Source organism: Schistosoma haematobium, chromosome 6 (genome assembly GCF_000699445.3).
Source record: "Schistosoma haematobium chromosome 6, whole genome shotgun sequence".
Lineage (NCBI taxonomy): Eukaryota > Metazoa > Platyhelminthes > Trematoda > Strigeidida > Schistosomatidae > Schistosoma > Schistosoma haematobium.
This window is the reverse complement of record NC_067201.1, coordinates 18,175,466-18,312,483: the sequence shown is the minus strand read 5'-3', so window position 1 is coordinate 18,312,483 and position 137,018 is coordinate 18,175,466. Positions and strand designations below refer to the sequence as shown.

The following is a 137,018-nucleotide window of genomic DNA, read 5'->3' as shown; positions in this document are numbered from 1 at the left end:
TATCTTGATTAAACTAATTTATATTTAATATCAGATGGGTTTTGTGGATATTATAGTAATTTCAGTGGTTAGGATCATGAGTCAGTTGAAGCTAGGCCACCATGGAAAACCTGGAAGCACTGGACGGCCGTTTCGTTCTAGTATGGAGATCCTCAGAAGTGAGCATCCACGATCCCCCGACCGAAGCTGCTACCTTGACGTGGTGGTCGGGTTGGCCTATCGTGATGAACCAATCGAGCTATACTGGCTGAAACAATCGTTCCTCAAGGTCCTACCATGTCAGACAGGTCGGTTGGAGAGCAGTAAAACTAAAAGCAGTAAACCCAAGGTCTAAGGGCGAAGTCGTACTGCTGATTGTACAGAGGTGTGACAGCAGTAAGGTGTTTCCCTCAGAAAACCAGCATCTGCAGCGATACTGTCTTCCCACAAGGAGGAGTGAGGTTAGAAAAGGTCGACCCTAAAAATGTCACACCTCACCTTATCTCACGGATTTCCGTCTCCGGCGGTAAGGCGCTTTGAAGAACAGAGCTAACACATTAAAAACCTTCCACGAAAAGGCCGTGCGCGACCGGCCTCAAGCAGTTGTCCCTTGGGCTCTGCGGTCACGCTCCCAGGTCGTCAAGACCAACACTAATCCAATTTCCTTTTCAGGTTCCTCAAGAAATACCCTTCCACGGTGTGGGCAGCGGGGAAGTGACATCAGCCCTCATGCCCGTAACAGCACACGAGACCAAGTTGGTCACATTCAAATCCTTCCTACACCTCCTAATACCTCTCTTATCTCCATGACTAACTCTTCTCACCTCCCTTTATCACCTCGCACCGCTATTGCAGACGATTCGAGTACGTGGAACGTTATTCCTGGTCTCCTGAAACCACTCTCTAAACTTCGTGTTGGAACTTATAACGTCCGAACACTATGCCAAATAGGACAACAGGTTTCCTCAGCTAGGACTTTAGAATCTCGCGCCATCGATGTGTGCTGCGTCTCCGAAACGAGCATACAGGATCCGAGTAGCGTTATTCATTTGACCTCAGCATGCCAAAATAAAGAACCGACTCGATTTACGCTTCGTGTATCTGGAAGCCCTGATTCTGCTTCCCGTGGCCTCGCCGGCGTAGGTATAGCATTGAGTCCTAGGGCAGAACTAGCTCTCTTAGACTGAATTCCAGTAGACAGTCGTTTGTGCGCTGTCCGACTAAACGGAACAGTAAGGATCCGAAAAGATAGGGACACTCGTCGTTGCCTTTTTGCCGTTTCTGCCTATTCTCCCACTGACTGCAGCACAGATGAGTTTTACAGAAAGCTCTCCGACCTCATCCTAAAAGCTAGGCGCTCTGATATAGTAATAATGGCTGGTGACTTCAATGCTCAAGTAGATAAACTAAGCGAAAAGGAAGGTAACTGCACGTTCCTTGCAAATACTAACTTTAAGCATAAGGAAAAACATCTTTTAACATGGCGACCCCCTAATTCGTCCCAACGTTGGACCCACATAGATCACATCACTATCAGCCACCTTTGGAGGGGCTCGATAGAAGACTGTCGCTCATTCTGGAGCACGTGCTTAGATTCAGATCATGCTCTAGTAGGAGCGCGTATTTGCCTGCGTCTTACTGGACGTGATATCTGCTAGTACGGCAAACCACAAGGTTAGGGAGAAACACTGAATCTCAGCAGCATCTATCGCACTGATAGATGCTCGGAAACTCATTCCATCTGGATCTGAACATAATGAAGAGCGGAGTCAGCTTAAGCACAAGCTGAAAAGAAGCCTACGCACTGATCGCGAACAGTGGTGGGTAGCGAAATCAAGAGAGATGGAAAAGGCAGCGGCGATAGGTAATAGCAGACAATTGTTCAGACTTGTTAAGGAAACCGGAATTAGGAAACCGACTGTTAGCGAAACACTCTCAGAGAAAGATGGACATATTATTCATTCTCAATCCAGGAGATTGGATCGATGGACAGAACACTTTAGGGATCAGTTCAACTGGCCTTCAGCCACACTTCGGTTTCCCACGATCTCCAGTCAGCCTAAATGGCAAGTTAATGTAGGTCCTCCGACTCTTTATGAAGTTGAAAAAGCCATAGGAAATCTGAAGCGAGGGAGAGCAGCAGGCCCTGACAGGTTCAACCCTGAGATTTTTAAGTATGGTGGTCCAGTATTAGCAGTGAGATTAACTGAGGTCTCAGGTAGAATTTGGGAACTTGATGTAATTCCATCCGACTGGTCTCAATCACTGATTGTGCCAGTCTATAAGAAAGGACAAAAGTCCTCTTGTGACAATCACAGAGGAATCAGTTTGACTAATATAGTGTCTAAAATATTAGTTTCAACAATACTTCGACGCCTAACAAAAGCTCGTGAAGAACAGACTAGAGAAAACCAGACTGGTTTTTGACCTGGACCTGGTTGTATAGGTCAGATATTCACACTACGTCAGGTTCTAGAACACAGACGCACACAAACGTAGTATTTCTCGACCTTAAAGCAGCATTCAACTCTGTTGATCGTGAGGTTCTATGGCAGTGTTTTTCACTGAAAGGAGTACCAAAGAAGTACATTAACCTTACAAAGGCTCTCTACTCGAACACAACTGGTCGGGTGAGAGCTTATGGCGAACTGTCATCATAATTGATTACCTCAAGTGGTGTTCGTCAGGGCTGTCAACTCTCTCCATTCTTGTTCAACTTTGTCGTTGACGTGCCTTTAGAGATAGTAGTTTCCTCATCTGAATTTCCAGAGGTTGAACTTCTACCGGGAGATTTACTTGTTGACTTAGAATATGCTGATGACATAGTTTTATTTGCTGAAGACGCTGACAAAATGCAGAGTCTTCTGACCACTCTAAGCAACGATGCAAGCATATTTGGGATGCGATTCTCTCCCTCGAAATGCAAAATGTTGCTTCAGGATTGGGTTGCATTGACACCCGAACTAATGATAGGGAGTGAAGTAATTGAGCGTGTCGATCGCTTCACTTATCTTGGAAGTCTCATCAGCCCTTGTGGTCTGGTGTGTGACGAAATCTCGGCACGGATACAAAAGGCTCGACTAGCTTTTGCCAACTTGCGTCATTTATGGCGTAGGCGAGATATCCATCTATCGAACAAAGGACGTGTTTACTGCGCAGCAGTTCGTTCCATCCTACTTTATGGCAGTGAAACATGGCCGGTAAGAGTAGAGGATATTCGTAGGTTACTAGTATTTGATCATAGGTGTCTTCGAAACATTGCTCGTATATCATGGGACCATCGAGTAAGTAATGCAGTTGTTAGGAAACGGATACTAGGTAAGGATGGCAAATCAATTGATGACGTAGTGAAACTTCATCAGTTGAGATGGCTGGGACACGTGTTACGTATGCCGAACGACCGACTGCCTCGACGTGCTATGTTCAGTGGTATAGGAGTAGGTTGGAAGAAAGCTAGGGGTGGCCAGACAAAAACATGGCACAAGTCCATGAAGTCACTGACAAGTGGTCTGAGTCATATTGGTAGGTGTAGACTACCTGGTTGGGGACCGCGAAATGTTAACAACCGATGGTTAGAGACCCTGAATGACATGGCTCAAAATCGTTTGCAGTGACGCAGGTGCATCCACTCTTTGTGTTCTCCCAAATTCTAATCTTCTGAATTCTTCATGTCCCTTTCTTTTTTCTCTTTCCAAATTTACTTCACTGGATTATACTCCTTGAATAACATCTTCAAACCCTAATCTTTCCTATTACTGCTAATACTCTTACCGTCTCTACAACCACGGGATTTGAATGGACAACTGCATCTCAGAGTTAATGTGGTGTGGCAACTCGAAATGATGTATGTACGTACTAAGTTCTACGTTGTTACTGACTGACTGACATCCACGATCCCGCCTCGCGAGATTCGAACCCACGCACGAGCGCTTAAACACTAGACCAGTGAGCCGGAGTCCAACGGTGCTAATGTCTAACTTCAACCAATCCACGAAATTATGCGGCCATCTTGCATTGTACTTAGGCAGATACCTGTTTCTACCTGACATGAATTGGCTCCACTGGTCATGGCTTCTCCAAGGAAGTTTTAGTTATGGTGAACCAACCATACCAAAAAAAACTTATATTCTTGGATATTGCATGCAACTAGACAATTTGGACTTCGCAGTCCACCTCGCCCTTCTTTTCCATACACCAACAAATTCAGGTAAAGACAATTGGTGTAGCATCAGCTTCTGGAGCAATTGGTCTCAACTTTCACAAGGGAAGAGCAGGATCCTCAAATACAACACAGACAGAACAGATTCAAATATACTTGATGGAGAAGTTGTGGAAGTGGTGGAAAGGTTTTCGTACTTGGACAGCATGATCGATAAACAAAGAAGATCTGATGTGGATGTGAAGGTGCAAAGCAAGGATAACTTTCCTACAATCAAAGAACATCTGAAGCTCTAAATTGTCAGTCAACATCAAAGTCAGAATCATTAATACGAACATGAATGTAGTTCTACTGTACAGAGCTGAAACTTTGAGAACTTGTACTGAAGCGATCGATAACTGAGGTAGGAAAGGACAATTGATTGTTCACTGTTAAATTACATAGTGCTTTCCGAAATTATGAAAACCATACATAACATACAGTACGTAATTTGCACATCTTCCACCAGTTGGCCTTTACATGATTCATGATTCTTCCAATTCTGTTTTGATTACAATTACTTTTTGTTTCCCTCCATCGTTTCTTTAACTGAATCTTCTCAATCTTTTTCACTCATGCATTCTACTTCCGACTGGTTCTGCATACTACCTATACCTGTCAACATAAGTAGTATACATCGCACCACAACCATCATCAAGAAAGTACAACTATTTACAAACAATTGACTACACAAGATAATCAATGTTCATTTTCCGGATACCATTAGCAACAACGTACTGTGTGAGAGAACAAAATGGCTTCCAGCTGAAGAGGAAAGTAAGAAAAGATGTTGGAAGTGGATAGGACATGCAATGAAAAAACGAACAAACTGCATCACGAGGCAAGCCCTAACATGGAATTCTGAATAGTTAAGAAAAAAGTCCAAGGAACACATTGTGTCGGTAATTGGAAGCAGACTTTAAGAGAATGAATAGCAGTTGTAAACAACTGTCAAGGATTTTCCAGGACAAAGTTTTATACAGAATCATGGTCGCCGGTCTATGCCACACAAGTACTAACAGGCATAAGTATATAAGCAAGTAATACGACGAATGTATTGCTTTACTGATCTACACATCTGAAATTATATATAATGAGTTTGTATTACATATTCTAAGCAAATGACTATGGAATCTATAAAAAAAATCTGATTATGTTATATGCTAAAAAATTATTTCTGTTGACGATTTGTAAACAGTGCTCATTTGATTTATGAAGCTTAGTACGTACTTTATTAAAAATTACTGTATTTTCAGTATAAAGTTAAGGATATTGTTTAATTTAATTTTAATTTCAAACCGATCTGTGTTAGACAACCATTGATAAAATGGAAGCACTGAATGGCCACTTTTTTTAGTATGGCGGCAAGTATCAATCTTCTAACAAAATTCTCTTGGCAGCGTTTTCTAAGCACGTAAGACTGGATTAAATTAATTTCGAGTTTTTAATGGGAACATGTTATTTAAGAAGAATGTATATTTTCCTTCAATTAAAATAATTTAGTGAAGCTGGTTAACCTCTAGCAATGCATTTCAGGATTTGCGTTTTGATCCATTTAGAACTTGTCAGCTGAATGCACCTTTACCCTAATACCAGTGTCCACACTGAGAATAGAGTTCAGTATCTTTAGTTTCAAACGCCCATCGTGTTATCCACTGAGATACTAAATCCAGATATCCACTGTCTTGTGCAGCAGGCATGTATTTTTATTTGTCAGGGTTTGAATCTTCCCTCTGTTGTTGTTGTTGTTGTTATTGTTTAAAATTGATCAGTCTCATTCAGTGGTATCAAACGAATCCTCTCAGGATGCACATATCTTAAAATAGACACATTAGTTACAATCCTTTACAAGATAAAAAAAACGGAAGATCCAATGACTTGGAAAAAATTAATCAATAAGTTACTTAGGAATACATTAAAAAGAATTTCTTATCTGTTCAGATGGGTACATATACGTTCAAGCGTAAAAGTGACCCATTACCTATTATCAGATTTATTATGAATGTGCGTGACTAAAAATTAAAACTGTGAATAAATTAAAATGTGACAGATACTCGCGTATTTAAATGTTCGAAAAAGAGATATATGTCAAGATTACAAGTTTACCATCCCGAAAATCTTGATTCACAAAGGAATTTTTGGAATTTTCATTATTTTATGCTATGAAAGACTTTATATTAAGTAAGCTTTGTCAGTGAAACTTTATGTTTTAACAGTTCAACTGGTTTAAAAAGCTATTTGAACGGCTGCGGTGATCAAATTCATTATTTCATCAAAAGGTAAATCACTAAATCATTCATGAATAAATTTCGAAAGACAGTATCATTGTTTAACTGAATGAATGTATCTGTTAGAAACTAAAGCTACTATTTAAATTTAAAAGAACTTAACCATACATATCAGCTAACAAATGATCAGTTACTGATGAGAATAATTGTTATTAAACTATCAATGATTTCGCTTTAGACAAGCTTAACAAATTATATATATAGGAAAGTTTTTAATTCAGTGAACTCAAACGAACAAATGGGAGGGTTGGTCGGCAGAGATTTTTTCCAGTAGAATGACACGAAGCAGAATTTGAGTCGATCAATGAATTTAACAGTTTAACCATGAACTCAGCTCAAAAAAACTTAAACCATTGGTTTGATAATATGTAATTGGTTATTTGACTAATTTTGTGATCTGAGCTTCCCATTTTTTAAAATCTAGACCAATTTTGTAGTTGTTCAATATGTTCAGTGGCGTCAATTCAACTGTAAAAATTTTACAATCTCCACAAATCCCCGTACTGATACTGCGGGCACTATGTATTGAGATTTAGATGGTGGTTGGAGGTAGTCAACAGGAAACCCTGGACCCGGGTTTCGTTCTACTTGGCACTCGTCAGCAAGGTGTACCTGTAATCTTGAGGGAACCGGTGCTCCCCGGAGGATTCGATCTCGTGTCACCCAGCTTCACAGTCAGAGACGTTATCACTGAGCTATCCGAGCCGTGACTAACCTCCTGTAGGACTGAGATGTAATCACAATTGATTGATCACTGGGTGGTGATCAATGTCATACTTGTCTAGTCCTTATTATTATTATTAATATATTTTTCGATTAAGAAATGTAGAAAATTCTGAAGAGGTGTTCCATAGCTAATACACCTTCCAAAACTCCATTAGAACTTATAATGACGAAAGATTGGTACCACGGTTAACGCTTGAATTAAGCCTTCAAGTACCTCTTTTGATTGTCGAAATACTAGTGAGCGCAAGCAATTTTATGTCATAACCATAGTTAAAACAGCATTACCTCGATATTTTTCGAGGTGATAGAAAGAAAAGCCAAAATTCGATTGATTGACTCATTATGAGTTTTCTTCAACATTACTTCCGTTTTGATTCAATGTGATAATTACTGAATGTAGTTTTGTTACTGTTTTCTCGTAATGACATTTTATTCTGTATAACATACAGTATTCTTATATTCAATTGAATTGAACTATACTCAGTATGTGATTTGTTATAACTCTAAGTATTTTTTACATATGTGTTTCCATCCTAATTAATAATCAAAATGGGTGTACAATCAATATATAAATGAGTGTATTTTCGAATAGGGTTGTCATGTTTTGGGGGTTAATAAATTTTCACTCATACCAGTCTTGTGTTCATACATTTGCGTCGTGGGGATTGCAGAGGTCCCTCGTTTCGAATATAAGTGATAAGCGTTTCCGACACAAAATGTAGTATTAAAAGAGCCAAGATAATCAGCATTCAATTGACAAGTTATAACATTTTTATTTTCACATCTTACAAGATTGAAATGAGAAATAATTAGTAGACTGCTTGTTTACTTGATATATGAATTATTTCAGTAGACTAAAAATTTAAATTATTCCTATTTATGCGGAACCGAAACTAGCTTCGTGTATTATTTTTGAGAGGAAATAATAGTTAGTCTGGTACGAATTTCATCATTATTGAATGATGGTGTGTACTTGATATATAAAGTCAATTAGTGTAGTGAAGCGCTTAAGGTTAAGTATTTTGGTTTGTAAAATAAAAGGATTTTAACAAACGTATATGTTTTATGGAGTTAAATTTGGCTGGTGAAAATATATGAAGTACCTCGATAGTACATAACAAACGCAAATACATCTTATGCTAACTGTTCGTTACTATAGTTGTATTCGGAAAAGTCGGAATAAAATGATTATTAGAAAGCAATCTAAAAGTAGATGAATAGTTAGGCAGACAGAAAACTAAATTACCATTGATTTATATTATATTTCATGATATGAAGTTTATGTGCTTAATAAGCTAATTACCATTGTTATAGTATTCAACAAATAATGAAAACAACTGAGACAAGAAGAAGAAGATAAATTGCCTAAAAGAATGAATCAAAATGAAATTGTTCTTATTTGTAATTTTAAAAAGTTGACTTTGTATCGGTAGATGATGTTGATTTGACGGAATTCGTTTTAATAAGAAATACTCCCAGATAACTGAACATAATGAAATAAGCTTGCATTTATACCGTTAAACAGAAAAAATATCAATAGTTGAGATTATGAATCAATTGAAGCTAGACCACCATGAAAAACCTGGAAGCAGTAGACGGCCATTTAGTCCTATTGTGGGACTCCTCAGCAGTGCGCACCCACGATCCCACCTCGTGAGATTCGAACCGAGGACCTACCGGTCTTGCGCGCAAAAGCTTAACCACTAGACCAGTGAGCCGGCATCCAACGATGTCAATGTCTAACTTCAACTAATCCATGAAATTGAGCGACACATCCATCATTGTCTTCAGTGAGTTACTGCTACACAACAGACCTGGTTGAACCTCACTGGTTACTGCTTATCACCAGAACCCCAGGAAATGCCTTTTGAAGCCAGTCACTAGTGAGCATATGCTGATCAGTATCAGAAGGGATGCTTGTGGATATTATGGTAATTTCAATAGTTGAGATCATGAGTCAAAAATATCACAGGAACAAACAGTCATAGAATCTTAAGTTTTAAACTGATATCTCACTTTAGGAACTTTAGGAACAAAAAATATTTCTGTTTACAAACCTTGATTAATAGAGGTGATATTTATGTATTCAGATGTTGAATCTTACACAGGAGAGATTTGATTTTCCGGTGTAATGCTGTTATTATTCATAGGTCGAATAACTTGAACTATTTAAAGAAGAAATGATTGTGTTAAAAGACTAATATTTGAATGAAGAATATTCTTTTCGATAAATTCTCTTCAGGTTCTACAACTCATATATCCAAATTAATAATCTGAAAAATGGCCAGGTGTAGGATAAAATGCATTGTTTAAGGTTGTATGAATTTAATGTTGATATGACTCATATGGAATTAACTTACTCCTAACGGATAAAACGTTATTGATTACGAAATCGGACAAAGGTTCAGGAGTTGTTCTTTTTAGTCAAAGCGATTATATTGACAAAATGAGTACCATCTTAGATGACAAATGAAAATTCCAAAAAATAACTGACCAGGAAGATCTCAATAATAAGATAGAGAATGAGCCAACCAGATCTTTGAAGAAACTCAGGGACCGATAGATTATTTCGTCAGGTTTATATGAAATGGTTAAACCTGTGGGAACCTATCTGCAAAGATTGTCTGGATTGCCAAAGTTACATAAACCGGAGACCCTATAAAAACCCATTTCAGATATGTATAACTCTGCTTATCATACTATAGCTAAATAGTTAGTAACCATATTGAAACCTCTCCATTAAAAACTTGCAAAACATGCTGTCAAGGATGTATGCCAATTTGTTGACAAGATCAAAAATGGAAATACCATGGGACTAAAGATGATGTCTTTAGATATAACTTCATGATTTACAAATGTTCCACTCATAGAGACCATAGAATATTTATGTGAACAGTAGTAAGAATGAAATCAAAACTACAATTCTAATCAATGTCGTAAAAGAGTTACTGCTGAAAATCACTGTGAACGTTCATTTCAAGCTCAACGGAGAAATATATAGATAAACGGATGGAATTGCAATAGGTTCACCATTGGGCCCTATACTAGCTGACATTTTTCTAGCCAAACTAGAAAATGGTCCACTGAAAAAGATTATTCAAAAATCTACATTTTACTGTCGATATATGGATGATACGTTCATTCTCTGTAAAGATAGTACATCACAACAAGTGGTCCTTAGGTAATTTGATGGAGTACACCCAACCATTCAGTTTACATCCAAAGGAGAGTGTGAAGGTAGAATAACCTTTTTGGACGTTCTCTTAACTAAGATCGAATGGATCATTAAAATAGAATTTAAACAGCAAAGGTACCTTAGCTTTGTACTTCTACAGTACAAAAGAAACCTGACCAAAACTCTTAGTTACCAAATACTCACTACATGTCCTACGAATATAGTTGAAGAAGAGCTAAACACCTTGCTTAATACTCTAAGGGAGAATAGATACCCTGGAAAGTTTATAAATAAATATATGATCACGAAGGTTAGAATAGGAGAAATGTAAACGGTGAATAAGAAATCCCTGTTCATGCGCCTACAATTCAGAGGGGATGTGACTAGCAAAATATTAACTCAGAGATTACGAAGAACAATTCAAAAGTCTTTCAACGCCGGAGAACTACGATTGGTGTTTTCCACACGCCTAATGATGACACCGAGGCTAAAAGATGAATTACCTAGAATGGTCACCTCATTTTGTATTTATCAATTCGACTGCTCCTGCGGAGTAAGTTATATTGGCCGGAGTTCTAGGAACTTACATTTTCGTGCTCGAGAACACGAACTAACGTGGCTAAGCAAAGGTCTGGTGAAGAAAATGAACAGCTCGATATTGACCCATTTAATGTAAACTAATCATAGTGCCGGTTTAAACCAATCATTTTCAATTATTTATCGGATCAGTTACTTTTGGCAAAGCTTGTCAGACTTAAAGTCCTTCAAACAGCTGAAACAGTAGCCATCCGGATTAAGAAACAGGAGTTATGTGTACAAAAGAAATATCTTCAACATCGCCTACCCTGGTCAAACTCAAAACCAATTAATTCGTAGTAATCTTAATTACTGGATGACGTAATTTGGCTATTGTACTTACAACTTTTCGTAGTCAATTGTAATTGTCTTTGTTATCTTTATTCACAAATCTTTGTATTATTATTATTTTAGTTATTACTATTGTTCTTGGTTTAACACAATTATTAATCTCTCCAATATATGATTCATTTACCCCGCATTCATCCCACTTTATTATGTCTCACTAAACATTTGATCGAATTGTAATTGCATCATATAAAGCAATTAGTTCCTTTTATAAATTTCGATAGAGAGTAATGGGAAGAGGGAGTTGACCTTTACTAATCTTATAAAATGCCCTGACAGGTATATGTGTGACCAGATTGTTCGAAATGTATAACATTTTTCAGATCAACTCCATCTTCTCACTGCTCTATCAAAATTGCACTATTATTTCTCTCACCCTATCTGACCCATATTTATTCTGATCATGGATCTTAAAATTTTGAAATTATTAATTTGGACATATGAATTGTAGAACCTGAAGAGAACTTATCGAAGAGAATATTCTTCTTTCAAATATTATGGAGGTCTTTAAACAACTAAAGTGATTGTGTGGTGACTAACTGGAAATATATGAAAATGAATATCAAGCTATTTGCTTTCTTACAGAAATTAATAGAAATGATGGTCGGTCATACCTGTACCACCATTAATTAACCATCAGACCAAATTAATGATAAACATTTGTTAGACCTAGAAAAACGTTTTATTAATTTATAGAGTATGCGTTTTAATATTTCATCCAAGAATCCCAATATACTGTGATTTAGCTCGAGGCTAATGACAATAGTACTTGAACCTTGATTTCGTGCTGACACAAATTCGTTGGTATATCAAACCTACAGAAAATGTAGAAAATAAATAGTATATTGATTTTGTTTAACACAATATGAATAGTTAATCTAAGATGAAAGTAATTCAACAGCTAGATATGAATATTGATTTGCAGAATTTTTCGGGTGGCTAATTTGTTAAGGACTTCCAAATCATATCAAATGCAATTAATTCGAAAATTCTAAATTAAAATAGATCATCCAATGCTATTCTGGGTAAATGTCTTCTTATTTCTTTGTTTATATATGAATAAACTGTAAATCAAAATACACAGCTTTAAGGTCTGATCGAGAATGAAATTAATCAATATGAGAGGTAGCCATATATGAAACCTTCGATCATATTTTAAATGAGAATAGCTAAATTATTGTATGGGTGTGTTGATTGCGTTAAACGGATTGGTCGGCCATGGTTAATCGAAACATGAATAATTAAAATAAATAAATGAACGTCGTTATTGTCCATAGATATAGGGGTAGTAAAACAAATTGGTTTGCAAGGTTAATTATCATGGCACTACCAACTGTATTTCATTTAATCCAGTTAAATCACTTGAGTTTGTCCATGTATGTTTGACATCGTCTTTTAGTATTTCCATGTAAGAACGAAAACCTCTCTGATGGATTATTAAATTATTGAAGTTAATTGTGTCCGCTATCTAATGAATGTTTTTCTGTCACCTATTTGTTTTCAAGTGTTTTTTTTAATATCCAATGATTTAGAAACATGCTCTAAGCATTGTATGTTACTTCGCCCTTAAATTAAATTGTCATGATGTCATACAGCATTACAGATTGTACATTAAATCTCAGATATTATTTCTTCGTTCATCTAATTTTACTGTGTATTTGACCTTCACCGAATTAGAACCAAGTGTATTGTCCGTTCAGGAAAATACTCTTATACTATGGCGATTTAGGATACGTTGGATTCCTTCCGAATTTCATTTGCCATAGAGTATAATCGCCGAGTTAGTCCATTCATTCAGTTGATCTTTCATGTTTGTTTGGAATTCTCTTTCAATCCTCTTTGCTATTAAGTACATGAGATAGTTATTCACTCTCGCAGTAGACAAGAGGAAGTTTAACCAGTTGTTATGTCTTTTGGCATCATGATAAGTTACCGAACTCATTCTAGCGTACTGCTATTTGCCTCTGTCAGTAGGGAATGTGCTGACCTATAATCTAGATATATCCCAGAATGTGTCAGGCTAGAAATATAACTTCCTTTTTCAAAAACGTAGTTGAATGATTCATGGAAATTGATCTGATTTGAAAACTGTTTTACTTTTGGTACCACGATGTGCTTTATAATGATTGTAACAGAACATTGAACATCATTCTCATTCTAGCTCGAGTTACTTCACAAGAAAGAATCCATCAATACTAATCTCTAGATCGACCACAAGTTTTCACAGCAAGTGCAAAGCACTTAAACCACTAAGCCAAGATCAAATGAGTCTCTATTTTATTTATATGGTATTCGCGGTAGAGTGAGGATTGCATCTGTTTGACAACCTGGTTGCGCACTATTGAATAGTCCCAATCTAGAAGGGAACCAATGTTTTATACCTTCCGTTATCAATAGTCTTTTTAATAATAAAGTTATTCTTATTCTGTAATGCAAATTACTATCAAATTACAGATAAAAATAAAATATACCGAAATTGAACTAATCATTTGTAGTTAAGTAATTTATTTAAGTAGTAAGGTAGATTATTCAAAATACAAGATTTGTTATTTATACTTCAAATAATAATAATTATTGTTCTAAATGTAAGTGATATTTTGTAAAATTGTCCTAAATGAGTAAATCAATTTAGGATAAATGATTTATTATAAATTACCTTATATCTCATTTAAATCTAGGGAATGAAAATGCTGCACTTATATATTCTTTTTTTTGTTTTGATATTGAATATAAATTATAATTTATACATATATATACTACTCACTAAGTAGATAAGAGATGTTGCATTTTAAAGGTTTATATATTCTAAAATGTTATTAAATTAGTTGCAATCTTTATTTTTAAGATCATTGGGTATTTTGAAGAAGAAAAAAAGAATCTCACAACTTACTGACTTCAGTTAGACTGTTGTTGATAAACGAAGAGAATTGTGTAGCTCTTTTGATACCATTAAAATGACCAGGATATAATTTTATTCTAGATTCCTCAAACTGCACAGTTATCGTAGTTAACAATCAACTTATGATTTGGTTATTTGGGAAAATAACTTTAACTATGAGTGAATTTCGATCGAATGTTTATAATACAGGTTGAAACACAAGGTTTAGTGAAGCTTAATATTTGACGTTACATCAGTTAACTTCACTCAGTAATGTAAATTATAAAAACGTTGTGTGAAAATTAATATTAGAAGCGGTTTTTGTGGATGTTATAGTAATTTCAATAGTTGAGATCATGAGTCAATTGAAGCTAGACCACCATGGGAAACGGCCGTCCAATCAAATCAACAAAAAAGGGAGTTTTGTGCACAGTTTAATAAATAGCGACCACACTTTACTTAATCCGAATCCTTAATTAGAAATGTTTATGATTTATTGCTAAATTTGTTCTTATTTGTTTTCTGTCCATATACTAAGTTTTTTATGCCTACAGATATCCTACTTTTTACTCAGCTCCAATATTTTCTCGTTGATTTTTAGTGACTAGAGTTTCTGAATCCGAATAAAATTATACTAATACAACATATAAGAAGTTTCGTCTAAATTTGATCGAATAGTTTCAGAAGAGATCAGAAGAACCCTAACTCTTCAAGATACAAGGGTATTCTTTCGAATAAATAATACTCTAAGGTCAAAACAAGTAAGAATCAAAGGTCCAATACACACGGAGGAACAACAAAATTGTGTTTATAAAATCAAATGTAGTGACTGTAACGCCACATATATAGGTGAAACATCAAGACAACTGAATATGAGGATGAAGGAACACAAACTATGCCTAAACCACATACATAAATCCTCAGATGATGTAGGAAAACTCGAAAACAAATCAGCGATAGGATTACCCTCAATCGAATCGGGTTATACAATTGATTTCAACGGCGAAAGATTCCTTCAAAAAGGTTTTAATTCTTACAAAGAAAGAGTAACGGCTGAATCCCTACACATATGGGCGAATCTAAATAGTAATAATAGGAGAGATAGGTTACAATTAGCTGTCCCATGGCAACTAATAATCAATAACTAAACCTGAACTCCTTGTTCCATTTTATCTATCTCTTATTACCTGAATAACAACAATTATATTCAACGGTTCTAATCAGTTGTCCTATCTGATTATGTTAAACAATTCACTGGAACAATAAACATAACACAAACATTCACTCTTTTATTTTGTTTATTTATCTTTATTTTAGGCATGCTGTAACATATTTGCTTCATATCATAGTCAGTTTCAGTTTGGAAAGGACAGGAGGCTTGATGGCGTGTGTTCGTCCTGACTATATAGAAATTGTATTTTCCTTAAAAATTCATCTATCAGAGACAATATATAGTGAATGAAATTTCTTCTCACACCACTTACGTATACACACAATCTGTTATCTTAACACTTTTCGTTTCACAGCACATGTCACTAAAGCAAATATTGTTAACGTTGATTGGATGACATATCCAGTATGCAGTTAAACAGAGAACCATGTACTTATTTATATTCGATGAATTTGATGTTTGATTATATTTCCATGAAAAACCCTGAACTAGATTGCCAGGTGAAACGTTGGATGATGGCTCCCAAACGTCTAGAAACGCTTGGTTCCGCTCACTGTACTTTGTGGTGAAAGTGATCTCTCCGGTTTCGATACTTTTACAATAAAAATTGAATTACCACTTCGACTAGAATATTACGGTACATGTCTGGTCTCCTTTTCAACTTAGCAGTCAATTACTTGAAGTTTATTTTGGTGTACTGATTCGATAAATTGGCCGCTTCCCATAAACTATGGGTGGGGATGATGATTTTGTTTGAATGAATGGAGAAGTGAGCCTAGTGATATGGTTTTCAACTGTCTCATTTATTATCCAGAAAGGATGAGGATTGTCAGCATGAGTCTCATTCATCTCGCATATAATTTTGACAAAACGTAACTTTCTACATAATCTTTGCTGTGAGAAGACCCTAGAAACTTGTTTCGTAAAGCGAAATGTTTCTCAAAAAGATAAATGGCTGTACCTACCACTATCATACTCTCATTCTTCTCTAAAACGTACTTGGGTTTATAGCTTGCCTTAAATTTAACTTGGTGTTATATTCGATTAGAATACCAGGTATAGTTGATTTATTTACATTCAAAAAATTTGAGAATTTTTATTGGATTTTAAAAGTAAAATAAGCTTACCAAACGTTACACGTAAAGTTTGAATGCAAACATAAACTGTAGATTTTCAGGTCTCTTTTATCCTAACTCATAAAAACAACACTTTTCGGAGTAGATATCAACAAACTTGAGTCTGTATCGTTGGTCTTGTACTTTTTACGATCTGAGTGTGATCTTTATTTCTATGCAAAGATTTGAAATTTTGATTATTAAATATCACCCTAATATTTGAATAAATTATAGATTTTCTTATTGTTCAAACGATATTTTTATTAATTTCAATTGTTGAGATCATGAGTCGATTGAAGCTAGACCACCATGGAAAACCTGGAAGCAGTAGACGGCCATTTAGTCCTATTGTGGGACTCCTCAGCAGTGCGTACCCACGATCCCACCTCGTGAGATTCGAACCGAGGACCTACCGGTCTTGCGCGCAAAAGCTTAACCACTAGACCAGTGAGCCGGCATCCAACGATGTCAATGTCTAACTTCAACTAATCCATGAAATTGAGCGACACATCCATCATTGTCTTCAGTGAGTTACTGCTACACAACAGACCTGGTTGAACCTCACTGGTTACTGCTTATCACCAGAACCCCAGGAAATGCCTTTTGAAGCCAGTCACTAGTGAGCATATGTTGATCCCCCCTTCTGGTATTTTTATTGTTATGAAAAAATTGTTATTTCGGAAATAAGTTATTCCCTTCAACTTACATTAAAACGGGGCATATCTAACAACCACAAAGGATTTGTGAAGATTATTATTTTTTCCGAAGACTGAGGAGGCTTAGCAGTATTAATATCTGCATATTTCGAGAATAATTTCTCAACACTTTATGCTGAGCAATTATTAAGTTAAACAATGTTAAAAGGAAAACAGTTAACATTATTGACCCTTGATAGTGATCTCACTATGTGGTATATTGACTATAATGAAACTAGACTACTTTTATCGAATTCAATAGGGTATCACGATCAACTTTGACGATCCATCCATTTTATTTGAAATGTGGTTGAAAGACAGTGACGTAGATAGATGTATGTAGTGATGCTAAGCTCAAGAATTAATGGAATACAAAGTATGGATAAGTTTGCGTCAGTGATTGATTTTGTGCCGCAATGTGTTAGATTTTGAATACTATGTTACTTTTATCACTGAAGCGAATTATTTTCCTATATGACCCACAGCAATGGTCAGTAATTTGATCGACTAATATCGTTTCATCTATTCTATTATCTAGTTATTTCCCAAATTACTCGTTTAATAACCATAAAAACGCTTATGATCATATGTTGACTATACTCCTCCTTGATATTTCATAGATGTCCTTATTTTAAATAAATATTTGAAACGGGAATATTTCTTATCACACCATTTATAATTCGTTTTAGTAATCACATCATAAGATTATTGTTCATTGAAATCAAGTTATTATCGGACAATCAGTCCAATGATAACATCAATGATAAACAACACTTGATCTGAGTTGAAATGATAAAAAATAATTAAATACATTAGTTACTTAATCATTGCTATTTGTTGTTGTTATTTATTATAATGTATTATGAAAGAAAATATATAAGAGAGAATGAAATGTATAATGTTAATGAATGATAAGTTGTGAATAGGGAAATAATTGTGTTTCGTCCACGAAAATGTTCAGTGAAGATAATTGGTACAATTGAAATCGTATACAGATGAAGTGGTAATAAAACATTTCTATTCCAAAGGTCATTAAAAAGCAACTCTATAATATGATCTGTGGTGTGTACGAAGCATTTTCTTATTCGTGACCACAGTACAACGACAACTCTTTCGAATCTCGTCTTGTCTGTCCAGGTTCAGTCCAATGTGTTTCACTTGTTGTGAGCACCATCAAGTTATATCTTTCCATTTCAGCAGCTATTTGATTGATCCTCTCAATCTCTCATATTTTCCGAACACCCCATATACCTATGTAAATTGTTGCTCTCGCTGTCAGAAGGGACATCGGCTTCGGGGTTTCTAAAGAATCTCGGCTATCACCATGAGTCGTCATAATTCTTCTTAATGAAGATCGTTCAAATTTCGGAGCATAGTTTAAATGGTTTAAGTCGTTTTTTTTCTTGTTAGCGCATTTTTAACAATGTCGTTTTCTACGGGATATTGTTGCCGATCCATGCCCAACACTCCTTCACTCCTACTTGGGAGAGGCCGGTGAAGTTGAGGATCTACACAATCAAATTATTCAGTTTCACCGTTAGAAATGTTACCAATTAGTGTCTCAAACAATTCTTGTTTCTCTGTGAAACTATGTTAACCACATCGTTCAACAATACATCAGTCAATAAAGTCAGATCAAATGGATTTGATGGCTGATATGAGCTGAATGTTTGGCCAATGTTAATGAAACAAATGTCTTTGTAGTGAATTAAAAAGTACGTGATCGGATTCCAGTGAATCCTAGGCAAAAGACACATTACTTCTCACTAGATATTCTATGAACTGAAGGTAAAGCTGCGTAAACAAATAGCAATACAGGCGTATTGAGACGAATCAATCTGTTCTTGTTGTCGGATATCGAGAACACAAAACAAAATTTGGGCATGCGATCAGCAACAATATCCCGTAGAAAACGACATTGTTAAAAATGCGCTAACAAGAAAAAAAAACGACTTAAACCATTTAAACTATGCCCCGAAATTTGAACGATCTTTATTAAGAAGAATTATGACGACTTACGGTGAATTAAATGGCGTGATCCTAGAAGGTGCTGGACTCGGTCGCATATCTAATCATGGTTTTGCACTGTTGTGAAATTCAAAACTCTGTCCAGTGTTCCAGGATTGATATTAAGCTATGACGAAAACAATGTTGAAACTGGTTCTAGTGTTATCTCTTGTTTTCTTTATTCATAAACAAGCAATTTTTATAGTTGTTATCTATCGTTTTATTTTCTTATTCATGAGAAAGTTGGAAAACTTAATTATTTTGTTATTGTTTTTTTCTCTAATTTGTTTCGTCAAACAAGCTAAGAAAATTAGTTTATCTTTAAATTAGTTGAGTGTTACATATATATTTTTTTGTTTATTTGGCGCGGGTTATAAATCGAAAATTTATTATACTTTGCAATGAATTACGTAGTTAAAGCGATTCAATTCAATATTGGTGTTTCGTTCTGGTTGGGGCTCCTTAGATTGCAACTTGTATCGAGATTTCCGTTGTGGATGAACATATGCCACCAGAGACTGATAACAATTTAATACTGAATATCACAACACGAAGAGAAAATGTGAATCCCCACCAACATTATAGAGCATAGATAGCCTGCATTCATCTACACGTGACTAGTTTTCTCCCGGCTGAACACATTTGAATGTGATATCGAAAAATGCAATCGAATATATGCACTTCAAAATCACGGAGAAGAATGTCGATGAATATGGATTCGTTTAGCTATCAAAATTAAAAAAGTACGCATGAACAAGACACACTAGTTGTATAGATTCATTTCATTTACATAGCTGATAAGAGTTTGTGAAAAGCTTGACTGAAACGAACTTATCAGTTGTTAGTCGATTGGCTAGAGGTCGTTAGGTTTAATATCACAGTCAGATGCTCACTCTTCTTTCTGACAAAATTAGAAATATTTTGTGTCTTAATTGTGGCATTCTAATTGTCCTTCAATTTTTATCACTGAGTGACGAAATTTAACGTCTCACGGTTATCTCCACTGAAATATCTAAATCAGAATCACTACTACATCGATAATTGAACTAAGAACTTTTAGGTAAGATATTTTGAATTAATTTGCAATCCCTTTACAAAATAATATTATGTGGGAATGCGACCGTTGCTTCGCCGATCCTCGCCTGTGCGTCCGCATTAGATCCTCCACGTTCATCTATGATGCTTCCCAGGTACGTGAAAGTTTCCACCTCTTCCAGAGTTTCTCCACCAATTGTGATTGAGTTGGTGTTCTCCATGTTGTATTTAAGGATCATGCTTTTTCCTTTGTGTATGTTGATGCCTACTGATGCAAAGGCTGCTGCAACACCAGTTGTATTCATCTGCATTTGTTGATTTGTGTGGGATAGAGTGGTCAGGTCATGTGCGAAGTCCGAATCTCCTAATTGATTCTGGGCTGTCAATTGTATTCAATGCTTCCCTTCAGGAGTGGAGGTCTTCATGATCCAGTCAACCACCAGAAGAAGGAGAAAGGGATAGAGTAAGCAGCATTCTCTGACTCCGGTCCTTACTTAAAATGAATTCGTCAGCTGTCCTCCATACACGACTTTGTAATGTAGTCCGTCGTATGAATTCTGTATGGTGTTGACGATCTTTCAAGGCACATCATAGTGTCGAAGAAGTTTCCATAAGGGCCTTCTATCCTCACTGTCAAACACCTTCTCAATGAAGTTGATGTGAAGTAACAAGTTCCAATCAACTGATTGTTCAACGATGATCCGTATCGTCGCGATTTGGTCTGTGCACGATCGATCCTTACGAAATCCAACTTATTGATCTCGAAGTTGGGCGTCTACTGAGTCTTTCAGCAACACTTTGTTGGAAACGTTTCCTGATGCTGACAGTAGTGTGATGCCTCTGTACTTCTCATATTTGCTCAAATCTCCTTTCTTTGGTATCTTGGTGAGCGATCCTTCTTTCTAGTCCATCGGCACACGTTTTTACTCCTAATCTTCGTGGATAGAGTGTGAAGCATGTTTGCAGTTACTTCTGTCTGACTTTAGTGCGTTAGCTAGTATATTTTCAGCCCATATAGCTTCCCCTGATTTGATTTGCTTGGTGAACACAGAGATCTGTTCAATCGTTAATGAAGAGATAAGTGTAGGAAGATCCGTTGGTGCTGCTTGACTGACCAGTGGATTCAATGGGGCTGACCTATTCGAGAGTTCTTCAAAGTATTGTACTCATATATTCCAAAGTTTTTGACTCTCAGCGATTGATTTTCCTACTTAATCCTCGACTGGTCTCTCTCTTTTACAATATTTCCCTACTAGTTTCTTCATTATATCATCATATAGTTGTTTCACATTTCCTTCTCATGCAGCTCTTTCCGATGTCATTGCTTAGTCCTACACATATTTCTGCTCGCCAGCTCTAATACTCTTCTTCACTCTCTTGTTTACTTCGGTGTATTCAGTCTGCGCCTTGACTCTCTCTGTTCTTGTTCAACTGTTGTTAATTGCTGTTTTCTTGTTCTTCCTTTCTTGAATAATATCTGGCGTTTCCATAGAAATTTATTCCTAATGATGACGCTCCTTGAGGTCCAACACTTGCTGATATGTTGAAGTTAGTGCTTCTTTGATCCCTTCCCAGTTGTCCTCCATAATAGTTTCCTCCTTTATGAGTTGATCTTGTAAGGCATGGAACCTATTGTTGACAGCTATCTTGAATTCATTGAATTTGTCAGTATCTCGATGGAAGACTGTATTAAACCTCTCCAATGCTATTTCTCCCGTTGTGCAGTGCTTCTTTATCTTCAGTTTCATCCTGGCAACGACCTGGTGGTGATCTGAAGCTATGAGTGTTGCTCTCTTTGTTCTCGCATCTTTTGCTGACCTGAATTTTTTAGTGATCCAGATCTGTTCGACCTGCTTCTATGTAATGTAATCCGTTGACAACCAGTCCATGTCGTCCCATGATATCTTCATATCCGGTGTTGTCCATTACGACTTTGGCGTTTAGATCTCTTATCAGGATGATGAGATCCCTTCTTGGGCACTTCGCCATGATTGATTGCAGCATCTCATAGAAGCGATCTTTATTGTCGTCGTTGCTATCATTGGTGGTTGCATAACATTTGATAACATTAATCGTGATTCCCTTCATTATTTGTTTTGAATGATGCTTTGATAGTCCTGGATCTGTAAGATTTCCATACTATAAGTGCTTCTCGTGGTTCTTAGAACAGCATCAGAGCAACTCCCTAAGTGTGTGAAGCATTTTCCACTTCGTGACCGGAGTACAGCAGCATTTCCCCCTATCTAGCCTTTGCTGTCCAGCTTGGGTCCAATGGGTTTCGCTGAATCCGAGCATTTTAAAGTTGTATCTCTTCATTTCGGTAGCTATTTGACTGGTCCTCCCCGTCTCTCACATTGTCCGGACGTTCCATGAACATATAGAAATTGTTGCTCTGGTTGTTAGAAGAGGCATCGTCCTCGTGACTTCCGAAGAATTTCGGCTTTCATCAAGAGGCGTCATAATTCTTCTTTCAACTACCAGAACAGATTTTAAATGGTTTAATTTGTTTAATCTGGTTGGCATTTTTTAGCAAGACATTTTTCTACAATATGAGGTTGCCGACCCCATGCTCAACTCTCCTTTTCAGTGGTCTTGGTACCTACAATAACTCTAGAAGAGCTTCAGGCCGAGCTAATATGTGAAAATCATATATCAAATATATCATTTGCACACCTTAGAATTGTCTCTTACAAGCTTCATTGTTCCTTCATTCCTATTGTTATCTTGATTGCTTTCAGTTTCCTTTTATCTTCCTTTAATTTAAATTTTCTCAAGGTTTTGCTCGCAACCATTCCATTTCCGGTTGGTCTTACATACTTCTTATATCTGTAAACATATGTCGCATGCACCACATAGCTACTTATTGATTATATGGGAAATATACATAAATTAACAATCAAAAAATTAGCTATTGGAGCCACCATTTCTCCAAACTTCTTTCTGATAGATCAGTGTGTCATAACAGATTTGTTGTGTACGAACTTGATTATTCTTTAGATTTAGTCAGTCAGTCAGTCAGCTACAATGTAGGACCAGGCACATATGTGCATCAGTCCAGGTTGCCATACCGCATCAGCACAACAAGATGAACACCGGATTCATAGCAGTGGTTAGGTCAAAGGTGGTAATATATAAGAGAAAGATTGCATATAGAGATATAGTACAAGAAGAAAAAATTGGTTCGTAGAAAGAAAGATATGAAGTGATTTTAATCTTTTAGTTTAAGAGAAGACAGGGAGTGTATACACCGACGCCATTGTGATCGATTCTGAGCCATGTCACCAAGAGTCTCCAACCATTGGTTACGATAGTCACGCGGACCCCAACCAAGTAGTCTGCATCTACCAACATGGCTCAGACTAGAAGTTAGTGACTTCAAGCACTGATGCCACGTTTTGGTTTGGCCGCCCCTAACTTTCTTCCAACCATCTCCAATACCGGATAGCATTGCACGTCGTGGTAATCGGTATTCAGGCATACGTAACACGTGGCCCACCCATCTCAGTCGATGAAGATTCACAACCTCATCAACTGATTTACCATCATTTCCTAATACCCTGCGTCTAACCTCACTATTACTTACCCGGTGATCCCAACAGACGCCAGCAATATTTCTAAGGCATCTGTGGTCAAATACTAATAGCTTACGAGTGTCTTCTACTCTTAATGGACATGTTTCGCTGCCGTAAAGTAGAACAGAACGGACTGCCGCGCAGTATACTCGTCCTTTTGTTGATAGACGGATGTCTCGCCTTCGCCAGAGGTGACGCAAGTTGGCAAAAGCCAATCGAGCTTTTCGAATCCGTGTTGAGATTTCGTCAAACGCCAACTCATTAGGGCTGATCAGACTTCCAAGATAAGTGAAGTTGCCAACGCGTTCGACTACTTCACTCCCTATCCTTAGTTCAGGTGTTGACGCAGACCAGTCCTGAAGCAACAACTTGCATTTAGAGGGAGAGAAGCGCATTCTAAACATTCTGGCATTGTTGCTCAGTGCTACCAGAAGACTCTGCATTTTATCAGCTTCTTCACCAAACAGGAATATGTCATCTGCGTATTCTTAGTCGATAAGTAGACCTACTGGAAGGAGATCAATACCCGAGAATTCAGTCGACGAGAATGTTATTTTCATCAGTATGTCTATGATGAAGTTGAACAAAAATAGAGAAAGTGGACAGCCTTGACGGACACCACTTGAGGTTGCAAAAGTAGATGACAGTTCGCCATAAGCTCTGACTCGACTAGTAGTGTTCGAGTAAAGAGCCTTTACATGGTTTATGTACTTCTGAGGTACGCCTTTCAATGACAGACACTGCCACAGAATCTCGCGGTCTACAGAGCCAAATTCTGCTTTTAATTCAAGAAAGACCACCATTGTCGGACGTCGACAAGTATGCCTGTGTTCTAGAATCTGACGAATGGTGAATATGTGGTCGATGCAGCCACGACCAGGTCTGAAGCCAGCTTGGTTCTCTCGTGTTTGCAGTTCACGAGTCTTAGTTAGGCGTCTGATAATTATCGAAGCTAGTATTTTAGATACTATATTTGTTAAACTAATCCCTCTGTGGTTGTCACAGGATGATTTTGACCCTTTCTTATATATTGGGACGATAAGTGATTGTGACCAGTCAGATGGGATAACGTCTAACTCCCAGATCCTAGCTAAAATATTAATCAACCTAATCGCTAAAATTGGACCACCATCTTTAAAGACCTCTGGATCCAATCCATCTGGATCAGCTGCCCTTCCTCGCTTCAGATTAACTATAGCCTTTTGAACTTCAGCAAGAGTTGAGGGACCTACTTCAATGTTCCATTCACACTGTCTGGGAATGGAGGGTAGTTGTAGAGTAGCTGAAGGCCAGTTGAACTGTTCTCTGAAATGTTCCGCCCATCGTTCTAAACGTCTGGACTGGGAGCAGATGAGAGTATCGTCTTTTTCCGATATAATCTCACTTACACTTGACTTATTAATTCCAGTTTCTTTTATTAGTCTGTAAAGCTGTCTTGTGTTCCCTATAGTCGCCGCCTTTTCCATCTCTTTTGCTTTCATTGCCCACCACTGCTCGCGGTCGTTTCTTAGACTTTTTCTTAACCTAGATCTGATTTGTTGTCGCTCTTCATCATGTTCAGAACCTGATGGGACGAGTTTGCGAGAATCCATCAGTGTGATAGACTTTGAAGAAATCCACTGGTTCTTTGTAACCCTGTGGTTTAAATCACTGATAGATGTCATTGCTGTTTCCACAGCTGTTTGTATGGCTTTCCAAGCAACATCTGAGTCAGCCTCGTTTTCAGAACCACCTAATCGTGACCTCAGTTGTTCCTGGAACCTACTTTTGGTTTCCTCGCTGCTCAGTTCGGTTCTAATGGGTCTTTTTACTGTGGCTTTTTTGCGTCCAGTGAGGCGCAAGCAGATGCGTGCCCGTATTAGGGCGTGGTCGGAGTCCAAGCAGGTACTCCAGAATGAGCGACAATCTTCTACCGACCCTCTCCAACGATGACTGATGGCAATATAGTCTATTTGAGTCCATCGTTGGTTTGGTGTAGGGGGTCGCAATGTTAGACGATGTCTCTCTTTATGCTTAAAATTTGTGTTTGCTAAAAATAAACGATTGTCTGAGCACAGTTGCAGCAGACGGTCACCATTATCTGTTCGCTGCGCCGGAATGCTAAAATATCCACCTAAATGCCTTTCTGTTTGGTTTAAGCTACCTATCTGAGCATTAAAGTCACCCCCTATGAGTACTATGTCTGAGCGTTTAGCTTTTTGAAGAAGTTCAGATAGCTTTCTGTAAAATTCATCTTTCACATCATCTGAGCTGCAGTCAGTGGGAGCGTAGGCAGAAACGACGAAAAGGCAACGACATGTATCCCTATCCTTCCGAGTTCTTACGGAGCCGTTTAGCCGAACAGTACATAAACGACTGTTAACGGGGATCAACTCTAACAGTGCTTGTTCCGCCCTCATGCTTAGCGCTATGCACACACCTGCTAGTCCACGAGAGCTGGCCATCGGGTCACCACATACACGGAGGGTGTATCTCGTCGGCTCTACGTTTTGCCGAGATGAGGTCAAGTGAATGACCACACTGGAATCCTGTATGTGTGTTTCGGAGACACAGCATACATCAATGGAAAGAGACTCTAGGGTTTTAGCCAAGGAAGCCTGCTCACCGATTTGACATAGGGTGCGTACGTTGAAGGCTCCAATGTGTAGTGTGGAGCGGGGTTTCAGTAGACCTGGGACAGAGTTTTGAGCGCTAGAATCGTTGGCTATGGTGACACTTGAGGGGGAAGCCGGAAGAGGAAGTTTAGAGTGGAAAGTCGATGTAGGAGGAATAATAGGAATTGAAGGGGGAGTTTGATTATGAATACAGTGGTCTTGAGTGCTGTTAGAGGTATGAGGGCGGTTATCGCTTCCCGGTTGCCCACACCGAGGAAGGGTTCTTCTGGAGGTACCTGAAAAGGAAATTGGATTAGAGGTGGTCTCAGTGACCTGAGAGCGTGACCGCAGTGCCCAAGGGACAACTGCTTATTCACGTAGTATATTTATATATTAGACAAAATAAACGTGATCGCTAAACATGTTACTGAGAGAAGTTTATTTGTTCATGTGTATACAGCTAAGGTTAAAAATTAAATGATGAATACATTTCTTTAGTAAAAAGTAGTAATGAATCGTATTGATGATTGCCAGTTTTCACTAATTTTTGAAACTAAGTTCCCAGGTTGTTTTTCTCTTTTATTTGGACAGAAAACAACCATGAAGTAACGTTCGATGCCTTAGTTTAAGAATTACAATACATTGCATGAAAAAAAATGTCAAAAAACAGTCGATTAGAAAAGTTTCGCAAAAACATTCATCAATGCTTCATTCCTACTAGTAATGAACTAACATTTGGTAAATATTAGTAAATGATGGGAATAACAATTCCAAGGTGAATCGACCTTATGTTCATTTACTGTCGTCTTGTAAAAATCTGTAAAATAGCGAAGGAAAATTATAATGATTATTAACTAATTCATAATTATAATTATTATGAGGTCGTAGAGATTGTGATTGTTGTTAAGATCACGAACTGATCTACGAATGGGAAACTGCATTTGGACAAGACATATAATTACAGTGATTACATCTATCTATAATGGCTTGTTCTGGGAAATAAGAATCATAAGAATGTAATAAACAGAAGAATTATTTTCAAATAATAATAACAATAATAATGAGCAGATATGATCTTCTATGTAGTTAGTTACTGTTCACTTGAGAAAACTATCATCAGACTGTCTGATTGTTACACTTGATGTTTATAGGAAATATCTCATACTTGAGTCCAAACCATTGACAATGGATCATCATCTCACTGGTGAGTTCTGAAGTTTATAAGGGATATTCTGTTTGAGACTCCAATCAAGCACTGCTGATAAGGCGATTGGAAAATATTGTCTTAGAAAGTGTCCTAAGAAAGTATCCGGTGTTTCATATTTGTTTTTCAAGTGATTGTCTGTCATCGAAACCGTTTTCAAATAGTTTCTAGGCTAGTATCAAGCTCCATAGTATGTTGGACGAAAGATATTTTGAAACGTTTCATGTCGTGAAACACACTATTGCGCTTCGTTCTGGTGAAATTCCTTTTATATTGATATTATTTAATGACACTGTCTCAAGCTCACCTCAACATAAATATCTTATGTACACAAAACTAAAAACATCGTTTCATGTGTTTGCTCAGTTACATTTATGCTTTCCTACTGCGAAATTATCTCGTAAAACTTTATATTTAGTTATTAGTATAAACAGAATCAAACAATTTTAATCTATGGAATAGAAATGCATATAAAATTAACAAAAGGGGTTTTGTGGATATTATTGTAATTTTAGTAGTTTAGATCATGAGTCATTGCAGTCACCAGTGGAGTTCAACCGGATCTGTTGTGAGATAGTAACTCACTGAAGACAATGATGGGTGTCGCTCAATTTCATGGATTAGTTGAAGTTAAACATTGACATCGTTGGATGCCGGCTCACTGGTCTAGTGGTTAAGCTTTCGCGCACAAGACCGGTAGGTCCTCGGTTCGAATCTCACGAGGTGGGATCGTGGGTACGCACTGCTGAGGAGTCCCACAATAGGACTAAATGGCCGTCTACTGCTTCCAGGTTTTCCATGGTGGTCTAGCTTCAATCGACTCATGATCTCAACTATTAAAATATAAAATTATGTGAGTGACCAGTTGTGCTTCTAGATATTAATAGATGGTTGAGAAAGATTATAAATAAATTTTATTAAAATATTTTTTGACTTTATTATTTTTCGAATTTGAAACAAAAATCATTTTTCGTATTTATAAAGTAAAGTCAATATCATATTAATGTTTAAGTGGTATTTATCATTGGCAACAAATCGATGTTTAAAATTAAATAAAATTTATACTTTGATTTCAGTGAACAGTTTTACTTTAAAATATCAAAATAATTCAGTAAAAGTCGACAATCAATACTTGACATGGGATTTTTTTGTAAAACTCACATGTCGCCTGTAACTGCATGAATAATTAACGTTTTCAGCATATAAACCTGTCTCCAAGATTAGTTTCATTCATTCCATGCTCGTCAATCGTGACTTTTAGAGCATTGGGTGACAAAAGTTAAGTTATAAACTCAGTGACATTAGCATTCGCTGCACAGTCTTAAAAGTTAAATTAAATAAGTCTTTCTTCATTTCAGAACAAATAAGGATGTTAGTAATTCATTTCTAGTAACAAATAATCACGTGATAATTATGTTTTTAGATAGTTGGAATTGTTGTGGTCATTCAAGGTTTCAGGTAAGTGGTTTACAAAACACCAAGAAATTATAGACCCCCTTAAAGATCTTTAAAAACTGTCAAATAACTTTGAATTATTAAATAAATTAAGATAAAATCCATCCTGTTTGTTGAATAAACTTACGTTTCATAAGAACATACAGTGTTACTTGTCAATCGGGATCATAAGGTCAGTCATCAATACAGCTACAAATTGGTATAGCACAAATGTAATAAGTATTCGGTGTAGATTTTTGTTGATAACGTTTTGCTTCCGCCTATTATTTCTCCAGGAATTAATAAGTGTACGTGGTAAGTCTATTTGTTATGACTAAACTCATGTGTACTACATTTGGTTTATTCCGTATGCCACGGTATAGTACTTACAAAGCGATGAGTAGTCTGAAATATTTAATTATTTCCACGTGTTGAAAATTGGAAAGAATGTATCTTGGTAACGACCAAACATTTAACACTTATGTTTATACTTACATCTTTATATCCTTATTTTCCCTCACATTGATGGTACCATTCATTCGATCCGTCATTGCCTAACATCCTGCTACTTCCGGAATGTAGACTTCAACTTATTTTCGTTAGATGTTGCTATTCCTGCAAAATATGTCTGAACGCGACTACATAACTAATGGTACATTTGATTTTTTCCCCTATTCGATGGGTACTCATACTTTATGTCTTGAATTTTTTTCATCTTGAAAGATTCCTTCCCATCTTGTGTTGCAAGGTTTGTAAACTATAGAAACTTATCCCGTTTTTCAAATTTTTTTTAAAAACAGACCTGGTATATTCATATCACGATGAGCCTAGTTATAATGTTAGAATCCTTATGTGAATTATTCAGTCTCTAGTGAAATAACATTCCTTATTAAAAATGCAAAGAATAATGTATTCGACAATCCACAAAAAACTATAGAGATGGAATTCAATAGTAGATTTAGTTTCAGTGAACTTTACGTTATGCTTCAGGAACTCGTTGAGCACTGTCAACGCAGATCGCGTAAGGTGCAACCTAGAGTCCCATAAGGAAGAGAAGAGAACAGAATGAAAAAGATTAAACATGAATAATTATCATCTGGTGATTTACTTGGGATAGTTTCTAAGGAGTATTAATCTAACAGTTGTCTCATGATATCTTTATATAGACCGAAGTACTAAATGTCTTCCCAATCAACAATTGTTGTCTTATTATTTAATGTTGATACATTACTATCAGCCAGATACAAATGAAATACTCAGATGAGTGTTATAAATGTTTTAGCCATATACTTCGTTCCATTTTACACACATCTACAAAACAAATTGCACATATTGCAAAACATATTACACTGGACAAACTGCAGTCCCACTTCACCCCCTCCCACACACACGAACCCAGACTGTCAGTAAAATTACACGATATGTTTATGATATCAGTGGATGGGACAAACACCGACGCGAATTCAATTGGGGAAACATAAAATTCTGAACTGAACATATCTCCAGAAGCATGCCGTTCAGACCAAACGACGGTCAACACACATACAAACGTCTATCCGAGTTATCAGATCAAATGAAATTAGTCAATTAATCACATCGTTATTGGTCAAGTGAACAAGATAGCCACCATAGATGCGAAGACAAATCACCATAACGAAACCTACAAGGGCAGCTAAACACGAGCAACACTATCAAAACGAACTGATCAAAGGATTTTAGAACAACCAATACACCTCACTTCTACATAAAGTAGGTAGGTGCTTAAAGTGTTGTCAAGAATACAAATAAATGTTCCTCAATCAAATCGCCTAGCTCAAAGAAGTTAACATCAGCGAAATCATCTTTATCTGGTGCAAATCTTCTCAATTGTATACAATAACAAAGTGTTATATAAGAACAAATCAGACATAGTTGTGACCAGGAATGACTTGTAGTTGAAGAAAATATATGTGTTGAAAGAGTCTAAGAAGCCGCAAGTTAAAGATCAAAATGTAGTACTTCCAAATATTATTTTCTACGGACATACAATGGAGATATATGATGTAATAAAAATGAGAAATGCGAACTGGAAGTGTGTAACAACAGAGTGTTTAGCTGAGAACCTGGTTGACATTGTTTCGAACCACATAGAAGCATCTATTCTCTTAAAATTTCAGCCATATCTTATTGATGAGTGTCGACTTGCGCGAAACTTGAATGAATAACTATTTTCTACTGATTACTTCTAACCATCTAATTCCTAAAACTAATGCACACGATGTTAAAGCACTAAGCTTAGTGACAACTCTGAAACGTGATTAGTACTAATGGACTAGATAAATACTTGTAAGTCATCACCAAACTACTAAACAGTAACTTTTCAGAGGTTAGATGAATGAATACCCTGAAATTATGATTTTAAATAAGTTTAAAACCATGTTTCATAACTGTCAGCTGAATAGCTCGATCTTTTTTCACTGAGTATATGAGTTTACACACATGTATGAGATGGTATAATGTAATCAAACGTTTTTTAAGATTACAAATGCTGTAGCTCGTTACTTTTGTGAAGATTAACACTGGACTATCATATTTCTTTTTTAGTAAATCAAATTGCTATCAATAAAGATAAAAATAATTGTGAAACCGGATCTTCATTCTAGGGTTTTGTAGCATCTATTTTACGTCTGATTCAATGGATGCTATTCTAATCGGGAAATACAATAGAACTTGGAAACAACGAAGTTTAAAATCATGTCCAATTTTTACATGAATTATAGTTATTCCATATTATTTCATAAACTAATCCCGTATAAACCACTTAGTAGTCACCAGCAATTTCCTACATTTTACTTTTGACCATTTATTGCCCAACCCACCTACTAGCCACAGGTTTGTGTAGCTGAATATTGGCTAAACTTTGTATCTAAATGATAGAAATGCTTTCCAACTTTTTAATCAAAATAACTGAAACATAACTTTAATCTACAACTTATGATTTGAAAGCTGAAGGCTCAAAATGCTAATCTACCTCTCCCCCCAATCTTCCCATTAACCATAATATGGTAATGTAGCCATTAATAGAGATGAATATCAAATGATCGGAATTCCTTCATCCATAAAATCATTATGCTTGGTTATATTTGAATGACAGTAGGTTAACAACGCATCACATTTTGTTTTTAGATAAATTATTCCATAACAACCATTCTCCTTCATATTCCGGAACAGTGAATTATGTCATTTTTGTATTTCAATGACTACAAATGATCATCTGTGTAGGAATAATTTTATCATAGATTAACATTAGCTCATGGATCACTAAAACGTAAGAAGTACTAAACATCTACTTAGTTCTGTTTAAGGAACTTTCAATATCACTGGACGCACATGACCTCATATAGAGTTTAATCGTTGTGCAGGGAATACAACCATTGGACCGATTTCCGGAGGTTAATATATATATGTATATAAACAACCAGAATGACCTTCAAATGGTTGTATTGACCCAGTGCTTTATTGATAATTCTCAGTTATTGATTATCTATTCCTTATGATTCAATCTCGTTATAGCTTGTTAATTTATTATTCTTCCTTAATCAGGTTATTGCATATTGTTGCATTCAGTTCTAACGCATTTCTGATGATTTGTCCTTGAAGCTTGTGATCAAGGCTTTCCTGAAGTTATTTATCTACATCTTATGGCTATAAGAATGTCTTGCAAGACATCCAGTAAAAGCGATAAATGGATGTGCGCTCGTTTGTAGCTATATTTATCACGCTAGTTACATAGACACATCAAACTTCACGTACCAATTACATCCATTTATTTTGTTTATTTGTTAGTTACCCTTTTCCCATTGTTTCATTTATTCATTCTTTCTTTCCGTTTTCCTCTTACTGTTTATTATCAAACTCATTTTCAGGTTCACCAATAACTCAGTTTTTTTTCTGACTGTTGTTTGCTATTTTCCCTTAATTTTAGACACTTAGCTCCCTTTCTACGTTTATGTATGTTTCAGTCATTTCTCTTCGTTCAACAAATTTAAGAGTTGATAGATGAATAGATAAATAGCGAAGTTGACCGTGTTTTATTATATCATCAGAGGATCTCGTCTAATTTAAGAACAATCGATAAAACTCAACTCTTATATGTCTACCACACGATCTTCAATTCATATCTTTAGGATAAAAAAATCTAGAATACGAGGTGATCACTTTCAGGTTACATACATATGTATCAATGTGTATGTGTATAGATGCGACGTACAGATGGGTATGTTTTCCATTTGTTTATTGTGATAATTAGTGATCTAAAGTTGGTTTGAAAACTATGTTTGTACATGTATATTTCAGTTTGTTGAAAAGGAGTAATATCGGCGAATAAATTCTTAAAATTTGAGACAAATTTAGAGAACACCTCACTATAAAAATCTTACTGAGAAATACTTTTTTCCTACAATTGATATTAATTATCAACAGCAGTGTTATAAGATAATATATCATTCCATGGAGTTGTAATCAGCAGATTTCAGTTATGATAAATATCACTTCATTAACCCAACCGGCTTCACCAAATTCACGTAGATCAAGTTCAATCTCAGCACTTGCATTGTATAATACTGCTGTTACGAGCACTTATACTCATCCAAATAATCCTATTCATAATAATTCAACTGTGGTGAATCTTTACACGAGACAGTATATGCAAAAAAAGAAATCTCATCGATGGCGATTGGTCAGAACACCAATTCCATTGAATCCAGTCTATCGTAAAACATTATTTTTAGCCATACTTATACCATTTATTGGTGCATTACTGTTTATCGGAGCAACATTAACACCATATTGGGAGAATGTTCATTTTAAATTCATTAAATTGTTGGAACTATTTTCAATCAAACAAAATTGCTCAACATTCACTGGGCATGAAAACGGTAACATGTACAATAAGTCACTAATTAATCAAACAGAATTCGTAATTTTAGAAGATCCAAAGCGATGGATTAATAATAATAATGATAATAATATTAATAATTATACCTTAGAATTTGTCATATTTCGTGATGGTAAAATATTAAATTGGAGAATACTGAAACACTTATATAAAAATTGTTTGACAGTTACATATAAAATGAATGAAATCATAGGTATTGTCGTACATTCATATAAACATATCACATCTACCGAGAATACACCGAAGCATTTATCACGTGAAACAATAACACCAAGATTATTCACTCGTAACAAATATACATTCACACGTCATGAATGGATACAGTTAGTAGAGCATGGGGATTTGTTAGACGATACACAGGATGATGAAATGAACAGAAATTTATGGTTAATTATGAATTTGCAAGCTGGTATCTGGACAATGTGTTTTCGATTGGCAGGTAAATAAAAATGAAATTCCTTTTTGTATCCTGGATATAAGGTGTTTGTTTCGTGATCAATATTTTATTACGAACATAACAGAAGTAAATAAAGGCCACCAAAGGATGAGCATACTGAATCATGAATTTCTCAACGTTATTTAGTCCATGTGGGATATGGATTTTGATGCTGGAATACATAAATAGGTCTCCGATTGTCGATCGCAGATGTAACCCAGAATCGTTCGCATCTGATGAGACAGTTAAGTAAAAAGTACCAGAATTAGGCTGTGTATTACTTACTTACCTACTTACGTCTGTTACCCAGTGCAAAGAGTCACAGGTGGCCTACCAGCATTCTTCATCAAAATCTGTCCTAGAAAATCCTTGACAGTTGTTTACAACTGCTATTCATTCTCTTAAAGTCTGCTTCCAATTACCGACACAATGTGTTCCTTGGACTTTTTTCTTAACTATTCAGAATTCCATGTTAGGGCTTGCCTCGTGATGCAGTTTGTTCGTTTTTTCATTGCATGTCCTATCCACTTCCAACATCTTTTCTTACTTTCCTCTTCAGCTGGAAGCCATTTTGTTCTCTCACACAGTACGTTGTTGCTAATGGTATCCGGAAAATGAACATTGATTATCTTGTGTAGTCAATTGTTTGTAAATAGTTGTACTTTTTTGATGATGGTTGTGGTGCGATGTATACTACTTATGTTGACAGGTATAGGTAGTATGCAGAACCAGTCGGAAGTAGAATGCATGAGTGAAAAAGATTGAGAAGATTCAGTTAAAGAAACGATGGAGGGAAACAAAAAGTAATTGTAATCAAAACAGAATTGGAAGAATCATGAATCATGTAAAGGCCAACTGGTGGAAGATGTGCAAATTATGTGTTTTACGTACTTAGTCCTCGACTGGTCTCTCTCCTTTACAATATTTCCCTACTAGATCTGTTGGTGCTGCTTGACTGACCAGTGGATTCAATGGGGCTGACCTATTCGAGAGTTCTTCAAAGTATTGTACTCATATATTCCAAAGTTTTTGACTCTCAGCGATTGATTTTCCTACTTAATCCTCGACTGGTCTCTCTCTTTTACAATATTTCCCTACTAGTTTCTTCATTATATCATCATATAGTTGTTTCACATTTCCTTCTCATGCAGCTCTTTCCGATGTCATTGCTTAGTCCTACACATATTTCTGCTCGCCAGCTCTAATACTCTTCTTCACTCTCTTGTTTACTTCGGTGTATTCAGTCTGCGCCTTGACTCTCTCTGTTCTTGTTCAACTGTTGTTAATTGCTGTTTTCTTGTTCTTCCTTTCTTGAATAATATCTGGCGTTTCCATAGAAATTTATTCCTAATGATGACGCTCCTTGAGGTCCAACACTTGCTGATATGTTGAAGTTAGTGCTTCTTTGATCCCTTCCCAGTTGTCCTCCATAATAGTTTCCTCCTTTATGAGTTGATCTTGTAAGGCATGGAACCTATTGTTGACAGCTATCTTGAATTCATTGAATTTGTCAGTATCTCGATGGAAGACTGTATTAAACCTCTCCAATGCTATTTCTCCCGTTGTGCAGTGCTTCTTTATCTTCAGTTTCATCCTGGCAACGACCTGGTGGTGATCTGAAGCTATGAGTGTTGCTCTCTTTGTTCTCGCATCTTTTGCTGACCTGAATTTTTTAGTGATCCAGATCTGTTCGACCTGCTTCTATGTAATGTAATCCGTTGACAACCAGTCCATGTCGTCCCATGATATCTTCATATCCGGTGTTGTCCATTACGACTTTGGCGTTTAGATCTCTTATCAGGATGATGAGATCCCTTCTTGGGCACTTCGCCATGATTGATTGCAGCATCTCATAGAAGCGATCTTTATTGTCGTCGTTGCTATCATTGGTGGTTGCATAACATTTGATAACATTAATCGTGATTCCCTTCATTATTTGTTTTGAATGATGCTTTGATAGTCCTGGATCTGTAAGATTTCCATACTATAAGTGCTTCTCGTGGTTCTTAGAACAGCATCAGAGCAACTCCCTAAGTGTGTGAAGCATTTTCCACTTCGTGACCGGAGTACAGCAGCATTTCCCCCTATCTAGCCTTTGCTGTCCAGCTTGGGTCCAATGGGTTTCGCTGAATCCGAGCATTTTAAAGTTGTATCTCTTCATTTCGGTAGCTATTTGACTGGTCCTCCCCGTCTCTCACATTGTCCGGACGTTCCATGAACATATAGAAATTGTTGCTCTGGTTGTTAGAAGAGGCATCGTCCTCGTGACTTCCGAAGAATTTCGGCTTTCATCAAGAGGCGTCATAATTCATCTTAATGAAGATCATTCAACTTTTGGGGCATATTTTAAATGGTTTAAGTTTTTCCTTCTGTTTAACTTGTTTTGGTAAGTTTGTTTTCAATGGGTTGGGGTTGGTGACCTGATAACCAACACCCCTCCACTCTTGCTTGTGACAAGCCTTAACCGTAGAAGAGCTACAGTTGGATTTCATGCTATGTATACATGGACCATGTGGAACTGCCGAAGACCAATAAAATTTATTAGTTTATAAGTTCACGGGATTTTAGTCTTATGTTTCTGAAAGTGTGATAACATTATAGTTTTGCAATCTGTGTAAAAATTTCAACTGATGTTCGGAGAACATCGTTATTTTAAATTAGATTTGATGGTGAGCATGCTTTAACTTTTATCTTCCTTCAACTTTCTTCAATATAAACTCATACGTCTTATTACCCGATTTCATATATTCTTTTCAAACTATTTTCAACTATCATCAGTGATACTGTTATTTGAATTCCAAATAGTTTTTAAATTTTCTTGATTCTGCACAATGGAGTGCAATATCTTGCATAAATTAAATTCTGTACCTAGTGACTGTGTTGTTCATGATTTACGTAACCAAAATAAACAGATGATTTGATGTTGAAACAGTAAAACTTTTCTCTGAATGACTGACGGTGGATAGCGTTTGTACATGTGGATGATTGAAGAACACTGGTAATAATAAGAGTTATCGATGCTGTCTGATTAATGATTAGTAGAAAAATTATTAGATTTTATGTTCAAAATAGAACAGAAATTTAAAAAACCACCCAGTAGTGTTCGTAATACGTATGCACTAATACCCAAATGTTACTTTATAGATTAAATAAAGTCGAAACTTAAGTCATATTCTAGAGTTAAACAAAAAAGTAAACTACTACGTCCAATAACAAAATTCATCATTATGATTTGATTACCTAACAAGAAGACCTTATGTTATGATCAAATGACTTGGGTGTGTATGACTAACCGTTTATCGAACAATCCGCATTTGACTGCCAACGCGATTGATAGATTATTTTGACAAAGCTGAGTAGGACCATGTGACGCGGTTTTACAGTCTTCAACACTAAATAAAATTTAACCAAATCCTACTCTTTTAGTTTCCTAACCACACTACACATTACGGTTTACACTTTACAATCAGTAACAAGTACTTGATTAAGATTGTTTCGTTAATGAAGGGTTAGATTTAGTGATTATTTATCTGTATACACTAATTAGTTGATTAGTAGTAACTAGTGTTTCATTGTACAGCTATTATCGCTGGTCAGTTCCTCTTGAATAAGTATCAGTATTCCCTGTTTGAAGACAATCTCCAAAATGGTCTGAACGTAGGTTTTATATTAGCAAGCAATAATTAACAAGGCCTATATATAATCTCTTGGGAAATAACGGTTCCATGCAACTCAAATTACTGATACTTTGTAAATATATATATCAGAAGACTGACCTGCATTTCAACTCAAATCAGTTTATGTTATATTGCGATGAATACTGACTGACTAAAAAGAAACTGACGATAATGCTACATGTTTTTATAGATTAGTTGTTCAACAACTTGTTTCAGTTCCAGGATGAGACTAACATTTGATAGAATAACTTTTACAAATGACCTTTTCAGTCTACCTTTTGATGAAGTGACTTATATCTCTGTCAAGTTTTCAATTTTTCTCATATTCGGTAATTATTTGTGTCCATGTTTTGCTTATTCAGATGCTTACAAACCTAAACTGCTAGCCTACAGTTCAAATATCCATCCAGATTTAAACATACCACTTGACTGTATGTCTTATCTACAAGCAAACTTATCTGAAACAAAGAATCTATGCATTCAATTTCTTTTAAGTAAGTCAACTGAGTTATTACATAAGTGAATGTAGAATATATATATATATATATATATATATATATATATATATATATATATGTGATAACTACAGGGGCATCACTCTTCTCTCAATGACAGGAAAAGTCTTCAACAGGGTATTGTTAAACAGGATGAAGGACTGCGTAGACGCCCAACTTCGTGACCAACAAGCAGGATTCCGTAAAGATAGATCGTGTACAGACCAAATCGCAACTCTACGGATCATTGTGGAACAATCAATTGAATGGAATTCATCACTCTACATCAACTTCATTGACTACGAAAAGGCATTTGATAGCGTGGACAGAACAACACTATGGAAGCTTCTTCGACACTACGGCGTGCCTCAGAAGATAGTCAATATCATACAGAACTCATATGATGGATTACACTGCAAAATCGTGCATGGAGGACAGTTGACAAAGTCGTTCAAAGTGAAGACCGGTGTTAGGCAAGGTTGCTTACTTTCACCCTTTCTCTTTCTCCTGGTGATCGACTGGATCATAAAGACGTCACCATCTGAAGGGAAGCACGGGATACAATCGACATCTAAGATGCAGTTGGATGATCTAGACTTCGCAGACGATCTGGCCCTTCTATCGCACACGCAACAACAGATGCAGGAGAAGACGAACAGTGTGGCAGCAGCCTCAGCAGCAATAGGTCTCAACATACACAAAGAGAAAAGCAGGATTCTCCGATACAACACAGTATGCAACAATCCAATCACAATTGACGGAGAAGATTCGGAAGATGTAAAAACCTTTACGTATTTGGGCAGCATCATTGATGAACAGGGTGGATCTGATGCAGATGTGAAGGCGCGGATCGGCAAAGCAAGAGCAGTATATTTACAACTGAGGAACATCTGGAGCTCAAAGCAACTGTCAACCAACACCAAGGTCAGGATTTTCAATACAAATGTCAAGACAGTTCTACTGTATGGGGCAGAAACCTGGAGAACTACAAAAGCCATCATCCAGAAAATACAGGTGTTTATCAACAATTGTCTACGCAAAATACTTCAGATCCATTGGCCGGACACTATTAGCAACAACGTACTGTGGGAGAGAACAAACCAGATCCCAGTGGAGGAAGAAATCAGGAAGAAGCGCTGGAAGTGGATAGGACACACATTGAGGAAAGCACCCGACTGCGTCACAAGACAAGCCCTCACATGGAATCCTGAAGGTCAAAGAAAAAGAGGAAGACCAAAGAACACATTACGCCGAGAAATGGAGATAGACATGAGAAAAATGAACAAGAATTGGATGGAACTGGAAAAGAAGGCCCAGGACAGAGGGGGTTGGAGAATGATGGTCAGCGGCCTATGCTCCATTGGGAGTAACAGGCGTAAGTAAGTAAGTAAGTAAGTATATATATATATATATATATATTACCATAACGATTTCTACTGTTACCTTCACGAACTGTCTACAATATACTGAGCTGGCAGGATTTATTGTAATTGTATTTATAATATTATTGTTATTGCGACAGAAGTGTACGAGAGTCCCATTTTTTTATCTTAAAATCCAGGAGAACAATATTAGTAATTAATAAACAAGAAATTGAACTTTCAGACAAAAATAGAAAGCTTTGATCTTATTATTTATAATAATACCATGGTCTGTTAGTCAGTCGGGAGTAACGAAGGCTTTAAACAAAGGGAAAATGAGTTAGACCATGCAATCAAAATTCTACATACCTCAGATTGTAGATGAAGACTAAAATGTGCAAAATTCTCAATGATAAACCATTTGCATAATAAGCTAGAAACAGTCGTAAGTAAATATACATAAAAATAACTCTTAAAAATGTCTCCTAAGCGACACTATTCCCAAATTGAGAAGTCTTAAAAAAACACTGTTAACTACGTAACACCAGTCAGCTGTTTTGTCTTAGTCTATGGTTTACCAGTAGTGCAATTTTATGTCGAAATCCCGTTTATTTATGATGGAAATTTAAGTTTTCTTTTGATCGATTATAAACAAAATTATTAGTTGCCACTTGATGGGACCTAAAATGTGATGGCTTTTCTTAAAGCCTACGCTAAGTATGTTACATAGGAAGGCAATAAAGGATTTACGATTGAACCATCAAGTTAACATAATATGACAACACCAGAAACCCATAGCTATTACTATTGGCTTTTAGTGTTAAATGCGTTATTGAAATGTCCACTAATTCTGCAGTAAGAAAAATTCATATCAATGTCCAATCGATAGAGTTTAGCTTTTTAAATAATAGACAGAAGTAAAATTCGTAATCCTGAAATATTTGCAACAAATGATGATACCCGTAACTCCATAGTTTGGTTAGAAAACGCTTTAACGTTTATAAGGACAGGAAATGTGCTTAAGTCTTACAAAAGTACAATCAAGTTAATATTTATGGTATACGTAACTAACGAGCTTCCTACCAATTTCATCATCACTCTATATATAAATAAAGTCGACATGACGGGATACTTGCAATATCAAAGGATTCGTCGAAAATACCATTATGTAAACGTAAAAATAACTAGAAAGTACCGTATATGTCCTAAAAATTATAAAAACAGAAATAAAAAAATTTGCCAGTTTAAACGGTAATCATATTCAATCAGTCAGTAACAATGTATAACTTCGTACGTACTTACATCAGTTCGAGTCGCCATACTACATTAGCACACAGATACAATTGTCGATTCAAATCCCGTAGTGGTAGAGATAGTAAGAGTATAAGCAGTAATCGGAAAGATTAGGGTTTGTAGATGTTATTTAAGGAGTACGTCACTTATTGTGAATGTTACAAAAATAATATCTTTCGGAAAACACTAACACATAAGTTTGATTCAACCATACAATACAAATGTAAAATTAAGCTGCCTCCTATAAGAAAAAAAGAAAACAGTTTAATGAAGATAACTTCCATATAAACGGTATCATTTCCTTGAACTGTATAGTCATGTAATTATTGGTAATTTTTGACTTGTAGTAGTCCATCATTAAATGGAATAGGGTTACGCTAATAACAAAAAATTATTTTAGTCAAATGTATTTATAAGTATCGAATGTAATTAATGTTTATAACCAGTAAATTTGTCAATAAAAGTCACATATGATAAGTACACTTTCATTACTGAATCACTTAGTTACAAATGTGAACTTTTTCAAAACAGATTGAAAAACGTGTCCAGTAATTTGATGAAGCAAAGTTTTGTTGAATGAGTTCGACTTTATCAAGACTAGAGGGTGGTAACGTATAGAACATCGGAATTCATGTGGAACGATTTAGTATTTATTTCGACTGACATCGCAGAACGTAATGGAAATGTACTCGAAATAATAACTCAACACGCTTAGAATTTGTAGGGTTCCCACTTGGCGTACCGTTTACGATACACATATTGTTCTCAATTACGCTCTCAACTGTCTCCTAGGTCATAACCAATCCTGTTGTTATGCACTTTCAGTTCGCATTTCTCATTTTTATTACATCATATATCTCCATTGTATGTCCGTAGAAAATAATATTTGGAAGTACTACATTTTGATCTTTAACTTGCGGCTTCTTAGACTCTTTCAACACATATATTTTCTTCAACTACAAGTCATTCCTGGTCACAACTATGTCTGATTTGTTCTTATATAACACTTTGTTATTGTATACAATTGAGAAGATTTGCACCAGATAAAGATGATTTCGCTGATGTTAACTTCTTTGAGCTAGGCGATTTGATTGAGGAACATTTATTTGTATTCTTGACAACACTTTAAGCACCTACCTACTTTATGTAGAAGTGAGGTGTATTGGTTGTTCTAAAATCCTTTGATCAGTTCGTTTTGATAGTGTTGCTCGTGTTTAGCTGCCCTTGTAGGTTTCGTTATGGTGATTTGTCTTCGCATCTATGGTGGCTATCTTGTTCACTTGACCAATAACGATGTGATTAATTGACTAATTTCATTTGATCTGATAACTCGGATAGACGTTTGTATGTGTGTTGACCGTCGTTTGGTCTGAACGGCATGCTTCTGGAGATATGTTCAGTTCAGAATTTTATGTTTCCCCAATTGAATTCGCGTCGGTGTTTGTCCCATCCACTGATATCATAAACATATCGTGTAATTTTACTGACAGTCTGGGTTCGTGTGTGTGGGAGGGGGTGAAGTGGGACTGCAGTTTGTCCAGTGTAATATGTTTTGCAATATGTGCAATTTGTTTTGTAGATGTGTGTAAAATGGAACGAAGTATATGGCTAAAACATTTATAACACTCATCTGAGTATTTCATTTGTATCTGGCTGATAGTAATGTATCAACATTAAATAATAAGACAACAATTGTTGATTGGGAAGACATTTAGTACTTCGGTCTATATAAAGATATCATGAGACAACTGTTAGATTAATACTCCTTAGAAACTATCCCAAGTAAATCACCAGATGATAATTATTCAAGTTTTGTTCTTTTCCCTTCCGGCCTTTTTTATGCAGTGCTAGTCAATGGCTAAACTGGACAGCTTAATTACCTCTTCGGTAACCTCTCCGGTGTTTTGAGCTAATCATCGAAATGATGAATTGTAAAGTCATGGAATATACTTTAGGATAAATTTATTGTACTGATACAGCTGCGTGTAGTATTAATACCATTTTCATGGGGTGTCATCAACGAACCGTTATTTAGCTTCGGACAACAAATTGTGATGAATAAGTATCTAGGATGGTAGAAGAGTTATATACATACAGACGTAAGAATTTTTATGAGATACAATCAACAACAATGAACTCATTTTTTCGTGAGTTAAAGTTGATTCTCAGCTAAATGATGTTACACTAGCTTCTACATACTTCTATGAAGTTTGCAGTAACGTTTACGAATGTTGTGCCTTTCACTATCAGTCAGTGGTACGGGTAATTTGAAGAAATATGCTCAGGAATCTTGATGAATTTTTAATTAAATTTGACTGAAGTCGGAAGTATTTTAAAAATGGATAAGATTATAATAAGAGCTGTAAACGTAGAGGTAAGTAGTCTTTTATGATATAAGTAATAGTCTCTCTCCTTAGGTAATTTTGAGAGTGTAGAAAATAAAAAAGTGACTAATCCTATCCCTCTAGTAAAGAGATATATTCTCTGAGGAACCATTGACTTGAAGACAAATATGTGCCTTTGGAGATTGAAATATGATCGCGAAGTGATTGTACATAAATGCCAGTTTCTAGATTTCTCAACCGGTGTCCATAGTAGAAACGTTGAGATTCAGTTCGGACACCCAAAATAATACGTTCTTATGTTGTTTTTTCAAAGATAAATGACCTAGATTAATATGAATGAACTCTTGTATTATGCTTTCTCCGATTCAAAGATAAAAGGACCTACGAAGAACTTAAAAAAGTTCATTTATCATGTGGAAACATTATTTTCTGCTATATTACTATTTTTGCTTTATAATTATTCATTTAAAATAATTGTTTTTTGATTGTCTAGATCACCTTCAAGATTGCTCACATTCGGGTCCAGAGAACATTTACATTGAACTTGAGTGCTTACACAGATACATATTTGTATCAGGTTCCACATTGTTTGTTACTGACTGACTGAATAAACTGTAGTTAACATCCAAGGTAGACTGTAAGAGTGTTTTAAGACCATGGACTAGGTTTATTACGATTCAGAAATACCTATATATTGTATATTCAAAATGATTAGTTAAAACTTATGCCACTTTAAATATAAAGAGTATAGCAGAGGGAAAGGAAACGTTCGTTTGACAATAAAATGACAATGTAATAATTGAGATCATGAACCGATCGATGTTAGACCATCAATGAAAACTGGTAGCACTGGACGGCCGCTCCGTCCTAGTATGGGACTCTTTAATTAAAAATCAACGTGCTTTACAACCTATACTGAAAATGTAATAATTGCATTCGTTTCATTAATATAGATAAAAAACGAAACCACACCTCTTACCCAAACATTGATCTGAACGCATCGAAATGATATCGGCTGGATAATGTAAACTGACTCATGATTTTTTTGGAACGCTAGACAGTTACCATTTTTAATAACAAGTTTTAGGTAAAGTCTTTTCCAAACTGAGCAATATCACAAATTCTTTACTGTACCGATGAAAATTTTATGATATGAGTCGTAAAATACTTTTAAATCTTCATGTTTGTTCATTAAAATCTTCCAGAAATGCAGAATAATATTATTTCATGCGTTGTGGTAGTCTATCTATCAGTTGCAGCATCTGTATTGATCGGGGCGTTTTCAACTTTGTTTCGTGCTGTGCCTGCAGCTATGGTAACCGGTGTATTGTATATTACATCTGGTAAGTTGTATTGTAAACACGCCAACTTCTTGTTACATAATTATAATTTTTCTCTATTACCTCGCACTTATTTGTATTCTGCTAATTCTTTTTCTTCATCGTGGTCATTTTTTATAAACTGATTTCAATATATATACATTGGTAAACACGAGAATGACATAACTGAAAAATTTTAAGTGCAAAGTATTATTTTGCTAAAAATACAAAAATGTTTTCGCATAAAGAGACAATGGACCCAATCAATGTCAAGAGAAAACTGATAATGAGTTGAGTAGATAACAGACAATGATCAAGAATCTCTGAATTGTAGTTAATGTTCTTTTAAAAAATTGACAAAATGATCTACTGTAGGATATGTTGGTTGTTATTGTTAAAAAAATGGAAGCTTAGATCTCCGAGCAAGTTAGTGTTTTGGTTAAAATCATAGGTGTTTTGCTACAAATTATAACTTGAGGAGAACTGATCATACATAGAGCCGTTTCCAATTATAACAGTTCGTTGTATTCTTTAGGAATTCAACAGCAATAAGTAACTGAATATGATTCCAAAAACCAGAACAACAACAACTTTTCACCACTAGTTGTTGTTTTACTTCCTTCGCACACCTGTTTTGCAGCTTACACACATCGTCTCGGTATTTCTGTCGTTTTTTCTTCAACGATTTCACTGAAAACATGCAGCTTTGAATTTGTCTAAGCGCGTCATATTTTGAATTATCATCTCTTGACTTCAATACACTAAAGATCAACAACGCTCTATTCGGATTTTTCAACACGTCACCAACAAATCTACTAGATAAAGCAATTCTTCTTGATATTTAATATACCAAATCGATGAAGAGACCTGCCAACTCGGTTATGATTCTCTTAGCCTTTGAATAACACGTTAGCTAAAGTAGTATCTCCATTTTCTTGGATGTTTGGTCACATCTGTCACTTCTGGAATTTCAGTCATCGTGACCACCTTTTCATCTTCGTCTTGTGATCTGGCTATAGTCTGAGTAATCTATAGTCTTCCGTTTGTCTATAAAGTAGATTCACTGATCTAACACAGAATGTCTTACGTTTAGTCGTGAATCTGTCACTTACGAAACTTCCAGGTTTTCAAGTTATATTGCTTTACAATAAATCGCAATTAACGAGGAAGTCTTTCAGATAACAAGACATTTGTGAATATACCTATTTTATATACTTTCCCGCTTAAGCACGCAATGTGGACACTACTGATTGCATCCGAGGTATGAGTACAGGTTTTAAAGGAGTGAAAATGGGTTTCTATTAGGAAAATGAAAAAGGTTTAATGATAGATAGTTTCTTAACAAATATACTTCAGGCCACTTGAACTTAGAAGTGTTTAAGTGAGACAAACTATTCATCTTCAGAAAAACATAGTTAAAGATATTAACATAGATCAAATTCATCTGAAAGATTTTAAGTTTATGTGCTGTGTCTTCATGAATCACTAGACGACCAATGAAATCAAAACATGAAGATTATTTTTCTACAAAGATAATCAAAGATTCCAAAGTAGTTTGTGGGGGTCTATTCACTTCAATCAATTCTGTCACATTCTAGAAACAAGTGTGAAATCAATGAAAACCAGAGAAAGTAGGATAAATGAACCTTCCTAGTCTGTGACTCTGTATTAGTACTGCTCATGAGCTTACATAGGAAAGGTCAAACCAAGGTTCTTCATGTCAAGAGTATTTATTTGATTGAATATGTATTAATTTTTAAAAAAAGATTTTGTCATTCAATATTGCACCATGTATTATTTTATATAATATTCCAGGTGTCTTCATTATTTTCGCAAATTGTATACATCATACAAAATTGAATCGTCTTGAGTACGAATGGGGTCCATGCTATCCAATATCACAAATACCTCGAACAGTAAGTTGTACATTATGAACATCTAAGCATCATCAGAACATATATACATAACTTTATAAGCAAAATAATACTCTAAATAACAGAGGTTAATTTACTAACTCTACCACATTTCCAAACATCATACAGTAAATGCAACTTAAAGTTTTAGAAAAAAGTTTTTTATAGCCGATGGATAAAGGATTTTTTAAATAAAAACAATCACAGAAATTTTTGATGCTAATCAGCTAAATGAAAGTATATAAGAAGGAAATAGTCACTTATTGGTTTTATGTAACTTTTTTGATTTATGAATCTTCTTAAAAAAGTCCTAACCGCTGGATAACAATTAAATAATAAAATTGACTTCAATTTTCGAACTGAAATCATACTTTTTTAACATTGTTAAAGGATTCAGCATATGGTTATATCTGTATTCTACTTTATTCATTGACATTCAAGTTAAGTAAGCACAATATTACTTTTGATGAAGTTTTGTTCTCTGAGCTGGATGATTTGATCGTGGAGATTTCATCGTCCTTCTGAACAACATCATTAGCAAAAACTTCAGGTAGACTTCTACCATCAAAATCACTCACCTGAGCTATAAATTTTCCCCACCATCTCATAATATTACTTGTTATCAGACAATATTTCTTTCGAATACATCATACAAACTGTAAATATAAGTGAGTTATTAACTTATTTGGTTTAAGGATTTTCATGCATAAATCTTGAAATATTCCTGAATAACTAAAGGAAATCTATTCGACAAAAATTCACTATGGTTTGATTGAATCAAATTATGACATTACACATTTATGTTTTCAGTAGTTGAGATCACCATGGAAAGCCTGGAAGAATCAGACGACCGTTTATTTTTTCAGTGTAATGGATATCCATATCATCATTATTTTTAACAACAATTAGTTTAGATCAATCAATATACTAACATTCTTGATCAATATTATTAAAAAAGAATGCAGAAAGAAAGTAGTTGTATAATTTTACGTTTAAAATATCTACATCATATTCTTCAATCAGTAGCACAACTTCTGTTTTAATATATAGTGGATTTATTAATGGTATCGAAGTTCGGAAATATCTTATATTCAGATATATTTTAAAATTTGAAAAATTCCCATATTGTAAATTTAGAACAACATAGATATAAGTGAACAATATTGTTTTCGATTAGATCCTCATCAGGCTTTACTCTAATATACAGTAATATTTATATGCATATACGAAATTATTAAACCAATCAATAATAACAATGGAAAAGATTACATAATAAGGGAAAAGTACGAATTGATAGTATGATGACTGATGTACTAGTTTTGATAGAAATAATGAAGGCACTGTAATAACATTCATAGAAAGATTATAAGATTACATAATAAGAGGTGTTCACATAATTGAATCGTGAAGTGTATATTTGAGAGAAAAAAGGTAGGAGGGTGTGAAGAAAAATAAACGAAGGAGTGTGGAAAATAATGATAAATAAAATCATTTATTAAGGCGAAGAGAGAGATAAGGGTGTTACAAATTTCTTATGAACAGAAAAACTTGGATTGTTAGCTCGAATTCCTATAGCTTCTGCTATGTGCAAGAGACGAAATCGAACCCCATAAGGAAAACGACAAACAACTTTGAATGACTTATTTCTGTCTACTACATGACATCTATAGATCAAGTGTGACAGAATAGGGCTGCGTATTGTCTTGCCAGTACTTTTTCCTAAGCACAAAGGGAGATGTTCACAAACTCTTTGGCTCAATTTTTTGGTAGTACACCCAATATAGCTTTTTCCACAGGAGCAGCTGAATACGCAGATACACATATAAGTGGTATAACCAGGTAATTTATCCCTTAGTTGGGGAATCACCATAGATCGGGTCGAGTATGACAGACAGAGGTTGGCTGCATTAAACGTTCTCTTTACCGCTCTAGTCAGTCTGTCACGTAGTACATCACCAGCTGCATCTCCAATGAATTGCAGCTTCAAGAAAAGAGGTTTCTTACTAGTCGTTGATGTCGCTATTTTTTTATTTATTACATGCAAGTGCTTCTTCAGGAAACCCTGTGGATAACCCATTTCAATCAACATATTATGCATGAGTTAATTAATTAATTGATCAATTGATTAATTAATTAATTGTCTCGACTGAGCATATCTTAATAGCTCTATTTGTCAGACATTCGACTAAGTTCCTCTTATAATAAAGGAGTACAAAGCTTAGGAAATGTGTGTATTGGCTTGATGAAGAGCTTTTTCTATACAACCTTCTACTAATAAAACTATTTTCTTTTCTTTTTAACAAAACGTCAAGGAAATGTAATGTATTATCTAGTTCCTCTTCATATGTAAATTTAGTTGCTGGGTGTTTTTTGTTAAATACTTCTTCTTTCCTAATATTCTGATCGACAATAATGAAAGTGTCATCAGTGTAACGACAATAGAAGTCAAGCTTATCATTAACAACTTTGAGAGGTTAGTTTTCTAGTTTCGCGAGAAAAAAATCCACAAGGGTAGGACCTAGAGGTGAACCCGTAGGTATACTATCAATTTGTCAATAGTATGTGTTATTAAAGACAAAACGGATATTAATTGTACATTTCAGAGGTAATTCTTTGAGACTTACCTCGGGAATTCCAATGTTGATCTGATTTTCAAATAGTTGTTGGTACACAAAGTCAATAGTTTCAGTTAAAGGTACATTGGTGAACAGGGAAGTAACATCTAGACATATCATCTGTTTCCCATTTAAGTTCATATGTTCAACTTCGGAAATGAAATCGAAAACATCTTTTACACTTCTATTGACGACTAGTTTGTGTAAGGGATCTAGGATTCGAACTAGGCACTTTTCAGTTTTATGATAAGACGAATTATACATATCTAAAACTAGACGAAAAGAAAGGCCTGTCTTGTGAACGTTGGGTAAACCATATAGTCGCGGTGTGTTCGATCCAGTGGGTTTATGTGAGTCATGTATATGTGGAGTAAGTATTCCTTTATTTTTTAATTCCTTAAGTGAATTAGTCAGCAATTTCTCTGTTTTTATATTTATGTTCTTCACATCGTTGATTTTTTGAAATTTAGTCAGATCATTCAAAATCGAGTTCATTTTATCAATGTAATCGGCTTTGTTCATTAAAATTAGCCCTCCTCCTTTTTCTGGCTTGCCTATGATTAGAGTGTTGTTTTTTCTAAGCATATGTAAAGCATGTTGATGATATTTGTTAAGTGGAGTTTTCACAGTATACTTACTATTTTTGTATTGTCTCCAGATGACCATCAACGTGAGTTCATCGAATGAAGTAGGGACCAAATCTGTTGATTATGTAAATAGATTTTCAAACTGTACATCTGTCAGATATATTTTATCATTTTAACCTAACCTATCATAGTTCGTAAATTTATTTTGATAATAATCTTCTATTCAGAGATATAATTATTAAACAGTTCATTCATAATTTTCATATTCTTTCCATAGTTATATACTCCGGATATTATCAGTGTTCATCCACTTTGGCCTGTGTTAGTCAGTTGGATATCATCATTTGTTTTCTTTATTGCTTCAATCATATGGCTTATTCTTACACAATTAATGACTTTTGAAAATTCTAAAACAATGATTTAATTAAAAAATTTTCCTTACCCGTTTTTTTTTTCAACTTTCTTCTCTCTTCTCTCTTTTTTCTTCCTTCTCCTCTCTTCCTTACTATACATGTATATTTTAAATGAACAAATAATTCATTCTTTATTTAAATGGATATACTATCAGGCAAATTTTAAATTTCTCTAAGATCATCATTAAAATAGGTTTAAACAATTATGTAATGCTCATGTTTATTTTGATGAATATTAGTTTACTCTTTGTGTATAACTTAAAAATATTGATAAATTTTACAGCGACAACAATAAAAAAAAGAAAAATAAAGAGAAACAAACAAGATAGTTTACGTAATCTATTATCATCTATTGCACATAAGCATTGCATTCCGACTAAATATTGACTATATTAATTACTTGTTCTAAATAATAACAAAAATTAACAGAACTTTGTTCGTTTTTCTTTTCTTGTTGTGTCTTTGAGTTTATAGAATAATAATAATAATAAAAGAAAGTTTATTTACACAGTTTTATGGACTCTTCTCTCTTAATAAGATTCTGTGAAAATTCTCTTCAAAATGGATAGATTTGTGATGTGAGCTACCTATATCCACATAAGTAGTATATAACAATGGTTAGACATAAAATGTATTTCAGTAAAAGACCGAGAACGAAACAACGGGAACAGAAAACATTTGATATGAAAATGCATAAACAATGGAATCTGAGACAATGGACTGATATTTGCAAAAAAACAGTCAAGTTTGAAACGATGGATTGATATTTTACAAATTAACTATTTATTGTATGGTTCTCAGATTTTAGTGAGATATTCTGTAATTTCGTACTCAATAACATTCGATTGTCCACACTCGTGTTCTCGTTCACTACAGATTGACCACATCCTCATCCATCAACTTAGACTTAAATGTAATATTGATTAAGGAATATAATAACAGTAACTCCATTCAATAATACAAATTTTATGCAATTGGTTCCCTTTATGAATTTAAATAGAGCAAGAACAAACATTGATGCATAATAGTATGAATTCATATTATTTCGAGGTTTCTCGTCAGCTGCTTACAAACCAAAATTGTGATAGAATTCTTTTTTGGTTTGTAAGCAGCTGACGAGAAACCTCGAAATAATATGAATTCATACTATTCTGCATCAATGTTTGTTCTTGCTCTATTTAAATACAAATTTTGCTGCAATAAAAGGATTCTCATCACCAATTGTGTAATAGTAAATATCTCCTTAATATACACTAACATTGAAATCACATAGAATATAATTGTAAAATGTTCTTAACACTCTGTATCTTCTTTTTTTATTTCTACCTGTTCAGCTGCCACAACTATTTGTTTGCAATCATCGTATATAAATTACTTGGATCTCAATTTATCTGCTTCTTATTTTGCTAAGGGAGAATATGTCAAGTTTTTGAGTTGCCTCACTATTTAGTAATACAACAATTTGTACCACTTTTATGTTACCATGTGGGTACAAACAATTAGTAATCATAATTATCTGGTTTAAATAAATTAGGAAAAAATATTTTAATTGTAATATTATCACAGTTCAAGGAAAAGGTTGCATAAATATTTGAACAGTCCGGTGTTAGTCAAATGTCATTCGGTTGTTATTTATCAAATCGATCCAACGAAAGATAAACATTTAACTGGTAATGTCTCTGGCTGTGGCATTGAGAAATCTGTGACAGAATTTTACACAGTGTTTATAAGTAACAACAGGCAAAACGCTGAAACTGGGTTTTCTATCGTTTATCTTTGCCCACATAACATGATAGTTAAGGCTAAAATAACACATATATAAACCTAAATATCCGTTAATCAGGCATTCCTACAATCATTTGATGTAAGAATTTCAAAATGTCTCACAGTAAAACCTTAGCAATACTTTCCAAATTACTTATGAAACGTTTTTTCTACCGGCTTTTTTTACGTTAAATGAAAACGTTCTAGCCGTGTTTAGATCTGCTGATTATTTTGGCTACTTAAAGTACACTATCAAAACGTTGGCCAACTGAATGTAAACCCTAAAGAAAGTATTCGCAAACCCAGCTAGAAAAGAGTGATTTAAATAATTCACATATATGCATTAGTCATAGCTAATTGAAAAAGTACACTTCTTTTTTATGACTCTGACTCATCACAAGGATTCAAGACATTGTGTTATCGGGATGGCTCCCTTTATTTCATATAACTGCACTTCAGATCCCTTATATATTGGTTGGGAACTTTTTACCCAGTAGATCAATTAATTCCAGCACAAAGTTTGATATTAACTGCTGGAATATTCATAAAAATAGACTGGTATTACTACATCAATAAATATTCGTAATCTTTAGTAGTAAATGTCCTACATGATCCTTCAAACATGTACCCGTCTTATGAGGGAAGTAAACGAAATGATCATAAATAGTAATCTGTTTAAATGTGAAATGACACTTCTCTAACGGGATAAACTTCTTTGGTTGATTCTGAAAATGATGAATCACTGCATTCTCACCCGGTTGTACATATTTTGAAATTCCCAAAATTCTTTATATAACTCAGAGATCATCCAGAGGCATTAGTAATGACTATTTCGTGCCTGACATGTCTGCACTTCACCGGTCATGACTTCCCACCAGAATCTCAAGAACTTATTGTGAAGCGACTCAGTGGCAAACACACGATTACAGCATTGGCAAAGGATAATTTTTGAGATTGGTTTACTTAGTAAGTTGTATTCGTCACAGACTAAACTCATCATAATTTCAAGAAGTCTCATACTGACACGAAACACCTATATGATGCTCCCTGTTTTTCACTGACACATCAACTGAGACAAATCTTTAACGAATACTGCTTACAAATCAAACCCACCTTCACTCAACCCCTTCACTAGTACATGTCATAAATGTTTTCGTGGTACACGTTCTCCAAATGCATTTTTTAATTATTCCAGCTTGTCAACTATTAAACTTAGATAATCCTGTTGAGCACTATCGAACGTTCTGTTTGACAACCGTCTGAGTGTCGAGTTTAAAGCCTTACCTTTTGCCTTAAAATAGCAGTGAGTTTAAGTTCAATTCAAATGCTAGATTATTAAGGATCAGTGTCTAAGCCATTCAAAATGAACGGGACATCACCAAAAGTAAAGACTAGTATAATACGAATATCCATAATGATGAATAATTAAAGTCACTTTAACTCAATTATTGTTTATAGATTTATATACTAAGTTCTAAATCATCATGTTGTGTTAAGTTAATCATGCAGAATTCGGAATTCTATTCTAATGGTTGAAGATGAGATATAATAAACTGTATTACATCCTAAAATTACACAAATAAATAGACCTTCCATTTTTGGGCTGGAAAATCGTAAACAATTTTATCAAATACAAATAAATTCAAAAGTTCCATTAGAATCCATCAGTCTACTAACTAAACATTTGCTTCTATTTGCCTTTGTAAATAATGATCAATTAAATAATTACTGCTCAATAAGTAGGTCTTTAGTAGATTATATCAAAATACTCCATTATCAATGAAAAAAAGGAATTATACCTTAGTTAATGAACAGAAGTAAAGATTGAATTATAAAATAAACCAAATCAATATCAAATTATTAAATGTAGTAAATATAATTACCGATAGAATTTTATACAAGACAGAGGTGATTTAAAATCGGAAGTTTCATCCAATATCGTATTTGTATGTCAGATGTATCTGTATATTAGGAATTGTTGATTTTCATGATGGAAATGGAACTTAACTTCCCTCTCTAGGAAAGCTAAAGCATCAGTGATTACATTACTGAACTGTGTTAGTCACCTGATTTATGGGATATGGTTTCATCCAATGAGTAAGAAAACATGGAAATTAAATAGAAATGATATCCACAAGTTTCTAAATTATAAGGTAACTAACGGAGATTTACTTCAAACGAAAATCAAGTTTGTCAAATTATAATAATAAGTTGAGAAGAGAACAACTGTTGCTCTTTAAATGTTGGCTTAGATTAGTGACAGATATCACGATTATTTATTCAGCTGCTTAAGTATTGTCCCATGTTTCTTTCTGGAATCGACTGATTGGTTTACTAATACTTCCCCAAACCCATTATTAAAGTTTTTCATATTAGAACTAAACTCTAAAACGTCTTCTCGCTACGACACATTTACACCCAGTGATAGATATAAGAATATAAGCTCTAACTAGGAAATGGTTCGAGTTCCAACATATGCTCCAGACAAATGTCGATATTCCCAACGATGCCTGGTAACGATAAATTTTATTTGTGTCGATATCACCATGTAATATATTCTCTCTCAATATGCTTTAAAGTATTACTTTCAAGAATTAAACTGTTCTCTGTATATAATTACAACTGATAGCCAGCATTACCTATTCCTAGGGGTAGAACAAAGAAAGGCCCCTACCTGTATCTTTCAACTTGACGTAGACTACTTTCTTGGGAATTAAATCACCAGCCACGATCACAGCATCTGAGAGTTTCACTCTCTGAAAGAGAGCAGGAATCATTCTATAAATCTCTTGTTCCATTTCATTGTGAACTTGGATTGAGTCATTTAGTGGAAGTGCTCAAATATGGATGTGAAAGACAAGATAAATAACATCAAGGTAAAATACACTGATTCCGGATGAGTATTCGGGAAAAAGAACCTGACATATTATAGTTTTCCATTGATAGTTCTAAAATGCTCAACACGGAACATAAACCCTAAAATTCATTCTACATGCTACTAACACAGAAGAAATATCGTCTCCTACCAACAGAAGTTTTAAGAAAGTTATAATGTCTTAAATTCTGTCCAGGTATGCTTGTGTGCTTGAATAATTGGCAGTACTAGGCGCTGAAATTGTCAAGCAGTCACCATGACAACCTAATGCAAAATGAATCAGAGGCAGTTAATTTTTATTTCAGATCCTAATAATTTTCACTGAGCTTTCACAAAAGTTAATAAAAGTAATAATAATAATAATAATAATAATAATAATAATAATTGAAAAGTGAAATCCATAACAAAAACAAACATTGACATATTGAATGAAAAAAATATTAGGAGAGACCAGCTCCTTAGAAAAGTAAAAATTATCGTTTGTGCCAGCAATCATTACAGGTCATTACGAAAAATGTTTTGTGCGTATGTAAGACAAAACGTCAAAATAAATACATCAAAGTAAAAAGGAAAACACACTGATCAGAACACACAAATAAATCTTCATATAAGTAAACAAACAATTTACCACAGTAATTTAGCGTAAACATGTGAGTAGTTTAAAAGAAAAATGATGATGTGATGGTGGTTGTAAGCAGCTGCTGACATAAAACATATTCCTAGATTCCATATTTTTTACCATAGAAAATAAACGAAATATTTCTCTCTGATAAAAAGGAACGGTGATAAAATCCCAAGTCAACCAACAATAGAAATTATCAATAGAAAAGAAATATCCTATTCTTCCTTATTTTCTTTTACAGATTTACTAACATGTTCCAATTAATTAAAGAGAATAACAACAAAACAATAACAACGAGATCTCAACAATATTTGCAATAATACTGATTACAGTAATAAAGTAATAATTATTAATAGTACTAATAATAGTGAAAGTAGGTAGACAGTTACAAAATAAAGCCATAACGTACAATGATCTGTCGATCAATTTAAGTAGTATGAAGAGTATATTAGTAGTATAAAAAGCGATTCATAGAATAAGTGCATACATGAGAAAACTTTCAATGAAGCTCATTTTCTGTCCCAAAAACAAAAAAATAGTGTCTTCCGTCCGTTACTTATAGTTTACTTTCATTTACAGGTTATTTTGATCATTTTGCATTTGTAATATTTATGTATCACAAAAAAGAAACGATTTAATTCTTTCCTTTTCATTTGGTGAATATACGAAACGCTAATAAAATAATAATAATAATTCTCCATGAATATAAAACTAAAACCATTGATTACTTGAATATTCTAGCAAAGGAACAAAAAGGAATCTATAGAAAGATGAATGAAATATCAAACTGCTTAATTAATTGAATACGCCTATTTCTATGTTGTTTTAAGATGTTTCCTAAAAAAAATGAAAAGAATTTCTATTCTATGTGCATGTATGTATGTATGTATGTATGTATGTATGTATGTATGTATGTGTGTATCTATGACAGAGATAGACTAAAGGAAACTTAATCCACTTTATGAAACCAAGAGATAAAGGCAGTAAGTGATGTTTGATAAACGTCATCTTATTGAATGTTTAAGACTAGTGATAATAATAACAATATTGGCATTAATAATAATAATATCATTGAAACAAAATGCATTGACCAAAAATTAAAAATGATCCCTATAAAACGAGTGGATAGCAAGAAAAGATTGATAATACACCTAGTCAATAGTACTACGTTTTAGGTGAATATCAAATAATTCAAATAACTTTAGTAGTCACTTTTCATTCTAGTTTTATTGTTTGATATTGACTGTTTTTTCCCTGCTTGTATATCACAGAAATGTATTTCGAATAATGAAATGACTATCAGTTACTCCCTAAAGTCATCATGTTCATCGTCATCATCATCACCAAACCCTGGTGGGAAAAAATATTGCATAAATGGCTGTTGGGTTTGTTGGGGTAACTGTTGTTGTGCTGTCGTTAAGGTCAGTTGTGGTACGCGTAAACGTGCTTCTGAAAATCGTGGGGGTACCTGCGAAGTTGACGGTCCAGGTACTAAATAACAATGCGGTGTAAGTGAATGTAATAATGGACATTGAGCTATTAAATGATTTGGATCACGACATCGATAACAACGTCGTCGCATAGGTTCGAACGGACATGTGGCAGCTTTATGTGAAGCGTATTGTCCACAATTATAACAGCTAACAATATAGAGATATTTTTAGTTAAAGAAAAATTATGAAATGAAAAATAACATTTATAAACAAAGTATAGATAGTTATAATTCACACTTAACCTACCCTGGTAGTACTGATTTACTATCAAGAGTAGTAATCACATTTGTTTTTGTGTACTTTAATATTTTTCCTTTGTTATGACTTACCCTTAACCTGTCTAGTTGACCTTTTAATTTTCATATATAAATGTTCTTAACAAGTATATGTGTGATCAGATTGTTCGAAATGTATTGCGCTAATATATCATCACATAATTCTGATAAACTACGTCTTCTCATTGTATTATCAAAGGGATTAATTAATAAGAACTTTCGTCTAAATTTGAACGAATAGTTTCACAATATTTGGGCGCCGAGTTAATGTGAGACATTAAAAAGAAGAATATATTTGTAAAATCTCAGCGAATGAATTTTAAGTAAATCCAACGTTTCGCCTGGCAATCTGGTCCAAGCTTTTTCAAGGAAAATATAATCAAACAAAATTATCGAATATAAATAGGTACAAGGTTCTTCGGTTTACTGTATACTGAATAAGTCATCCAATCAACGTGAAGGATCTTTTTATAAATAGGTATTTGTATTAATGTGTAAGAGACATGTTTATATGAAAAATAATAAAGGTCAACCAAATAAAAGTTCATTTGAAAATAACCAAGGGGAGAGAAAGAATAAGAAATTGTCGTGTTATCCTAGGCCATAGAATGACTTTAAGGATTACAAGGTTATGACAAATTGTTTTTGTATACATAAGGACAAGGTATGTGTTATGGAACCAAAAAGTGTTAAGACAACAGAATGTGTTTATACGCAAGTGATGTGAGAAGAAATTTCATTCAATTAAATATTGACTACGGTCTGCGTATATTAAGAAAACAGATCATTTTTATATATGAAATGAATCAAAAATGCCACAGCCTGCATTAAATGAAGATAAATAAGATAAGTAAACAAAATAAAAGAGGAATGTATATGTAATTGAAAGTGTGTGTTATTTTTAATGTTATAGTCAATTGTTTAACATATTCAGATAAGATAACGGATCTGAACCATTGAACGTATTATCTATCAGTTAGTTACTATGGCATAGATATATCAAATTGCAAAAAGGAGATCAGGTTTACTTATTAACTATTAATTGCCATGGGACAGCTAGTTGTATTCCATCTCTCCTATTAATATTGTTTGAATTAGCCCATATATGTAGGGCTTCGGCTGTTAGTCGTTCTTTGTAAGAATTAAATCCTTTTTGAATGATTCTCGTGCCATTGAAATCAACTGTATGACCCGACTCAATCGAGTGTAATGCTATCGCTGATCTGTTCTCAAGCTTTTTTACATCAACTGAGGATTTAGGAATGTGCTTTAAGCACAGTTTGTGTTCCTTCACCCTCACATTCAGCTGCCTTGATGTTTCACCTACATACGTTGCATTACAGTCATTACATTTGATTTCATAAACACAATTCTGTTGATCATCCTTGTGTATTGGATCTTTGATTCTTACTAGTTTTGATCTTAGAGTATTGTTTGTTCGAAAGAATACTCTTATATTTTGACGAGTTAAAATCCTTCTGATGTCTTCTGAGATACCTTTACGATATGGGATCACTACTGTGTTCATCCAATCTTGCTTAACTCTTTTTTTTAAAATATCATTCCGTTCTTCATTCTTAATTATTCTTTTAATAAAACCTTTCGGATAATTATTCATTAATAGAGTGAATACAACTAAATTCATTTCTATTTTTATATCATTTGGTTCAGTGACAAGTTTTTTGACTCTGGTGATCAAATTTTTGGCCACTGTCACTTTGGTCGAGTGTGGATGCGCAGACTTTAAATCTAAAAATTTCCCTGAATATGTAGGCTTTCGGAATATATTAATTTTTAAACAATCATTATCCTTCCTTTCAACCAGGCAGTTTAGAAAAGGTCATCTGCGTTCAGGCGATTCCAACTCTTTAGTAAACTTGATTTTGTCATCTAAGCTGTTGAACCGTTGGAATAGTTCGTGTAAACCATCTCGTTTTTTAATGACAAAGGTATCATCTACGTATCTTACCCAAATTTTTGGTGGAATGGAACACATTGAGATAGCAATTGTTTCCAATGAATGCATGAATAAGTTAGCCACAATTGGAGAGACAGGTGATCCCATAGCCACACATTCTGTTTGTCTGTACAGAACTCCTCGAAATATGAAAACCGTTTTATAATTCATTTAACTGTTTGAAAAATTCCCATCATCTTAAAACATACACATTTCACACTATTACCTTATATACAAATTGGGTTGACATTAAGCTCACGGCAATTAAGATTCCCTACCACCCATTTCTAAAAAATTAAACCCTATCCTTTCACACCATAATGGTCATACATATTATTATCCTTAACCGTGCACACATACACACACTCTAATTTGCAAACATGTCGCTATGAATCACTCTGACCGAAATGACATGACGTCAGACCTGTTTTTTGATTGTTCGCACATAGTATTCTTGTGTTGTTGCGTTGTACTATTTAAGCTTGGATTAATTTTGGTTTGGTTATTCTCTGAAAAAGTAGCTTACAATGAGTCACGAGACGTCAGAAAATTTAATTTTTCTACTCTTCGGGCTGGATGCCGGCTCAGTAGTCTGGTGGTTAAGCGCTCGTGCACGAGACCGATAGGTCCTCGGTTCGAACCCCGCGAGGCGGGGTACTCGGTGAGCACTGCTGAGGGGTCCGATAATAGGACGAAACAGCCATCTACTGCTTCCAGGTTCTTCACGGTGGTCTAGCTTCAATTGACTCATGATCTCAACTGTTAAAATGTATTTTATCTTAAACCTAACCGCTTTTTAGATTTTAAATTGGAATATCTAACAGTAGAACATAAAGAAAATTTATTGGAAAGAATATTCCTCGTTCATACCGATATTTTTCTGACTTTTTTGTGTTCAAGCTGATAGACTTTCATTCTGTTGATAGAGGAAATTATTTTGACGGAGGGAAATTTGTTCGTGTGACCTTCTTCTTCAGGCTCAATGTCTATAAATGAATAAAATCTTTACTGTCACAATAACAGAAGTAGTGATTGCTCGTTATCGGTAGTAGTGTGTGATTCAAGTAACCACAGTCACTTAACCTGATATGCTCATTTCAAACAGTGAAGTTAGTTATATTTTTAAAATAGTTTATTGAGTATGCTAAAGATATCAACTGATCACCAGTTATATCATCCATTATAGTTTAAAGGAATTCAGGAATCGATTTCTTGATCGAATTAACGATTTAACCACCAAAAACACTTCACTAATTTTAGAATTCATTCAAGCTATCATAATAGAAAATCTAGTGAAAACTTATACCACTAAATCATTATTTATCTTCATCTACCTAGTTTATGAATGAAAATTGTTATTATTCGCCATAATACTCTTAAGTAAGTGATGTCAATTTTTCTAAGAGTTGCTGAAAACAATAAAAAGTACTCCTGTTTCCATCATCGGTTCTACCTCTCATCACTAACCCAACTGCTAAACAAGATACAAATTTAAATATTTACATCAAACTACTTAAGATTTATTGACCACTGGGTAGTGACCAATGTAACGTATTTTAAGTCCTTCTTAGTGCTATTTAAGTTCTGTCGATCATGTTACAATTTGGTCACTAGTCTAAGATATGCGACATCGTATACACTTTATTGAGATGTACTTGGGCTGTCGAAACTATTGTTTGCTCTCTACAGATTTTTTATTGACTTACATATATTGCTCGGCAAGACTACGAAGATGATTTCGATTAGCAAACTCAAAATCAACAATCATTTTTAAACTAGCAGCACAACCATGCTAACCAGTTAATATTCACTGCCTACATATTTAACATTGTTCAGTTTTACAATGTCTACTATTCTCTTATATAGTATTTAACTACTCGTAAGTAGTAAGCAACTCCACTTAAAATTATTTAGGAAATTGTTAATGGATTTATGCATTTATTCATTTTACTGTTATGTTCCACATACATCTAACTAACACTGATATTTATTAAAATTCATGAACTACATGAAAGCGTTTTGATGTTTATACATTTTACTACAATCACTTCATGATACACCATAAAGATCACTCAATGTAATCAAAGATGACTGACATAATATATAAAATAAGCAACTCAGTCAGACACAGTTTAACATTTGGACGTTGCTGATAATAACCTATGTTGGACTGAATTCATATAATTAATTTTCAAACGGGGTTAGTTGAGAAATGAACAGCTTACTGGTAATTTATGTAACTACTGGGCTGAATAATTATGTTCTCGGAGAAGGTGTAGTTTTATTTATTAACTCAGATCCTCCTAGGTAATGGATACAACGGTGCACAAGACCGGATTTATTACCTCCTGTAATAATTTTCAGCCAGCAAACCTTGGACAATATCTGATCACTTGGATCTATTGTTGTCTGTTTGAGATATAAATTAAAAATTGATCTAGACCAATGTGATATGGTGAGCCAATCAGAAGAAACCAAATGAGAGGGTCACTTGATAATCTGAAATGGCTTGAAGGATAAATGTATACCATTGACTAAGAAATGGATAAATTTTCTGAACGGTAGAGATGTATGTGTAAAAAGAAGTATTTGTGTATACTATTTGGTAGCCCAATATACTTTCTCATCCACTCCCGTTTTCTCTCACTAGCTGTCTGGTGGTGAGTTAGAGTGTAGCACGTTGTGTATCAATATCAGTTTTCAGACACCGCCCACCATAGCACAATGTAAGACTTGTTATTTAGAAATTCAGACCTCCTAGTTTACGGTAAACGCACTACCACTCAGTCACTCAGATATAATAAAGAATTTACATCAGGAGCGTCAGAATGGTTAAAACAATCAGATTTCTATTTCGAAGATTAAGTATGCTATTATCAACCCTTACTTTCTATCTCACTATTCCATCGTTTATAATTTAAATATGATCATAATTTAGATTTTTATTGAACAGTGATGAACACCAAACAGAAAAGTAATGATATCTCAATTTGTTAGGTCACTTGAGAAAAAAATTTTTCGATCCCATAAATTAGTTCACAGTTAACATATAAAATACAACCACTTATAGTTCAATATTATATTGCCAATTATGTAAGAAGTTTCTCTTCATAAGTGTGGAAAATTTTGTAAAAGATATTATATGAGAGTAGGATTTATCGAAATCGTTCAAATGAATAAAGCTTAGGAAATATCGTGAACTGACTAAACTTGGAAATATTGAGGACTATTTTCTAATTCAGTACTTTTCACGCTACCGAGATCTGATGGACAGATTGTTTTTACAGGTTATATCACCTTTTATACAACTTTTATTTCTGCACACTCTTGTTCGGTTGACTTTGCATCATGTGATTGACTGACTGTATCTACATGGACAGATACTTATGTCTGTTACCCCTAGTGGAGCGTTGGCCGTCGACCAGGATTCACCAACATTCTCTAACATGGACAGACAAACTGGATCAGTGTTAATGTATCTGTTAACAGCGGATTGAAATAAATTTCAGACTTCTAAAAGTTCTCTGTTATCTATGAAGTCCCCTAATATTCTCCTAAACTACAAATAAAGCTTCTCAGTTAAACTTGAAAAATTCTGCAGTACCGAAACTACGTACCAAAGCTACAAATCTTCTCGATCATCAGAGGTTATACTGTGGAGTCCAATATTTCAGTCATTAAGATCACAAAGGACGGTTAAAAAACAATAACAAGTATAATGAAAATTCTTTAACTAATAAATATTTTTTGGTTTCATTGGATGGAACTTTAATTTAGCAAGCTTCTATCTATATAAGCAAATGATCATTCACATTAGAGGATTCTGTAGATCTTTCATGTGCGGATTGTGGTTGGAATTACCTAACGCTAAGCTTCGCTAAACAAAATGCGAGCTTTTAAGATAAGCTGGAAATGGGTCCACTTAGTACTGAGATGTCTGCTATTCACTACATAAGGTTTATGGGTTACAGTCTAATCCATTTAACACGCCTGGTTTCCCAAAACATTAAAATCTGATGATGAGAGGACTGAACGCATCACATCTGGATGAAAGTCAGCTTGGTCCCAGTTTCACATTATGCAATGTCATGTGTACCAAACAGATTGTGTCGCACTACAGAAATGGTCTTTTGCTTAACAGGTGGGTATGACGGTTATAGATTTGTTTAAAATCTTAACCATATACATATTTTTACTACTAGATTCATGCAAAGGGATAAACGTTATTCAAAATAATCAGTAAAACATTTAGATCTACAATTACCTCAAACAACCATTAACCTATCTTCATTCCTTGGACTTACCGAAATCGTCTTGTTCTACGTCTTTCAGGTAACCTTCTCATTCTAAGTGGCTCTGAACTAAGAGGAAATAAGGGTTGACGAACTGCTGGTTCTGACCATGGAATTCGTGATGTTGAAGGAAATTCTCTCATTTCAATTGCTGGTTGAATATTATATCCTTCTAATCCTCTTACACCTGGACGTATTTGAAACCAAACTGGTAAGTCTGGATATAACTGCTCCGCAGAAATTCCGTATACGTTAGACTAGAAAGAATGTTTTTAGAAAGACAGCCAGAATACATTAAGCTATTTTTATGGCCAAAATAACAAGTGGTGAATAGTTTAAAATCAGAAAGCAGTGGGCGTTTGTTTTGTCATATTATGGGACTAAACCGCAACACTAACCAGCCACAATCTTTAATAAAGCCGAACTCACTGAATTCACTATAAAATCCTTGTGGCACTGCCCCAAGATCCACATTTCCACCTGAAGCGAATTCGGATAACGACCGTCTAATGTTCTAGTGGGACGTCATAAGGAGCGGAATTTACACATGCCAAGAGTAGACAGATATCGCTACCGCGTAAAAATTGAAATGGATTGGATTTTAGAAGCAAATATTAGATGGATGAATGTAACTGGAAGAAGGCTGTTGTCATAGTTAGAACGCATCTGCGAAGTTTACTTCTAGCCTTAGAGGGAATTATCCTGCCTATGAAATTTAAGCCTGTATCACTCAGTCTCATGTTCATTCACATGACCACTGAGTTATACTGATGACTGGCACTCTCTGTATCTTGCCTCTAACCATATTAAACATATTGATCCACAACGTCGAGTCACATGGTCGTCTGACTACTTCTATTGCTGTAATTCAACAATCAGTTCCACAGAAGTTTGAATTCCATTTCTTTCCGGGAACAACAGCGATCTATGGTTATCATACAATTTAAATATTCAAAGTCTTTGTCAATGGTGTTAGTTTCCAATCCCCTATATAACTAGGACTACAGACGGTTATACTCAAGATTTTGAAAATCCCAGATTGTTACAATATTACTGTACGACTAAATGCAAGTACATCTATGGAAAAAACAGACTAGAAACTGTAGGCTTAACTAAACAATTTAAAAAGTATACGTTTCAGAGACCAAAACAGTATTAATAGTTCAACTGAGTGTTACCTACTTGGTATGAGATAAATTTAAAAATTTCAAGATAATCTTCCTTAAAGTGATTATTACAAGTCATTGCAATTCAAAATGAGTCAGTAGCTAACACTCAAAACGTTGATAAACGACACTAATGGTATGAGTAACTTACAGTCCAGTGAGATTAACTCACACTCATAATGTAGACTAATGTTAACTTCTCTAGTATTTAAAAAAGCTATCAGTAAAAATGCCCCAGTAAACAGTATTAATCTAAGTTACATTCGAATGTATCCTTCTAAATAATTCAGTTGTGATTAGGAGAATAATTCATTTCAAAATTTGTCAAATTGCTTCAATTTATTACATTCTGTATGTAGCTGTAAGGTGAATCCAATAAAATAAAATGAAAACATCCGTGAAGCATATAGTTTTATCCTATTTAAATCATAACTGAAAACAAAAGAATGACCCTCTCCCAGTTTGGAACTCTATAGTCATTAGTAGCCAAATAACTACCCTGGTTTACAGAAGATTTCTAGCTCATGCTAATAGTGATGGAGTGATAAGTAACACTTAATGCATAAAAACCTCTGAACGTTGAGTATTTTATAAACTAAATTTCATAATTTGAATAAAGAATTCCCCGCATGATATGAGACAATAAGTAGTTTTTCTAAAAATTGATTCTTTACTTGGAATACATTCGTGTGTTAGAATTAAAAGTAATAGTATAACGTAGTCATTCAGCTAGTTAACATAAGTGGGTGCGGAAACTGCTTTTTTCAACGATATAAGAAAGGTTTAATAAAGCCGTCGCTCGAGATACTAACGAATTCAATGAATTCAAAATAGCTGTCAACAATAGGTTCCATGCCTTACAAGATCAACTCATAAAGGAAGAAACTACTATGGAGGACAACTGGGACGGGATCAAAGAAGCACTAACTTCAACGTATCAGCAGGTGTTGAACCTCAAGGAGCGTCATCATTAGGAATAAATTTCTATGGAAACGCCAGATATTATTCAAGAAAGGAAGAACAAGAAAACAGCAATTAACAACAGTTGAACAAGAACAGAGAGAGTCAAGGCGCAGACTGAATACACCGAAGTAAACAAGAGAGTGAAGAAGAGTATTAGAGCTGGCGAGCAGAAATATGTGTAGGACTAAGCAATGACATCGGAAAGAGCTGCATGAGAAGGAAATGTGAAACAACTATATGATGATATAATGAAGAAACTAGTAGGGAAATATTGTAAACGAGAGCAATCAGTCAAAGACGAAGAAGGCAAGCCAATCACTGAGATTCAAAAACAGCGAAATAGACCAAATCACAACACTACGGATAATTGTTTAACAAACGGTTGAACGGGACTCATTAATATACGTTGACTTCCTTGATTGTGACAAAGCATTTGGCACGGAATACGATGGACAGCTTGCATGCAACTATACGATTCGGACTTCGCAGTTCACCTAGCTCTTCTTTTCTATACACGTCAACAAATTCAGGTAAATACAGTTGGTATAGAATCAGCTTCTGGAGCAATTGGCCTCGACCTTCACAGGGGAAGAGCAGGATTCTGAAATACAACACAAAGACAACAGACTCAATCATACTTGGTGGAGAAGCTCTGGAAGTGATGGGAAGTCTTTCGTACTTGGACAGCATGATCGATAAACAAGGGAGATTTGATGTGGATGTGAAGGTGCTGATTTGTAGAGCAAAGGTAGCATTCCTACAATCAAAGAACATCTGAAACTCTAAAGAACCGTCGGTAAACATCAAAGTCAGAATTTTCAAATTTGAACTTTAATACTGTCCTGCTGTACGGAGTTGAAACTTGGACAACTACTACAACCATCATCAAAAGTGTATAGGTATTAATAAACTCCATATTTGTTTGCCGGATAACGTCAGCAACAACTTACGGTATGAAATAACAAACAAGCTTCCAACTGGAGAGGAAACTAAAATTACTTTGGTGGTGGATAGGACACAGATTTCAGAAATCACTAAACAACATTACAAGATAAGCTCCAACTTGGAATCCCGAAGGTTAAAGGAAAAGAGTAAGACCAAACAACATGTTGAATAGGGAGTCGAAGGGAGAAATCTGAAGGATGAATAGAACTTGGAGACAACTGGAAAAGCGAATCCATGACAGAGTTGGTTGGAGAATCTTTGTCGGTGGTCTATGATCAATGAGAGGTAACAGGCGTAAGTAAGTGAGTAAGTATATGTAGGATCCCTATATTTTCTGGAAATCGACAGTTATCTGAACTTTGAGTAAAATCGTTCATTTTTATGTGTTTCTTTTAAATGATATTTCAAGTAAACAAAACGTCTCTCAGCTTTCCCTTAATAAACTTGTAAACACTTAAGGCTTCATTGGATCCCTAGTATTTATAGGTCAAATATCTATTTTTATCCATAATGGATAATTCGGTGATGAGTATATTCGTGATTTGATTTGTAGTAGTTAATAAAGTTTTGCTACTTATAGGTTGTTTACTAATAGAATTTTCGCTGATTTGTTTGTTTTTGCTATAAATGTATATTTTTAAACCAGATGGGATAATTTTAAAGCTTATATATCGCTATATTACAATTATCTGCAATATTGTACTATTTAATTTACTTGGTGGAAAAAAACTTCCAAATTACGAAAATCTGCTACAATACTGCCAAAGTGTTCGGTCACACTAAACGATTTAATACGACCTCTATTCCATTTTCCTGGACCAATATATGGGTCATATTCTTGTGGTATACGCGGTGGCAACGGTGGAGGTCGTGGCGGAGGTTGTGGTGGAGGTTCCCATTCGCGAGAAAAGGATCCATATGAACCAACATATTTTGACCTAAACATTATATCTGAAATTGATGAACAAAAATTTTGCTAATTAAAAAATACAAAGTTAGAAGTTAATGTTTGATGTTTTTTGTTTAAAAAAGACTTATCACTAGTTCAGTTGTATAAAAGTAATGTAATCAGTACAACGCTTGAAAGCACTGCTATTTGTCAATGACAGGACCATAATTGATCAAAGTTCAAAAATGCGATAAAACAGCCATCAATTTCTTTTTAGTTTTCAATAGCTGATATCAAACCTTGACGAATATTATCCTCATTTAACTATAATTCAATTACATAGTACACACAATGTTCAGTAATTTTGTGTAGTGCTTCATAGCATAAAGGTTTATTTTCATATTGTTTAAACATTTTTTTCACCAAACTTTTATTATTGATATCCAAGTAGCATAGGTTATAGTTTGCACAAAACGTCGTTTATACTAACTACCTTGCCAACTACCAAGAACTATCATTGGTTTTTTAATTGGATAGTCAAATTTTTACATAGCTTTGATTTAGGTCAGGACCCTAAAGATTCAGCTAATATTGTTTGCCAGTTTTAGATTTATTGACGGTCGAACACAACCACGACCACAGCATTCAGGTTTCGTGTGAAACACGACGTCAATCAGTTACTGAATCAGAACTCAACATTGCATCAAGTAGTCTAGGATAAAGAGGAACTATAAGTCAGTAAGTAATTATCCTAATTCTTCACGAGTGACTCACCAAGTCAGAGATTCCCACTGAAAATTTTTATTCGATGCTGTAGTGGAAAGTTGCAACCTCCGAAGTCGACTGATTCAGTAATGAGATGTTTGGTGTCGATGATAACGATTGTGTGCCAAATTTCAAAGTAAATAAACTGAACATATGCTACGTTGATTTCGTATAGGTGTCACGCTCAGGGTTAGAACTGAAGCTCGCGTTTTTCATTCCATGTGAGAGATCTGGTTTTACGATACTGAAGAGTCCTGAGTTACGACAAAACATGTGTTCAGGACCTTTTGAGAAATAAATGATTATTTTGATGAAAAGTAAGCTATTAAATCCCTACTGGAGAATTGTAATTCATTTTGATGATTAGAAATAAACAAATAGACATAAGCGTAGCATTGAACCAGTATAGAATAGCACATGCAAAATGAATTCATTCAGTCCACCCTAAGAAAGTTTGGGACTAAAAATTATGATCGATAAGGATGGAAAAATACTAAGACGAATAGGAAATATTCTGTGACGACGGACCACGGGTGAACTCGAGGAAGCTGTAAGAGGCTCAGAAGGAGCCGAAGATGTTCCATCCAATCACCTTTCGGAAGAATATTCTAGAATTCCTACGTGTAGCTTCCCGATTGGATAATGCTAATAGGAGGACTGAAATGATGATTTCGTTCTTACTAAAAACTATAAATACCTGACAATTTTGTACTATGATTGACACTGTTTGGAATAATATTCCTTTCATTAGTCTTCTGTCTGCTTATTGCGACTTGGAAGGGTTTTGGTGTTCTAGTGCTCTGTTATACGCGGTATATCAAGAAATCAACATTCAAGATATAACATATTCGAATAGCAGAAACATTTAAAGGATGATGTCTGAAAGGAGTGAATACACCTATTTTATTGCGTATAAACTCAGTTTTAACCACTTAAATCCCACGGCTCGAAGTGAAAACGAAAGACTGGTACAAACGAAAATTTAATAAGTCTCCAAAAATACATCCACAAAACAAGTAATCACGACCAGTAGTCTAAAATCACTTCGTCATTAAACCAAGCCCTCATTTATATATTGATTTTTCACAAACTTAATGATTAGTTAATAAACATCATAGGAAAGGAATGATGCACATGGTTACTGTAAAACAATTACGACATTCTCGTTGGATAATACAAAAAACATAATTGTCACACCTCCCATACTGAATGAATTTCAGACTCAGTTGACACAAAATATAATGTCCCAAAATATTGCTACAGTTGAAAATATGACTTCAATATCTTACTGACCGTGAGAATGAAATCGATATCAAAATGTCACATTGAGAATAAGTAATGTTATAAAACGTTGCGCTGAGTTGGAGGAAACATAAACTCTCCATCTTATCTCGTCTTATCGATAACTAATATCACCTTGAAAATCTGAAAGTAAATTAGACATTTTTTCATCGTACCAATCTGGCTTACTTTGTATTTACTCCCCAGTTATAACTTCCATCCATTGTGTGTGTATACATCCGTACTTTAGTAAACGTAAATTACGCCCAAACAAATTTAGTACAGATTCACAATATCATCTATTATCTTAACCTTCTTACCTAGAAACGTTGGTATAACTAGGTTGTTTCTTGATTGAAGCACCAGAATCTAACCATTTGGTTTTAAGTTTAAACTTAACTCCACTTAATTCGGTTGTTTGGTATCATAACTGTCCTTCAAGCTTAGGAAGGGTTTTAAGGTCAAATTTGTACTTGATAAATGCGTTAAAGTAGAATAAGTGGTTAACCAATTATGATGACACCTTTTCAAAAAAAATTTTTTTATTTTTCAGATGTTGCCTAAGAATGTCAAACTCATTTATATGCATGATTGCTTCGTTTAAGTTGAGTTTATTTGAACAAATTTACTGACTATAAACTTATTTGGAGGTCTCTTATAAGTATGTAAATTTTAGCAACATCTGATCATCTATCTATCTTTTATGTCAAGTATTCTTCAATTATATGAAAACAAAAGAAGATAGACCGACTCCAACAAAAACTCAATACAAGCCAGATTGATTACGTATTAAACCCCATAGAAGACTAGAAACAATAACTTTTGGAAAAAAAAGACGTTGGAATTTGATTGAAGAAATGCATTTGACCAACTATGAAGGTTATTTGTATAAAGTTATGCATATGTAAGAGACTGAGTTTTTTATTTCTTGGTATCAAGGACTACAAGTGAACACGTTGGTACTGACTATTTGGACCCAATAGTTTAGTTTACACCTCGGTGTTTGAGACGAAATATAATGGATTCGAGTTCAGTATGAATATCAACATTGGAATGCGACTGGCGAGTATCAACTAAGACAACACTTGTGTTGTGAACTCCACCACTAGTTACAATCCAACTTTCTAAGACTCGTAACTAATGCTACTATCACAGCAATCTATTTAGAATGTATATACAACAATTGCTATTGATCAAGTGTATTATGATAACTTATTTGTAAAGATTTGTATCCTTTTTGTTATTTTTAATCCAAATGATGAGATTTAATACGAATATGTTGTTGAAATGTGTTTTTCTTTTGTTTCTAACCAAATTAATATCAAGTGAAAACGAACATGAACGTATTATTGTAACTACAACTAATCTGTATTTGTAACCTAGTCTAATTGCATCACAAATCCAGGGTGTATCTAGACCTTTAAAGCAATAACCCTAGACTAATAACCTAACAAACTTTTTATTAAGCTAGAAAAATAGTCATAGCCAATCATGTTAAATAATCTCCAGATTAAACAAATAGAGTTACATCCTTGGCCAATTAAATCTATGTCCAACATCCATGCTACTAAGTTGGTGGGTATTTTCGATTTCATTTTTGTCACAGGACGATTGCAAATAAAGTGTAGATAGGACAGATTTTAAGGTTAACAGTAGAAGAATCATTTCGCATACTGAAAAGTTTCTTTTGAAGGATTTACCACTACACTTAACTCCATGGTTTCTTTTTATTAGCTTCAGGTTCTATAAAGAAAAAATGATAAGCTGAATTTTACTTTCTAAATAACACACTCATGAAGCTGTGACTCATTCTAGTAGAAAACGAATTATCCAGCTAGATAATATAATTCAGACCAAAATATTGCTATAGAAATAGCAGTTATTCCATTAGAACGTTTAGGGAAATTCGTTGTCATACTGTCATTTGACAACATTTGCAAATTATTAGAGGATATGAATTTAGTGAACAACAAAGTAGGAAAAGAGAGACAGTTTTACCAGTAGGATATTTTGTTTCCTGGTTTACCACATTGTTTATAACAACTGTTAACATGATAGTTATACTAAGGACAAACTCCATAATGAGTCTAAATACACTTAACTCCATTGAATCTAAATGGAAGCGATGAACAAATAAAAGTCCCAGAATTCAAATGTCATCGGTTAAATTGGTGTATTTCAGAGGATGCATGAAGCGAGATACTACAGATGCATCTGAAGTTAGAATATTAAAATAATGTTCAACATGAGTTTATAATAGTTTAGATGAACCAACTAGGTCTGATGAACAATCAAGTAAACAGTTAATTCATTGTAAATAATATATCTGGAGAAATAGGAAAAGTGTAAACTTTCCACTTTCAGTCTACAGTGGAACATATGATCCCACTTCATTAATTTTTATAACAACTAGAAATTAGGTGGGTCACAAGTATAATGTAATAAAGACTAATTACAAATGTTAAGGATTCTTGAAGTAACATATATACAAACACCAACAGTAAGAAGAGGTGATAGACAACACAGTAATGGATATGCTTGTACGTAATAAAATGTACACATAATAAGTGATTGATGCATATTCAACAAGTGACTTAACGAATAAGCTTTTTATTGATGTGATATGACTGGTTACCAAATCTAATCGGTTTTGCCAGTATACATAAATGAAACTCATGTACTACGAGTTCAATATTTTATAAAAAGATTTATGTAGCTTAAAAATGATACATTTAACAATGAACTAATTCAGTTTCAACTGGAACATTGTTATAAGGTTACAACTCAATTCATTTATATCAGAAGGGTTTTCTGGATATTATAGTAATTTCAGTGGTTGAGATCATGAGTCAATTGAAGCTAGACCACCATGGAGAACCTGGAAGCACTGTAAGCACTGCTGAGGAGTCCCAGTGCTTCCATGTTTTCCATGGTGGTCTAGCTTCAATTGACTTATGATCTCAACCATTTGAATTCATCCAATTGATAGGTTCAGAGTTAGGATACGGTTTGTATTCTAATTTCTACTTCTAACCAATTATCCGCCGTTACACTTTGTATTGTTATTGTAAAATACTAATTTTAATAATCGTTAGTGTATCTTACCCCACTAATATAGGCAGCAAACACTCAGTTGTTATAATTGTCTTTTTCCTGATTTTTACTAATTTCGTCAATAATAATAATAATAATAATAATAATAAAAGAATAATAGACCAGACATAAACTGTTCTTTTTTTCCCTTCTTGTATAACGTCATACTGACACGTGGTGGTATTATTGCCAATAGTTTATGTATGAGTGTGTTTCAGATATTTAAGAATTCATTTTATCTAGGGTTGGTAAAAAAATAATAATAAGATAAATCAAATATTTTCATCTACAACTAAGTGGATTGTAAAATACAACATTAATTTATAAAATGAATTTCTACAGATTAACTAGACTTTGTAGTTTTTATTAAAGAAGAAATGTCAATAGGATAACCAGAGTGCATAGTACAATTATTTTACTTGGTTAACTCTACACGATTGTAATAGTCATTCATGAAACTGTCTGGGATCGAATCTATGACTTGGAAACTTTATGACAGTTTAGTTACTTATGGATCACTATGTTGAACTAAGAAGAAAAGTTATCTGGTGCTTCAAACCTTCAAATGACTTCAACCCACGACTTAAAAAAAAAATTAATTTTATACTGAACTAACAGTTGTAAAGAGCCTGCCTTAATAATAATCAAGTATTTCGTATTACATCCCCTAAATTCTATTCAGAAGTCAGAAATGGTGCAATTCAACCATATTGGAAGTGAAGCTGGTGACAGCTGATAACATTGAATGACTGTCAAGTTACATCAAAAATTCACTGCAGTACGAGATGTGAACCACGGGATTCCGATTCAGTGATCTAGAAGTAAAGTATTTCTATAACTGTGAGAGCAGCAGATTAGAGGACAGCGAATTATTGATCGGACCAAAGACGCGCAAACACGTAGAACGACCTAGGGGTCTGACTGGTCCCACTTCCCTGCCTAGCCCAGCCAGTTGAGTCCAGAACACAAGTCACAGCCTCGGAGATATGAATCCTTATATTTCAAACACACTCTGTTTATATACTAATCAAGCAGACCACATCGTACCATAAAACAGAAAATAATATTGTACAATATTGACCAGTAGGAAAATGACACGTGAAATAAGTACTGACCAATAAGAAAATAATACCATCTCCAAGTCCAAGAATAGCATTAGACTTAATAGAATAATTTTTGGGATATTTTCCTGCATATCCCAACAAGTATTCACAGAGATAATTAAAGATCCTGCTTGCAACCTTTAACTGGGTTGTGTGAGTGCTGGTCGACAATTGTTATGTCTTTTATCGATCATAAATCCCAGTCTAATTAACAACGAACTAATCATTCAGTTTTGGACTGAAAATCTTCCATTCATTCACCTATTGTTATTCATTAATGATTGTACAATGTATTATTGTATTTTTATCGATATAATCATGTAAGTTTTGAATGGAAATGATCAAGTTACTTGTAAGTACTTATCTTCCTTTCATCTATTCAAGCATAACGTTTGAAAAAGTAGTAATTTATGTGATGAGTTTAGCTTTTTGGACTTGATAAGTTTATTTTGTTTGGTACATTACTAAGATCAGAAGCTATTTATAGAAATTCATGCCATTTGTTTGATTTGAAAATCCATTCCAAAATATTCAAATCTATTACTTCAATCAAAATCAGTCCCATTCTCGAAAACGAAAACAGAAATTTCTTTCACATCTCACTTTCCACGTCCGTACTAGATCATAATGTGCGGTATTTGACAAGGTGGTTTGTAAAGCTGTAACTTCAAAAAGTTATCTCTCTTCAATCAGAAAAAACTCATTAGTGAATTAGACACAAAGTATCAAAGTGTTTGCCCAATCATAAGCAATATGTCCTCAAGATTTTATTTAAATTATCGTAAACATAAGCACTAAACAACTGAAATGAGTTTATGAAGGTATTTCTTCAGTAGACTTCAGAAAGTTGACAATCGTTACAAAAAAACAACGTGTAACTGTCAATTCTAACTTTCATCATATACATAACCAAGCCAGTTAGTAGGGCTAATTTTTAAAGAACTACATCATCCTTATTCATGTTGAATGTCTCACACAGAAGTTAACAAAATTACATATAACATCAAATGCAAATCAAAAAGTATAGAAGAGATAGAAATAATAGTCCTCATATCACATTCAATGTGACTAATACCTCGAAACATTATTTCTAGGTTTTATGTTATTTGGGAATAATCACCCAGACATATTTATCGAGGTAAGTGATGTACCCCGTGGGATTTGGACTTATGTCAACCAGTTTCCCGGTCAAAAAAGTTACGCTGATGCCTGGATCTGGGTCTGGACTTATGTCAGATGCCTTCAACTGAGTTAAAGTTGTAGTCTTATTGAGTTAGAAGTATAAATGATGGTCCGGCAAAAAACTCATCGTAGTTACAGAATCTAATATCTTCCAAAGTATCCACCTCAACAACAGATCTTTTCTATTACTTCTGCCTTAAATAAGAATAAAAACAATCTTTCTCAGTAGTGTCTGAATTTCAAGAGTTTCCTACAAATGACGAGGGTTATCTTGACTAACCAGGTTTTTGCTTATATTTATTATGACTGAAGACGTGGATAGTGTCAACATTATTTAATACCCTACCACGTGACTGACGGTTATCTCTTTAAATATGCTTTCAAAGTGAATGACATACTCAAAATTACCAATCATCCAGCCATTTACTGCTGATTGTTAATAAATATTAATTTGTTATAAACAATATGACATGAAATAGGCCTTGGTGATGCTTTCCAAAATGACAATGAGAGCTTGTTTCCTAAACTAGCTAACTAGAAGATCACCGTACCACTATAAATATCCTCCCGATTTGCAAATCTTTTACATTACTACTCATTTTTAGTGTCGTGGTCATCATGAAGCTATATATATATATATATATATATATATATATATATATATATATATATATATATATATATATATATATATATATATATATATATATATATCAGTTTGAATTTCTATCCTTAAAATCACCGCAGGGAGAGAAAAATGACTAAATGAAAAATGAATGCATCGAACTAATAGCATCAATGGGGAAAATAAACTAGAGAAAAATATAACTCAAAAAAGTAAGTGAAATTGTGGAATGGAAATTATTAAAACTGATATTTCTTTTAAGACATGTCAGCTAAGTGTTTGAGCCGATTACCACAGTTATCTGTTGTATCTTGAAGGCAGGAAGTACGTACCTGACAATGAACAGGCGAATAGTTAATAACTTCATTGATCGATAACATTTTATGAGTTGAATGCTGGTAAGTTGTATCAAATCTATCCCAACATTAATTTAATTGAGCATCAAGTTAAATGTACTTCTAACCTAATATTATTAGGACATTTCACATTGAATAAATAAAATTTCATGCAGTTAGCGTTAGTGCACACCTTGCTCCTGTACAGAGAAAGTGACACTATCCAGATGACCAAACCGAAATTGATTAAACGAAGTCCATACCTACTATCTATTAGTTGAAAGGTGAGTGTTTTAGCTTTTGAGACACTAATCAACACCTCTACCATTAATACTTCAATAACATCTGTCACCGAATACTAACTGCCTATGCATACAATCGATTTTCAAAGTCATAAAGTTGCACTATATTGGGACTGTGATAGGAAGTAACCTCAAAATAACAAAATTTGCAGGTATATCAAAAATATGAGTAACAACACAGTTCTTCATAGTCCGACAGAAGAAAATAAATATACATTTTTATCATGTTGAACAAAGCACTTATTCACATTGATTATACTATGAAGTGTGCAGAAAAGCTTTTAATTAAAGTCACAGACAGATTCTTATAATACAAGTAGAATTAATATGACTGATTGCCTGATTCAAAATTAATCCTAATTTTTTTATCAGCTTTACAATAGGTAAAAATTTGAGGTCATAATTAGTATGAAATATTTAGACTACTTGTGAGTAGTCAATAACAAATTTAGAAAAAACGGTTGTCATTTAATTGTCAAGTTAGCAACGGATACCGGAGTGTTTGCAAAATATTTTACTTTTCTTTATATTGTTCAAAATCTTTTTTTCAACTATTCCCTGTTTACCAATCCAACTAGCCCATAAAATTTGCCTCTAAGCTCTTTAGTATTCAAATTACATTCTACTAGATATTCCTCATGGTTCCTCTGATGAACCTTTTTAATTTGTAAATATGCTAATATTCATTTATTAAAGGTAAAATTAATTATACGAACAAAGAATATTCCTTTCAATGAATTTCTCATCAGCTTCTACAATTATCTCATATCCATATTAATAATCCATAAAATTGACCAGATTGAAGGCAGAGTACATCATTTGGAAATTGTAATATGTGAATCAAGAATTGTTGTTTGTCATATATCAAATCAAATCGAGTCGTTCATGTTGGAGCTGACTAATATAAAGTTGTTGACTTGAATCAGTTTATAAATGAAATGAAATTGTGGGATAAATAATGATCAGAATGAATATGGTCAACATGGGGTAAGAGAGAAAGAGAATAATGGAATAAAAATCAGAAATTACATAATATGTAGAATATTATGAATTAGGTCAGATATAGCAGATAGGGGTGGATGTTGAATAAATTTCTCAACAAGGTTATCAAGAGTAATAATAATAATAATAATAATAATGGTAAATATAATAATAATAATAAGTCTAGGACATAAAAATGAACATTAGTCAAATTACGTCACCATATTATAAAATTGATTATTTGCTAGTTGACCCCGAAGTTGGCCAGGGTAAAAGGAGAGGAAGAACCTGATGAGAAATTATTGAAAAATATATTCTTCGTTCATATTAACTGTGTTTTAATATAATGGGAATATTTCATCAAGTAAAATTAATTGAAGCTATTAACTTCTGTAAGTAGCCGTGACGTGAATGAAAAATGTAAACAATTATGAAAACTTTATCGTTATTCTTTTGTCTAACAAAATGAAGTTTAATCTCTAGCCTTAATACTAACACCTAATCATAATCATACTGATATGATCTTAAATCTTGATTTCTCAATCACTGAATTATTCTACATCTATGGATTTTGTCACGACAAATAATTATTTCAGGTCAAAACTTAAAGTAATCTTATGCTTGAAGTAAATGTATAATTAGTACCTTTCTGGTAATACATTTTATTTAAGACTTAATTTTTTTTCTCCAGCAAGACCTCCATTTAAAACCTGAAAGAACTGAATACCTATTTCGTTTTACTATATGAATCTCCAGAATCTTCGCCATAGGTAACTGAACCCGGAACATTTGGTCTCGAGCGACAAATCTTGACATGTAGATCATTGAGCCCGAATCCAGTGATGTACGGATCTAACTTCAGTTGGTTCATGATATTGAGTAACAATCTTCCACTATTTCCATGATCTTTTTCATAACTATTGAGAAACAGTTTTAATGAAGTTTATGATTTTCATGACAAGTGACAACTTATCCAATCCTATTTGTTTAGTAGTGAATGCAATTAATGGACAAATGAATCTGTTTATATTCCATGATATTTTCTCGCCTTAAAAATATAAGCTATTTGACAGACAGTTTTGAGAAACTTTGACCTTTAAACGTCTTATCAGTTCATCATTATAATCGAAAATAAAAATACTAATCATTTTGAGCAAATTTAGTAAACAAAATTCGCTGTCTCAGTGCACATACATCTGTTAACTCCTTTACTGATTGAAGATTTTAAGAAATCTAAATTTTGAAAGTGGTTCACTTCCCAACTTGACATCATTTGGAAAACTACTTAGAGTTAGGAAGCTCAGAATGAGTTTATCGTTCCTGTTGAGAATATTCGAATGATATAGTCATCTGATGTTACGTTTCCAATATCCACAGGTTTGTAGAATAGTTGTGTTCTAGTTTTCACGGAAACTGATTCCCGAAAATGGCTACGGCCGTTTAATTTATCCCATTGTTTTGGACCTGATGAAATTTCTAACTTCTTTTCTAAGAAGTTGTTGGGATGACTCCAAAAAGCATGACGAAGTCTCCAGAGATTCTAAAGGAGACGAAGAGATTCCATCCAATCAAAACCCGATAGAGCGTTCTAAAAAAGCAACGCACCATGCTATGATTGGACAATTGTATAACATGTCTTCTTACGGATTGGCTAGATTTTGATGATGTTATAGCCGACGCGAATAATTATAAATACCCATATTTTTCCTGTAGATTTTTGACTGTTACCCGATAACCGCTTCTCCTGCTTCTTCACTCTTTTAAGTTTGCGGCTGTGGGATCCTACAAATTTGAGGCCGTTAGTTGTATATCGTATTCTGCCATGATTATATATAGAGGACGTAACACTGGCTACGAGATGTAACAATTACAATGCCAATAACTCTTGAACAAGTAGAATCTTTGCTTGAACGTCTGGAAAAACGATATAAACAGTTCCAAAATAGTATCCTAGAAATCCTAATGCAGCAAATGACCCTTAATCACAGAAGACTTACTGATGATTCATGTAACCCACACACCGATTCCACCATTAACCATATTCATGAATTTCATTTCGATGGTTTAGTTAGTAATCACATTCTAATCCTGATTCAAGAACTATGAAGATTTTTTCAAAGTCGACCTCAATAAAGTTGATGACGCCGCGAAGGTCAGAATACTCCTAAGAAAACTTGGCAAGGCTGGACACGAACGTTACGGTAATTTCATCCTTACAAAGAACCCAAGAGATTTTTTCTTTTGACTCAACAATCCATATCCTGTTTCAAATTATCGTTGTTTAGTATACGTTACCATTGCCTCAAGATACCAAAAGCCGGTGATGATGAATGGGTGAAACGTGCAGCTTTAGTAAATCGCGAATACAAGCGGTTTAAATTATCGGCATTGACAGAAGATAAGTTTATGTCTTGTGTTTGTATATAGTCTTCAATCTCCTGAAGTCGGAAATATAATTGTAAGTAAAATTGAATAATACCCAAACATAACGCTACAAGAAGCAACCATAGAATGCTAGGGTTTGGTAAACTTGAAACATGATACCTTTATGGTTGAAAATAATAACCGGCCACCATGCGAAAAGAAATATTCCAGCTAACGAAAACCATGCTGCACAGACAACCAGCCCTCATTTTCATGCTGATCATGTGGAAGTCGGCATTACAAGAAGTTCTGTCCATGCAACGATCATCGTTGCACGAATGCCACCGTAAAGAGCATAAAGAAATCAGCTGCGAATAAAGAAACAACTGCCGTCATTCATCAAAACATTATTTCTAGAAATATACAGATCTGGTGCCATAACTAACAAAATATTGGTAGCTCATAGCTGAGCAGGAATTTATTGACGAAGGAAATATGTAACTGTGTACATTAATAAACACCGTATTCGTATTCAAATTGATGCAGCATCTGACATTTCTCTTATCAGCACAGAAACTTGAATGAATACTGTAAGACCACCAATTCGCCCGACGACGCAACTAGAACACGGTGCTTCAGGTGGGAAGTTACGTATTGTAGGAGAAGTATACTGCACTGTTTCTAAAGATAATTCAACAACCTATGCAATAGTATACCTTACAGGAAATCCAGAACTCAGTTTATTGGGATGAAATCTGATACAGACACTAAAATTAGCAGATATTTTGATTACCAACATTTACAGCCGAGTGACAACCGATAACCCACCAGAGGAGAACCAGAAAGTGGCGTTACAAAGATATAACCACGTGTTTACAGAAGGATCGGGTGAATGCACGAAAGCTAGAGCATTATTAACCCTCAGATTTGGAGTTACTCCTGTTTATCGGCCTAAAAGCTCTGTGCCTTATGTACCGTAGTCTGCCGTAATCAAATAGAGGACGTAACAGAAATGTGCTGGTGTTCTGTGTTACCTAATCTCACTGTACGTGTGCTAATTTCTACGTCTTCATTGCCCCTAGAAACGAATTAGTTCCTGTCTCTCATTGAACGATGGTCTGTTGTTAATGGTCTGACATTTAATCCTTCTAAGTGTCAAATTGTTAATTTGAGCCTGAGACATGAATAGCATTTAAACACCCTGTTGGAATCCCATAAAGCTTGCACTATTGGGGATTCTTTAATAAACACAGTGCCAAAGGTTATTCATCTTGGTGTAAGCTTTTCCTCTGATCTCTCTTGGTCTTCTCATGTCTTATTGTTATCAAAGAACGTTTTCCGACTGACTTACTACATAAAAAGGCTCCATGCTTCTGGGATTACTCGACGCTTACTTCTATGACATTAACTCTTGTATATTACCAATTTTTCTTTACTACCCTCCATCATCCTTTCTCGGGCTTTTCAGAGAAGATTTTTCTGTATTGCGGGTAGTGCTGAAGGCAGTTAGCAGGGTGTATGATGAACATTTTGAAGTCATTATTAATATGGTTGCGGTCATCTAAAATCTTGCAAACTCCTGCTAAGTCTTATCTTATCAGATGATAACCATCCACTTCATTCATATATTTCTCCTTGTATATCTTCTTGTAAAACTAGGCGCCAATACATTAGAATCCATGCATGCAAGCAAAGATATAAAAGTCTTACGATACCTTATCTAACAAATGTACTATATGAAGATCAGATAGTTAGAGCTTACCTAATCAATAACTTGTATTCTTAAACATGTTTCTAATTAAAATATTGTACAGATTCAAATCTTTAAAGATAACATTTTATCTAATTTCAGGTAGTTTATCTACTTTATTTATGTATATATGCACGCAACTGCCGATTTATCATTTTTTTTGTTTTGCAAAAGTAACTTGTTGAAATACTTTGCGCTGATAATTCCATATTGTACTAAGAATACAATATCAAATAAACTCAATAGTAATAGTAATGAAAGTTAAGAGATTGTTGAAACATTTGTTCCATTTGCTTTCATATTGAATTTAGAAATTCTAACATTGACTTTCTCCAAAGTAAGATGTCTACGTTGTATTATTGTGATCCAATAATGTAGTTGATAATTTTCGCATAGGTAAAACTGAGGGTAGGAAACAGTTCTTTTCGTAGAATTTTCAACTCAAGTAGAGGGATATCTCAATAGCTAGGAATTAAACTGTCAATTTATTGTATATTGACATCAATGTGCGTTCATCGATAGGTTATTCTTGTCGCAGATTCATTTTCAAATGCCATGGCTAAGTAATCTAAAATTCTTCGAATTTCTGTGAGATCCAAAATAATCGAACCCGGTTTCTTGTAGTGTTATTGATGCGTACCGTTTGAGAGTTCCATAATAATGCAAAATAAGTGTTCAATAATCTCGGTTAGAGGTCCGCGCGCGAGACCGAAGGCCCTCAGCTTGAATCCCGCGGGCGGGGTCGTGGATGCACATTGCTGAAACTTTTCACAATAGGATGAAATGCCATTTAGTACTTCCAGGTTTTCAATGGTGGTCTAACATCAATCGGTTCATGATCTCGATAAAAAAATCTCTGTTTTCCTGATGCAAAAATTATCAACATCATTATTCGATCACTAAAATGTAGTAATCTTACTCATAATGATTTATAATGCAACGTGGACATTTCATCTTAAAGAAATTCAAGGTAAGAATTTCTATATTCAACATGAAAGAAAGCAGTGTAAATATTTCAAAAAACTCTTACATTTTATAATTACACTATCTGAGAAATTTAATAAATGATTTTGTTAAAAATTGTATTTAAATAATAAAGTAGATCCACCTTCATTTTGATCATATTTACTGCGAAACTGATAACGAAACGTTCCTTAAAATGTATTTAAAATCCTGTCTCTCCAAAAAAAGTGAAAAAAAAACTATGAATTAATTATGAGTGTGAGAAACTAGATGGTCGTCAGTTGACAATTAACCCATTTTTACAGCTATATATCACTCAGGTAAAAATGAAGAAACTTAATGAAAAGCCCAGTTTATTTTGTTTAATGTAATTACCCTGACGAAATACTTGAAGAAATAAGTACTTGGCCTGGTCTATTTAACAGGAATGAATCTTAAAAATAAGTACAAGTAGGCACACAAACCAGACCAGATCATAGTCAAATGTAATGACAGTATCGAAAACGACGTTGTTATTGAAACTAGAGTTAACAAGAGACCTGCTAAGTGAAATAATAATATAATAAAATATAAAACGCTGTGAAGAAAAGGTATACTACTGCTTCCTATCCTACAACAGTCTGATGTTAAATAATATAGACCAGCTGAAATCGTATTGTTCGAATGATTTGCCAGTTCAGCTGCTCTTGTATGGCAAGTTGCACTAGCCGGCAAATTTTTCAGCTGATTTTAAAACATACATCCGGCAACGTAGTTGGCAAAGAGCTTGTGACTTAAGGCTATATCGAGACAAACCGTACAGGATGCACATATACCAACATGAGACTGATCAGTTGCAGTCCTAAATAACAATGGGAAGGTACAAGTAGAACAACACCAAGTGAATTTTACATCCTTCATGCTTGAGAAAATGACGGCGAGACTATAATTTGTGGACAAACCAATCTGACTTAAGACAATAGGTCTTGGATGTGGCGCGAAATTCATCCATCCAACCCTAAATCTAACTCATAATCCTAACGTACAGCTGTAAATTCTAATCCTGATTTCTCACATTAATATATAACCCAATAAGTGTACATTCTCAAGGTCAATGTTGAATCACTCAAACGTCGTCCGTAACTCTTAGTCTCAACAAAATAACAAAGATAATTATGGATTTAATATTCATTCTCTAGATTGACATGTGGCATTACAATCTATTAGTTTTCGAACCTTGAACAATAGTTTTGTATTCTTATCTTGATAAATCCAAACAAATTAAGATTGTAGGTTCAGAGTTTTATGTTGATTGCTTTTAAACCTACATAATTTGTGTGTTATCATTCCCTGTATAATTAAAAAGACAATTTTTCGACTTTATATCTACCTTATTTTATTGATAAAGAAACGCCACCAAACCTATAATTCAATGGTGTACATAAATAATATTTCTATCTCCAAAATTTACTCCTACACTTGACTAATGTAAACTATTTTAAATGCTTGTAGGCGTCGTATTTTGCTCTGAAAAATTTAATCAGAATACTCAGTTCATTATTGTACAATAAACAACAAAAAAAACTAAGGTGAGATAATCAACTGGTAATGTAGGAGGAACATTTTTAATAATTAAGAACAAAGTACATATTCAAATATAAGTGCGTTGTCGGTTATTATTCATTAGAAAATTTACTTATCTACTGATGTCAGAATTTCAATATAGTTTATAATAATTATTAGAAAACATTTTGACACTTGACGAAGTCTTATTAACATTCAATGATCTAAGCTAGGAAACCTCGAACGAATACTTAGTTCTAATTCGATACTACTTAGCAAGTAAAAAATTCAATAATACCAGATACTGAACTCCTGATTTTTTTAGCTAGTGTTGTTTCTGTCAACTGTTCAGTTGGAATTTATCGGACTACATTTGTAATGCACGATCCAGTGGGAATTAGAAATATTCGAGACTGATGATGAATATTTCTTTATTAGTCACAGATTGCAGTTTACAGGCATAAACATTAACCAAAACGAATCTACTACTTAAAATGGTCAGCCACTGTTACTAGTCTCGAATATTTTACAGTCATGCTCATCTCACTTGCAGTCTTATAGTATTTGTATTTATAGGATTCTCAAAAGAATCGCTTACAAACTATGTAATATCAAATATGTGAGGGTTTTAAATTTGATGCTGTTAATATTAAGAACTGCAATTGATCAGAGTCTATTTGGGGTATATACATATTGAGAGGATTATCTCGACACTATCTTAATTACACATATACTAAAATCCCGTAACTAATTTCAACAGCCGGAAATTTCAAACCTTTATATTTAATTACGTAACCTTTGAACATGTTAGTGGCTATTAAGACTCAGTAATTAAGTGAATGACCCAATGGAGATTGAAGTGGTAGATAATGGGTTCGATTCTAAATGTGGGCATCAACGATAGGTTGCATGAATAACACCTGACAGGTCCAAAATAGGACCAAACATGGGTTTTTGATTCTACTACTAGCTATAATCCCAATATAATGAAAGTATAAAACTAGATTTATAGATCTTAATCAATTTAAGACTACAATATAGGTTTCCCTTGTGTTATCTGTTTAAAAAGTGGTAAATAGTGAATACAAAACGACCCACTTATAATGTGCGGACATATTTACTGAACCTAATCTTTATAAATATATATTTTCAACATAATGATTTACTATGATCTGTTAATGAGAACAGAGTAATGAAGTCACGGATTGCAAAATCAAATGACTTGTTCACTCTTTCAAATAATATTGTGTCACAAATTCTTCGGAAATGTAAAATATCGAAAAGAGACCATTTGATTATTAAAAGGTTAATGACAAATAGTAGTTCACTTGGTGTTGGTTTACTTATATCTTCCCATTGTTATTTAGGACTGCAATTGATCAGTCTCTTGTTGGCATAAGTGCATCCTGTGCGATTTGCCTCGATGTAGCCTTAAGTCACGAGCTTTTTAAGCAAAGAAAGGTAGTGGATAGCAATGGAATCCAGGACGCGCGTTTCGTCCTATTTGAGACTCGTCAGCTGGATGTGCCTGCATCGGTGTTGATGTTCACTCAGGGACTCGAACTCAGTACCGTTCGCTTCAAACGCCATCGCGTTATCCACTTAGCTACCGAGACCTGATAGCCACGGTACTGAGTTCGAGTCCCAGAGTGAACATCAACACTGCGATGCAGGTACATTCAGTTGATGACTCCAAAATAGGACGAAACGCGCATCCTGGATTCCACTGCTAGCCACTATCCATCTTTGCTTGTAAAACTTGTGAATTAAGGCAATATCAAGGCAATCAGCACAAGATGCACATATGTCAACAAGAGACTGATCATTTTCAGTCCTAAAACATTAATGGGAAGATTCAGGTAAAACAATACCAAGTGAATTAACTACTTAGTAGGTCGCAAATACGATGTGCTGACGTGTACGAAAAAGCCCCAAACCAAGGTTTGGAACCACTCACCGATTTTATTCAGAAATATAAGACATATATAACTCCTTCTGGAGAAGCTCTGGAGCTACTTCAGGTCCCGAGCCCGCGGAAAGGTGTTTGGAGTGAGGTCAGCAACCCCACCACATAAAATTGAACTCCATTAAAAATTCGTTAACCATAGAAAACTAATTTAACACCGCTCTGAGAGTTGTGGGATCTTCATATAGAAGAGGTACGACGCCTCATAGTAATAGCTGAGATTATTCAGAAGCCAAGAGATTGATTCCTCTTCTAATAACCGTGGCAAAAGTAAACGTAGGGACATGGAATGTCAGGACGATGTGGAAGACCTGAACGGTCAATCAAATAACGGTAGAAATGAGAAGATTCAATCTATCTATTCTTAGAGTTGGTAGAATTCGGTGAACATAAGCTGAACAGAAGAGAGTAATTTCAAAAAAGCTCTTATTGTGTTCTGATCATGAATATAAAAATATTCCTGACACAAACACAAGTGGTTGTACCAATATGCTCTGAAGAAGTTTCAACAGCATTATATAGGGTCATAAAAGCATTCTTCAGAACAAGGAAGGAAAGGATTACCATGAGTTTATTACTGTGCTATGCATCCCATTAGTGATGACAATGTGTACGTTGAAGACCAGATTTATGAAAGACTGTGGTCTATATTAGGGGGTTCTCATAAAAGACCTGACCATCTTGATGGGGGATCTAAATGCCAAGTTTGGGATGGACGGTATCAAGTATTAATGATCGTGGATTTTCTTATATTGAGAAAAAGAAACCAGAATAAAGAAAGATAGTAGATCAACGTAGTTTCAACATAATGATGATAAGATGTAGCACTCCCCCTACTCACTCATAAACCGTATGTGCAAAGTTTCGTGGGTTTCACAGGTCAGCACTATAGTAAACCAAACAGATCAGATGTCCATAAATAAAAACTTCAGAGGATCCAAAGAATGCAAAGGAAAAAAGAGAAGAGATGATATACCTTCAAATCACCATCTCGTGGTGGTCAAGCTGAAACCAAAGCTAAAGAGGTATTCGATACTTTGACAAGTGGTATCACAAAAGTTTGATCTAACCTTTTGCAAGATGCTAACGAGCTAGGACGAAACAGCCGTCCAGTACTTCTAGATTTTCAATGATGGTCTAACTTGGATCGGTTCATGACTTCAATGAAATAGACAGCTCTATTTTACGGAGCTGAAAGGTGGAGGACTGCCGTCACGATCATCAAAACCCACAGGCACTTGTAAACAACTACCTACACACCACACTCTAGACCTACTGACTAGAGACCTCAAGCATAAAACAAACCAACTACCAGTTGAGGGAGAAATTATGAAGATATGCTGATGGTGGAAAGAAGACGTTTACAATAACAGTTAACCTGAATCATAAGACACGCTCTAGCTTGGAATCCTCAGGGCGTAAACAAAAAGTAACAGACGAAAGAATACACGATGCTGGACATGGGTGGCATGCTATTAAGAATATGAAAAGTACTTGATAATAATTGGAAATGCCAGTCCAGGAAAAAGTTTCGAAGAGATCCTTTGTCGACAGTTTCCGCCCCAAGTGGGATAGGAAGCTTAAGTACATAAGCAGTTCTTACATGTTTAAAAAGCTTCAATGAAATACTTTTCAAATTGCTTTTCAGTACGCCGTTTATAGAAGATAGTATGGAAATTCAATTAAGCACGCTAATTCATAATCTTAAAGAGAGGAACATCGAAGATTGGTACAAGATAATATGAACCCATTTTATTTCGTTAGGTTCTCATCAGCTGCTTACAACCTTACAACTACTTACAATAACCTACGACCTCGTGGGTCTCGTTTGCCCCACATGTATGGTTTACCAAAAGTACATAAACAAGGTATTCCTCATAGACCTATTCTGTCAATAATCAATTCACCATACCACAAAGTTGCACGATGGTTAGCGGATGAGTCAGAACCAGTTCGTCAACGCTTAGCCACCTATACATAAAATGATTCATTCGAATTTGCTGACAGCATGAACTACATAAATATTGCTGGTAAGTTTATTGTTTCCTTTGATGTAACATCATTGTTAAGAAAAATACCACTTCTTGAAACCATAGACATAATTTGCCGAAATTCTGACATCCTACCTCTAACAGCATCAGAATTCAAACGACTGTAAATCATGTACACAAAAGATGTTCAGTTCCAGTTCAACAATATCATATACCTACAAACCGATGGTGTAGCAATGGGAAGTCCGTTAGGTCCTGTCCTAGCAGATATTTTCATGGCTAATCTCGAAAGAACTAAGCTCAAAGGAGCGATTGATGAAATGACGTATTATTCGAGGTATGTTGATGATACCTTCATCATATGTAATAATCAACATGCAATAAATCTACTAAAAGCTTTCAACGAAGCCCATCCAAATATCCATTTCACTATGGAACATGAAAAAGAAAACAGGCTCCATTTTTTCGATATCGCGATGAAAAGAAGAAAGGATGGTACAGTTCAACGTTCAGTTTATAAGAAAGACACATGGAATGGTAGTTATCTCAAGTTCAATAGCTTTTGTCCAATCAGTTACAAAAAGGCACTGGTCAAAACACTGTTTCACAGAACAGAAAGAATATGCACTGGCGATACACTAGAAGAGGAAGTAATGAATGTTAAAAAAAGTTTGAAACATAACGAATACCCACTGAAATTTATTGAGAAACATGTAAAACATGAAGATAAAACAAACCCGAAGAAACTACAGCAAGTAAAAAAACCTAATTTTATTCAACTTAAATTCAAAGGTGATGATGTCACAGTGTCAATCAATATGAGACTAAAAGCTGCATTGACAAGAAATTATCCTGCAGCTAAACTGATTGTCCTGTCCAAAACAACATGTCCTTTAACATAACCAAAGATCGACAAGTATCCCTTTCATGTTACCACCAATTGTGTATACAAATTTACTTGTATCTGCCAAAGTAGTTACATTGGTAGAACAGAAAGGAGAGCTTATGTCCGATTCAAAGTACATATTCCGAAAAGTTTAAGGTCAAATGGATAAAAAGCATTCAGCAGTGTCATCGCAAGTTCATATTACATCATTGTCATGTTTCTTTAAATCATAGCTGACTGATTTCAATTCATATCTTTCTGTATTATAATTAACTTATTTTCAGTTGCTTCATTACACAATTATTTGATGTTTGTTAACTCCATAAGTTCTAATCATTATTTCAATGTTCGGGAACTTTCCCTCCCAAACTTTATTTATCTGAAACAAAACTTTTAATGATCGTACTACGTCTACTGAAATCTTCGCTACATCATGATACACATATTCATCTTTAATCACCCTCGTATGTATAAGTATGTCAATATCTGTATTAACGTTGATTTTCAAATAATTTAGGTTGTAAGCAGCTGATGAGAACCTAATGAAATAAAATGAATTCAGTTATTATTCTACATCAATCTTCTTTCTTGCTCTCTTATAGAGAGAGATTAGTTAAATTTCATAATAGTTTTGTCACAGACTGATATCAGATTGAAAACCATAGATAACATTAGAGTGAGTCACGAGTTATTTCCTTCTGGTTTAGGTGGTGTACAACGCGATGAGTTAAAATGAAACAGTATATTCTGTTGCTTTTACAACAAATCAACATTCTTAGTTGTAGTGATTTGCTTTAATATTTAACATAGAAATTCGAAAGATCACTTTTAAATGAATATTTGACTGAGTGATCATTTTCCACATAATGAAATACTACAACTTATGGAAATAAATGAAAAAGGGTAAACTAGAAAAAAGAAAGTTGACATGAGTTTTTGTACTTTATGATAAAATTAAAATCCAACAATAATTGATTTCAATTGAACTAAGATTTCCTAGAAAGAATACCTTAAGGCATTTCATTGTTCACTCCAAGAATCGACCATACAGTAGATTACTGCATACTAGGATCAATATTAAATTATTCATATCTGAAGGAAATTACTACCAAATCTTACACTGTATCATCGCCTATAGCTGATATTGTTACCGCAAGTCGAAAGTTTCAGTATCAGTTAAAGGAATTTCCAAATTTCACTTTACTCTTAGTTTATATTGTACTAATTCAAACTGGGACTTCCGATCGATTGTTGTACGTACTCAAAAAAAAGACAAATTTTCAATAAAGTCAACATTACACACTCGACTTATTTATCACATATATTAGACTCTCGATTTCATTCGCCTGACTCATTAAAATAAAAATGAGCTTTGAAATTGATCTGAATACTGTACAACTGGTTAGACATTTCTTATCAAAATGCACAGCAAAATTTGTTAGTATGACGATGATGGTCTTGGAGTTCATGTTCTGAAAAAAACTTTACCCCATCCAGCTTAACAAAACTCATACAACTATAGAGAGAAATTGTGTATTTTTGTGTGATCAATTATTAGCTCTAGTTTCATTACCAATAATCTAAACATACGCACCTAGTATTTCCCTTTTGGCAAGGTTCACTCTGTATTACTTTACGGCAATGCAGCATGGTCTTTAAAGTATGAAGATGTCTATAGATTGATACTCTTCTAAGTGATCCTCAGTTAAGCTTGGAACACCCAGTGCATAATGTTGTGGAAGAGCATCAGTTACTAGGTAGCGATGGTGCTACAATTGACGATGCTGGGAACTTTATCTACTGTGGTGCTTGAAACATGTACTACGTATACCCAGCTGCCATCTACCTTGGTTTACCATACTGGTTAGTATAATAGTCAGCTAAGAAAAACCTCAAGGTTACAAGAGCACGAGATCACCCCACTAGCTGACTAATAGTTTTACAGTACTATGTCAGGATTTATAGAATTTTCGCTTGAGGTCCTTAAAGTAGTCAAGATTTGTGATTGAAGACAAGAGGTAGGATGGTTCAAAATCAAATAAACTAGTATTAATGCATTGATTATCTGTCTTCTTTAAAGTCGGTTTTAATATAATTTCACAGTTTCCATCTCACCATTGTTGTTTGCTGCATTCAAACTTGTTTTCTATGGAGAATTTGCTGAAGAGAAAGATCCTTACATAATAGTTAAAACTATAAGGTATTGAAAACAATACATCATTGTGTTAAGAAGTTAAACTCATCTTGATAATTTAATTCTGATTATTAAATAAAGTAATTCAGTGCTAGTGGACGGTCATAAGATAATAGAGTGAAACAATAGCTGAATGGTTGAATAGAATTAGGTTGACATGTCACATGATAACATGATAACAGTGTGCATAAAATGTTTTTAAACTCTTCAAACTAGTGCATGATTTATTGCATTGAGCAGTCTACAACAGTAAAGAATACCAAAACTCACCTTGAAAAGTTATGTCATTATTTTATAACAACACTTCTACATCTGTATTTTTTCCAGACCATCTGGGCTGCCCAAACCTCAAGACTTTTCCCTTGCAATTTTTACGGTGTTAGCTTGATTATTTTTGCATTGGATATATTTCTACTATGGATTCCAAACTGATCTGGTCTTTTGTATATATGTATGTATGTATTAGTTATATGACGAAAATGGTCTATTGGTTTTCTCTCCCGCCCATAAGTGACGATTAAACTAGTTTTGTAATAATAATAATAATAATAATGACGATGATGATGATGACGATGGTGGATGTATATGTGTGATTTACTAGGCGTACTAATTATTAGATCCAAAAAATCTCTCTTATTAATCTCCTCTAAAATTATCTCCAAGTCTGATTAATATTTATACAAACCCATACATATGAGATCATAAAAAGGATGAATAGAATGTCAACAAATTTGATTGGTAATTCAAATTCCAGTTGTGTTTGCGTTCACGTGTATATATATACTGCATGTGCGGCGAAATACCTGCTATCTAGGCCAGTGGTCTGAATTTTGGACTAGATAGACTGGTTGGATGTTTACTAATACCCTGTGGCATAGATATACCCTACACTACAATACAACTTAAGCGCGTAGTTTGCATAATTACAATATGAATGTTGCTAATAATGTGTGCAATCGTGAGACAATGTGCTGTAAAGTCAAAAAATTTTTTAAACACATTTGATATCGTCAGACCGGTTAATTTACACAAAATAACAAAAGTCCAATTCACTCAGTTTCAATGGTAAAAAGTCGAGATTTTACTAGCGATCTAAAATCCGTTGTAGTACGATGCACGCGCACATACATTCAAAAGTAAAGATAAAAATTCAAAGGAATAAAATTAAAATGTATTTTAATATCATTGATAAGAATTCAAAGCAAGAAAATCTGGTTTAAACTTATACCCATAGAAATCACATAGTTTACTTATGTTTTGTAATTGTGAGAATTCCTAGTTTATTCAGACGGTGGAGAAGATTTATGTGTCAGTGTTATATGCTAGCGAAGATTAAATTACGAGTAACCTCTGAGACCTAATAATGGACTAATATTGTCTATATATTCTTATGGTATAACTATTCAGTAATTAGATTGTGTATATTTATATTCATCTTATTATAAGCTTCACTTTGATTTATAGATTATTATTATACGATTTACTGTACTTAAGTTATACTCAGTTATTTGATTACCGTCTCCCACGTTCATAGCCACTTTTCGGTTTTATTGTGTATCAATGTTATTTCCTATTTTATGGTGCGTTGCGGTCTGTTTGGTTGATATATAAACCCAGTATGTCTGAAATAAATGGCTCTCATAGTGAAAGCTGTTATTGGCATTCTGGACTCAACTGGACGGGCTAGCCGAGCAACGAACGAATGAGGAAGCTAGGCTGGTCAGACCGGACGAACGTCATTGGTTTAGTACAGTACTAGAGCGGATAAGTCGTGTTTTGATTAGCGAATAAATTACATGATAACTAGCGGGTCATAAAGACACGACAGTCAGGTGGACTATTTGGGTGGGGTATCGTTTTCTCAGACGAGTGGTTTAATCAAGAAGCTTGTCGTGTTAATTTATACATATCGAATACCTATCTCTTAACAATAACAACACCAATAACAAATATATATATTATCTTAGATCTTTTTTCTTAACTGAACAATTATATGGGCAACGTTGTATTTAATGAAGGCAAAAGTAATCTATTAGCTAAAAAGTACCAGAAAATTGTTTTATCCTAGTTTAATACGTTTCACTGGTGCAAATGAAAACTACACTCCATAGTTATTTCAATATGCATGAAACAGTTATGACGCTGATTAGAAATTGAGTGGCCTATATTTTTAAGCCCATTCATTTAACTTTGAAGATCAATTTTCTATGAACCATACTCTTCTTCAAAGAAACGTGCATTCCTAATGTACAACAACGCAAGTGTAAAAAAATTAGTCCACAAAAATCCACATAAAATTATACACACATAATGCCTAATTAGTCCACTCAGTAAATTTTGATCTTTGATGCGAACCAGAACAGAGCGCATTTGATAAGTCTATGACTGAGTATTAGAACTTAGTCTCAGTGTTCATAAGGTAAGTTGTGGATCTAAAAAAGGCTAATGGCATCAACTACTTTATTGTATTTAATTTGCCCTAGAACTACTTAATTGATTGTCTTAACCTCCCACTACAAATAACGTTAGTGATGAGATTTAGCCTTATTTTTCTGATTCTCTGTAGTTTGACTTCAAAGAAACTAAGGGGGAATTGTATTGTTTGCGTTGGCCGTTTATCAGCCTTTGATGGTTCTTTTTGTATTGCCTTAAGTTTATTGTGTCTGACAGATAATTTCCTTACTGGAAGTACCACAGCCGAAGGTAGTTAATTTCTGGTCAATCTTATGAAGTTAGATATAAAAAATACGAGGTAAATGTAATACGTTTTCCATACAGAGTTTATTCGTTTGGTCGAATCAACGATAAATATTTTTGCGTGCTGATCAGCTATATGACTGTTTTAATTTATTACATCACGTGCCAAAATAAATTGGCCTATCATAAGGATGGTACGTCTTTGTATTTGTATATGCAATAGCACATTAAGTTAAGTAACCAATCGAATATCAGTTCAAATGACTGGACATAGTTTACATATGAGAATTGCTAATGCTAGAACAATAAAACACGTGATACTGGTAATCTAGTTAACCTACTTTTGTTGTCCTGTAGCTAGAACACAGTCTACAATTTTAATGCATGGGTGATTATGCCCACTTGGCATGACATGTAAAAAAGAAGTGTCAAAATGCTATGTCAAATTGCAGGAACTGGTTTTTTATGTTTCAAATATGAAAGTGATATTAATCTAGATTATGTAAGAATTATACTCATGAAATATCTGACATGTACATGATACTTGTCTTAGAGCTTAATGCTCCAACACCGATTTAATGACAATCTAGGTAAAAAAAAATTGTGCAGTAATGAATTTAGTTTAACTCGGAGTAAAATAATTGAGACAGTTGTTATGTAACCAATACGAGAAATTGGAAAACACAAATGTCTTATTTTATCTCCAGTGTTGCTAGGAGTTCCATGTTTTTTTTTCTTGCTGACTTAAATAACTGTCATTTGACTTTATAAGTCTAAACAACTATCAAGATTTCATATTAGTTAAATGTACTACTTTTTCCTCAAACCAGAATTTTCATGATTCAGGAACATATTATCCACCTTAGACCTAGCATCTTGTAGTCCGAGAAGATAAATAATGTGAATAATAACATAGTAGTTCATATGTTTATCTCACTTGATATCCATGAGTATATCCAGTAGATCAAGGGAAAATTCCACGTGAACGAGTAGCTATTTACACCTAAAGAGATCGAAACCTGGCAGAAGTAATGTGTAAACGCCTCCGATATGGAAAATTAATGTTGTTCCAATTAAAATTCAAGAAACAAATGGGAATGTTATGCATATTACCAGGTATATATTAGAATTAAAATTCAACTAAGATTTTTTTTGAAAATTACAATAAAGTCATTTTATGAAGCAGATTCGGTCAAATGTAAATTAGGGATCTAAGGGAGTCCAGAAAAACCAATAACGGATGACCATAACACATATTAAATTATGAAAGTAAAACAGCAGTACAACAGAACATATTTTAAGGTTAAGTATACTGTTATGACCTTGGATCGCTTTTACCCCGTGATACTTGTTATGACTTGACCTTGGTCTGTGTAGTCTAAATTATGACCTTGACGCGTTAGGCTGAGTGGCTTAACCTTGAGTCTAATATGCGTGAGTTCGATTGGGGTAGAGAGAACTATTCTAAATCCTGATTGGTTGGCAAGCACGCGAGTGAAAGAAGACAAGACAGTTGGAACACTAAACTCTGGATTCTCTGAATTCGGATTACTACAAAAATGTACATGAATAAATAAGTGCATATCTTGACCACGACGTAGGATAATTTGGAAAAATACAGTTATGCCCGAAACAGGGAATTAAGGTAGAAATTATAGTGCAAAATATAATGTTTAAATTACAATATTTTTGGAACAAAAAAGGGTATGCTAGTGAATGATACATAGAACGAAAGCTCGTGTTATGTAGAATAAGATAGGGACAAAAATAAATATAAGTGTTTTACAGGTTTTGAATGAAATGCAATAACGTCCCAAGAAAATAGCTTTCGTAATTGTCTGGGCTTCTTAATTCCCCGTTCATAACACCTTCCCCCTTTAAAAAAAAAGAAAAAAAAATGGTTAGTTACTATATACAGGTAAGTGCTGAGATATCATCATTGATATCTTCCTTCGGAAACGTATGTTCTCCTCTTTGGGTCTACCTGTAGAATATCTGGTCTTCTGCGTTTCCGTGATGCTTTCCTAATAGGACTTTGTTCAGGTTGCGTGGTCTTCTGAGTCGCTGAGCATTTTATGTCAAAACTGTCCAGAATGATTCTCCACATTGAGTCTAATTTCTCGGTTTTCTGTGAAGTGCCAGCATTTTCCAGTATGTGGTTGACATGGCGTGTCCACTTCTGTCCTTCAACTTCCACCACATACATTACGTTCCCTTGTCTCTTAAGTATGCGTCCACTGGTCCATTGTGGAGGTGAATATCGGAAATCGCGGACGTATACTTTTTGATTTTTCTGGAAAATTCTGCGTTTCGCCCCATGATGGCGATCAAATTGGTTTTCCATCTTTCTGTTTCTTTTTCCGATGTCTCTTTGCTGTGGTTTCATGGCATCGAGGGCAGTTCTTACTTTTCTACCAAACATAATTTCTGCTGGGGACATTTGATTTGGTGTTGATGGGTTTGGAGTTGTTCTACAGACCAAGAGAAAGTCATCAAGAATCTCCTCTATCTTTCCCTCCCCTTTTGCCTTCAGTAGCGCTCTTTTGAAGGTATCTACAAACCTTTCGGCCTGACCATTCGATTGTGGATGGTACGGAGGTGAACGGACATGTTTGACTCCAAACCTCTTGCAGAAATCTGAGAAGATGGAAGAAATAAACTGAGTGCCGTTATCTGTCACGAGAACATCTGGAACTCCAAAACGGGAGAATAACTGCCGTAGCTTCATGATAGTCTGTTGCGAAGTGATTTGATTTATAGGAAAAATCTCCGGCCATTTTGAATAAGCATCAACACAAACGAGGAAGTACGTACCCTGGAATGGGCCAGCAAAATCAACATGTATACGCGACCAAGGTTCTTCTGGAGATGGCCAGGAATGTAGTTCAGCTTTTCGTGGACACTTAGAAACCTCAGCACATTTTCTGCACGCACGCACGAAATCTTCGATGTGTTCATCGATATTAGGCCAATATACATAACTTCGAGCAATAGCTTTCATTCTTCCAGTACCTGGATGGGCTGTATGCAGTTGTTTCAGGACGAGTGAGCGTAAGTTATACGGAACCACTACGCGATCAGCAACCATTATACAGTCATTGACGATGGATAAAGATTGGCGTCGTTGATAATACTGTTTCAGTTCATGAGATGTTATACGTGGGGCCAACCACGCTGGATAAATGTAGATAATCGTCTTAAGATAGGATCGCGGCGAGTGTGTTCAGCGATTCGAGCAGCTGTCACTGGAAGAATTTGTCGAAGATGGTTTATGTAAGATACGGACGACAATTGAGAGGAAGCAGAAGACTTTGATGTAGACATAACATTAGAAAGAAGTACATGAGATTCCGAAGTTTCACTAGCGCATACTTTGTCTGAAGTATTCGATTTGGAAATTTTATGAGAAGGCAATGAATCGGCGGTATTTGATTTGACATGGTGAGAACACATAACATTTGAATTGTTTGATTCAGAAAGATCATAAGAACATGTTTCATCAGAAGCATTTAATTCGTTAATATCCAGAGAGGATGATTCGTCGGAGACATTTGATTTAGAAATATCATTAGGGATTTGGATAGAATCATAGGAAACATTTTGAGAACATACCTCATCTAATAATTTATTCAAAGTATCAACATGTGCAATCCAATCTAATCCCAATAGATCTAAATCGTGTCGATTTGTTAGATAACAAACATCTGTAAATTTACTTCCCATAAGTTGAACATTGCATAGGACCTCTCCTGTCAACTTTACTATGTCTCCTGACGCATTTCGGGCGACATGTTCTGTCGGTCGGATGGATGGGCATCCTAACTTGTGCCATGTGTTCTTTGAAATCAACGTGACATCAGAAGCAGTGTCTAACTGAAGTCGTATAAGTTTTCCATTTACTAATAAATTTACAAATTTCCGCCTATTTTTAAATCCAACTTTAAAGGTTGCAAACGTGGTTTTAATCTGACTATTTGATTGTTGCTTTGAATTTTCACTACGATGTTTAGTCTTGCGTTTATTTAACGAACAATGACCTTCTTTGTGGCCAATGCGATGACATTTGCGGCATTTATGATTCTTAAACGGACAGAATTTTGCAAAATGCCATGCTCCGCAGAACCAGCATGGTGATGGGGGGTTGGCAGGTTGTTTCCTGCTTGTACAGTTTTGTTTCGATGATTTTATGGATCGGAGCGCATTAATTGAATCAGAACCGGAAGGTTTACCCTTCTGTTGCACCATCGCAGTGTCATGCTTGAGATTAAGTAACCGCTGACATTCGGTTGTAACCATTTGTAATGTCATATTTGGTTCTTGTTCAATGCGTGCCAACATTCTGGTACGGACATCTGCATCTTCTTCATTCTTTAGACCACATATGAAAATCAAGCATTTAAATTGGTCCGCTGTGATTTCGTTTATTTTGAAGCGTTCGCACTGTCGATTTACCTTCCCGGCATACGTGAGATAATCGTTCTCTGGAGATTTTGTTATTTGGAAACATTTATAGCGAGTATTAAATAATGAGGACTGTTCATCGAAAATATCAGATAAAATCTGGACTGTATCTTTGAATGATACATCTCGTGGATTTTGCGGCAAGATAAAATTCACATATTTATTATATTCCTGTGTTCCCAGTCTTCTTAAGAGTAAGCGGACTTTTGCTGCGTCATCAAGATGCGAGCATTCAACGCGGAAAATATCTTCACAGCGGTGAAACCACGAACTGAAAATGACATTAGCTTCAGGATCATACTGGAATTCAGAAATAGAATTTATGATGCTTTCATGCTTATCTGATTGACAAGCTGAGGACGACTGTAATGAGAACATTCGTGCGAATGCATCCAAAAGCTTCGTCTGATTTGCCTCATTTTGTGCTTGCTGCATTTGAAGAATAGTTTTAAGGTCATCCAATGAAACAGGCATTTTGTACTGGATCAATCAATATAGGAAAGAAAAAAAATTCTCCGTCGCCAGTTGTTATGACCTTGGATCGCTTTTACCCCGTGATACTTGTTATGACTTGACCTTGGTCTGTGTAGTCTAAATTATGACCTTGACGCGTTAGGCTGAGTGGCTTAACCTTGAGTCTAATATGCGTGAGTTCGATTGGGGTAGAGAGAACTATTCTAAATCCTGATTGGTTGGCAAGCACGCGAGTGAAAGAAGACAAGACAGTTGGAACACTAAACTCTGGATTCTCTGAATTCGGATTACTACAAAAATGTACATGAATAAATAAGTGCATATCTTGACCACGACGTAGGATAATTTGGAAAAATACAGTTATGCCCGAAACAGGGAATTAAGGTAGAAATTATAGTGCAAAATATAATGTTTAAATTACAATATTTTTGGAACAAAAAAGGGTATGCTAGTGAATGATACATAGAACGAAAGCTCGTGTTATGTAGAATAAGATAGGGACAAAAATAAATATAAGTGTTTTACAGGTTTTGAATGAAATGCAATAACGTCCCAAGAAAATAGCTTTCGTAATTGTCTGGGCTTCTTAATTCCCCGTTCATAACATATACAATGAATCAAGTGATTAAATTCTGTTTTTTCCACCTCATAGGTCTCCGTTTAAACGAACGACCATGATACAAGTTAAAAATACAATAAGGAATACAGACTTCAAAATTATATGCGGACACGTAAAGAGGAATGGACGAATTCAAAGAATGCAAAAAGAAAGAAGACGACAGTGAAACAGCAAAACGGGTAGTCAGTAAGAATACGTACACAGATCCAATGATGTCAATTTATAGGTAAGAATCGGCGGCCTACTTGAATATCTGGGCTACCTGTTCCTCTCATCTTGATATTTCGTCAAGTTATTTGTTTTCTTGTTTGTTTTAGCACATCATTATGTCTACTTAGCTCACAACCTATTCAGGCGCGTTTATGAACAGTTTACGACCTTTCGTTGTACGGGTTACAAAAAGGTACAATCAGCGACATCATGGTGGCTGGCAATATGCATTGAAACGAATGAACATTAGTCATATGTGGATTACCGAACTCCTAACATCTAACTGGCCGTCACTCGATATTTATTGTCAGAATCGATCAAGATATAAGAAAAGGAAACTTGTTGAAATACTTTATGCTGAGAATTCCATATTGTACCAAAAATATAATGTTGAATAAAGCTTATAATAATAATATAAAAAGAACTCAGGTTGTTGACAGCAATTTCAGTTTTCAATGCGTGCTTTGTATCCAGTACATTTAGCTAACTTCTCGTTCATCTACGAGGAAGATTTTGATTGTTGAGGTGGATTTCTACTAAAGATTATGTTTCTAGCTTCTGAAGTCATCCACGAATGTTTGCTATGAACATGCCAGCGTAGTGATCTCAACATGCGGGAGCAGAAATGTAATTTATAGAAATTTACAGCTTGAAATTAAATCTCAACTAAAATTTACCCATTCACATGCCTCATCCATTCAAAAGACTGGGAGGAGAATAGTGGTTGAAAGTGACATAAATAATATACGTATTTGTTATATCCCGATGAGAATAATGAATGGTAACTGTCAGAATCTATTTCTGGACTAATACTATACATATATTTTTATTGTATAATTGTTAAGTAACTAAACTATTCATATTCATGTTCCTTTTCTTATGACCTTTATTTTGACCTATGAACTTTCATTATACGATTTATCACTCTTGAGTTATTCCCAGTCTTATTCACAGCCACTTTGGTCTGAATCTTGTACAAATGTTATTTTCCGTTTTGTGGTACGACGTGGTCTGTTTAGTTTGTATATGAGCCCAGTATGTTTGAAATAAATGATCCATATCTCAGAGGCTGAGATTGGTATTCTGGACTTAACAGGCAGGGATATGAAGGAAGCAGGACCTATAAGGACTCTAGATTTCCCGTACGGGTTTTATGCGTCATTGGTCCGGTCGATAAATCACTATTCTCTAATTGATGGTATATTTACGTTATAAATTAAAATGGCACAAGACCACAAGTTATAACAATATTGAACGTTGCAAAAATCTTCACTATGAGCAGTGAATATTTAACAATTATTTTGTTTCCATACACAATATGAGCTAAAATAGGACGGTCAAACAACAGACTTTGAATGCACCTTGCCACCAGTGCTGGTTTGTCTTTTTTAAAGATCATAAAATGAGTCAAGCTAATGTGCTCTTACCTCAGTAATAAAATAGTGTACGCTACTTATGTTGATAGATATAAGTAGTATGTAGCACCAATTGGAAGTCGAATGCTTAGCAGAAGAAGATTAAATTGAAGAGAACAGGAAAGGAAACAAAGAACAATTGTAATAACAACAGAATTGATAGAATCATAAATCCTGTAAAGGACGATTGAAGGAAGATTTGCACATGTATTTAATGTACGGTTTTCATATTTTATGAAGATACAGTGGTTTTCCCCACCTGGGTTTTCACTTATTGCACTTACACTTACTAATGTGAAGGTAGATAAATTAAGTAATGAAGAACTAATTCTAATCAAAATTGGTGATTTATAAGTTAAGCTAACATACTATTACGATCTCTTAAAACTCGGAGTTGATGAAATGATTTCACTTGTTTTATTTATTATTTGTAAGACTGTAAAAGTAGAGGTATTTAAATATTGATCCGTTCATGTATAAACCTTATTAGTGGGGATCAGTATAGTTTATAAGCTTATACCCTGACATTGTATGAGAAAAAATTAATGATAAATGAAAGAAATATTTTCTAATTTATTTAGTGTTTTGTTCAGATTTGAACAACTGTGATGAGTTCCTAACAAAGAAGAACCAACACTCTCTAGTTCTATTTGAACTAGTATTATTTACTACTTCAACACATGAATATTACACTTAACATTTAAATAAACTTAGTGTTGAGGCAGTATAAAGTATCACAAAGGTAATGGTTAACATGGTTTATTATAATGTTAAGTGGGAATATTCTATTAACTTCATCAACACCAAACATTACAAAACAACAGTAATCGTGAATCGGTTTTTCAGGAAAAATTTAAACCTTATTTTGCATAAATAAGTATACTGATCAGTATATATTCAGTTTAAATTATTAGTGACTCAGCCACTTTGACTATAGTTCATCTTTTGGTAAGTTCTCTAAATGCCTTCCATAATCAGTTGCTTGACTTCCAACCCATAAATCATGTTGATCAAGTACTTCTTCTTTTGTTAATAAACCATCTTTGTCTTTGTCAGTTTCATTGAATAAATGTTCAGTTTCATCGGTGGCTGTTTTGTCAAAACCTTTGAAAAAAATTTATTCAGAAACAGCTGAAAGCTTTAAATTTACATTAGGAATTTAAAAATATGCAATAACCTATGGTTGGCTTTTGTTGTGAACTGACTTCATCTGGACAACTATTAAAAGCCAGTGGCCATTAGACAGATATTTCATCCTTGTTTTACCCCTATCCACTCTTCATTTACTTAAACCTACCAATTAAATTATGCACAAAATTGTTTTATTTTAATCATACTACTTTTTATGTTTAAGTAGTAAGTTTGTGTAACAAATCCCATAAAAGGGATCTCTTCAACGAAGTTATGATCGATCTGTAAAATCTCATATATGTATGAAAATTTTTTTGTTAAAGCATTATTTCCGTGAGGACATATGAACAGGGATTAACCATGATTATGCAATCCCATAAAGTTTGCGTTTAAGATTTAGTCGAGTTTAAACCGATGCGATTCACTAAAATGTAGCATCATTTTCGTGTGTAGTCGGCAATTACCAGGCTATATGTATGGATGAGAGTTAAACTAATATTTCACCAAGTACTACTTCTTTTGTAAAAAATTACAACTCAAGAAATGAATTACGTTATAGTGAAAAGTGTAAGTGAACGACCAGAAGTTATTCTTTTAACATAATTGCTGCAAAATTTGAGAAGAAATTAGTTAGAGTAGTACAATATTAGCGATAGGAAATGGACAAAAGACTCTGAGTTCAAAATTTTTATTTCAATTCTTGTTGGCATCTTGGTAAGTATATTATGAAGAGAATTCATTAGAACACCTAAGTGCTACTTTGTAAATTATATAGAAATAAAGTTTTCTAGATGATAAATGGTTAAGCAAAGTAGATAATTAAGAATATAGCTTAAAGTAACCGATATTCTTCGCTAAAAGTACATACTAAACAATGTTATTTTGGATGTTTCCATGGGACCAAATGCAAAGTGGACTTTACAAAAGTAAATACCTCATATACTGGAAGTAGGAACTTGTCATCTACTCTCTGATAAGTTATAAATAGGTTACAAATAAAAGCTGAAGTGTTACAAGACTTTTCATCAATAATTGTATTGTAAATAGATAGAATCTCTTCAACAGCACAAAATGTGATGACGACAGATGTGCCATAATTTCCTAAGCATCACTTTTGGTAAGAAAGGGAATGTAGTTGTCACTTATGGTCAGGGTTTCATATACTATTTATTGTATACTTGTGACAAATTCAATAAATGAAAGAAGAAATCAGTCATACATTTTTTGTTGATTTATGATAAACGGATATCTGAAGATACTTTATGTCACTCTTGCACAGTTGAGGATCCAGTAAGTGATTTGCATCCTAATTTCATTTTAAGAGTTATAATAATAAATGAATATATCATATTGATAGTTTTTATTGAATGAGTCTGATTTGTTTCCAGTAAAATCTTTAGATACTTCAGTGACCCTGTGGTGTGTGCTACTTATATCGACATGAGTAGTATATAAATCGAGTCAGGAATAGAGTGTCTGGCAGCAGAAGATTGAGAAGATCAAGAAGGGAAGAACGAGGACAGAAAGCGATTGGTATGGAAATGCAGGGACGATGAAGTTTGAGACAATTAATGAACATTTTGCTAATGAAGTATTAGAGTATGGTTTTTCTATTTTATCAAGTAACTGTAATTTTTGTGCTGAATACAATCGGTTGTCCTCACCTGTGTCCTCCTTCACTACATTTGATGTCGCTGCCTCCACTAACAATGAAGATCTTATGGCCGAAGGAATTTGAGGATGGAGATGCACTGGGCTTCCCGAAGGAGTTCGAGGCCGTGCAGGAGTTGGTGGAAGTGAAGGAGCCTAAGGCGAAGATGGTGGTGCTGAGGACGCAGCTGAAAGGCAGGGCGAAAGCTGTACATGACAGCTTGAATAGTGCTGGTGGGAAGACGACACTAGAGGCAGTCGTGGAGTTCGACAGCCCAGTGTACGAGGAAGAAGCACTGCAGAAGTCCCGGCTGGTGAAGTTTCCGGTTGGTGTTGACCCACTTGTGCTGGCTGTGGAGCTTACCAGGTTGTTGCGCCACGCGCTTCAGAGTCTGGATGAAGAGTTATTTGCATCGAACTTTATCGTGAGTGTGTCTGTAACCGTTTCTCAGCAGCTGGAACTAGTAAACGCCGTAAAACCTATGGATATCAATGAACTGGCGAAGGTGACCCGAACAGTAGTCTCCGGTCGGGTGCCGAGGTCAGGAGATAAATAGTGTCGAGAAGAAGATTGAGGAGCCAAGGCGTGAGATTGTGGCATTACGAGTAAATCATAAAAGGAATGATACGTGCTGCGTTTATGGAGGGACAGGATATTGGAAGATAAACACCAATTGTCTTTACCTGAATTTGTTGGTGTATATAGAAAAGAAGAGCTAGGTCATATGCGAAGTTCAAATCGCTGAACCGTATCCAATCTGTCAATTTTATTCCGTGCATTCCCTCGGATATCAAGGTCTTCATAATCCAGTCAAACACCAGAAGAAAGAGAAATAGAGAGAGAAAGAGTAAGCAGTACTGTCTGACACCGGTTCTCGCTTGAAATACATCTGTCATCTGTCCTCCATACACGACTTTGAAGTGTAGTCTATCGCATGAATTCCGTATGATGTTGACGATTTCCTCAGCTACTTCTGCTTGTCGGCTCTAATGATCCATTTCAATTTCTTGTTTACTTCTGTGTATTCAGCTTGTGTCTTGATTTTCTCTGTTCTTGTTCGACTGTTGTTGATTGCTGTCTTCTTATTCTTTCTTTCCTCAATGCTGTTTGGCATTTCTATAGAGATATATTCTTTATGACGATGCTTCTTGAGGTCCAACACCTGCTGATACGTTGGAGTTAGCGCTTCTTTGATCCCTTCCCAGTTATCCTCCATAATAGTTTCTTCCTTTATGAGTTGATCTCGTAAGGCATGGAACCTATTGTTGACAGCTATCTTGAATTCGTTGAGTTTGTCAATATCTCGAGGGCAGACTGTATTAAACCTCTACAATGCTATTTCTCCCGTTGTGCAATGCTTCTTTATCTTCAGTTTCATCCTGGCGACGACCTGGTGGTGATCTGAAGCTATGAGTTTTGCTCTCTTTATTCTCATGTCTTTCGTTGATCTTAATTTTTTAGTGATCCAGATCTGTTCGACGTGCTTCTATGTAATGTAATCTGTTAAGAACCATGTAGCTGTGTGCACGCGTTTGTGATGTATATTGTTTGTATTTTGTTGAATGCACATAAATCTGCAAATCTACCATCATTCTTGTTGCTTTCTCCCAGTCTATTTCGTCCCATGATATGTTCACAGGCGGTGTTGTCCATTCCAACTTTGGCGTTTAAATCTTCCATCAGGATGTTCAGGTGCATTCATGGACACTTCTCTATGATCGACTGCAGCCTCTCATAAAACTGATCTCTGTTTTCTTCGTTGCTTTTATTGGTGGGTGTATAGCAATAGAAAAATTCATTGTGATCCCCTCCTTCTTCGTTTAGAAGAATGCTTTGATGACACTGAGTCCATGAGATTCTCATCCCATAAGTGCTTCTCGTGCTTATTTGAATAGCATCAATCCAGCTCCTTGTGTTTGCGAAGCATGTTCATCCTCGGGAACAGAATACAACGATGACTGTCCAGCTTAGGTCCAATGGGTTTCACTTGTTGTGAGTACCATCAAGTTATATCTTTCCATTTCGGCAACTATTTGACTGGTCCTCCTAATCGCACATTTTCCGAACATTCCATGTACCTATGTGAATTGTTGCTCTCGCTGTCAGAAGGGGCATCGATTTCATGTTTTCTAAAGAATCTTGGCTATCACCATGAGTCGTTATAATTCTTCTCAATGAAGATCCTTCAACTTTCAGGGCAGAGTTTAGGTAGTTTAAGTCGTTTTTTTTGCTTAGCCCTTTTTTAGTAAGGTCGTTTTCTTCGGGATAATGTTGCTGATCTCATGCCCAACACTCCTCCGTTATCCGAGCTTGGGTCCGGGAGTAAAGTCAGGAGGGTTACAGTGTACTAATGACCATAATTAAAACACTATAACTCACCCGGTGTAACCCATAATGCCATTTCACTTGGATCTAGTTTTCCATCACTATTAATGTCGTAGTTTTTAAAATTCTCTCTTTCTATGATGAGTGCATCTTTATTCATTTTATCTAAAAAATATAGTGATAACAGTTAGAAAAATGTATAATTAGGTGGTTTATATAAATTAAAATTTGCTTCTCTATTAATTATCAGTAGGTTTGGAGTTAATGCATTGGAATTTCCACTCTAATTATTTTCTTTTTGGCAGTCAGGTGATATCATTAACCTTGGTAAGAGTATGGTGTGTGCTACTGATGTCACCAGATATAAATAGTTTGTATCATCAATCGAATGTGAAATACCTGGAGGTAGAAGGTTAAGAAGATCGAAGAGAAGAGGATGAGAACAAATAATGTTTGGTGTGGAAACGAAATAACAGTGACGTCTGAGACGATCAACTGATATATATTCTTACATAATTACTATGATGCTGACATTTCATCAAAGAATTTGTCAGTTCCTTTTTTGGTAAATAAAGAAGGAACGAATTTCGTTCGTACTAGGAAGTAGAAAACATGGCATTGATCACTTAGTGCTGATATTACTCTTATGTTTATCGCAAAGTTGTTTATATAAGGAAAAAATCTATCGCTCCTAAACTTTTTAGGATAACGCTTAAATAAAGCTCATCAGTACTTTCAGGACTTAAACATTTGCCAATGACAATAACAACAGTGAGTGATACACCATGGTATTTAACATGCGTATCAATGAAACAGTAACTGTAAATATTGTGAAGTATAATCCTATGTGATGAACATAGTAAATAAAGTTATCCAATAAACTACGTTACGGATGTGAATTCCATTAATAACAGATCAATTAAAAAAACAATTAAGGACACATATATTAGTGTGGTTTGTGACTATTTGTTTTGCTTTAAGGTCGTTTTAATCTTGAACAGAAATCATTTATGAAACCAATACAACCCATAGGGGATGATCAGCAGTACTCTCCTAGTTTGGGACACTACTGTAGTGCTCACATAACCTCACATGAGGTTGAACCTAGAAAATTCATGATTTTCAACAAACCAATTGTTTACATAATAACTATAGTTACCATTGACCATTGAATTCAAGACATGTGGATTTAACTTAATCAATAATAAGGCATATATTCACTAATGGGATTTCATAAGAAGTAGAGTATAATCCCAGTTGACTTAAAAGTGTGGACTGTTCTATTTGTAGCCAGTAATTAAGTAGTGTTGTGCTCGCTATAATATCAAAATCCTTTGAGTTGGATTCATTGCATGAATTTCGAAACCATGCTGTGGAAGTGTCTCGAACTAAAATGGAACAGCTGTACAACGCCTTCTATTTTTCGTTAGTTTACAAGATTTTAGTCTGTGATAGAAAGTGTTTTACAGACTGAATAACATTTGATAAAATGCTTATCTGCTCAATAATGTTCGTAGAATCATTATTATTATTATTATTATTGCTCATTTGTATGCTACTTACCATCGCCTAAGTATTCCAGTTCATTAATAAATCCGTCTTTATCTTTATCGAAATCCCTTAAAGTATGTTTTAATTCATACGGTGCCATATGACGATAATTATGAGGATGTTCAAATGCAACAAATTCTGTTTCATTTAAGTAACCAGTTTTATCCTGATCAGCTGAATCGAACTTTAATTTTTCCTCATCTAAAGACTAGTTAATTTATTCAAACAAATAAGAAAAACAGGAATTAAGAAACAATGAGACTTTTCTAAGCAAATTTGAACATATGTACCAAATCCACACTAGCTTTAGTGTGTAAGCAAAATACCACTGTTAGTAGACTTTTTGTTGTGGTTTACTATTTGACAGGCTGGGTGAGACCAGACATAATAAGTGCCTGTATTCATATTCTGCTTCAAAATCAAACGGTGCGTGAGAGATTGTCAACAAGGGAGGCTGTTGGAGGATGTCACTTAGTTAAGTTCATATGTCATTGTATAAGTCAGAAGGATAGATGTTTATGTACCTATGACTTGCAATCACTTTATTCAGTCTGTCAATTACAGATTCCTAGTCACTCTAATTCTTCTAATTGGTGTAGCTGGTTAGTCAAGAACATAGTCAATGTGTCTATATCTGTGTCTGAATTGGACAAACATGGAATATAAAACTCTGCAATTCAGTTAATAATCGTCATTACAAAAATTTGTTATCAAACTATATGTTTGAACGAGAAATATTCTTTTAACAGTCTGTAGTTATATATATAGCTTCAAGATTCCAAGGAACTATTTCAGAATTATCATTATTATCATGATAATTCATTCAAGAAGTACAAACTCCCTTCAACTCATCTTTCAGTTACACTTTTGTTGGAAAACTTGAAACCCTATTAGGTTATCTTTAGTTGAAATAGATAAAGATCAGTTGTCTGGAGGTTAGTTACTTGAATTACTAAGCCAAAGATAAAAAGAGTTCATTGTTGGATGCTCTCTTAATTTCAGCTATTACTTTTGTATTTTAATTTTTGATCAAATTAATTTATTTTGAAATTTATGTCATAGTCGCATATATCTAAATCTAAAACCGAAAGAAATTAATCATGAAATTTTTGAGAGGAAGCTGTAGTTAAGTGTCTTTTATAAAAAAACATTTGCCGTGCTTTCTAAGTGTTATAAAGATAATTACGTGAAAGTATGTAAAGTGTAATTTATAAGTAACACATACTTATAATGGATCGATAATCGCATAATATCGATAAATAGAGCACATAAGCGTGGACATTTGCAGAATCCCAATTTGACTTATCTAATAGATGACTTATTTATAGGGAATAAAGCATGATTAGACATGTCTATTGTTGAGATTTGAATTTAACTTCATCAACTGAAAAGTTAATAATTATTCATTATTAAAGAGTAAGTGGAATGTGTTCAGTAATACAAACTATGAAGCGCATTTCGTCCTACTTGGGACTCGTCAGTTGGATATATCTGCATCCTAATGTTGATTTCCCATTTAGGATTGGTTTCAAACATTTGACTCGTTGTTTACTTAACTTCAGATTCTAGTTAGTCACTCACTTGGGAAACGGGAATGAATTTGTTTGAATTTGTTATGGTTTGGGTTATCCCTCTGTTAATATTTCTGACTGGACAGACACCATATCTAGAATTCAGGTAAATTCGGTTGTCAAGTGCCATATAGGACGAAACGCTTATTTTTGATTCCACTACTGGGCACATACCATCTGTCCTATATAAACTTGTGGTATAATGGCTACATCAAGGCAATCCTCAGAGGGTGTACATATGCCAACCAAGGTTTATTAAAATTCGTTCAAAAATGCTAACAAAGTGACAACCCAAATCACTACAAATTACATTAATTATCAACATTTAAAATTTTGCCTTTTTCGAAGTTAACGCGTTTAGACACTTTGACAAATGTAGATAACTTGATAAAACGACAATGTCTAACATACAGAATAATTTCGCATGTGGTTTTTCAACTGTGTGATGTACTGGGCTATTACCTTTCAAAATTCTGATCTCATTGTAAGTCGTTAGGGCGTTTATACATAAAAATAAAAGTCATGACAATACAAAAAACAGTGATATGAATCACATAACTCTGGATATGAAATGACTATTACCAAGACAGATTTGGTGTTCGTACAAAGTGTTCATAAACACAGGAGAATTCGGACTTACGTATGTCCAAGGCGTTACAAAACCCAGCCACCTTGATTCGTAAATCACGATTACTCCTGTTTATCCATATGTATCCATGCAAACATAGAGATAAATTAACATAATGAGCTGTGATGCAATCGTTTAGATACCATTTGGGTCTTGGTGAAGCATAGATTTTCTTCCAATAATAATAATGACAATAGCTGTATAGAATGCTCTATTGAGAGCCCAGTTAAGCCTTCATTTCAACACAAGACTAAATGACTGAACTCTAAATGGTAGAGTGAGTTAAATAGACTTTTCAAGTGCTAGAGACATATTAGATCTTAAAATACCGCAAGTTTTCCATCGATTTACGAATTTTAATGCACATTCATTTGGTGCCAATGTTTCGTGTAGCAGTTTCAATATTTTCAGTTGTACAGATACACTCAACCTTATCGAATAGCCTCTTTATCAAACTACGTTCGTATGGGACTAAACAATAACTATAAGTGCTAAAGTACTCTCGTTTCCATCTAGGTTTTCTTTAGACAGATCGTTTGGATGACCAGTCTTTCCTTTGACTAATAAATGAATCACAAGTGACAAGATTCATACAAAATGAAACCTGGGGTGATTGTACAGAAGTTCCTTATTAGGATAAAACAGCCTATCGATGCTTATAAGGCTTGTGATTCAAGGTGATATTGGGACAATCCGCATAGGATGCACATATTTCTATAAGAGACTGATGAGTTACAGTCCTAAACATCAATGGAAAGATTTAAACAAACAATACAAAAATGAATTATAATTCGTTCTTATCCAACTCCTTAAAACAACGAGAGCCCTTTTTGTCCGCCAAATGAAGCCTGAACTTTGTGTGCAAAAGAAGTATGTCTTGTCCTTGTTTTTATCGTGGTCTTTATCTACTGCTATTGTTAGTATTTTCATCTCATTTAACTGATTTTGCGTTTGAAAATATTTCCCTCCCTTTAATTACTTCTCATACCTCTATGGTTTTATTCAGTATTGTTTTTGATCTAACTTCATTTCATTTAGTCCCTCTAGCACACTTATTTCTTGTGAAATTTTTTTTAATTACCTTACTCCATTCACACTATAATCCAGTGCTAGTTTATTAGTTGTACATGCCTTTTGATTTACACACATTTCGTAGAAGTTACACAAATTATTATTATTATTATCACCGTTTACATTTATGTAAATCGGTATTATAATCTTCCCACAACATCATCATGTTTGTTCATTGTTTATACTTCCTCGCTAAACTTTGTGATATAGTTATTTGACTATAATCTTATGAATACTTCAATAGACTAAAAAAAGTGGACTGGAGATTTATTACACAAAACCAGAAAAAACCAACATGACGTGGTTTTTACACGTTATGAGATACAAGGAAAAGTAACCATTTGCTGGTCACATTAATCAAATCTGAAGCTTTTCAGATAGGCTTTCTTTTAATTCAATGCTACTGAATTCAGACGTACCCTCTACCATGTTTGTTGGTATTAGGTGTTATCAAACCATAAAACTTCCCTCTGTATTAAAATTAAAAGTTCAAATCATAAGAATGACCCTAGAAACAGCCACTTGAAAAACGAATGAATGAAGATATTAAAGTCTGAAGATAACCAAAAACTACTAGTCTTAATTTAGTACTCCCCAGCCTCTTCATAATGATCACAATTACAAGTGACTTGGTTCATGATCGCAGCAACTAGAAAGGATTGCCCAGGACAGAGTTGGATGGAGAATACTGTTGGACAGTTTACGATCCTCCATTAGGGGTAAAAGGCGTAAGTGAGTGGTTCACGATCGGTTTCCCTAATTTCCAATGAGCTATTTCAGTAAGCTATGAAGTTAACGATTTCAAGAGTGAGTGAATCACTTAATAGTAGCATTGGATAAGGGTCTTATTATATAGAGTTGATTGAAGTAGGTATTGCAAACCATTAGAGCAAACATTTTCAATTCAAATGTATTGTGCTCGCTGTGATGCAGTAGAACATCTGTGTAGTACGTCCAGGTTCCCACAATTATACCTAGCTCATATCAGTTCATGACAAATACTTTCTTTAATTTATACAAAGTTATTTGCAAAACGTTTTAGTACATAAAATTAGCTACATGTTTAGAATTGTTATCTGTTAGTATTTTGGACAATCGTAATAGATTTCGTAACAACAACAAGAAGTCATTTTTTTTATTATCTATTTATATAATATACAAAATTAAATGCTATTTATAAGGTACATATAGTTTTTCATTTATTATGTTCAGGGGTTATTATTTAATTATCATTAGTAAAATACTTCTGTTTCTCAAAACATCTATATCTGTCAGGTCATGCCATTACAAGAGAACAAATAAAAGCAATTGGGCTACTTATTCTCATAAATTATTCCATTAAAACTAACCACCTTAAATTGTATTGTTAAAAAAAAGGTTTAACAAGTATTATCTATATGTTAGAAATACAAATTTACAAATAATTTTATTTACAATAACCTTAACTTAGTAACGTACAAGATGTACAAACAAAGTAAACATTTTACCTGGATAAATAATTTTGTATCATTCTTACTATCTTTACGAAAATCTTCTAACTCTTGAGCTGTGTAACCATAAATTTTATTTGTATATTCAGACCATGCAACTTGACCATCACCATTGGCATCATATTCTTTAAAACGTGGTTTGGACGCTTCAAGATCAAGGGAACTGATAAATACATGTAAAAAGATAACAGAATGAATATGATAGGTAAAGAAAGCCTTAAAAAGAACTAGTAAAATCTAGATTATTTTCCCACTTTATTTATTGATGTTTTTATCAGTCAATATAAAAATAAATCCATAAATCAAAGCTGCCACAGAGTCCTCTTCGAGGATGAGTTAGTTGTTTAATGCTTCTTGGTTTTCCACAATTGTAAAGCAATAGTCAGATCATGATGTGAACTACGAAATATATTTATGCTTTTACACTTAATTAAAGACAAATTATTCTTCAAATAATGGTTATCTTTGTTCCTTATATCTTTATTTTGGTAAATTTTCCTTCCTTAAAACCGTCGAACTAGAGAAAATAGAAAAAATATGAATGATTTTTGTTTTAATTCATCAAAGAAATAAATGATAATATCGTTATATACCATAACTTATAAACCTTAATGGATAAACAACTACAGAACCGACTGACACATCAACTTATTACTGACTTTATCGATAAAATACATAAATCTTAGATAACTTTCTTCTAGATGAATTCATCGAAGTTCTAGTGAATAATCGTAATCTATGAAAATAGCTAAACTTGATAGAATGCGTATAGTTTGATCTAAAGAAGAGTAAGATATAAATACTATTCGACGAAAACTACTACAATGCTAAAACGATAATCAGTTTAGAATAACCTACCCAAATTATCATTGATCTTTCTCATTTCAATGTATTCCATAATTGGTAAACAAAACAGTTTACAAATTCATCATTAAGAGACTAAGGATTTATATGATTTTTATGAACTCTAAAATGATGTCAAAATTATATCTTTGATATATGAGAGCAGATCAAACTGATATACGTTAGATTTTAGAAGTCAGTTAATGGATAGTTCTTTTTGACAAAGGTTTTATGACAGTGAGGTCTTACTAACCAGGGGTATCTTCAATCTTGAGGAAAGTGCTACTCCCCAAAAGTGTTAACCTCATAGTCAGATGCTCGAATCAGGAGCGTTACCACTAATAACTGCAGTTTATTTCTCCCATTATAGTATCTATCCCATTGAGGAATATGGGCTTTAGGTCCGAACCAAAAGAAATTGTATTGACAAAATTCAAAAAATTAAAATATTGATTTTCATTTTACCAGAAGTATTTGGTTTCAATATGTGACATTTCAGTTATATATATGTGTAATTACTACGCATTGAAATGAATATGTTGATAGACAAACGAAGGATTGATCACCAAACAAATGAAAAACAGTTCTCTCACTAACTGAAATTAAGTTGGCGGACACAGTTCAGGAATAACCTGTGAGTGTGGGGATACTAGATTCCTAGAAATCACTAGGTTAACTTTTCATTTTTGCAAATTAATTATAAAAATATGAATTTCTCATTTTCACCTTAAAAGTTACTGGTTCTCTTTTTTCGTACGCTATTTTATCGCGTTTTTCAGAGACATTTTTGTATTTTATAAGTATGCATGTGTTGTGTGCTTGTTGTTCGTTCTTCCGGGCTTCTTGTGGAACTATATATTTTCCTGTCTTAATCTGATCTTTTTCATCTAATTAGCACGGCTGGGACTCAGAGGATTACCTTGAATTGTCCGGTTGTTGTGTTGTTGACTTTCACTGTCCTATAGTCAAAGGCGATAACTCAATCCCCCGAACATAGCGGGGAGGTAACTTGAAAAAATTACAACTTCTCATAGATTTTGGTTCAAATTTCAAATTTCTAGTCAATTTAGAAAATATTATTAGGTATATCATAAGTGAGTTGCACAGTTTAGATTAATATAACCGCTACAAAACTATCGATAATCTCCGTAACCTTGGAATGAATATCTCGAAATATTAATTTGAAGCCAATTTCACATTTAGCCCAGTGATTGCATAGAATGATGGCCATAGTGCATTGTAAACTTATATAAGTTAAAAATATAGACTATCAGATTGGAACCCAATAGATGAATAGTATTGTAACAATGATAACATCTGAATGTCGTATGTTACATGAATATACATATATATTATCACTTATACAAAATACACGTAAACGTCTACAGCCACAAATTTGATAGAGAAAATGTGAAAATTCCGGACTAACGAAATCCAAGTGGTGTCAAAGAATCGCTAGAAGTATCCCATTCAGATTAATCTGTGATTAGTGAACATATAGGTATAGAGTCAGTTCATTAATCCTTGAGGAAATGATACACCAATCAAATGGTTGGAGATAAACAATTTCAAGGCACATAAAGATGACGCAACCTACGGGGACAATTAATCACAAACGAACTTATTAAAACAGCTTGCCTTGGTATTTCTTGGATAATTATTAAGAATAAGATTTGCGCATGCAGTAGGAATGGATGATTCTGGACAGAATGGCAACGAAAGCTTCTTAATTAAACCATTCAGCTCTCAGAATGCAACATTATCAAAATAACCTGGAAAACATCTTAAAAATACTTGATAGTGCAAACCGAAACTCGTTGCCTGAATTGTTCCTCATACACCACAAATTGACTTGTTTAAGTAAGATGATACAAATTAATTCTTTTTAAATTTAATTTTAATAAACTTAGCACAAGTATTGGGAAAAGATATTAATAATACTTAACTAGGGTCTATTTGAGCGATGTGATTATCCTAGTTTTCTTTGACGCTTCAGTATTTGTAAGACTGAATAGTGTTCATACTGCAATCCTGTGTGCATGCATTGTTAGATATGAAAACAACACTCGGTTGAGTGAAATACAGAGACCGATAACATAATTTTACGATACATTACACAGTGATACAACATGGTCATCTTCCTATGTTGCCAGTCGGTTAGTGATAATTATATACTTTATAATGAATGAATTCAAAATACATTTTTCTAAGTTTTAGTGGGACTGAGTAACCTGTGTAGTCATTCTTGTGTGATATACAATCACTGATGATATCAAATAACAATTATGCCATATAGTGAGCCAGGTGAAGGTAAAATTGTGGACCATTAAATTGTAACTCAGTCGTTCGGTCTTGTTATGTGACCAGTGAGCTTTGGAATTTATGTTTTATGAGGCCACGATGGTGGAAGAAACAGCTGTGATATATTTCGAGGTTTTCGTCGGTTTTCAATCTAATAGATATCTATTACTTTGATCACCTTTGAAGTTTGTATTTTTTGATCATCCGTCTCAAACTGATATTCCCAATATAGATTGAACCTAACCTTATATTATTGGTGACAATTTGTATTACTATACATGTGGTCAACTCTAAGAGTTATATTCTCTCGGTACAGCATTAAAAATACCCATCCTTAAACCAATCACTTGTTAATACCTGAATACTATTGATTCTGATACGTTTCAAGACATTTTGTATTCGCTGGAGGACACGCTTATCATAAACTGGTCTCCCGATCTTGAAGGTTTTCCAAATGATACTTAATAAATATTGGAAATAATCCAAATACAAGCAATACTATCTAAATAAATACTGGTAATTTTATCTTGCCAACTTCAGTCAAACGTTTTAAAAGAAAAAAATCTCTGTCACCTATGTTCCCCAGTTTAAGAACTCATTGGGTCAAGAAAGTTGATAGAAAAAAGTTTTAAAACCTCTCTGATATGAATAAAGTTTCATTTTACTCGAATTTACATGCTTCCTAGACCTATTTTTATAAAATAATGTGAGTGTTTTGTAGGATCCTTCGTCGAGAACAGTTTTACATAGAATTTATGGAAGACATTTTAATCAACGTATATAGAGACTGAGTGGTCTAAATCAGATATATTCTTTAGCTAAGTTAGATCTGATAATTTAGTTGCCGTTGATGAAAAACTCGTTATTCGACAGTCAGTAGAAAATCCAAAGACAAGAGTACATACAAAAATAAAATTATCTAACTCCAAGGTAGCTTCTATTTATTGTATAATGATTTGGTTACTCGATCCCCATTAATTTTTTTCATAGATTAGAATTAAATCAAAATCGTTTTAGAATTGACTAATTGATTACTTTTTACCAATGAACTTTACTGAACAGCCTTAGTCTACTATTATTAAATCAAAATGGCTAAGTCTGTTTACTCTTGACTAATGATAGTATAATTTGAAGACTTTATTATCATATTGAAGCTGAAAATGTTTTCAGTTGACTGCAGGTTATGAGTATTCTACGACTTAGAAAATAATTCTAGTTGTATGGTGTTAGGAGCTTAATTTAATTTAAAATAGTTCTTGTCATAGGATAACACCTGCTGCCCTATGGAGCACCTGGAACCACCGAAAGCCGTTTTGTCTTAGTTTGGAACTATTAATCACTTTTCAAATACTATCTGTTACCAGATTAAACACAGAACCTTCAGCTGTTATGGTGAGTGTACCACATTTATATTACTATATTAAAGTCAAAAAGTTCACATTTTCGACATCAGTCAGTTTGAAATATAACTCAAATGTCATTCAAACTTATGGGTGATTAACTGCACTACTTGTTGACTCATTTGAACTCCATTAGTCATGAGTTCACACTACGACTTAAAGAGTCAATCTTCACGCTTTTCGACGATGAGCATGTGATTATTGTTTAGTTAGTCTGTTTGTGATATTTGTTTTGATATGAAAATACTTTTTGTCAGAGTTTGGTACTCCTTAATAGTGTACATATATGTTTTATGTATTTTACGACCGACAATAAATATTTTTAAACAGAGAGAAGTTTTGTGGATATTATAGTAATTTAACAGTTGAATTCATGAGTCGATTGAAGCTAGACCACCATGAAAAACCTGGAAGCACTGGACGGTCGTTTCGTCCTAGTATGGGACTCCTCAGGAGTGAGCGTTCACGATTCCGTTGTATGCCGGCTCAGTAGTATAGAGGGTAAGCACTCGCGGACAAAATTGATAGGTCCTGGGCTCGAACCTCACGAGGCGGGATCGTGGATACGCACTGCTTAGGGGTCCCTTAGTAGGACGAAACGACCGTCCAGTGCTTCCAGGTTTTCTGTGGTGGTCTAGCTTCAATTGACTCATGAATTCAAACATTAAATAAATATTTTGTCGATAAAGGTTTAACCAACTCACATAAACGACTGAATAATCCAACCTTTCAACTCCTCTTTATCAATTTTTAAATCATTGTCAATATCGATTTTATGGAATAATTTTCCTAATTGTAATTTTGCTTCTTCTGGATCTAATTCTTTAAATTTTTGTGAATATTCATGTGAACCAGTAACTAGGTCGTGGTCATATTCACTGTAATGTTGTCCAAAATCATCATAATGTTCATGACCTTGATAATTAGAGTCATCTAACATATGAAGATCAGGTTCATCTGGACGTAAATAGTTATCGAATTTCACATTGATATTTTCAAAATCACTTAAACAAGAGACTATTTGAAGTATACTAATTAGGTAGTTTAGGGATAACATTTTGAACTTTTTGTTTTGGGCAGTGATAATATGTTGACAACAATGGCAAAAAACAATTTTAATTAATGTAATATGTGAAATTTAAGCTCAATAATTGGTTATTTTGTGCCAAATTTATTTCTCTACCTTTTAAATACTTTAATAATAATACGGGTACCTTCATTTGAAATTTAAACGTTACGTTTAATTAAACGTGTTCTTACTGGATTGGTTAGTAAATATTGAAAGAAATCGTTAATCTATAATTCTTGACATTAGAAACAGTTGCTAAGCCAACAAATTCATTTTCTTGTTGTATTGTCCAGGTTCCGAGCGTTCAATTGTCATTGAACTGAGGTAGTTTAGAATTTGTAGCTTCCCAATGGAACAGTAAAGTAACAAGCAGTTCACTTTTCTGTAACGAATCAAGAAGATTGCATTATTATCGAGATCAGTTTCATGTAGGCGACTGTCTAGTGGTTTTAACTGCGCACTTTTCGACAGACATTTTGTTCACTGGATACTGTGTATGGTAGAATTCTTCTATTTCACGGATGCCCGCAAGGACTTTTAAGATCAAAGATACTTTGGTAATGATGAAATGTGTAAATATAGTACCTAATAGGTACACTAACCCATTCTGATTTCATGAAAATAAAAAGCATTAAATGTAGCTAGATACTATCGTTGAAGGTATGCTACATACTTCTATAGATGTTTACATACGGTTGACTGGTTGCTTACTAATTAAACGAAATAAATCTTAACGATCAGGTAACAAGTTCAAACTGTAATCCACATAAATCAGTTTTAACAGCCAAATTTTATCATCATTCCTCAGACAAGAAATGCGTGGCTCACAACCAGTCATACAAAGGAGGATGTGGTTGCTGAGTTATATATGTTCAGTAGTAGTTAGATTGTGTAAAAAACCTTACAGATTATCAAAAAATTTATGATTTAAAATTATCATCACTCAATGTCATTAGTGGGTTTCTTAAAAATATGAATAGAAACCTACAGTTAGGTAACAATGTAAAGTAATAAATGCACATTACAAATATACCAATTGCTACCTTGGAACATTGCTTCCATAGCTTATTCTTGGCGAAATTGATGTAATAACAACCGAATGATCATACTGAGCATCAGGAAAAGAAAGCAAATAAAAATTGGTACTTGAGAAGTTTCCTGTCAATATCATTAAGTAGTAGTAATAAGAGAGGACCAAACACCTAACATCTTATGTAAAGAATTTCTATTCCACCCAAAATATGAAATTATTGGCATTGATACCTAAAGACTCTCGATATAGATTTTTAACCGAATTAAATCAAAATCAAAAAAAGAAATCCATGATATCCGTTGACTGATCCGACAAAAGAACAAACGATCCAATAATGTTATCTATACCACGTAAAAATAAGAATCTAAAGTTGAAAAACTCTCGCTTTACTTATCAACATCCCAAAATGTTGATATTCGATTCGACCAATTGAAAGTAAAAATATTTTCTGCATAATAATGACCAGATGATATGGTAGATGTACTTTTGAATAAGGTAAATTAGTAAAAACAATAACTGCATACATGAACAAAAATTGTATTTGCGAAAAACATATAATGTGGTGTGTCCCACAGATGTAATCAGATATAAGTAGTATGTATCATCACTCGAACGTGAAACGTCTGTGGGTAGAAAGTTTAGAAGATCGAAGAGAATAGAACGAAAACAGAGAGTAATTGGTGTATATATAAATATATAGTGAAGCGTGCACTTGGCTTCATGCTGGAGTGCATCTAGCCTGACTTAGTGGTATTTATCTTAGGCTTCAGCGGTTACTATCTGAGAAGTTTTAGAGCTAGAAAAACCAGCTAACTAGTGCGTCTTCGTTTCTTAGTGATTTTCACGTTGTTGTTAATCCCTGATGCAAATACTGTAGAAATGTACAGTACCACAGTATAAAAGTCATAATAATTATGCGAATATTTCAGATTTTGAAGAAAATACAGTAATAATATTTGCTCACAAATTTTTCTCAGTGATTAATTATTTAAAAACGTTCAGTCTTCACAGCAAGATATCAGTGTTAATTTGCTCGCTTGATTATTGTCTTGAAAGTAGGTACAATAGATATGGATTGGGAGATCTACATACGGTCATAGGTACACACAGTCGAAAAATAATAGAGCATCAATTACGATTGTTTCTTTGATAAGAAACTTTGAAGTAGTTCTATGGGTAACGGAAATACAATTGTTGAATTTTGTTCTGTTGCGATCGTGGCCAATGTTTGTAAATAACGTAATTGTAAGGCAGTTGGTGATCTAGCCATTTCCTCAGCAGCTTTTCGTAATGTCGACGATGCTTCTAATTCACCTTGTGCTGCTATCACTTTAGCTTTAGAAGCTCTAACAGCTTGTGCTTCTGCCGCCATGGCTCGTTGCATTTCTTGAGGCAATGAAACGTCTTTAATTTCAACTCGTTCCACCTACAGTTATTAAAAATATTAACGGACAGTAACAAATAAGCAAACGACACATGATGTTAACTGAAGAGTTAAAATCTATGGCATTGAAATTCATGTTACATTTTACACTGAATCATTAGCTATCAAAATTTTATAATCATTATTTAACACTAACAGATCATTTGGCAATAACTTGTGCCATGCTTGTCTAGCCCTTCAACTTGGAATAAATTCTATTGATTGATATATTTTCCAGGTTTTCTCCGGTCTAAATGACCCCACATTTCTGAAGTTAGATGGATGGGAATGATTTGAAGGAATCACAATTCGTAATAGGTCGTGTGTTGACTGTTATATATATATATATATATATATATATATATGCTCCTCCAGAAATAAAATGAAATGATGTTTTATCTTGTCAGTTGAATAAACAGACTACCAGATTCGAACGTATGTGCGAATACAAATGCTTAATCTTGTCAGCAAAAGTCACCTTATATTTCAATTTGTTTTCATATTGAATAAACTGATTAATTCTTTTACTTCTTTGATCACTAGATTGAACACGGATAAATTTGGTCAAGAGTCGCTACTAAATTTCAGCGTGATAAGTTTCTTACCCATACACTTATGGCACGAAACTGTCTAGGATTAATAATATCAGTATAAAAAGTCGATAGCTCATTCACGTTATTACCAGAATCATGGTACAAATAACGCACTATTCAACAATAAAACGAACGTTACTATGGCAATCTGAAATTGAGATCAATCAGCCAGATCAGAGAACACATCTTAAAACGATCTGATATGGTAATAAGACAGTTGTGGACCTATTTCTGTTTACATTTTAAAAGTCCGGTTAATCTGAAAGTGAACAAATAGTAGATAATTCAAACAATAGCAAGAATTTAATTTAAACAAGTAGAAAACTCATTTCCTTTATTATTTAATGAGACTCATTATGCTTTTAAGTTTTTTGAAGAATTTTGTACAGCTGGTTCTCCTGATAACTTTGACCAGGTGAAGAATGAACAATAACTGTAGAATTAAAAGGAAACAGTTATTCTATTTGAAGACTATTTAGCAACAGTGAGGAAACTAAAGTCATTCGTGTTAACTCGTTTGATAAGATAATTCGGATTGGTATTAAATTTCAAATATTAGTAAACCAAACAATAAATAAACAAGCAATGACTTGGCTTTTTTTTTACCTTAATTCCCCATTCACCTGTAGCCTGGTCCAGTAAAATGGCCAGCTTGGAATCAATCTGGTCACGATTTGTCAATAATTGAGATAATTCATATGTTCCCAGTACTGAACGCAACGCAGTAACTGCCAGTAGTTCAGCTGATTTGGCTGCATTTTCAACTCTTAATAAAGCGGCAGCTGGTTCAATCACACGCATGAATACAACAGCATCTACACCGACAGTAACTGCATCACTTGTCAATATCTCTTGTGGTGGTATGTTCACAGTCTTTGTACGCAAATCTATGCGAATCATTTGATCTGCGCATGGCATGACAAATTGTAATCCAGCACCTAAAACATATTTTCCACCAGATCGTTTCAAACGACCAAAACGTAAAATAATAGCTCGTTCGTATGTTTTGACTGTACGAATTGCAAAAAATATTGTTATTGGAAATGTACAAATGAATAGGATAGTTATGAGAATGAACAGTATGACACCTCCTGCACCAATACCTTCCTCATCTGGTTCCCAACGTGGCTCACGATTCCTTTCATTTGATTGTTCAATATTCACAATCTCAACAGTCGATAATTCTCTAGATGCCATACAGACTATTTTATAGATACACTTTGAATCACAAATGTCAGTTAGAGAGTAAGAACTAAGTGTTTATCTAAGGAAATGAAGTTATACTTCTACTTGATTGGTTGTATGCAACAGCAAATCATATTTTTTTAAACTGAAATAATTTCAGCAAATGAAATTCAAGAAACTGTTAGTGAGACTTGATTGTCATGACAATGCTGCTTATAATATGATTAATTAGTCCAATGGAGGTGAATTTTTTGCAACAAAAACAAATTTTGACAAATAGTTTATTATCAGAATGAGTTTTGTGGAGATTTTAGTAAATTTCACAGGTTGAAATCATGAGTCAGTTGAAGCTAGACCACAATTGAAAACCTGGAAGCACTGGACGGCCGTTTTGTCCTAGTATGGGACTCCTCAGCAGTGCGCATCCATGATCCCGCCCCCCGCGGGATTCGAAGTTAAACATCTAATACGGTCAATGTTCTAACAATGGGAGAACGACTTTAATGGCCTGGTATGAACAAAGATTTAATGAAGTGGACAAATTCTTGTGTAAGCTGACGAAAATCTTAAGTGGTCAGATGTGGGAAATATCGCTCACGCACTTTCACAACCCCTGACACCCTTTTCAACCACGCCCAGCTTGATTTAGTAGGACATTTAATATAATTAGTTGAATGATCGTGTCTCGTGACGTGTGTGAACCGTCTCACCCAATGACCGCAAGCAGTACCAGTCAAATATATTACTGTTGATATTACTGTCCTGTGCCCTAATCAAACGATAGGTAGAAAAATTCGGTTACCCTCCAACCATTACTACAGACTAAGAACCCTGGTTTGAATTCAGACTTTTCCACTCTCTTACTAAATTCTTATTAATTACACGGTTCCGAAGGATAGCCTATCACACACAAGCTAACGGTTTGATAGAACGCTGACACCTGATAGTCTTACTTTCAGCTGAAAATATATTACAAAGAACTGACGCTCTCCCAATTATCTTTCTTGGAGTTGGAAACTCTGTAAAAGTCGATGCTAGATACATTGCAGCCGATCACATTTACAGCACAATATTCCTACTTTCTGAAGAGTTCTTAGACCCTTCATCTTTTTCAATGAATGTGGATCTAGACTGCTATATAAGCCGGCTTACAAACACAAAGGATTTAGTTAAAGCTGCTCCCATCCAGCCAAAATCCACTGATGATTTTTCCAGTCCACCTCACGATTCAGTATACATGTTTTCTTACTTCATGACCCATTACGTCGACCACTTCGAAGCTGCATGAGAATGACCCTAAAAAATCATTTATCGTTTACTCAAATATTGTAAAACTGATATAAGCGGCGTTGAAGATAACATCAGCATCACACGGCTAAAAGCTATTAAATTAGAAGTCAACACCCTCTCATTCTACTTTCCCGCTTACCAATCGAACGACGCAATCGCCACAATTACGATGCGATCATGGATAGGTAATGGAACGTCCATTCATAATTCAATAGAATTACTTATAACAATTGCCCCGACAACACCTCTCTTATTGCATGTTATGTTCACATGACGTTTTCTTCATTATTATTAATATTAATATTAACATCATTGGTAGTGGTATTATTACTATTATTAACTTCATTAACCAACTTAAATTCTATTATACATTTCGTTCGTATCATTCATTTTACTATTAGATTGATTATAATTTGACACCTTACTCCAAATCACTTCAATCTTTTGTGAATAATCTTTCCAGATTACAAATGACACATTTTCGAAGCGTTTGTCGAATGACAGAGGCAAAAGGTCATCATTTTCGACGTAACATTTTATGGTTCATTAGGATGCTCTGCTTTGGCCTTTGGGATACAAAGATATGAACTTGTAACTGTAGATTGTGATGACGAAGTTATAGGAAAGTCTCCATTACAATATTCTTGTTTTTTAACAATATATTAGGATTTCTAGTCAGTTCAGTTTTTATAAATGTAAGGTCACAGAAAAGGGTTTGAAATTGATGAGTTGGATCTGTTATAACTAGGAATGACACCAGCATTACTTTACTCAAAGGAGATGGGGAATACTGTTGGTAGGTAAAAATTATTTTCACGATACACAGACGACAAGTCCAATAGCTCATTTCAATGTGATTTTAGTTCAGTTCAATTTTACTTCATAAGTCATTATCACTGTTCGAATGACACTGTCTGTCAAATAGCTTAACTGATGTGCTTAACAAAATTAGACTTATGCAGACTCCAATGAAAATGAGATGCTATATCCTACACTGACACGTTTGTTGTTTTCCTTGTTCGCTGATTCCATTTAACTGTAAAGATTATTCCGGTTATTTGAACAAATATTACTGGTAATATCAGTAGTATTATCATTAATAGTCGTTATGGTAGTGTTGGTTGTTGTAACAGTATTAACATTGTTAGTTTTAATTATTGCAGTTGTGTTAGTACTAGAGAGAACACCAATACTAGCAGTAGTAGTAGTGGTAGTAGTTGTTTTGGGAATCAATATGCAGTCATAACACAGAAAGTGATTTAACCGCAAATATTCTAGATACCATTGAGCTATCATACCACAAATCATTCATAACACATTTTGCAAATTTAACCAGTTTGCTTTGTTACACTGCCATTAATTAGTGTAACCGACAAAGATTGTCTCACTGTCAACTTAGCTGATGTCAGTGATTTCGTTTTGCTATCAGCTAACTTCTATGATTTGTTGTTAGCGAACACTATCTATGGTTCATTGAACTGACGAAGTTAAACAATCCACATCCTAATAAAAACATTTCAAACTGAATAGATTTTCACAAAATCAATTATAGTGAAGTTATTTAATACATATTAATTGTCAAGCAAATTAATGCAAGCTAGGAAAGTAAAAATTTAAAACAATGTACAATCTCATTATTTCATTATGATATATTCAATAGCGATGGTGAAAAATAATATACCAAATCAACATTTGCGAAATGTATGACCAAATAACAATAAAAGTTCGTATGATGCATAACTACTCAAGTTTTCTCATTGGTACCAGTCTCAAACATACTTGTGTCTGGACAGATCAATTTATTCATTCTCCACAAGCCACATTTGAACTTGTTGTTTATTCGCTTATCAACCCTGACCGTTTTTACATGACTGTATATGTTAATTGTTTAATCTATTCATTACGTATCCGTAACGTATTTTTGATCTGACTATAAACATTGAGTTACACTTAGTCAAATTAAGTTGGTTCATTCGCCTTCTGCACTACGTGTCACTTCGTTTTGTTTCGCTTCACTAATCCCACTTCGTTTCTCTGGTTATCTATCTGGACCAATGAATGTGTGAAATATACATATTTGGAATTCATTCTTCTATCTGGCTTATTTTATTCCGTTATTCTCTAATGCAAATTAGCTTGATAAAGATATACAACGATTGGAGGCATGTATATTTCGATGACAATCAGCATACGATCTAACTGGAGTCAGATATAAGGCTACTAATACAGATATGACTGTCTATAATTTAGTGATCAATCAACCTTCAAACATTATTTACAATTTCATAACTCCAATCTGTTCGTACTTTGCAGATGTCATGTCTTACAACACTGTCATCAACAGACTTACTCTCATATAGCTTAAAGGAAATGTATCACCCGGTCGAAAATTCTGTCGCGCATAATTTACTAATGATCAAGACTCTGAATTATGTAATTGTTTCGAGTGAGATAATTAACAACCAGTTCCATATAGTGAGAAAGTGCTCATTCATTCATCCTTTGTGTTTGATATAGTTGTTCAGAAAAACGATTGAAATTTGTTGTCTTAAATTGTCTACTACAACGTATACTTTATAAAAGTAGTAACCATGAAGGCAACGTACACGAATTAAACGCTACCAATAACTTTAACACACCTAAGCGTGGTTGATTTAAATATTTAGCCCTGTTTCTCCATACTATTTAGACTTGTGTTAAGTAATTCCGTTCATTCATTTATTTGTTTATTACTGAGAAGTCAGTCAGAAGACATCGGAAATTCAAGCTTCGACTCGTCAAGATATCACAAATATATTTTACTACAATTAGAATTGATGACAACCAACTAAAATCAATATCTCCCATAGTTCCAAAGAAAGTTTTATTCTTGAACATCCAGTTCAAGGAATATAGGGAAGCTGAGATATTAAGGAACAGACTGTAAAGATCCTTGAAAAAGGCTTTTTAGTCTTCAGAGTTCCGAACTGTTTCTTCCAGCAAGAAGCTCATTCAGGAAAGTTTTAAGGATCAACCGTCGCCTTTAGCCACCTCAATATTGACCTACCAGTTTACTTACTCCTGTGGAGCAGGTTAAAATTACCGAACAAAGCACACACCTGGTAAACGAACATACGAGCACTACCTTGTATGATCATTTTAAAAGATATATAAACCAATCAACAACTCAAATCTCGAACGCACAATCAATTCAGATCGCACACATCACGCGAATCGGCGCTCAAAATCCCCCACAAAATAAAAAGAACTGGCTCAAAAAAGGTTTGGATGAGAAGTTTCTGTACAGCCGAAGCTATGGCAGTTCACCGCTTCAAATCCGAATTCAGTGTACAGAAGAGTCATGTTCAACCCATTATTCTCAAGTGGTCTTAGCACCCAATCGAATTTAGCGAATTATAATTGCTAATTATTACATTCTTCTTCTAATCATCTAAGTGGACAGTTATCTCCATCTTTCGTTCCATAGATTATTGTTCCTAATTACTGCCAAAACTATTGCATAACGTAGGTTCTTGATGAATGTTTCCTACTTTGACAGATGATGTAAACTATTTTATTTAGTACTTGGAGACTTAAATTACAAAGAAATAACACTCTACCATTTATAAATTCTTACTTGAAGATTCGTGATCATTTCGACTATATATATGTGCAACACCACTTTCTCTTGGTTGACCATCACTTAAATAAGTTTGACTATTTTTGATAATTTTGCAACACCCATCTATTTTACCAAAGACTAACAGATGCAAAAAACATTACCTGTAAATGCGATTGTGCAGCTTTAGAAATTGATATCGTCAAGAGGAAAAGTTTCTTCAGTGAAACGTCTTCATTCGTTCTAATGGCAATTAGCAATATTCAAAGAGATAGTGAAACGTGATTTCAGTTCCATATTGATTATCATTGATTGTTTGTATTTCGTCTTCTCCATTTCGCTCAAGCGGACACTCTTGTTTCACTTCTCTACTTCATTTGAGACCACGATGTGTTTTGCAACTAAAAGAAATATATTTGAACGGATTTAGAAGATAATATCGTCCTACACGGACACATTTTTCTCGATCAACATCCTCTGTTTGGTCTAAACACAACACGTGCTTCTTACGCCCTCCTAAATCTGTTTGGATTGAGGACTGTAACTTGATGATTCAGTCAAGATTATTTAGTTGAATATTACATACAATCATGTTGTGTTTGAATTAACTAATGATTCTTTTGTACTTGTTGAATACTTGATTTCGAATTCCAAATACAGTACATTCGTTTGTGGTTATCTAGTACTTCTTGATCCGATTACGTTATTGCTGGGATTCTTAGTTCATACTATAATTCAAATAATTCGAAATACCAAAAACCATCACATCTATTTGAATTCTACTTATCTAATATGCGTTGTCTTAGAAGAAATATCATTTTTAAAAAAGTACTTTTAATAATGATGTAAAATATTTGAGTGTTTAATTAACAACCATATTTCTGTTGACCTCAGTTGTTTGTAGAAATATCAGTGATTATAATTTCTTGTTGTCTATCACCATATTCTATCTTATTAATCAGATAATATAGTATTCTCCATTGTGTTGTGAGCGTGATGAATCTATTGAACAATGCTGTGTCTTCATGAAAACTAATACAAAATGGACTTCTAGTAATAATCTTGAGCTCTCTTTTTGTCTGTTTGTGTTACTGATCTACACGTGGTATCATAGTCGTTTGTTTTGTGCTGATCTTTTTCATATTATGATGTACTATCCTCTGTAATGATGATAAAATAGTATTGTTGACCCTCGAAACGCCATACTTTTAACCCTTTTATTGAGCTTTTCCACAATCGTTGTACTACACATGTTACAAATGTTTACATTCGCTTGCTCGTTATTTTAATAAGATTTTTAAACCGAAGTCTTCCATAGCACTTCCTATTGTCTTTCATCATTCCTATTATCACCGCTTTTAGGATCACTGTCAGTCGATCAAGTAATTTGAAGAATCGATTTTTATGTCATCGGCACTCATTTTTGTCATCGATTCGTTCGAGTTTGGAAACAATGTCGTGCATCGAGGTTTACACAGATAGGAATACAGATAAACGTCAACTCGTAAATAAATCAGAATATTCAACATTCATTAGAATTAAACGTCATCATCGCTCTGTAATAAATCAGAGCACCTCACTCAGTGATACCCGATATGAGGATTCGTACTTAACGACTCAAAATAAACATCTGATTTCGAGTCAAACTGTTTTCTAAAGCTTGAGAATTTGGTAGCCACACCGAAATGTCTGGACGTTAAATCGAGATTTTGCAAACAGTGATCTTAGATAAACGTTAGACTGCGTTCATAAAATGGATCGAGGAACAAGTCAATGTTTTAGATGTCAAATAAATTTATCAATGTGTTCAGATAATAAAAGTGTTGAGGAGATTTTTAAGGAAGTTTCGGTCCTACCAATTTGTCGATAAATGAATGAAGTACATTTTCTGTAGTCACTAGTCATATACATGACTCTGGATTAAATTTTATTTAGGTTTTTATAATTACTCACATGATTACTACTGATAAGCTTTGGGATGGTTTTACAGTCAGTACTCAAAATCCAAAGGATGTCTGCATTTTGAGGTACTCTAACGCGTTTATTAAGAAGAGGAACTTGTTTTTGTATTTTTGAGTTACTATGAACTGCTGACAACCCCTGATCCATGCTTTTCACCCTATAAAATGGTTTAATTTGATGAAAATTCATAGTTATTTGTGCAGACACTGTGAATTTATTCATCCTAAAGTAACGTTTCCCCAGGTGTCACAATAAATTATGATAATTAAACGATATAAATAATCCGTTAGATTCAATAGTCTTATATACTTCCAGCGGTGCAAAGGAATCCGAACATGAACTACTGATTCAATAAAATATATCTATGGCACTCACGAGATTGTTGTTCTTAAACAGGCTATCCTAATCTGAGTATCTTACCAAGGTCTCTAGGAGATCCAAGGTTGCATGTTTAAGATCCCTGCATTGACTGACTTTTTGAAAAGGAACGCTATCAGAAAGGTAGATAAGAAGAGAACCGTCAACACTTTTACAGTCGCTGCTTTCAAATTATTTGTGTGCTTGTACCGATAATGGGATGATGTCTCTACAGAGCACTATGTCAAATTTGCTATTGTGTCTTGTTTGGGTATGACCTCACTGTGACCAGCAATGTATGTTCAATGTTGCCGAGATTTCATCATCACATGAGTGACCTCTACCAGTATTCCGATTTGCACTAGGGTAATTAAAATCTCATGTAACGACCTTCATACTAAAATTTAGGACAGAACTGTGTATAAATGCACCAATAGTAAGACTGTTCACAGTAGCAGAAGTGTCTGTGACACTACGTATACTGCTCAAGGATGAACTAGCGGTCGATGTGATGACCTGTAGTCAGACTGATACGAATAAGCTGCTATGAACAGTGTTTCCATTTTATTATTTGTGAAGTAGTCTTTAGAATATATTAGACAGTCATCTGTACGAAGATGGAGAAAGTAGTTTTGAATATTCAGTTGAATTTGAAGCTGTGAAAGAGCACGATGAGTTAGAGAAAAGTATCAAAGATAGTTTGTCTAGTAAGGCTGTGATTATTAGTGCTAAAATTCTATTTCAAATTGAGCGTGCATCGATAAATTATAAGTTTGGAGAGAAAATAATGAATAATAAAATAGCTAATAACGTCTGTATCATGTTGTGTAATCAATTGATGACTAAAGTATGGTTTACTTTAGGTATCAGATCGTTTCAAGCTATAGTCTGGACAAGGTGTAATGCGAAAGAAATGAGAGATTTCTGTAAACTGACAAACTTGTTACTTGAACAGTGAGGATTGTAATGTTCACATCGATTTGACGCATAGCTAGGATAAAAATGCGCTCGTTGTACTTATGCTGTAAATGGGGCATAACCCAAGAGTCATTCTTGTCACAGTTGATAAGGTAAAGAGGAATGTAGGTTCAACCGTAGGAGAGATTGCCTACATTAAGCTTATGGTAAAAGTGAAGTATGACAGTTACATGAGTTTTGTTTATTTTAGCTAGACAGTGTTCTTTTGACAAGTCACCTATTATTTGTAGGTATAGATGGCCTGATAAACTGGTGGATCAACCAGTTCTTGTTGGTGCCCTTATTGTAGTGTCAGTTATTATGTCAAGCCTATATACCTTATTCTAGCTTTCGGACATCCTATTCTATTCATTCTACTTGAGTCATATTTTGACCTTGACAATTATTCGCTTATCAGTCTTGACTGCTTTTATATGAGCGTATATGTGTGTACACTTCTTATGCCATGTCTCATTATATGTCTGTAGCTTATTTTTGTCTGCCTATAAATACTAATTAACGCCTATGGTGACATATGTTCAGTGGTTTTTGTAACAACAAAAATAAAAACCACATTTTTTCTCTAATTTGTCACACTTTATTTGTAACCACATTTTTATTCAATATCTGTTGTTTTGCTGTATCACTTGTTAGAAAAGACGATGATAATTGTTTCGATGAATGATATACGATTCTACTACCGCGTTGTTTAAAATATAGAACACTATCTACGCCGTTTGTTCTTCTGTTTTATTGGCCACCGTTTTGATTGAAGACTATAATAGTATTATAACATCATTATAGGCCTTCCGACTCAACGTTGGACTTTTGGCGTGGATTACTATTGTATAATACTATTGGACTCCGTCTTCCTCATTACGTCATTGGTGCAGTCACTTGCAGAGGAACACCTGTCAATCAAGTGAACTCAGTTTGTGGTCGTTGTTCTCACGAGGCAATTCACAAGTAACATTCATTCTATAGTAACTGTTAGTGTCTGTTTGTTTAATATACCTCTTGTATTGCTAACGACATCTAGGTTTCTTTACTATTAATTTTCTTGGTATATCACTATTAACCTAGTGTATCAATATATTTTGTGTAAGCTCTTTTTGTTTGGGAACCACCACACGCCTGACTAAAAATGAGTTGGCTTGCCAGCCATCTCCACTCTGCATCGTTTCTCTTCCTGCTATTCCATTCACCTTATATACAAAATATATGTATTCAAAATCCCATTCTCGTTATTTGACTTATTTAATTCCGTTATTGACTAACGTGATTAAAGTCGACGATGATATACGAGAATCGGCGATAGCAAACATCCATACGATCTAAATAGGAGTCAGATCCACGGGCCACTAAATTATATAATCTATTTTGTGATATGAGGAGCCAGATCTAGTTTTGGAGAGTATTTTTGTTTGGTGGAGCCCTAATAACACTGTTTTTGGAACCAGATACTTCTTGGTGTATTTTCACCTTATTCTAGCTAGAATTTGTATTCTGTTGAGGATGCCACAGGTATTCAGTGTTTGACAACGCTTTAACCAGCAACACCTAATATAATTCGTACCCACCAAGAGGAATCAAAAGACAGAGTCGAGGAGATCGGAAGAGTGTACTTGACGATTGCCAATATATCAGAATTGTCTGATCTAATCTGGCTAGCGATTGCAGTAGATGTTGAGCACGGCGTTCCCACACGTAATCTGGTGCGGATGCATGACCAAGCGCCTTCAGCTAGGTGAGTCCATTAAATCATGTGGTCAGCATCCAATGTCGAAAACTTACAGAGCTATTTATTTACCGCTACACTGTCGTGTTTGAATGAATTAATGATTCCTGTGTACTTGTTGAATGCTTGGTTTCGAATTCCAGATACAGTACATTCGTTTGTGTTTATCTAGTACTTCTTGATCCAACTGCATTATTTCTGGAATTCCTAGTTCATACTACAGTTCAGATACTCCTAATTATCACATACTCCTAAAAATGCTTCAAAAAGCTGTACCGCAATGAACAGAATTCTATTTATTAATTACTTCGTCTAAAAGTGTTAGTTCACCTCAAAGACTTAATAAAACCTTACATAACTATTTTTCTGCTACTAACCGTTTCTCTTATGCATATTCCTTCTGTTCACACTTGTTAGTGACTTTGCTGTTATTCAAGCCTTAATTTTTAGGCGAAAATGATTTTAATATAATTATAACAATTGGTTGGAAAACATAAAATTAATTTCATCATCGATTGACAACATTTGGAGAGTATTTAAAGGTTGGAGAACATTACTGATTAACAAGAACTGTTCATCCAACGATCGATCCTTAGGGAATCCAGCCTGCTGGTCACGAAGTTGGGCATCTACGGAATCCTTCATTCTGATTAAAAATATCCTGTTGAAAACGTTTCCTGGTATACAGAGAAGAGTGATGCCTCTGTAGTTATCACACTTTCCGAGATCGCCTTTCTTTGGTATCTTGATCAGGTGTCCTTCTTTCCAGTCTGTTGGTACTTGTTCCTCATACCAAATCTTTCTGAAGAGAAGATGAAGTATCTTTGCAGTTACTGCTACGTCCGCTTTCAGCGCCTTTGCTGGAATGGTGTCTGGCCCTGCTGCTTCGACGCTCTTGATTTATCTGATGGCCATGCTGATATCCTCAATTGTTGGTGGGCCAACATTGATTGAGAGGTTCGTAGGTTCTACTTCAATGTTGGGTGGGTTTAGTAGGGCTGGTCAATTCAAACGTTCTTTGAAGTGTTCTACCCACCTGTTTTGTTGCTCTTCAACGTTGGTGATTACCTCGCCTTCCTTGCTTTTCACTGGTCGGTCTGGTTTGCCGCGTTTTCCAGAGAGTTTCTTTGTTATGTCATACAGTTGTCTCATGTTTCCTTCTCTTGCAGCCTTTTCCGCCGTCGTTGCTAATTCTTCCACATATTTGCGTTTGTCGATTCTGGTGCTCCTGTTCACCTGCTTGTTTAATTCTGTGTATTCATCGTGTACCTTGTCTTTCTCTCCTCTTATTCTGCTAGCATTGCCTGCCGCCTTTTGTTCCTCCTTTTTTGAATCTTATCCAGTGAATCAACAGTAATCCATTCCTAGTGATGGTGCTTCTTGTGGCCCAGAACCTCATGACTTGTTGGAGTGGTTGCCTTTTTATCCCCTTCCAGTTGCTCTCCACAGTAGTTCCTTCTCCATTGAGTAGATCATGAAAGGCCTGGAACTTATTGCTGAGGGTTATCTTGAATTTTTTGAGTTTGTCAGTATCCCGAAGAGAAGCCGTATTAAACTTTGTGGTATTGCCCACCCCGCTGTCCAGTGCTTCTTGCATTTCAATTTCATCTTGGTGGCCAATAAGTGATCTGATGCTATATCGGCTCCTCTCTTGGTTTTCACATCCTCTATTGTCCTCTTGAATTTTTTGTTGATGCAGATGTGGTCAATTTGGTTTTGCAATGTTTGATCCAGTGTAGTCCATGTCCACACAAAGTTTTCAGTTTGACAGAACAAAATTGAGGTATTCTAGTTTGAAGATAGTCAATGCTGAACAAACAAAGCTTTGCACACCCTTGATCGATTCAAGTCGCAATTCTAACTCTTGAAGCAATTTTCAAGAACAAATAGCTCCATTTTTCTCCAAATTATTATTATTAATTTCACAAAAGACACATATATGTCATTTCATTTTAAATGATAACAAGTCGTTTGCATCACTTTACTAGCGATCAAAATTAACTGATATGAATGGAGAAATGGGGAGAACGTGACGAAGAGCGGAAGCTATTTTTGGGACAATACCTCACATAATTCAAAGTTTGTTAAATACTGGCTTTTAGTTTTGCCGTTAGGTTATTCTATAAACCATAAGCTTTCGTTTGACGTATGTTTCACTGCCATATTCCTCTCTATTCCAAATCTATTGTAATTTAACGTAACCTTCAGTACCCCATTATCTTACCCTAATGTTTAGTTTAGACATAAATTTAATTTTCTAATTGTTGGTTGCGTTAGTTGTCGATTTATTCATATATTCTCTAACGTTAATACAAATATTTGGGTTAACTCATTTTCATCCTTTTACTTACCGACCTATTAGGTGATAGAATGGTTTTCGTTTCTCTGACCAGGGTTATTTATTTATTTATTTAAACACATAAATATTGGTACAAGAGAGCGCCAATATATGTGCGCCACACAAAACAATGAGAATTCGAAGAGAAAGAAAAAAACGGTAGGGAGCGTGAAAAAAAGAGAACAATAACGAAGAGGTTGGCGTAAGTTAGTGTAGTAATAATAATAGTAATAAAGAGGGAATGGAAAGGTACAATCAAAAGAAATCTTTCAGTTAAGGGAGACACAACCACTTTTTATGAAGAAAGTAAAAGAAGGTTACAGCAGGATCGCCACTGCCTTCTAGTCTGAACCATATATGATAACGTCTCTAGCCACTGTGTCGCACTACCTCTAGGACCCCAGCCAGGGAGTCGTGAAGGATCGACAGTAACCAGTCCTTTGCAGCTTTCTTTCATGCCACAAAACCATGTCATGCACTGACCACCTCTCCGCATTTTCCAACCAGTCCCGGCGTTGGCAAATAATGCACGACGTGGAATTCTCTGGGACGACATTCGTAGAACATGCCCGAGCCACCGAAGTCTGTGTTTCAAGATGGTGACACCAATTGAATTATCATCTCTGTGCCCGAACACGATGCCGAACCTCTGCATTACTGACATGGTGTTGCCACTGGATGTCAGCAATCCTTCGGAGACAACGATGATCAAACACAGAGAGTCGTCTAACATCCTCAACTCGGAGAAGCCAGGTTTCACAATCATAGAGCAAAACCGCTCTCACCGATGCGTTGTAGATCCGACCTCTTACAGCCAGACTAACATCACGAAGGCGCCAAAGGTGGCCCAGATTGGCATAAGCCGCTCTGGCTTTCACTATACGTGCATTGATCTCATCACTCACGCCACCACCAGCACTTATACAGCTACCTAGATGCACGGACTTCTCGACTATTTTTATCTGCTTACTACCCAGGTTGAGTGCAGGTTCAGGGTCCTGTCAGTCTTGTAAAAGTACTTTGCACTTCGAAGGTGCAAATCATATACCATGCCTACGAACACTAATTGCCAACCGACTTAGTGAGGGTTGTATGTCTCGAGTATCATTGCACAGTAAGACAATATCATCCGCATACTCAAGGTCGAGAAGTCTTTCTCCAGGCAACAAATCCACACTACCATTACTTACATCCATCAGAGCTGTTTCCAGAATTTCATCGATGGCAAAGTTCGAGAGGAATGATGAGATTGGGAAACCTTGTCCAACTCCAATACTTGAATGGAACAATGGAGAGAGGTGGTCGTATGCCCTCACTTTGCCTGAGGTGTTTGTATATAGGGCCTTTAGGATGTTAATAAACTTCTCAGGCACACCCTTCTTCAATAGACAATCAGAGAGAACAGTCCTGTCCAACGAATCGAAGGCAGCCCTGATGTCAAGAAACACTACGATTGTTGGCCTTTGATAAGTATGACGGTGTTCTAACATTTGGCGGAGGGTGAAGATATGATCAATACATCCTCGACCAGGGCGAAAACCAGCCTGCTCCTTGCGAATCAATCTTTCTCGGGTTTTGAACAACCTACGAAGTATGACGGAAGCCAATAGCTTGGACGCAATCGGAAGTAGACTTATCCCTCGATAGTTGTTACAAGAACGACGTGAACCCTTTTTAAAGATAGGGACAACTATCGACTCATTCCATGACGTTGGTACACTCTCTAGTTCCCAGACATTTGTAAACAACGTCGTCAATTCCTTAGTTAGAAAGTCACCACCATCTTTGAAAAGAGCCGGAAGTACGTCATCTGGGCCCAGTGATTTGAAACGCTTCAAGAGTTAGAGTTCCTTGCGGACGTTTGCCTCATTTGGTGGATCAGTCGTCACCGGCCCCGGAAGTCAGGACAGTCTGACCGATGTTGCCGGAGCAGCAGACCAGTTGAACTGCACTTCGAAAAATTCTGCCCATCGTCCAAGACGTCGATGGATGTTAGTGATTGGCATCCCATCACCCTAACAGATTGTTTCACTCACATCAGACTTCTTACTGCCAGTGACTCGGATGAGTTGGAAGAGCTTACGGTAGTTACCAGATGCAGCTGCTGTTTCCAACTCATTAGCACGCTCCGACCACCAGGCTTCTCGGTCCTTACGCAAGCTTTGCCCGATTTCATTACGTAATATCCTCCGTTTGTGGTCAAACTCACGGTCACCCAGAGTAGACCGATGAGCTTCGATGAGTTGTAAGGAGCCTGAAGAAACCCAGTGCTTATAAGCGGGACGTTTCGCGAAGCAGCAAGCAGCTTTACCCATCATTTTCATGGCGTCATACAGTTGCAACCAATGCTCATCTATACTTTTCGGTGGAATGGTAGCTAGCCTAGAAGCTAGCTCGATTCGATACTTAGTTACAACAGAAGTTGCAACCAACTTGCTGGCATCAATCCTTTGGTGAAGATCACCTCGTTGGCCACTGAAAAGTAGAGTAAGATTGGCGCAGACCAGGGCATGATCAGAGTCCAAATAGGTACTCCAAAAGGAGCGGCAATCTTGTGCACAACCACACCAGCGGTAGCTAATCGCAATGTGATCAATCTGAATCCAGTCTTGAGATGAAGAGAGAGGACGCCAGGTGGCACATCGGCGATGATTGTGCCAGAAGTCAGTGCTAGCCAGAAACAGGTTGT

The 137,018-nt window shown here is 34.7% G+C and overlaps 3 protein-coding genes across 3 annotated transcripts; 1 reads left to right on the top strand and 2 right to left on the bottom strand.

Moving 5' to 3' along the window:
* Window positions 1–32,596: 32,596 nt before the first annotated feature.
* Window positions 32,597–50,835, top strand: MS3_00008696 (uncharacterized protein). The gene is made up of 6 exons (XM_035731870.2): window positions 32,597–33,250; window positions 33,331–34,370; window positions 38,407–38,538; window positions 44,743–44,880; window positions 46,672–46,772; window positions 50,249–50,835. The coding sequence occupies exons 2-6, from the start codon at window positions 33,512–33,514 to the stop codon at window positions 50,393–50,395; spliced, it is 1,377 nt and encodes a 458-aa protein (XP_035589627.2). The 5' UTR covers window positions 32,597–33,250; window positions 33,331–33,511; the 3' UTR covers window positions 50,396–50,835.
* Window positions 50,836–55,302: 4,467 nt separating this feature from the next.
* LIN28 (Protein lin-28) lies at window positions 55,303–91,868 on the bottom strand. The gene is made up of 4 exons (XM_035731871.2): window positions 91,219–91,868; window positions 67,452–67,687; window positions 63,675–63,919; window positions 55,303–57,285 (listed from the first exon to the last, which is right to left on the bottom strand). Exons 2-4 carry the CDS (start codon window positions 67,680–67,682, stop codon window positions 56,949–56,951), a joined length of 813 nt encoding a protein of 270 aa, XP_035589628.1. The 5' UTR covers window positions 67,683–67,687; window positions 91,219–91,868; the 3' UTR covers window positions 55,303–56,948.
* Window positions 91,869–101,399: 9,531 nt separating this feature from the next.
* Window positions 101,400–122,101, bottom strand: RCN2 (Reticulocalbin 2, EF-hand calcium binding domain; the record flags this gene model as incomplete). The annotated part of the gene is made up of 7 exons (XM_035731872.2): window positions 101,400–101,928; window positions 105,986–106,096; window positions 107,495–107,690; window positions 112,240–112,405; window positions 117,491–117,817; window positions 120,025–120,314; window positions 121,511–122,101. 7 exons carry the CDS (start codon window positions 122,099–122,101, stop codon window positions 101,756–101,758), a joined length of 1,854 nt encoding a protein of 617 aa, XP_035589629.1. The 3' UTR covers window positions 101,400–101,755.
* Window positions 122,102–137,018: the final 14,917 nt, after the last annotated feature.

Bases quoted from the DNA above. Each gene is read 5' to 3' on its own strand.
- MS3_00008696 (XM_035731870.2), top strand. From the start codon at position 33,512: ATGATAAATATCACTTCATTAACCCAACCGGCTTCACCAAATTCACGT. The intron at 44,881-46,671 runs GTAAGTTGTATT...ATAATATTCCAG, and splicing joins TGTATTGTATATTACATCTG to GTGTCTTCATTATTTTCGCA. The intron at 46,773-50,248 runs GTAAGTTGTACA...TTCTTTCCATAG, and splicing joins TATCACAAATACCTCGAACA to TTATATACTCCGGATATTAT.
- LIN28 (XM_035731871.2), bottom strand. From the start codon at position 67,682: ATGTTTAGGTCAAAATATGTTGGTTCATATGGATCCTTTTCTCGCGAA. The intron at 63,920-67,451 runs GTAAATTAAATA...CATTCTTTCTAG, and splicing joins TGGAAGTTTTTTTCCACCAA to TCTAACGTATACGGAATTTC. The intron at 57,286-63,674 runs GTAAGTCCAAGG...CTATATTGTTAG, and splicing joins CGTAGAACAAGACGATTTCG to CTGTTATAATTGTGGACAAT.